At 31.3% G+C, this 144,179-nt stretch overlaps 14 protein-coding genes across 26 annotated transcripts; 6 read left to right on the forward strand and 8 right to left on the reverse strand.

Moving 5' to 3' along the window:
- Window positions 1-14,964: 14,964 nt before the first annotated feature.
- Window positions 14,965-17,765, reverse strand: LOC114176902 (flavin-containing monooxygenase FMO GS-OX-like 8). The gene is made up of 7 exons (XM_028062097.2): window positions 17,127-17,765; window positions 16,963-17,033; window positions 16,688-16,846; window positions 16,517-16,599; window positions 15,629-15,764; window positions 15,367-15,540; window positions 14,965-15,281 (listed from the first exon to the last, which is right to left on the reverse strand). The coding sequence occupies exons 1-7, from the start codon at window positions 17,680-17,682 to the stop codon at window positions 15,090-15,092; spliced, it is 1,371 nt and encodes a 456-aa protein (XP_027917898.2). The 5' UTR covers window positions 17,683-17,765; the 3' UTR covers window positions 14,965-15,089.
- A 6,532-nt stretch (window positions 17,766-24,297) lies between these two features.
- LOC114177143 (uncharacterized) lies at window positions 24,298-27,048 on the forward strand. The gene is made up of 2 exons (XM_028062397.2): window positions 24,298-24,483; window positions 25,033-27,048. Exon 2 carries the CDS (start codon window positions 25,071-25,073, stop codon window positions 26,745-26,747), a length of 1,677 nt encoding a protein of 558 aa, XP_027918198.1. The 5' UTR covers window positions 24,298-24,483; window positions 25,033-25,070; the 3' UTR covers window positions 26,748-27,048.
- Window positions 27,049-27,330: 282 nt separating this feature from the next.
- LOC114177008 (uncharacterized) lies at window positions 27,331-29,269 on the reverse strand. The gene is made up of 5 exons (XM_028062224.2): window positions 28,776-29,269; window positions 28,311-28,585; window positions 28,022-28,232; window positions 27,814-27,880; window positions 27,331-27,728 (listed from the first exon to the last, which is right to left on the reverse strand). The coding sequence occupies exons 1-5, from the start codon at window positions 28,799-28,801 to the stop codon at window positions 27,552-27,554; spliced, it is 756 nt and encodes a 251-aa protein (XP_027918025.2). The 5' UTR covers window positions 28,802-29,269; the 3' UTR covers window positions 27,331-27,551.
- A 126-nt stretch (window positions 29,270-29,395) lies between these two features.
- On the reverse strand, window positions 29,396-38,001 carry LOC114177006 (uncharacterized). Of its 2 annotated transcripts, XM_028062222.2 has the most exons (8): window positions 37,509-37,998; window positions 35,855-37,150; window positions 33,135-34,928; window positions 31,519-32,616; window positions 30,929-31,033; window positions 30,692-30,781; window positions 30,376-30,486; window positions 29,396-30,292 (listed from the first exon to the last, which is right to left on the reverse strand). In XM_028062222.2, exons 1-8 carry the CDS (start codon window positions 37,563-37,565, stop codon window positions 29,762-29,764), a joined length of 5,082 nt encoding a protein of 1,693 aa, XP_027918023.2. In that variant the 5' UTR covers window positions 37,566-37,998; the 3' UTR covers window positions 29,396-29,761. The 2 variants fall into 2 exon arrangements, 1 of the variants encoding a protein (XP_027918023.2); XR_003603092.2 differs by lacking the exon at window positions 29,396-30,292 and having other exon boundaries at window positions 30,370-30,486; window positions 30,929-31,002; window positions 37,509-38,001.
- A 7,115-nt stretch (window positions 38,002-45,116) lies between these two features.
- On the forward strand, window positions 45,117-49,163 carry LOC114176086 (heparanase-like protein 1). Of its 3 annotated transcripts, XM_028060999.2 has the most exons (11): window positions 45,117-45,353; window positions 45,447-45,481; window positions 46,143-46,384; window positions 46,514-46,550; window positions 46,705-46,888; window positions 47,042-47,190; window positions 47,268-47,501; window positions 47,673-47,862; window positions 47,978-48,103; window positions 48,213-48,315; window positions 48,451-49,163. In XM_028060999.2, the coding sequence occupies exons 3-11, from the start codon at window positions 46,175-46,177 to the stop codon at window positions 48,859-48,861; spliced, it is 1,644 nt and encodes a 547-aa protein (XP_027916800.1). In that variant the 5' UTR covers window positions 45,117-45,353; window positions 45,447-45,481; window positions 46,143-46,174; the 3' UTR covers window positions 48,862-49,163. The 3 variants fall into 3 exon arrangements, with proteins under 3 accessions (XP_027916800.1, XP_027916799.1, XP_027916801.1); XM_028060998.2 differs by having other exon boundaries at window positions 45,118-45,481; XM_028061000.2 differs by lacking the exons at window positions 45,117-45,353; window positions 45,447-45,481 and adding an exon at window positions 45,482-45,762.
- A 603-nt stretch (window positions 49,164-49,766) lies between these two features.
- LOC114175656 (SNAP25 homologous protein SNAP33-like) lies at window positions 49,767-52,460 on the reverse strand. Of its 2 annotated transcripts, none has more exons than XM_028060430.2 (6): window positions 52,268-52,460; window positions 51,171-51,742; window positions 50,958-51,051; window positions 50,617-50,747; window positions 50,201-50,298; window positions 49,767-50,061 (listed from the first exon to the last, which is right to left on the reverse strand). In XM_028060430.2, exons 2-6 carry the CDS (start codon window positions 51,648-51,650, stop codon window positions 49,962-49,964), a joined length of 903 nt encoding a protein of 300 aa, XP_027916231.1. In that variant the 5' UTR covers window positions 51,651-51,742; window positions 52,268-52,460; the 3' UTR covers window positions 49,767-49,961. The 2 variants fall into 2 exon arrangements, with proteins under 2 accessions (XP_027916231.1, XP_027916230.1); XM_028060429.2 differs by having other exon boundaries at window positions 52,205-52,454.
- Window positions 52,461-67,745: 15,285 nt separating this feature from the next.
- Window positions 67,746-71,737, forward strand: LOC114176263 (Low temperature viability protein). 2 transcript variants are annotated; one of them, XM_028061244.2, is made up of 5 exons: window positions 67,747-68,306; window positions 68,956-69,396; window positions 69,611-70,228; window positions 70,344-70,471; window positions 71,341-71,737. In XM_028061244.2, the coding sequence occupies exons 1-5, from the start codon at window positions 67,935-67,937 to the stop codon at window positions 71,342-71,344; spliced, it is 1,563 nt and encodes a 520-aa protein (XP_027917045.1). In that variant the 5' UTR covers window positions 67,747-67,934; the 3' UTR covers window positions 71,345-71,737. The 2 variants fall into 2 exon arrangements, with proteins under 2 accessions (XP_085527772.1, XP_027917045.1); XM_085671646.1 differs by lacking the exon at window positions 71,341-71,737 and having other exon boundaries at window positions 67,746-68,306; window positions 70,344-70,475.
- Window positions 71,738-72,668: 931 nt separating this feature from the next.
- PSAF (photosystem I subunit F) lies at window positions 72,669-73,648 on the forward strand. 2 transcript variants are annotated; one of them, XM_028061245.2, is made up of 2 exons: window positions 72,669-73,449; window positions 73,545-73,648. In XM_028061245.2, exon 1 carries the CDS (start codon window positions 72,766-72,768, stop codon window positions 73,426-73,428), a length of 663 nt encoding a protein of 220 aa, XP_027917046.1. In that variant the 5' UTR covers window positions 72,669-72,765; the 3' UTR covers window positions 73,429-73,449; window positions 73,545-73,648. The 2 variants fall into 2 exon arrangements, with proteins under 2 accessions (XP_027917046.1, XP_027917047.1); XM_028061246.2 differs by having other exon boundaries at window positions 73,550-73,648.
- Window positions 73,649-74,558: 910 nt separating this feature from the next.
- Window positions 74,559-80,074, reverse strand: LOC114175003 (myosin heavy chain-like protein). Of its 3 annotated transcripts, none has more exons than XM_028059755.2 (9): window positions 79,802-80,073; window positions 79,551-79,656; window positions 79,288-79,347; window positions 78,697-78,799; window positions 77,848-78,445; window positions 77,018-77,147; window positions 76,717-76,884; window positions 76,482-76,598; window positions 74,559-74,964 (listed from the first exon to the last, which is right to left on the reverse strand). In XM_028059755.2, exons 2-8 carry the CDS (start codon window positions 79,611-79,613, stop codon window positions 76,575-76,577), a joined length of 1,146 nt encoding a protein of 381 aa, XP_027915556.1. In that variant the 5' UTR covers window positions 79,614-79,656; window positions 79,802-80,073; the 3' UTR covers window positions 74,559-74,964; window positions 76,482-76,574. The 3 variants fall into 3 exon arrangements, with proteins under 3 accessions (XP_027915556.1, XP_027915555.1, XP_027915558.1); XM_028059754.2 differs by having other exon boundaries at window positions 78,697-78,805; XM_028059757.2 differs by lacking the exons at window positions 74,559-74,964; window positions 76,482-76,598 and having other exon boundaries at window positions 76,717-76,880; window positions 78,697-78,805; window positions 79,802-80,074.
- Window positions 80,075-91,800: 11,726 nt separating this feature from the next.
- Window positions 91,801-94,490, reverse strand: LOC114176104 (uncharacterized). Its single transcript, XM_028061036.2, has 2 exons — window positions 94,106-94,490; window positions 91,801-93,967 (listed from the first exon to the last, which is right to left on the reverse strand). The coding sequence occupies exon 2, from the start codon at window positions 93,756-93,758 to the stop codon at window positions 92,064-92,066; it is 1,695 nt and encodes a 564-aa protein (XP_027916837.2). The 5' UTR covers window positions 93,759-93,967; window positions 94,106-94,490; the 3' UTR covers window positions 91,801-92,063.
- A 19,176-nt stretch (window positions 94,491-113,666) lies between these two features.
- LOC114176894 (UDP-glucose 6-dehydrogenase 5-like) lies at window positions 113,667-116,066 on the reverse strand. Of its 3 annotated transcripts, none has more exons than XM_028062084.2 (2): window positions 115,930-116,066; window positions 113,667-115,229 (listed from the first exon to the last, which is right to left on the reverse strand). In XM_028062084.2, the coding sequence occupies exon 2, from the start codon at window positions 115,192-115,194 to the stop codon at window positions 113,809-113,811; it is 1,386 nt and encodes a 461-aa protein (XP_027917885.2). In that variant the 5' UTR covers window positions 115,195-115,229; window positions 115,930-116,066; the 3' UTR covers window positions 113,667-113,808. The 3 variants fall into 3 exon arrangements, with proteins under 3 accessions (XP_027917885.2, XP_027917886.2, XP_027917884.2); XM_028062085.2 differs by having other exon boundaries at window positions 113,667-115,221; window positions 115,930-116,056; XM_028062083.2 differs by having other exon boundaries at window positions 113,667-115,278; window positions 115,930-116,056.
- Window positions 116,067-120,439: 4,373 nt separating this feature from the next.
- Window positions 120,440-131,108, reverse strand: DGK1 (diacylglycerol kinase1). 3 transcript variants are annotated; one of them, XR_014993807.1, is made up of 8 exons: window positions 130,841-131,108; window positions 128,994-130,523; window positions 128,327-128,696; window positions 127,596-127,672; window positions 126,105-126,224; window positions 121,820-121,984; window positions 121,098-121,401; window positions 120,440-120,880 (listed from the first exon to the last, which is right to left on the reverse strand). XR_014993807.1 is itself a non-coding variant. In XM_028062871.2 (8 exons), exons 2-8 carry the CDS (start codon window positions 130,155-130,157, stop codon window positions 120,731-120,733), a joined length of 2,184 nt encoding a protein of 727 aa, XP_027918672.1. In that variant the 5' UTR covers window positions 130,158-130,523; window positions 130,841-131,107; the 3' UTR covers window positions 120,440-120,730. The 3 variants fall into 3 exon arrangements, 2 of the variants coding, with proteins under 2 accessions (XP_027918672.1, XP_027918674.1); XM_028062871.2 differs by having other exon boundaries at window positions 121,264-121,401; window positions 130,841-131,107; XM_028062873.2 differs by lacking the exon at window positions 121,820-121,984 and having other exon boundaries at window positions 121,264-121,401.
- An 8,065-nt stretch (window positions 131,109-139,173) lies between these two features.
- On the forward strand, window positions 139,174-139,986 carry LOC146887977 (uncharacterized). The gene has a single exon (XM_085670481.1). The coding sequence runs from the start codon at window positions 139,174-139,176 to the stop codon at window positions 139,984-139,986; it is 813 nt and encodes a 270-aa protein (XP_085526607.1).
- Window positions 139,987-142,882: 2,896 nt separating this feature from the next.
- Window positions 142,883-143,551, forward strand: LOC146887978 (uncharacterized). Its single transcript, XM_085670676.1, has one exon. The coding sequence runs from the start codon at window positions 142,883-142,885 to the stop codon at window positions 143,528-143,530; it is 648 nt and encodes a 215-aa protein (XP_085526802.1). The 3' UTR covers window positions 143,531-143,551.
- Window positions 143,552-144,179: the final 628 nt, after the last annotated feature.

Consider the following 144,179-nt stretch of genomic DNA (forward strand, 5'->3'; position numbering starts at 1 on the left):
AACAAAATTTTTCAAAATACTAAGTAAGATAAAAAAGTATTATTTTTATTTTATTACTTCCTTTTAATTAAAAAATAAAATCTGCTTTAATCATTATTATATAAATTTTGCCAAGTTTGTAAAAAAATATTTTGTCAAAAACTCATTTTCCATTCTATAAAGCTGAAATCATAAGAATCTCTAAAAAGAGAGAGGTATATACATACATACAATAAGAACCTTATGTATATGGGAGGTGGAATATTGAAGCTTGTTGGTTCTTTGTATGGAAGATTTGGTTCTTTGTACGGAATGTTCACCAAAAAGATACAATATCAAACTTAAGTTCAACTATATAAGGAATTGATAACACTCTCAATTAAAATTTTAAGACAATAAATTTGTAAGTTTTTATTTTTTTTATGTTTAACTTTCTCATATTTTATTTGATGTGATATTTAGATTCATACTTCAAATTAAGCCGATCAAATTAAGCCGATGATAATTGAACACATGAAAAGAGACCATTGTTAATACAAGAAAGGAATCTTTAACTTCTGTTTTAGGCTGTGAATGTTTGATTCACTCTTTAAGGTTAACCTAAAATTAAGTTATAAATTAATTAATTTATACACGAATTAATTCCTCTTTTTTTTCTTTTCCAGAGATCTTTATAAAGAAATTTGTTCAAAATAGACACAGTCGCATGTAAAGTTCCAAATGATATTGGGTATGTTGCTAGCAACTATTTTAAACCAGTTGCGTTGCAGTAGCTTCTGCAACTGAAATGATGTTGTTGCATGCGTGGTTGGAATCAATCAGATACTTCCTGCACATGATCGTTCTTCTTATTTTTCTATGTAAAAAGTGCAAGTTATTTCACATCACTTAAGAATTATTTCACTAGTTTATAAATTTGTCCTCATCTTATTTAGTTTATAACATTTTTTATACATAATTTCAACTAACTTTCAAGATTATAATTTATTATTTTTATTTTGCAAAAATAAAAAATTGTTTAAATTTTCTTAATTAATGCATAGTCTATGATTTCTCAAATTAGATTGTTTATAAGAGTTTCTACTCATTGCGAGTTTCTTTCGGATTTTTCAACAATGACGTCTTTTATATTTTTGTAATTTTTTTTATCTTTTTCGTATTTATTTTTAAGTTACATTTAGAACCATTTTAGAAATTACTACTATTTAAAAATGTTATATTTTCTCAAGCAATTAAAATAACTATATATTTTATAGTTATCATAGTAAAATATCTATTAGTTTTATTAATAATTAATTTTCCATAAATTAATCCCTTACAATAAAATAAATTCTCTAATCACACTTTTTTATTCAAAGAATTCAAATTTGAGATTTACTCAAAAGATCTTAGTCTAGTTTCACTGAAGAGTGTGTTATGTAAAGGTTGAGCTAATTGTTAATTTTAACTGAAAAATATATTTTAAAGTAGTTTACTTTAAGAACTTCAAATTCATAAATGACTTTAACTAGAATATAGTTTATTTGATTATTTTTCATTATTATCTATTATTCTTTTTTATTATTATTTTTAATGTATTTTAATATATTGTTGGATATTTATTATATTATTTTGAATATTTTTGTGTTACTTTCTAATTTTTGTATGTAAATTAAATTTAAAAAGAATTTTTTTTTGAAAATAAGTAAAAATAAAAAATAATTAATATTGATTAAATCAATCAGTTTAAATATAAAATAACTTATCAAAAATATAAAAAAAATGCAATTTAAAAAAAAACGAATAGAATTTTTTTATTAAAATGTAATTACTTTAAGAAATCTGAAACTATAATTATATAACAATATACTTTTTCTAGAACACAATTCTACTTATTGAGTGAATCTTATGTAATTCTACTTTTTTATGTCATTTTATATTAAATAACTAATTTATAATTAATTTTGTTAAATTGTAAATATGTCTCGGTGTCTTAAGAATATTTATTAAAATAATTAATAAACATTGAATTTATAATTAAATATAACATTAAATAAATTTTAACTTTAATAATTATTAATGTAATTTTATTTATTTAGAAGATAAAAATGTTACTTTATTAATTAATAGCCACTTTATTAATTAAAAGCTAACTTATCTACTAGTTAAAAATATTGGATAAATGATATATTGTTAAAGCCTTTTAATTTCATCACACTACCAGAAAAATAGAGTAAATGAAGAATTGTCAGATTTTGTTCAGGTGATTTTTACTTTAAATTATCTACTTCTTCTGAACCCAAAGTTAAAGCACAAGTCTTTTCACTCAAAAGGGCTTGAATACAAGTCTTTTTTTTTTTTCAGATAATTCGATAAAACATTTTTTTTTCTTCTAAGATTTTAAAACCTATTAAATATAACTAAAAGAGGTAAACAGTAAAAAATAAGTATAATGAAAACATATTTTATTATATGCAAAAATATACTAAAAACCAGTATAACTGCATGTTAAACAAATAACAGTAAAAAGTTACAAACTTTGTTCAGTAGTTTTTATGAAGTGTGTTTAAACTATTATTTTTATAATATACACGTGATTTGTAAGTAAAAAGTATTCAATCATGAAAGATTCTTCCCACAAAAATATACATCATTATCGATAATTGATGAGTGTGAAGATGAGGTTACTGTTTACTAAAATTTGATGAGTAAATTGACCAAAACAAAGTACTACTTTGTTGATGAGTTTGAGATGCCCCATCCATCCCTTTCTACCTTTAAAGCAGATCTCACATTTTTGGCTATTAATTGGGCAAATGCTAAATTGGGGCACTTCTGAACTGCATTTGCTTCCTTCCAAAAGATAAATCATTGTAATTTAGACTTCAAAACTTCCTAAGTATTATTTCCAATACCTCATCAATGACCATTTAACGTCAATTAATATCAAATTTAATTTAAAAAATACATTTTGTAAGATGAAATTTCTATCTATTTATAATTTAATATTATTTTTAGTTGATGTGAAGTTTTATAACATACATCTTTCACATTAAGGAATAGTGTGGGTTTAAATATATTTGGATGCTCAGATAATCGTTCAACAATAAGTAAAATAATAAACAAACAAACAACTAGTTTCATTAAAATATATTCTGACCAAAGTATTATGTTGAAAAGTGAATTTTAAATCTAATTTAATATTATAAAGTAAAGTTTATAGTGACTTTATATAGGATAATTAATTAACAATCTTAGTTTCTTAATCATTTTCTTAGTAATTATAATTAAGATTATAACTCATTAATAACATCAGTCATTATGATTAACTAAGTAAAGATGTATTTCAAAATATGTTAACATAACTCATAAGTGCTCCAAAATAGGAACTAAAAACTTAATACAATCTTTCAAAAAGTTAACGCATTCTCTAATTCATTCTTATACTATTTCTTCAGTGAATAACTCCACCTCCATTACTAGTATCCTCGTGATCTTCTAAAATCGGCTCCCGTATATACATAGTATATGATCATCGCAAGAATAAGAGAAACAAAAGATACAAAAGACAATGATGAGCTAAATATCAAAAAAATAATAATATATGATGTCCGTTAACTAAAGTCCAAACATAAAACTACATAAATTTCTAGATTCTAGACTCTAGATATAGATAATTGTACAAAATTTTAAATGTACAGAAAATAAATTTTTTCAGAATTAAAATTTGTAATTTTGTATAAAATTTATTTCTATCATTGTTTTTAACATATAGCACAATACAATAATAATTATAATTTGTAACAGGCAAATAAAATCATTTGGCAATATATAAACCAAATCTAGTATAAACAAAACATCACAATCCAGTGGCAACGCTACAGACAAAACATCTTTTTTTTAGAGTTTTTTCATCCCTTCATATTTTTCTCATTCCTATCTTACACATTTACACACACATACAACATTTTAATTAGCAACTCAAAATGCCACATTCTTCGTTATGACATCAAATTTAAGTATCTCATCCCTATTCTTACCCGCACAAAGAAGTAATACTTCAGTTATGTTTCCAAACAACTCATCAATCCATAATTTCACATAATCAAAAGTCTCAATCAACTTTACATCTCAAACTCATACCTTTTAGAATAATTTTTTATTTTTCTAATACTAAGGTAAGCATGCAACTATAGACCCCTATATTTAAATTCAACATTATGACTTTAAAATTTGAAAGAAATATAGCTCTCCTTATCTTATAGAATACACTTTCTCACTTTATCACTTTATCATTGTTCTTCCCCTACATGGCTCTACCATTTAAGATTGCTATATCTACACAACAAAAAACTTGATCAATAATCAAGGCACTGTTTTAGAATCAAAATGAGATGCAGTTTCACTTAGAAAACAGAGAAATTACATGAGAACTGCGTGTATACAAAACATATTGGTTCTACAAAGAAACTTTAACTTACCTTAATATCTTAAGATGAAATCGAATTATAGGGGAGAACCCTTCGGTCTAACTTGTTCTATGACATCCAATCTTCAAGAACAAGGAAGAAATTCAAATTTTTTAGGAAGAATGAAGAAGGATCGAAGAATCTAATTTATGGGAATTGAAATTGGAAGGATTTTCATAAACTGTTTATGAAATAACCTTGTCTACTCAACCTCATGGATTTGTGCTTCAAGTTTCCTTATAAAGAAGGTTTCCTCTTGAGGCTCAGCTTCATTTGTTGTGCTCAGCCAAAAGTCAAAATATGTTGTCCTGTCTTTTCTACTTCCATGGTTCAACTCCAGTACTATGGCTCAACTGCATACTTGATATTTTCTTTTATATTCACTGCAAACAACAAAATATCATTATAATTCATAAAACTTCAATTCTAAATACCTCATTTTGTATCTTAAGCTCAACGGGTTTGTTTTATGCATAAACATAACCATTTGATACATGATAAATGTCAATTTTAGATGAAAATTTTACTTATTCTTGAAACTTATCAATGATCCCTTAAAAGGGAACTTATTCAAAGCTAAGTTAGGATTGACCCATAGACCATGGGTCAAATTCGCCGCAGCTCTATTTATCAGAAGTGTTATAACGATCCTCACACTAACAAATTGTTCTCAAAAGTATAAATTTTGTAATAAAATTATAGGGAAAAAAATGTACATATATGATATAAAATAATTTGACCGGGTATCAAATGACAATCAGATATATATTAATTATGTTAATTTTTCTAATAACTACGTGAAAAGCCATGTTTTTGTTTCAATTAAGTTTCGATATTTGAAAAATTAACTCAATTAGATATTTTTCTCAACAAAAAAAAAATAACAATGTTAATAACATGTTTTCTATTAGATCTTGTGATGTGACATGTGTTAATGTCAATGTCACATGTCAATATTAGTTTCATTGTTTTGTACTCAATTTAATTTTTATATATGTCTCTTTGATTCAATTCAGTCTCATTTTTTTTCTCCAAAGTGAAACAATATTGTCCCTCTTCAAATTTAGACCAAATTAATTATTTGTATAGATGTTATAATAATATTTTTATTAATATTGACTTTTTAGCATATTACATTATTGTATAATTTTATTTTTATTTTTGTAATTATATAATAAAAATAGATTTTTTAAATTATTTTCATTTTAAATTTTAAGATATTTATTCGAACAAATATTTATTTTATATTTTATTTTATTTTAAATCTGAGATTACTTTGTTATTTATTGTATAAATATTATTATATTTATTAAATAAATTCAAGTTTCATTTGAAAAAAAAAGAGTAATATTTTAAACTAATATATTATTAATCCATGTTTTTTTAAAGATTAAAACTAATTAACTTAAATGGAACATGACAACATAATTAGAGTTGGTGTAAAAATAATTCAAGAAATATTTAATAAAAAAGTAAATTTTGATATAAATATCAATATAATATTTATACAAATAATAAATTTGATTGAATTAAAAGAGAGACAACATTGTTCCATTCTAAAAAAAATTGAGACTGAATTTAATCAGACATACATATTTGAACTAAATTAAGTACAAGACAATTAGGTTTGACACTGACACTAATATTGTTATCTTATGTCACACCATGGGATCTAACACTGAACAACCCAAAAATTTGTAAAAAAATAATAATAATAATAATTAAAAAATTAAAATATAAAAAAAAATTATGAATTAACACATTTCATGTTGTCATCTTTTTTAAATATTATTTTTTAGAAAAGAACTTAATTGAATTAATTTTTAAAATTTTGAGACTTAATTGAAATAAAAATAAAAAATTAATTAAAACAAAAAATTAAGTGGGACAAACTTAAAACTTCTCGACTAAACTTAAGACTAATCGACCTATCAAGCCTAAAATTATTTAACGTTATTAATATATAATTATATCTATAAATTTGAAAGACTGAAAATACAATTAATTCTATTTAGTATGTAAATAGGCATTTGGTTTTAATATAGTTAAATATCACTAAAAAATTGCTTATGGTTAATTTACATTGAATTCTGTTATCATAGATACACTGGTGTAATTAATAGAAATAAAGTTATGCATAAATAGTCCTTATTAAAAACCAAAGATTTGTACTACTACTACTTCAAAGGGGTGAAAACGCAGTACGAAAAGAAAAGAAAAAAATCGAAAAGTGAACCTTACTAAAAAAGTCAACGCACACCTATTTTATTTTGAAAATGCATAATTTAAAATATGAAATTCCAGAGTATTATTTAACGCAGGAAACAGAGGCCAGCATGACGTGAAATGGGCCAAGCCCATCTGGATCTCGAAATAGTAAAGAAACAACTATTTCAAGAGAATGAAGGATGAAAAAGAAATCAAAATCTGTTTTAAAATTATCTTTCTTTCGATGTACTCAGACGAAAAATCTTGTGTTTTTTATTTGAATGGTTTTAACTAGACTTTAGACTCCATCTCAATAGAAAAGCAACCATGGACTTTATCATCTTTGAGGTTTTTGTTGTATAAATTCTTTTCTGGAAATTTGGTTTTGGCAATAATTGATGTGAAATTGGATGGTCCGAAAATTAATAAATGAAATATAAGAGAGAGAAAAATAAATTCTGATATTGTGTACACGGATAACCATTTTATAATGTTTAAATTTCTTTCTTTATTTTCAATTTAGGCTGATTCAGCTGGTCATTAAAGTTTTTGAGCCCAAACGAATTTTTTCTTGGGTTGACCCGACCCTTTCAATTTAGTCCATTGAAACCAATTGGTATGACTGTCCCATTAGTTTATGTAATAAAAGGCTGATATATATTTATTTTATCAGTTATATTATGTATTTTAATACAAATATGTTTTTCTCTTTTCTTTATATTTTAGGTTAATTGATTTCTTGTATAAAATATTTTTTTTTCTAAGCATTCAACCATGAATATTAAGAATGTTAGAATTGAATGTTTACCATTAAGTTAAAAATTATAATCATTAATCATGCTACAATTTTCTCTTATTTAAGAGTGTAAATGTACCAGTCCAGTGCCACAATTTAATTGTGACCCAACTCCATTAATTAGAATAATACTCTCCATTGTCCTCTATCACAGAATAATTAATGTCATATGTAATAAAGAAAAACTTCTTGAACCTAATTGTAAAAACTTTGAAACAAATAATTATAAGATTTTTCAAGAAAGTTTAACTGAGACAATTAAATATGTATAAAATAATTTTAAATTTACTCACATGTATTCCATTTATATTTATGCCGATTGAAAATTATATTTATAAAAAATGGAAGATTTTTACAGCAATTTGTAGGGCTATAGCATAACAAAGTCCTTTGAAAAGGAGGTTGTACATTAGACAAGTTATTTTTCCCGTTGCACTCATAATGTTGACTTTTATCTCTTGAGATAACCAATGCGTAAAATGCAAGCATTTAAAATCACAAAAACAATAGAATAAAAAGTGCAAAAGTGAATGTTTAAAGCAAGAGAATGCACATTCTAATTATGCATATTTTTTCTTTATTTTATTTAATGGAAATTTCTTCAAGCTTCTTTTTTCATGCCTTGATCGAATTTCTATGGTACTATTGATGACTATTCAAGTCTAATTAAGATAAAAAAAAAAAAAAAGAAGAAGCACATTTATACTTCTACAAAATACAAATAAGAAAATATACTTGTTCAAATAGTACGTAATTAAGAAGAAAGAAGACAATTTCATTATTCTACTACAAAATACAATGTTCAAATAATAAACAATTAAAAAGAAAATTTCAGTATTTTACTCTTAAAATTAATGGAATCTTGTCACTAACACTTCATCTTATTTTATCCTCTTAATCATGATTTTGTGACTAGATGATTTTCATCTTTCTAGTACTAGACAAATTGCAATGTTGGATTATATGGACCATTATTAACATGTCTTCTCTCTTTTCATAACAATAATTTTCTTAAAGTTTTACGATGTTTTCTATCTCAAACATGATATTTTTCTTGTTTCAAATATATTTAGCATTTTCACAAAGACATATCACTTTACATATAATTTTATATTATTGGGTTAAATATTTTTTGATCCCTCAAGTTTTAGTGAAATTTGAAATTAGTCTCTCTTCAAATTTTTTGACCAATTTAGTCCTTCATCTTTACAAATGCATAAATTTAGTCTTTTAACCAAATTTTGTTAAGTTTATCTAACGTGTTTCAAACGTATTTCATGATAGTTTTTGAATTGTTTATATCATTTGACACATTTTAGCTTCAATGTTAACTCAAATATTATCATAAAATGTGTTTAAAATGTCAAATAAACTTAACAAAATTTGGTAAGAATGACTAAGTCCACACATTTTTAAAGATGAATGACTAAATTGGTATAAAGTTTCGAAGAGTGACTAATTCCAAAATTTACTAAAACTTGAGGGACAAAAACATATTTAACTCTGTATTATTTATGTATTTTATTCAGCCAATAATATTTTCACAATGGCTCGATAATTGAAGTGAAAAAAAAATAATCACAGTATTGATGATAATTACAGTAATGATGATAGTCAAGCTCTACCTCTTCATAAATCGATATAATATGAGACCTACAAACAAAACAAAGTAAAAACCTAATTGTGACAGAAATTCTCATCAATAACTTTTTTAACATTATGCTATTGTTCAAAGTTTATGTTAATCTCTATTTTAGTACTTAATCTTACACTTTTATTTCCTTACTTTACTCCAATTTTCTATACAACAAAAATTATAAATTATAATTTTTTTCTTTTTTAACACTCCTAAAAAATAATAAAATATAAATATATAAAATATTAAAACAAATTCAATTTTTAAATAACATTAAATATTTTCATCCCCTTAAGACCATAAAAATTTAATATACAAAATGAAAACAAAAATAATTTCTACACTTTGATTACATATTTATCATTTATAATCAAAACACAAGAAATAATTTTAAAAAATCGTACATAATATGCACCACTTTTATTTAAAAAATAATAATAGAAAAGTCGTGCCACCAATGTTACTTTAGCATAACTTAGCATAAGTCGTCCTTTTACTTCCCACAATTCAATTCAAGAGACTCATTATTCATATGTATAACTTCAATGGTTTTACAATTAAATTTGACTAAAAAAATACTAAACAAAAATTGTGTTTTACTAACTACGACTGTACAATTTCAAAATTTCAAGTTGAAGTCTCATTTATAAAATCCTAAAAGGGTTAAATATGTTTTTGGTTTCTCAAGTTTTAATGAAATTTGGAATTAGTCCCTCTTCAAAAATTTTGACCAATGTAATCCTTTATCTTTAAAAATACATGAATTTAGTCCATTTAACAAAATTTTATTAAGTTTATATGATATTTCAAGCGCATTTCATGATAGTATTTGAATTTTTTATACTGTTTGACATATATTCGCTTCAATGTTAACTCAAATATTATAATAAAATGCATTTAAAATGTCAAATAAACTTAACAAAATTTGGTAAGAAAGACTAAATCTACGCATCTCTAAAGATGAATTACTAAATTGATATAAAGTTTCAAAAATAAATTAATTCCAAAATTTACTAAAATTTGAGGAACAAAAACATATTTAACCCTTTTAAAAAAAATACTTATTCGTAAGAAATCTACTTGTGACTCGTTAATGTAAAATGTTTAAAACTGTTTGTTCAAATATTTTTTAAAAAGTTGCACAACATTGTTAAATTTTTCCACAATCATGTCTCAACAATTCAAATTAACGAAATAAAAAAAAAAAAAACTACCTAGAACTTCATACCACCAATAATTTGTTTCGTGCTATTTTTTAGCTAAATTATTCTCATGATTCTTTCCTTTCGTTTGTACAATTTACTTTTTCAAAATGGCAATCACCACTTTTGCAAAAAAATTTAAAAAGATGTTTCTTATTTTAATTTTTAAGTGAATCAGAGTCTAAATATCAATCCCTTTTTGAATAAGATCATATCTATGAGTTTGTTTTATTCAATAAAATTTAACATTTCTTTATGATTAATGCAAACACCAACATCGCATGGGTTATTTGTTTATATATCCACTTGCTAGAGCCTTGTCAAATATAACTATTAATGCTTAAAAGTTTATAAACAAAACAAGGTTAGTGTATTTTAAGATTACTTTTACCCCTTAAATTTAAGTTTGTTTATGATTTTTTTTTAATGATAGTTGAGAGAGTCAAACTTCTTGAAATGACATATATCTAATTCATTTTAACAAAATTAATTTATAATGTAAAGTTTTATTGATATATTATAAAATAGCCAAAATCTGTATATGAATAACACAATATAACAAATTGATTAGAAAAAAGTGACAATTTTTAATATTTTAAAAGAAATAATACAGATAGCACGTGCCAATAAACACACGCCCTTCATCTATGGATATCACCAAGAGCACTAAAAATGCATGCAAATTCAGACCCACCACCAAAAGGTAAAAAGAAAAAAAAAAACACAAAAAACAAAAGTTCACACTTTAAGCATTTTTGTTAGCAAAAACTGTCAAAATATCAAAATATTATGTATTTGCTACCTTAGGACAATTGACTGTAATTTGTAACCACCAACACAATATTCGTACAGAAAATTATTTATTCACGATCAACTTCCATTTAATATTGAATATTATATTTAAAGCTTGATAACTTTTTTAAATATAAAATATTATATATAAATGATAATAGAGACATTTAATATAAAATAATATTAATAATACATTTAGTTATATAAAATATAAGAATGTGAAAATATCATTATTCATATAAAAAATAATACTTTGACACAAAATTTTAGATTACAACTAAATTATAACAATATAATATACAAAAATGTATTGATATTTTGACATTTTTTATCTATTTTATATATCTATTTAGCAATAAAATATATTATTATTTTATTCTAAAATTTTATTTAATTTTTTATTATCAAAAAGAGGTCTTAAGTAACTTTTTGAAAAAACTAATAACTTTTGAAAAAAAAAAACTTTTTTAATATAAATTCATGATTAAGTCTACAGGAAAATGTCACATTAACAACTAACATAAGTGACTAAAATTTGTTAATCACTATAGTGATCCATTTAAATACCAATTTAAAATAAAAAAGTATTAGTTATTGAAATAATAACTATTATGAATAAAAAGTTATAATTGGTTGTTAAATTTGTTACTCATCAATTAGCAACTAATTAAGAAACAAATTCTTTTGGTAGCTAATATTTAGTGATCAATTTCCTTTGATAGCCAAATTTTACAACCCAATTTAGAGATAAATTATAATTTTTTATTCATAATAGTGACTAGTAACTAATAATTTTTTATTTTGTAAATTGGTATCTAAATTGATCATGACTAACAACTTTTTTATCATTAAAATTTATTATTAAAGAGAAATTTTATTGTAGTGTAATAAATTAAATGAAATTATCATATAACTAATTGTATATTTTAAATGAGATTATTTTTGTAATTATATTATAGTCCACAAAGTTTTCATATTGAGAAAACATAAATTTGTTTTTTTATGTTATAGATCAAATTTAAAGATTATGGTTATTGTTAGGATTGAATGCTTGAGTAGATAAAAATAATATGTTTTGAAAAGTTTTACATTGTCTAGGATAACGTGACTATACGATGGGTTATAAGTCCATGATGTTTCTTGTCCTAAGTCAAAGACACTTTGAGTTAGTGTTTGACTTTTTCTTATTCTTTTGAATTAGAGTGTTTTCTGTGTTCTACAAATTTGCACATATTAATTATTCTATGCAGTTGTGATTTTTCTTCGTATATGGACTTCCATGTTATATTATTGTGGCTTATTTATTTGTTAATAGGACAATTTTTTAGGGTAAAAATAATAATGTTTTTAATTAATTATGCATTTTTTTTCCAACCATTATCATGGGATTAGAAAATCAGTTTTTTTATAATGGTATGACCAGATACAATTTAGTTTTATTTTTTTATATTAGAGATTTCAAATATCTATATTTAGAATTGTTAATTTTTTTATTATGAGTTTGGTTTGTCCCTTATATTTTTTGTATGTTTTTTATTATTAATAAATATTTGTATATGATTATTGTGCTTTAAGAAAGTAATAATAACCTGAATCTATAAAAGAAAAAAAAAAAACAATTTTGTTTTCCTATTATATGAATGTTATGCCAAGGAGACCAATATAAACCTTAGGGGTAGCAATTAGGGTCTGACCTGTCGGACCGGTCCACAGGCCCCGCAGAAAAAACGCAGAGCAGGCTAGGATAGTGAGCCTGCAGGCCCGCATAAAATTAAAAAAAAAAACTTGCACTTGTGTATATTAATTACTTCTTTTATAGACTCTTGCATTAACGTTTCAAACATTGAAAATTTTATCATCAAAATTTAAAAAATTTAAAAAAAGCAGGTCAATCCACGGATCAAGTGGTATGCGGGACCGGCCAATGTTTTCGACCCGCATAAAGTATGCGGGACAGGTTGGGGCGGGCCGCATTGCCACCCCTACTAAAGCCATAGCAACCTCAAAAAATACCTTCGATAAAAATGGGTGCACGTGCATTTATTTTCTTCGAGAGAAATGATACTTTGACAATTTTTTTCTATAAACTTTGACAAATTGATAAAAAAAAGTCTAAAATTTTATTATTTTACTTTTGTAACTTCTATAAAAAATAAAAAAATAATTTATTTAATAACTTTGTCAATTTTTTTAACAAAATATTTGTAAAAAAGAAAATTCTCAAATGATATTTTCTTTTCTTCAAACGTGGATTCCACTTTTTCGAACCACCAATTATTGAAATACATGAAAGATTGACCACGGATTGTGTTTGGGAAACGTTGGGGATTAATATTGTTTTTCCCAACACTTCACCTTTATTAGAAAGTGTGAACTTTCGGTTTCTTATCTTGCAAACAAAAAGCCAAACATATGTAAGTTCACATTGTCCTTCAAGAACCTGAACTAGTTAAACATCTTTCTTTGTCTCTTAACAGTTATATATGATCAAAATTGATAAGAAAAAAGTAGAGTACATCTAATGCTTCACAAAAAAAAATATATATATATATATATATATATATATATATATATATATATATATTTTCATGTGCTTTTCATACAAATTAATATGATCTTTACAAAATAATCTTTAACTTTTTTTGTAAATTAGTAGCTAAAGTTTATATAACTTAAACAAATTAACACTATGGAATAAGTTCTGCCTCATAAGCATGGTTATGCTTTTTGGCGTAAAATAATTTCTTGTGTACAACTAGACGTACCTTGTCTATTTACCGAGGATAATCGTAGGCCAGGGTACTAGGCTAAATTATTGAAAGCTTTTAAAAGATTGTGTTAGATTTCTCAACTATTACTTAATAGTATAAGTACTATTACATAGAGTAAAGATTATCATAGATTGAACCTCATGCACGACCTTGGCATAAAAAAATAGTATGAAAAATTTATTCGAAAAACTTTCACTCATGTTGACGTAAAAGAAGAGAATAATTAAAGTAAAAGCTTGGAAATGTTAGGTTTGTGTTTAACAACTTATTTTATCTTATTTAATAATTCAAATTATTGAATAATAATTCTGAATCACTACACATTCAACCAATGTCTGATGACATTTATTTAATTTTTTAAATTTAAGATAAAATAAATAACGATACATAATCACATGTTACATAACAGTTGATAGAGACTGGAGAAAGGTGATGGTGTAAAATCACTAAATAATTTATTATAATGGGATCAATTTAAATTTCGCTATTTTATATGAAATGATGAAACGATGAAACTAACCTATTCATTTTAAATAATTAAAATAATTATTTTTTAAAATTAAGACATCAAGGTAAAACTTAAAAGTTTTGGTGAAAAATCAAAAATAGATTATGGTCTTTAAAAAACTATTAATTCTTAATTGTTTGGTTAAAGAGGACGCGTATGGATAGTGCAACTTTTGCATACTCATTTTGTTTGCTTCTTAACAAAATGCCTTTTTTGAATTTTGATTAGTACAAGATGTGTCCCAAATCATAAACTATACTGAATATGAATCAAATTGAATCTGAAGTTGAAAAACTTGACTACTTTTAAAAATGCACCAAATTAACAAATAAAAAATTTACAAGTTAACCCAATTGGACTTACATTCATTTCATATATGGTATACAAGTAATAATAGTTCCTAACAAACACTTTTGTCCATAATAAGATCAGAAACAAAGTTTCATTTAACATACATTCTGTATTTTAAGTTTACTTAAATTTACTTAAACATAAAAACATTTAGTACGCTTTGCCATATAAGTCCCACTGAAGATTGATCGAATAATTTGAATTCTAAAAGTAGATTAAATTTGTTTATTTACTTAAGATTAAATTTATATATTTGAACTTAGCATGAAGCGCTTTATATTAACTAAAACTACTAAAGATTTTATTTTTGTATTCAAATCTCACATTGGACAAATCAAGATTAAGAAAGTTTAGAACTTAGAAATAGAAATACACGAACTTAGTAAGTAAATTAGGTTTTAGAAAGAAGGATGTTGAAGTTGAGTGAAGTATGGAGTTTGAAGAGCTTCTTGAAGCTTCTCATCATCATACCATGAATCACGACAAGTCTCCAAGTTGACAAAGTAGTTCACTATGGAAGATACGGTCAACTCTTTTCTCCACTCTTCCAACTTTGGAAATCCAACATTTTCTCCATATTTGTCACAATACTGCAAAAACAAGTTTATCTGTTATATGTATGTCACTAACATTTGCATGCTGTAGCAGATACCAAAACCAAAATGAAACTTTAACCTCAAAGTCTTCAATTTCATGGGTGTGGCGTTTAGGAATACCAGCAGTCTCTTTTGAATGATAAAATTCTTCGATTGATTTCATCATTTCCTGATATGATGGCAAAACCTTTTTCCCAGAAAGTAGTTGAGCTATCCATTTTCCTTGAGACTCAAAGAAAGGAAGCCCTAGGATCTGCACCACTTATATATCAACCATATTACTAAAAAATATGAGCTTTATCTATTCATATTAGAGATATAATTGAAGGTAATTTAATTACCCTTCTGGGGATGCCTACGAGAGAAAGCGAAGGAGCAAGTGATGGAGGGAAAGTGTGTTCATACAAAGGACCCACTCTGTTATCATCCACAACAACCATTCCCTTTGTGTCCAGAAAAGGGAAGGAATACTCGTACCTATCCACAATCCATTCAAATTTTATGATTATTAAGTGATTATTTATCAAAGTTTAAGTAACGTGAAAAAGAAGAAAAAAGAAGTAGAAAACTATTATATAAATAAAGAGTTAATTTGAGGGAATCGTCATTAGTTCAATAAATATATGGAGAAACTTGAATAATTGTGTCATGAGATGATTTCTAATTTTGTTGAAAAGAATTGTATAAAAATATTGCAAGTTCTTTAAATAAATTGTGTGAGAAAATTTGTAATTTTTATTACTTTTTAATAAAAAAATTACATGTTAAATAATAATATTATATTAGATGTAATATTTGAAGTATCAAATTAGTTAAATTTCTTATGTGCTTTTTTTATGGGTTGAAGAAATTATTTTTTAATTCACCATTTTCAACAAAAATCTGTGGATTATCAGATTTATAAAAGGAAAAATAATTTGTGACATCAAAAAGGTGTATCAATACTTATATAATTTAAAGAGATAATAAAAATGTTAGATTTATAGGTGATAAAAAAATAAAAAGAAAAATAAAAATATAATAGATATAGACAAAAGATGAATCATTTATCCTAAGGAGAATAATATCCTAAGTGATTTTTCATTTTTCCTTATCTTAATAAACTAACTTTCAAATGACCAAATTGTTTTTAAGTTGACCTTTTGAATTTTCTTACTTTATGAATGAGAGACATTAAGAGTAAATGTGAGATCTTGTAAGCTTAATTTTAGGATGATATGAGATGTTACCCGGTGCAGTACAAAATAGTGTCTGCGATAATGCAGGAACCGTCGGTGAAAGTGACACTCCCATCCTCTCGAAGGTTGTCGATCTACACAATGTACCACGTTTATCATGATGACAAAAATAGCAGTGGATCTATTTCATGGGACAAGAACTTCAAGATCAGGAAGTGATACCTGTGGACGAAGGTGAAAGTTCTCGTATTTGGATATAACTTTGGATAAACCCTCATAAATGTCAAGTGATTTCGAACTCAGGTGCAGTTCCTTCACTACTTTCACAAGTTCCAGTGATATTTCTTGTCCACTAAAAGAATTTCCAACCACCACCACTATCTATATAAAAAAGAAAAAATCAGTTAATTATTTATTTAATGTAAAAAGAAGCATAATCTAAAGTATTTCCCACGAAGAAAATATAAGTTTAATGGTGATGGTATCTGTTCATGTACCTCCCCACGGAAGGGCTCTGGGGACCTGTAAATGTGACTGTGCATTTGTTTTCTTCTCCATTTCTCCATTCCTGAGTATCAACAACAGGAATTTCATTTGCATGAAATATATATATGGATTTGAATGAGACGCAAATTAATAAAGATTGGATCCACGTACGTACCTTGAATGCAGGGCAATCTAGGCTTAGAGTAATGGCCAGTGGCCACAACCACAGCGTCAAAAACCTGTTCAACTTCCTCGTTACTCTTCTTCTCTTTGCTTCTAACAACCCATTTCAAATCCTCACAAGAGACACCATAGTTTAAGGGTCCCACATAAAGTACCTTTGTGTTGAACTTGATAATCTCTGTCACCTTAAACCATTCACAGAAGTCCTTGAGGTAGAGAAGGTACTCTCTATGGCTGGGAAACCTCCTAGGGTCTCTACCTTTCTTCACTGAGAAAGGGAAATCAGTGAAGCCCATGACCTCTCTGGGGGACATGAGCCTTAAAGATTGGTAGATGCTGCTATGCACCTTCAGCCAAGGGTTTCTTCCCAAAGGGTCATCCTCTTGTTCTACATTTGGGTCATATAGCCATTGCCCTCCAATGTCATGGTTCTGCTCCAACACCACCACCTCGTGACCTTCCCTTCTCAGCTCCCTCGCCACCACTATCCCCGACGGTCCTGCTCCAATCACGCACACATTCTTGCATTCCTTTCTTTCCGAAACCATGGTCTCAATGTGTGAGTCACTGTGTCAATATGGAAACATGTGATGAGGGATTTATAATGCAATTTTCTCACCAAGGAGAATAATCACGTGTGACATATGGGGAAACTTTTAGATCTAGTTTATTGGAAAAAGAGAAACAAACTTTTGTTTCTGGGTTATTCAATTTCTCCTTTTTTATTTTTTTCCCTCCTCTCTTCCACTTTTTCAGATTCTTGATATTTAAAAGGAAAATAATTTTTTAATAATTAAATTTTGATAATTTTTTTTATAAAGATAACATTTTCTAAGAAATTTTCTATTTTTTTATTTTTTTATATTTTAAAATCATTTAAAAATCTTATGTTATAAGAAAAAATTGTTAAAGTATTTAAATATCAATGTGCTATTTAAAATCATTCAGCTTAATGTTGCAGTGTTGTCGTGTTGGAATGGCGCTTTTAAGATAAATATCTCAATAATTGAGGATCTACTCTATTATTGGTAATTTTTAAATGTTGCTAGTGCAATACACTTTTTGAATATAACAGATACGATCATCTTTCTTTCTTGGGTTTTCTCAAAATGTGGCTAAATTTTATAAAAACTTTAGCAAAATAAATTATATTTTAAAAGATGACTTCTAATAGTTATAAAAGTTATGTTTCTAAAACAAGGATTTTTTTTTTTCTACTTTGTAAACTAAAAAATAGTGTATTTTTTGTTTTTATTTAAATGAAATCGACTGTTGAAATCACCATTTCTTTTCAAGAAGAATGAAGTTGTGTCTTGAAACATAACCTTGCTATTATTTAAAAATAAATAAAAGTTCTTAATCGTACCCATGATCTTCTGAAAATCTAAACATGTTTATATTGTATTTAAAATGAGTCCAGATTGCCTCTTTCTTGTGAACGTGTTCCATATCTGTATATATAAAAAGTTGAGTGAGTGAACTTTTTGCGTGATGGTTACAAAAATTACTATAAAAAGTATTAAACAAATAAATGGAGAGGAGAACGCCGCGGAATAGGATTAGTGAATTTTATTATTAGAACCAATAATGAAAGTAGCTACTTTAACATTAGGATTTTATATTTTGATATTTCCTATACATATCAATGACCTTTTTTTTAACAATTATATCAATCATCTTTTGTTGTATATAAGGAGGTTTAGTTAATTTTGTTATCTTTACCTTTGGAAAGAATATAACAAATTTGAATAGCTCTTAATCTAAATTGTTTTTTTTTTTAATATTATCAATGTATTGAATTTGTTTATTTTGATACATCATTAATTATTATTCAACATAAAACTTACTTTAATATTAAAATTAGAATCCCTATTATTTATTGTTCTTCTTCTTTCTCCCACCGCATAAACCATTTTGCAAGATGTTAATGAACAATCACAAAATGAGGACTAAAACCAAAATGATATTCAAGAGGGTGATCGATACTCTTTTCCTTATTATGCAGATTATTAGATAGTTTTTTAACTACATGACTTAACCTAGGACTAAAATTAGCTGCTTTTTAGTTGCAGTATTTGAAAACATTATGAATTTCATTTTATATGACATCTTTATTTTATATTTGTAGCTTAATGTGTACTTGATGTGATGATATGAATGTTTATGAACCTTTGTAAAATTGTGTTCCTATATTTGAAGGCGCAATTAAGTTATTATTTGAGTGATTACTATAAATATTATTGTTTGTTATGTAATATGATTGTCATCGATCAATGTTTGGAAAAATATAACAAATTGACTAGACTTGTTAAAATGGATCAAAACTTGTGGGCTAACCCGGCCCACCACGGGTTTGGATCGAGTTGGGTTGAAATTTTTTCACAAATTTTAGTACGGGTTCATTTTTAACCCGACTTATCAAGAATCCGACTCACTCAGGTTGAATCTGTGGCGAGCCGGGTTGGCTCACCAACCCACCCATAGATAAAAGGTTACACATTTTTTTTGTATTTGAGTTGGGTTAGGCTGTTTTTTATAGCCAACATATTGGGTTGACAAATGCAAACATAATATTTGTGTGATTTTTATTTACATTTGAGATTGAACATTATTTTGGATTGTATTTTGATTGTGTTGAATTTTATTTAGATTTTAATCATAATTAAAATTTAGTTTTTTTGGGACTAAAGAAAAAAAATTGTATATTTTTTTAATTAAGTGAGTCAGTGACCCAACCTGTTTAACCCACCAACCTGTGGTGGACTAGGTCAGGTTCAAATTTTTATGGGTCGCTAACAATAGAGTCAGGTTGGGTTGCTTCACTAAGTGGCTAATCCATGGTGGGTTGGACTGGGTCGAGCCAGGTGGACCGTTTTGACAAATCTAAAACTAACTATAGATATTTACAAGTAATTATTATTTTGTGATGATGAGATAAAAAATGGTGATTTTTTAAAATATTTAATAATGTTCCAAAGATTCGGGTAACATGTATGGACTTTTAAAATTTTTTGTTTTTTTTTATATTTATTGTTATCTACGAAAATTTGTGTATGTTAATTACCTACGAACTATTTTGTAGATAAGTTACCTACACAAGTTTTCATAGATAACTTGCCTACGAAATATTTTGTAAATAATTTACCTACAAAATTTTTCATAGGTAATTTATCTACAAAATATTTCGTAGGTAACTCGAATATTGAATGATAAACTTTTTGACGAAGTAGATATTATGGTCGTTCCAATTTCGTAAATAATAGTAGTAGGTAAGTTATCTATGAAACACATTTTTGTAGATAAAGTTACATACCGGTGTATTGCGTACGAAATTCACTTTATATGTAATTCGTAGATAAATTCAAATTACCTACGAAAAATGTTTATTACCGATAAAATATTGGCGTAGATAATAATCATATTTCTTATAGTAAAATTGTTTATCGACATCATAAAATAGTGACACACAAAACACGAGCTATAAATAAAAAACATCAGCATAACATTGTAAATATGAAAAGCTTTTTAACAACAATTGTTTACATAATCGAGTAGAAAATGTACGCATACGATAATGGTTCTCCTATAAATAGTCATTAAAAATTAACAAGTTACACTTTTGACGACGATTCTAAACTAAACGATCATCACACAGTACATTTTTTTTTTTGTTGATTTTTAACAACATTTTATAAAACATCCGTCAGCATTATTTATGTTATGAAAAAAAATTGTTGATTTTTAACAACAGTTCTGGACCAAACTGTTATGGTTTTACACTTTTAACAACGATTTTAATCATCATTGTTTTGTTAAATTCTTAATAACGTTAGATCTATTATAGTTCGAAAATTATCGTCGGAGGTATTTTATCCGTCAATTTTTTTTTTATTGACATTAATTTTTTAAAAAGTTTGTCAATTGACAATAAAGATTTTATCAATCTTGATTTTTCTTTTTTTATTGACATAAATGAATATAAGTTGGTAGAGTTATTTTTCTTTTTGTTACTTTCAATAGAAGTTAGCTAAAAATACTCTTAACTGACATTGAAAAAAATACTAATAATATCCAAAAGCTTTTCTCTACTCAAAGTTAGACATTATAAACAATTTTGGTAAAAAAAATAGCATTGATGACGTGAATTGAATAATAATATTTAGAAAACATTAATTTCAGAAGAATCCAATGAACATCAAGTGAAAAAAACATCTTATTTACATCGATGAAGAATCTTTATAAAAATTTGGCAATAATTAATTTTAGCTTTATTTATTATTTATAACTTATATGTTAATAATTTTATAAACGAATAGAAAGACTTATAGACCAAAAATTATTCGTATTGGTTAGTAGAAGAGAGTTGTGGACAAGAATGAGGCTCATAAAAACAAACACATATGATGTTATATAGTTTTTTTCTTCCTTCTATAACATATATTTAGGTCTAGAATTTAGAATAATGTTTTAAATTACATAATTTAAATATATTTTAAATGTATTATAATAAGAACACGTCTATCATTTTGCATATTAATTATGTTAGGTGATGAAGGAAAATATGGAGGTGAGGTAGAAAAAACCCTATAATCATATCACAAACCTAAAAGCAAATCGTGGACTAATTAGTCTCAAAGAAGATGGAACGGAAGGTCATTTCTTTCTGAACCTCATGCTTTTCACGTGCACCCCCATTGGAATAGTTGTTCAAATTTTAAAAACTGTATTTTGAGAAATTACTCCGCTGCATTAGATTAACTTATATGTATTTAACAAAAAATTAGTAAAAACACGTGTATTAACTTCCTTTTTTTATGATAGCAAAAAAATAATAAAATTATAACTTTAAAAATAAACATAAATGATTTTTACAATTTTATTTTAGATAATTGTTATTATTTTATAGGTAGTTCTTTTTTTTGTTATAGATAATTATTAGTTTTAAAAAAAGATTAAGTTTAAAAGAAAAGTCAAATAAAAATTAAAATTGATGATATAAATATTTTAATTTAAAAATAATTATTTATAGGTTAAAATAGTTTTTTGGTCCCAATTTTCGTCAATTTTTTTCAAATAAGTCCTAATTTTGGTTTTGTGTTCAAATAGGTCCCAATTTTCGTCAATTTTATTCAATTGGGTCCTTTTTTGCTAACACCACTTCGTGATTTTTTTTTATTTTTTTAATTTTTTTTTTAATTTTTTCAAAAAAATTTTAAATTTGTTTTTAAATGTACACGTGTCAACCTAGGAGTGTGCCACGTGTCACTTCGTTGTTTTTTTGATTTTTTTTGAATTTTTTAATTTTTTTTTAAATGTCCACATTGCAACCCAGTAGCGTGCCACATGTCAAAATCAATATTCTAAATTTAATTTGGTCCCTATATTTGTTATTTTTGTTCAATTAGGTCCCAATTTTTGTTAACATTAACCAATTCGGTACCTCTCCAAATTAAAACCAAATTTAATTTTTATATTAAAATTCAAATTTTTTATTAAATATTTTTATATAATATATTAAAATTCACATCATTATAACTTTGATATAAAAATTAAATTTGGTCACATCTTACCAAATTGGTTAATGTTAACAAAAATTAGGACCTAATTGAACAAAAATAACAAATATAGGGACCAAATTGAATATAGAATATTGACTTTGACACGTGAACATTTAAAAAAATTCAAAAAAATTCAAAAAAAAAATTCAAAAAAAATTCAAAAAAACCACGAAGTGACATGTGACACACTCCTGGGTTGACACGTGTACATTTTAAAAAAATAAAAAAAAATAAAAAAAATAAAAAAAAAATAAAAAAACCACGAAGTGACACGTGACAGTCACTGTTCATGGCCGTTAATGATTTAAACGGTGTTAGCAAAAAAGGACCTAATTGAACAAAATTGACGAAAATTAGGACCTATTTGAACATAAAACCAAAATTATGACTTATACAACTTACGAAAATTGGGACCAAAAATGTATTTTAACCTTATTTATAAAAGGGTAAAATTAAAAAAAGACTGTCTAGGTCTAAAAGATAAATCCTCTTCGTATAATTATAATAATATAGATAATGATATAGATTATGATCTAATTACAAAATCGCTTTTCTAGATAATGATATAGATTATTTATTTGGTAAACAGGTTTGAGAGTTAAATTTTAAATAATAAATAAAAAAAAGTATAATTACTAATTTAGTCTCCTAATTTTTTGGTTTGGTTCAATTTAGTTTTTTTATTATCGGTTGGTTTAATCTAGTCTCCCAATTATTTAAAAGGGTTCCAATCTGAGACCAAATTAGTAAATAAATTTAATTACAACTTATATATACATGTTGCAATAAGTTTTTTTAATATACACATCAAATCACTATACCAAAATATTCAAATTATTCTATTTTTTACCATGGTAACCTAACCGGTGACAGTTTATAAATTTTTAAGAAGAGTCTTATATTTAACTATTTTTTTTTTAATTTAGTACTCCTATTTTTTAAAACGAATCTAATTTTGTCCTCCCCAATTTGAGACCAAATTAATAAATAAGCTTAATTACAACTTATATATACATATTACAATAATTTTTTGAATATATACGATCACTCTACCTAAATATTTAAATTATTTTATTTTTTATAAAGATAATTTGACACAGTTTATAAACTTTTAGAAAAAAAATTAAAAAACTAAAAAAATAATATAAATTTCATGGCTTAACACGTGTTTTGTGTAGAGACAGTGTTAACTCTAACCTAACGGAGAATACCAAATTGAACCTTTTAAATAATTTGAGGACTAAATTGAACCAACCAATAATAAAGGAATCAAATAGAATCAAATAAAAAAATTATGGGACTAAATAACTATACCTACCAAAAAACTATTAATATTGAATAACTTAGTATATACTCGGTGTGCATGAGTGGTGCTTACTAAAAAAAAATAAAGAAAATATTATATATATGACAGTTTGTAATGTCTTGTTTATGATTCATAACATTTGACAGAACTTATGGACATGAAACAATTATTAAAAAATGAATTAAAGTTATTGATTTACATAGATGGAGTAATATATATGTATATATAGTTGGAGGCGTATGATATATATAGATAATGTTCGGAATATTTAGATATAAAATGGTGAATGGTGATGGATGTTGACGTAGGTTCTTCCATTGATGGTCCCGTATGGCCATGCAATGATATTGCATGGTTAGGGTGGTTTGATTGGCAGAGTATTGTTCCTCATGCTGGGACTCTCTCTTTTGGTTAAGGTTACTTTCTCTCAACAACGCTTTCTTTTGGTTCCAATTACAACCACTTGCAAACAATCACACACCAAGGTATGCCACCACTTGTTTTCTCATCACAAACAATTTTCCTATGCTCGTCTTTCTCTGTCTATTTTGTTTATTCTCTTTTTACTTTCCACGTTAAACGAAGGCCATGATGATCAATCACAAGGGCAATCCCATTCAGGATGCGTGGTCTGATGATGATCTTGATTTTCTTGAATGTGTCAAAGGATCCAACGTTTCAAGGGATTATTATATTCTCTCCTTTTATCAGATCATAAATCATGATGCTTAAGAGATAATCTTGTTCAGTTTATAATTTAATTCTGTTTTCCTTCTGTTATGCTGTTTCGCTTTTGGTCGGAAAATCTAAATCAGTTTGTGATGTATTGTCGTGCTTTTGTAGAACACCTAGATTTTTCTTCCTTTCAAAACCAAATTTTTAATCTGTTCCCTGGTTTTGGACTTTCCTTCAAACTATCTTTAGCCTAACGTAATTGGTTGTGTATCAAAAGTGAAAATCATTTGAAACTTTTATGGAACTGAAAGATGGATATTATATTGTCTGCGGTCTAAATGGATTGTTGTTTATTGCAGGGGTCTCTGAAAGTGTTGGTCCATTCTGAATCAAAGTGATGGCAGAGGAAAGTAGTCTTAACCAGTTAGAGTCTGAGAAAATTGAGCCAGAAGATGTTGAAGAGAAAGCAAATCTTGATGAGATTTTAACCGTCAAAAAAGTTCCACCGAAGATTGTTTCGCGTTATCTTGGTGGTACAAAAAGTTCCTGCCATGATGTTTGCAAATATGGCATCCCACAGGTCGTTGAAGCCAAACCATGGATACTAACACTGAGAAGGGTTACCACAAAGGAATGGAAACCCAAAGTTTCAGAAGAGAATGTGAATACTTTGGCATGGAGAAAAAAATCAAGGCCTTCTCAAACACCAAAAATTGAGAGAACCAATAGTGCAGTTGACATCAAGGAAGTAGTAACCTATGAAGAAACAGTTACATCAGAGAAAAACTCACCACCTTTTGAAGAAACAGATGTTCCCTCGGAGCATAACAACATAAAGCAAGAACAGGAATGTTCCAAAAGTGAAACGAAAGGGGAAGTGGTAAAAAACAAAAGTCCTGGTTCAAACAGCAGAAGCAAACAGACCAGGAAACCTTCAACTGGAGGCAAGAAAAGATCAACAACCTCAACAAGTCTTGCATTGTCTTCAAAACGCAGTGGGAAGAAACCTCGAAGCATAAGTTCCAATGGACCCAAGAACATGACAAGAGAGTCTTCTATGAAACTTCCTGAGAATGTTGAAGCCAAACCTGAACTAGCCAGCGATGACAACGTACCAGAAAAGATCCTTCATGTCGCTGAACCTGTCTCTGCAAATTCATCTGAGGACCCTACCGTGGCTTGTGATGATGAAACTAAGTTATCTGAACCTTCACTTTCATCACCAGGGGACAGAACCTTGAATCACACCAATAAGAAAAATTGCAAGTCTCCTGCGTCGTCTGTATCTTCACGGAAGGGCCTTAGATCTGTGGCCGGGAACAAAGGGAAGGTAATTACGCAGCTCAAAAGGCGCAGTCTTCCACTATCACCATCACCACCTTCTTCGTCATCATCATCTATTTTCACTTCCAAATCTTTCCCTGTGAAACAAAATAATGCTGTATCAAGGTTCAACAAAAGACGATATGATCATCATCAAGGTGAAGATGTGAAGATGGGTTACAGAATCAGGCCAAAAATGAGCACAAAAGTTGGGTTCGCCAATAAAAATGGCGTTGCATCCCGGAAATTGAATTTTAGGAGAGGTAGAGTGATTGAACTTCAGCCTCAGATGAACAACGTTCCAAGGAGACTCAAATTCAGGCCAGCACGCATTCTTGATGATGACATGCGAAGAGATATAAATGGTGCAAGAAAAAGTATGATTGAGGATAATAAAGTAGGTGGTGGTGAGGTAAATGCTGCAAATACAAAAGCAGAGAAACTTAGGGGAAAACTCAGAAACGTGGAAGGAAGCAAAAGGAGAATTATTGTTGGGAGGAAGGTTGGTGGGGATAAGAGCAAGATAGGGGGGTCAAAATCAGGATCTGATGAGAACGTGGTTTTGAAGCATCAAGATGTGGAAGGGAAGAAACAAAATCCACGTTTGTATAATAATGTGATTGAAGAGACCGCAAGTATTCTTACTGAGCAGAGGAAGAGCAAAGTTAAGGCTCTAGTTGGTGCATTTGAAACCGTGATATCTCTTGATTCTCATAAAGATGCCACTGCAGCGGAAGTAAGCACAAGTTGAGTTACCTAAGGATTCTTGTGTATTCAACTTCAACATACATATAACTGTTTATTTGGTGCTTGGGTTTATTTGGCTAATGATGTTAATGGTGTTTTAATGTTTCCTTTGGTGTTGCTGATAAAAAAAAAAACTGTTTCCTTTGGTCTCATTAAGATTTGAGGAATAACACTATTTCTCTGGAGTGTGTTGAGTGGGATGTTGTTCCTTAATGATATAGCATTTCTGCTCTGAATTGTCAGGATATGTGATAACTCTTATGCTAATTCCATTATGTTTGTGTTGAGTGGCACAACTTTCCACCTTCATGGCCAAATTATGTATGATTTTTCCTTGTACCTGATTCTAGGACCTTTTTTTTTTCTCTCGCTTGGATAACGATTCTGTGAAAATTTTCTGCTGAAGTTGAAGAGAAGATGAGAGATATGGAAAGGAGGATATTGCACGTTATCTTTTAATCCGTGACTTATTACACTTCCAATATCTAAAGACGCAAAGAAAAAGAGATTTACGGTTAAGGATTTTATGTAAAACTCGTGTTTTTTTAAAAATAATTTTCAAATGCAACGTAAAAGGAATCCAAATATAAGAAGAAAGAAACTTAAGATTCGATTATATGATTGGAAGGTTGTAATACAATGGAGTGGTGGAAAAATAAATAAAAAAGCACACCAACATCTAATTGATGAGTTAGTGCACGTTCGTTTATTTTGCAAGCATTTTTATTGATCAATAAAAATAGTTTAAGCACGAATTACATTTAGTCACTGATAGCTGCTTTTGTTTCCATGCCAGACAACAATGTCTCTAAGAATTGAAGCACAAACATTTCATGGGGACCTTGCTTGTTTTTCGATTTTTGATTGAGTTCTTTCTCGCCTCGAACTGTTCTCTTCTTCTGCGTTCTAACCCTGCTCTAGCTCCTTGCGCTATCATATCTTCCCTTTTTACCTTACTGTGGTAATTTTGCATTTTCCTTGCTCCCTGTTGTTCCAACACCAATGAGATTATTAAATTAACATTTAAAATACATCTCCAAGAAGTGAGGAAAACCTTCTTCACTTCCCACCTGAACTCTGGCCTGAATTGTTTTCACAAACTCCCAGGAAAGAATTTTGGACTTCATTACCTCATACCTGAAAAGTTACGCCTAAAATATAAGAGGAAACTAAATCCAGATTCCTATTTGACAACCATTTTGCATCATAGGCAACAGTTTTTCAGAAAAGGAAAATATATATATATATTGAATGAGCAGCTCAAGAAATTAGCATTACTGCTTTTGAATAATTTTTTTCAGAGCCCTTTCACATGTTTCTGGTCTGGTTTTGGTATTTTTGTGTGGTAACGGAACCCCTTGCTTCCTCTGATACCCTACTGCAGGAGATACAGGTCTTGGAGATGATGTACTATTTGAACGTCTAACAGGAAAAGCTGTTTGTTTGGTCCGAGGGTCTTGTCCAAGTGACCTTTTCATGGAAGTTTCCCCTGGTACACAAAATATAGCAATTCTTCATAGCAGCTAGTAGTGAAACTTTACAATGTTAGGTATAATGTTATAATTACCATTACTTAGCCGCTTTGATATGCCATCCTCTTCTCTTCTCATCGTTTGAGGCCTTGAAGATTTGGGGTGCTCTCTCATTTTTTGCGAGTCACGTAACTCTGCTTCTTCTAGAGAATGAATCGCAAATGCCGTAGCTGCAACTGAAGTTACGTACTCGTCGTCTCTTATATGGTCATCATGAGAAGTTATCCTTGGGAGCCAGTTCCAAGTCTTGTCACTTTTACTGTCACTTGACCCATGGTGCTTTGGAGAATGGGGATCAGAAAATGACACTCTAAAATAGAGACCAGAAATTTTTGGTTCCTATTCAGTGATATAATTGGCAGGAAACCAAAATGATGTTTTTGTATGTGAAACATAAACAGCTCACAACCAAGGAAATTAAGAAACAATTTAGAACGAAATTCAGAGCAAGATAAACAACAAATGGCATCATCACAACTTGCACTTACGAAACCAAGTACCTTCTTTGGTGGAGTCTATTTTCCATTCCTTGGTGGAGTCTATTTTCAGTATTGAACTTCTAATTTCCAACCTGCTTGATTGTATAAAGATGAACTGAGAGGAGGACTTATACGTAAGGCAGCCTCCAGCCATAGACCAGAGCTGCACGCAGACAAGTAAAGCAAAAATAAGCTTTACAAGCAGCCTCTAGATGATGCAAAGTATCGTCTCTTTCTCTTTTCCGTTTCCTTGAATTACACCCACATGCACATAAACCTTTACCATCAACTTGTTAATAGTTTTAGTATTTCTAGCTAAAAAGACGTACTTGTCACAAAATCAACTTTTGGTACATTGAAGATTATCAGATATCAGAACAGAAACTTCGCCCCTAAACTGAAGCTATTCCTTTTTTTCCTTGTAGTGGAAGGGTATAATGGCACGTTTACGGGCAGACACAGACGTGCATTATCTTGTAAATAAATAGAGTTGCATAAATACAAAAAGCCTAGCTCGCAAGCACATCTTTTCTTTACTCTTTATTTTTCGTCTGTGCCATCAAATTGGTAAAACTATCGAATGTATTTTTCATAATTGCATACAAAATCCGTAACTCAGAAGGTAGGTTTGAACTTTGAAGTAAACAAGACAAATAGATCGCCGAGGTTGTTACCCCCGAACCATATCAGCTATAAATGATTAATTACAGCAGTGGTAATTAGCGGTGGCTGTTATCAACCGCCACTTTTCTATAGTTTATATATTACAAAAATGCTCATCAACTCATAATACAAAATATATTACTTCTCAGAAAGTACAATATTTTTGGCATTGACTAAGAAACGACCTTTGGTTATAACTCGGACAGGTTAATCTTCAGAGACGTCAGCTTTTTGAATGTTGGTGTGGCTGTATTAGCAGTGTGAAACATGTATAAAGGACCATATTCAGTTAACGCGTGAAGATCCGTGCATTACCAACAAAAATGGGTTCACGATGTTTAACCTCAGAGTTCATCAAGCCCGTTAGCAATTTCAGCTGAAAAGAACTGCTCTACTTTATCGATGAAACTGGGAGGAAATCTACAGTGCAGCATTAAATACGAAGGCTCGCCGTGCCTAGGAGCCAGTTCTTCAGAATGCTTAGTTGTTTTGGCGTCCCGTTGGCTTCTTATTCTGCCATTTTTTAAGTTATTTCCCGAAGCACCACCACTCTTTCCAAAGGAAGCCCGAGGGCCTTTGCCATTGGAACGGACACATTTTACAGGAATTTCCACGTGCGGCTTTTTAATTTCGGTACCTAATGGATTGTATTCACTAGATTCATCTGTTGTGGAATTGTCTAAGGCAGAATTAAGCTGAGTTGCAGATGCAGCATTCCTACAAGACCTTAGCAAGGAAAGTAGCATGTCAACACTCAGTTCTTGCTGAACTACAAACTTGTTCTGCTCACACCCGTAGCAAGCAGCAACTAGTGTGCCAGCCAAGATCGGCATCAACTCTGGGTCACTGAAGAAAACGAATGGCAGATCGCAAACCTGACCTCTTATGGGTGAACGTTAGATTAACTCGATAAATAGAACAAGTAAACCAAAATTAAATAATATTTAGAGTTTCAGACCTTGTGGAGGATGGTGGGACTCTTTCCCCATCGAAGGACGGCCTGATTTCCCGGATGAAACAAGGCAAAGTGACCAAGGAGAGATAGAGATTCAAGCACAAGAGAACCAACCTGAAAAAAAAAAGCAAATTGTGTCATTTTAGTAACTCTGGCATTCTAGCAAAGGTACATCCGAATAACAACAATGCATGAAGACTTGAGGCAAGGGGTTCTTTCCTATTATGAATACTAGTTAGGAAAACTAGGTTTAGCAAGGTCAACATAAGTATTGTATCACTTAAGATTATGAAAGAATTTCCAGTTATTGGTGATTCACCTGATCAGTGGGAGATTTCCACTTGATGGCAGAATGAGAAAGAAGGAAGCTCATCAAATGGAAAATTTCCATTTTCAAATCAGGCCTAGCCTGGAAGTATAACAGCATAAGGAAAATAGGAATACATAAGCAAGAATCAGTACCAGGAAAAAGAGAAAATCAATCATATTAGCGATCTTAATTTAACATGCAGCTGCTTTAATAGATCATTATAACAAGGAAAATCAGCAAACTTACCAGCATTCGCTGCAAAAATACAAGATCCAAAAGAGCCACGTTGTTCAGCACCTTCAGTACTCCAGCTGCCACCTCTTCAAAATTAGATGGAAGGATATATGAGGCCTAGAAGAAAATGAAGTTATTCAACTTAGACATAGCACAACAAAAATAACAATAGCTACTTATTTACTTATTACAAGGACAGACGAGCAATTGAAGGTGTTAAACATATGATTTAATTACATTAAATAGGAAAATATATTATGATATGACTACGTCAAATAAGGAAATATTTTAAGAAATATCTCATAATTTTAATTATTGATTTTTTTTTCCTTTATTACTGTAAATCCTTTTCATTATAAATAACAATACTTGTATATACAAAACAGACAATTACAAGCAATCCTTTCAATAGAAGGAAATAATTGGGCATGTGACAAATAGCTAACGGCAAAATTCTTCATAAAAACAAAGAAAACATTTGTTTACTGATAGGGAAGTTTAACATGCCAATATCAGAAATCTACTGATTTTTCATACTAAAGATTTTCAAAATAAATCAATATAACTTCTGTGAACGAACTTGCAGGTTGTAGAAAACCTACCTGTTCTGAGGATGATCTATTGTTTGCCTGCAGAAGAACAGCAGTCAAAAGAGAAGGGAGACTGACAAGTCCTGTTTCAGAAATAGCTGAAAGAAGAAATACTACTGGCTGACCCAAATTTGATACTTTTTCGTTTTTCTGTACTGTAGCATTTACCCCTGTATGTTTCTCGTCCTTTGGGGGAATAGACAAATTAGTCAAATCCACACTCTGATTTTTCTTGGATTCATCTAGATCTATCTTTTCTATAACATCATTTTTCAATTTAACAGAACTATCATGCTCCAATTCAGAATCCTTCCCAATAGAAATAGATTCATTATTTTTGTTCACCTTAATCATTTCATCTAATGGTCTGTCCTCAGGGACGTCAGGTAAATGCACAACTGAGCTGCCATTGATCATTGATAAGGGAGTGTAATCTCCCCAGGAATTATTCACGACAAAATGTGCAGAATCAGTAAGCTTAGCCCCTTCACTACCAATTTCCTGCTCCATTGTCAAAGGGCAAGATTCCCAGTCAATATAACTCAATCTTCCAGATCTGGAGGTCAAAACTACCAAAAGTTGTATGCTTAAGAGAATAGGGCCAGGAAACGCTGACCCTTCCGTCTGTGGCCTATCATGAAGTGCAAAAAGATCTCTTAACCTGTGAATAACTTGGTAAGAGATCAGTAACTCCAATAAGCCATCCCGCATCTGAAGCTGTCTCTCTTCTGAGCTTATATGACCAAAAATAGCAGTAACAGTCCACAAAAAGTTATTTAATATTTCAGAAATTGATTCAAAGTTTTCAACTGATGCTTTACTTGATGGCAAACTGAAGTTACCAGGAACACCTAAAGATGCTGCAATCTTTATATAATTTTCAAGAGCTGCAGAAAGCATTGGGATAATTGGAGGCAGAAGATTCTGTGCAAGGAAATAACTTCTATTTGCAGGTGTAGACAGCACAACTCTCAGAAGTTTTAACAAGTGCAACATAACCTGGCATGCTTCAGGTTTTGAAGTGTGAGATGCAGGCAAGGCAGAAGCAATAAAATCAAGTAGTCCAGCTTGACGAGATGCTTGTAACTCGGGATCCTTTCCTTCCATATACTATAAAATAATAATCAATAGATAAATTAACATAAATGAAAAAATAGCAATTCAAAAAAATTACTAACCAAAAATTCCACAGTATAAAAGGAGAAATGCACTCGTTTAAACTGTAAATATTCCCGAGGGAAAGAAACTTGGTTCAACATTTAGTCAGGAACAAGGATTAGTTGGACAATTATCCATGCAAATTAAGTGATCTATGATTTCTGATTCAACAGTAAGAAGATTATATGCAAGCACCAACCAGATAAGACAAACTAAAAGCTAAGCAATAATTAAAACAAATACAGCATCAAGAATCACTAGTTTTTCCAGATTAATATTTATTCATTGACTAAACAAGAGCTCTCCAAAAAGTGCTATTTTAATTAGCACAGGATTCAGAAAACAGAACTGCAAATACAGAACATCTATCTATACAACCGACAGAAACATTCTTAACTTTGAACAAGTTAAAAAACATACATCCGTTCATAAGGAGAGATATATAATTACCAGTGAACAAAAACCAATACCTTGATCATTTCAGAAATTATTAAACCTATACTTGCGGCACCTTCTTTTCTTGCTTGCCTAAGTCTTTGAAGTTCTTGAAGCCACCGGCCAACTTTTGCTCTAGCAGCACCAACTGCTACTCTATATCCCAGGCTAGCACTTTCACCACCAACAGGGGGTTCAAGGAAGTCGTACTTTAAAGCCATAAGCCTTTGTCGAATTCTCTTAATTCTTCTCTTTATTGAGTGCTGCAATGTGATATTGCCAATTCCAAGACTAGTAGAACCAACGCCAGAAACAACATTTGTGTGAGAATCATCGATGCTGTTTGTAGGGGTAGACCTACCTTGCCCTTCCTTATTTAATGATCTCCGCAGCAAAGGGGATGATTGATCCCTCAAATTTGCCCTCTCCCGAATTTGCTCCAGGTAAATCTTACGACGTTGTTCACTCTCATTAAGCCTCTCAGCCAATTTCTGGGCCAGAAGTTCAGCTTCCTCTTGTTGGGCTTTGGCTCTTTCTTCCTTTCTCCTAAGTTGTTCAATTGCCCTTGCTTCTCGAGCTGCACTTGATGCTTTTCTTTCCTCTTCCCGTCTTACTTGAGCCTCCTCCTTTCTCCGCTGAATCTCAGCAAGGCGCTGTAACTTCTCAGCTTCAATGAGTTTTCGACGCTCTATAACAGCTTCTTCTCTTGCCAAATCCTCCTTTTGCTTAGATTTTAGCACTTGAAGCTTTTCAGCTCTCCTCAACTCTGATTCATGAAGTTTCTGACGCAGAATTAATTTTTTATTCTCTTCATTTAAGGAAGTAATAAACCGAACCTCATTAACCTTGCTACTTTCATCACCAGCTCTCTTCACCACTTGAGCTAAGAAAGCTTCATGACGAGATTCACTGCGCTGATGGCGGGCATACATTCCCTCTCGTAACTTCATATGACGAACAGCATGCCATTCTGTGACACGATTTAATTTTTGTGATGTTCGTTGAAGCTTTTGGACTCTTTCATTCTCTAACTCACTTCTGATTCTCATAGCACGGGCATGTTTTTCTTCTGCTTCCCTTTTTAAGTCTGAAGTTGTTTTCTTCTTTTTGTCAGGAGACATTAGTTTATCATGCAGAGTGCGTACTCGCTCAGCACTTTTCCGGCCCAGGCTTGGTGAATATGGCATGCGGGAAGAGACACGAAATGGAGATGAAAGTATGTCCTCCCAGTTCCTCTTTTCCTTCCAAGCATTCAAAGACTTTCCCGGGGCAATACTCCTTTTCTCCTTATCTTTTTCTGGCAGTGGCATTTGCCTCCTAATGTTATCCATGGATCTGGGGGGTTTCTCATTAACACCTTCTGTTAGAGCTTTATCTTTCTTATAAAGCGTCTTGTCCGGTCCAAAACCAAGGTGATCTCTTTTACCCTTGGTGGTGGCAGAAGCAGAAGAATTTTCCAAGGGAGGTAATTTAGATAACTTAACTTCTGAAGTTAATATGTTTTCTGGAGGGTTACATCCATTTAGCATTGTGTTTGAGTCACAGGATTTTTCCCCTACAATAATATGCTTTTTTTCATTCAGGCTACCTTGTCTGTCATCTGAAGATCCAACATGCTTTCTTGACTTCGTCACCAAATATTTGGCAGCATCTGTCCCATTATTGACCCTGGACTTGTTTGTATTGCCAATAGATTCAGAAGTCAAAGACATGGAACTTTCTGTGGTACCTGATTGCAAGATAGCCCGCTCTTGTTGAATCTTTCTAAAAGCCTCAAGAGATGAAGATAGTATATCTGCCCTATGTGGTGAAGTTGTCATTCTTCGGACCTAGAATCCATAGAGCATCTAAACATCATGAACATAAGAAAGCCAGATTGCACAGATTTCTAACAGATAAACTCATATTGTGGACCAGCATCTTCAGAAACCAGAAATCAAACAAGTAAACAGGTATAGACCATAAGTGATTTCATGCTTAAATAAAACAGAAAAATGTCATGCTTCATTTATATTTTTTTCTTAGTCCAAGACAAATAAACCAATAACTGTTGGTCTAAACTACAATAATGCTCAACACAAAATGTTAAGTGAATCCAGTTGGGATGACTTGAATTTCATCATGCAAAAGTTATAAAAGTACGATAAACAAATAATATCCAATGGTGGGGTTAGATCTTGTGACAGTGTTAGATGAGTAAGTTCATGCTTAGTTCATTTGATCCTAACATCTCTATCATACCCATCAGACAAAGTAGAAACTTCAGATAAACGTACAATCATCAAAATAGATGCATATTTATGCAGGAGTTACAGATACATATCAAGACTTCTAATTTCATTATGCCCTCATCACAATTGATAAAAGAAAAATAAGAGGAAATGAAAAGGGATGGTGTATATATAATGTCAGTAGCGAATAATTATTCCGCACTCTGCATAAATGCACATAATTACACTCACTTTGTCCCACGCAGTCAATGATAACAAGTGTAAGTATCTTTAGTATGCATCCATTCTAAGAATTGAAAACCCTACCATGTTATCATATGCATTTGCTTAAGACGGGGCAAAATATAGACATTATTCAAAAAAAAAATCATTATTAGTGAATAAAATTTATTTTCTTTGACAGAGGATCCATGGTTGTCATGCAAAACATATAAAATTTATGATTTATTATCTTGGAACCACAAAATATGAACTTAACCAAGGATGGGAGCAGATAAATAGCAACAATATGTGAACGCACATACCTCCCATGAGAGAGCATGTGGCCTGCGGTGATCACTCTTCAAAATGACAGGGACGCCATCCATTATTTGGGAAGATTTTTTAACCATTTCAAATTCCTCTACTCTAGTGATTAGCTCTCTAAAATCAGATGCAGACTCCTCAAGAACAAGAATTGCCTCTTTCATCTGCTCCAAATCACATTCTAGTTCACAAAGAAGATAAAGTTCATCCACAGACCTATTAAGATTCTCAAACAGAAAGCACCAAAGCCTCTGCCTAAACCTTTCTTTGCTTTCATTGGAATCACCTTCTTCAAGAGAACCCATATTTTGAGAAGTTGAAACAACATTTTCCACATTACCATCCAGTGAAACCCTAACCGCTTCAGTAGAAACCACAGAATCATTGACAATTTCAGGCACTTGTGACTCAGTACCGTGGGCAATAACTGCTTCACTTAAACTGCCATTTTGTTCTGGCACTTCAGAAATTTTTTTATCACTTACCAAATTGATAGAAGAGGCATGTGCATGATTTGTGACCTCGGCAGCATCTTCGGTGGACAGACTGTCATTATTTATGGCACCATCGGTTGTTGTTTTATTCGCTTCATCATTGTTCTCATCATCTGGACCAATCCTTTCCTCAACCATTTGTTGATTGTTAAAATGTTCCAAAGATACATTCTTAACATCTTTACCATTCTCCCCAAGTATTTCATCTTCATGTCTCATCAAAGGGATCTGATCAGAAGCAGACTCTCCATTGATAGCATTCACCATTAAGTCTTTTGCTTGAGCATGATATGAATCACAAGGTTCAGGAATATTCTCATTCTTTCTACAGCTAAGCAAATTATCATCTCCAATACTACCGAACTTGATCCCAACCCCAATCAAGTTTTCATGGGGCAGTGCCAAGCCCCCCTCCTCTATATCACCCCATCTTATTTTCTGGGCTAAGTCAGGCTTGTCGGTTTGCTGTAATTTCCGAACTTCTTCATGTTTACCTTGAGAATCCACAGTAATTAATGCAGTTGAGTTCTGACTTTCTGAATTATGTTTAACTACGCCTGTATTAAAACAGTTTGCGCTCTCTTTTTCATTTGATTCAGCAAGAGAACTCGAAACACTCCCAGAGGCAGGGTTCTGTGAAAAAATTCCCCCTGACCTTGAAAGATTATTTTTCTGCTGGCTACGTGAATTGTCATCGGTTTTAGTAATGCAATGCTGAGTGTGCAGAGAGTTAGAGGCATTCTTTCCCGAAAATCCTCCCACCCAACTTTGCAAAGAGAATTTCGAAGTATTTCTGTGCTTCTGGATAAGAAAGAAATGACAAAATTAGAACATGTAAGTAACACTTGTACAACAAGCTACGCAGAAAAGGAAGAAAATAATCTTCCGTGCGAGGTTCAGATATAACCAAAGGAGATGAATGATGATATTCAAGAATTAGCACAATCAAACTGAAAAATAAGATTAAAGGTTACAGCAAATATATGAATACTAAATGACTGATCCATCCACTGTGAATGCATTAATTAGTAAATAACTATACACTAGGTCTACAGATTTCCTTATTGTGTCTTCAATTTGATCTCTCATCAAGTACAAATCAAAATGTCATAGTAAATTACATCTCAAACGAGTTAAAATATTTGAAAAAAAAAAAAACCTTTTTAACTTGGAACCACCCTGAGTTCTGATCATCAACGACTTCATTATCCTCCATCACGAAACGACCAATGCAATTAAGTGATTACGTGAAAGAAGTTAACAACATTTCACAGAAACTCCCATAGGGATGATGAAACAAGACACTGTCGAAATCGAGAATCATTGAAGCACGGAGGGGAGAATGTCGATTGAGAAGGAATTTCAAAGCTAAACTGAAATACTGTATCAAAAAAGAGTGCGAGTAAAGCAATTGCTCTTGAAAATTAGAGTGGAAAAGAAAACAGAGAGAAGAATCGGAAGGGTAACGTGGAAGAAGGGGATTGTGCAGTTGTGGTTAGGGTTTTGAGGAAAATTTGGAAAAGGAATGAACAGAGAGTGTTGAAAAGGAGGGAATGAGGTTTATAGGTGGGTTGAGAAACAGCATGCATTGCAGACACCACACAAGCATTCCGTTCTCTCTTTCCCTTTCTTTATTTTCTCTTGTTGGTCGGGTCGGTGCAGTACAGATACTTTACCATAAAACAGATTTCTTTTTTTTTTTTCTGTTCTATTAACTATTTTAAAGAATCTCTTCAAAACATAAAACAACAAATTATGATTAAACTAATCAATGTGAGAAGCTTTTTATCATAAAAAAAAAATTAAAGGATTACCTAATAAAACATTAAATAAGCTATTTTAGGATTGAATTTGATATGTCTGGTTTTTTTTTTTTTCTTAGAGTACATACTTCATAATTGATAAAGACTAGTTATTATATTTTTCAATTAAAAAAATTATGAATAAATGAGGATTAAAAATCCAGATTAAAATAGCATTGGATTTTTCCATCCTACTATTAACCCTAATTCATTGTCGTTTCCCTTATTTTTGTTCATGCATTTTCAGAGAATAGAAAAAAAAAGTTATATTTGATTATTGCGTTAGGTTGCTTAGATGAATTTGCACAAAAATGAAAGAATAGAAAGTTCTCATATCAAGTCTTATTTTTTTCATATATGAGATCTGAGAATACTACTTTGAATTATTTGTTTTTGCTTAAAATGTTTTGTGCAATTTAAACACTTATACATGTAGTCATTCATGACTTGCTTTTCATATTTTCTAGTTTGAGATTCAAATTTTCATTGTTGTGATCGTTAAAGAATAAAAAGAACTAAAAACATCTCAATTCATTGTTGAAGTCTGAGACATCAAAAATCAACTATAAATCTAGTTGTAATTGTTGACTTTCGTGAAGCCTCTTAGATATTTCTTAAAATCAATACCATTTTCAATTTGTGAGGTAAGGTTCATGACATGTAATGAGATCATTGTTACAATGTGATTGGTGTTTTTTGTTTTAGGTATAAGAAGAATATGTCATTAATCTACTATATTTACCAACGTGTTTACATTTTGTATGGGAATAAAAAGTAATAAAACTATTATTATTGTTGTGGTTACTGTTATAATCATAAAATTAAAATAATTTTTTGTAACTTTGTAATTAGGTTTTATTTGTTTTGTAATAAATGGCTAAGTTTAAAAAATTAGTCAAATTGAAAAAAATGTTAAATGTAAAGAAACGATCAGTTAAAAAGTAAAATTGATAAAATAATTATTTTAATTTTGAAAAATATATTTATTTAAAGGATAAATTAAAAAAATGGACACACAAATGGAGAATCTCCTTTAAATATACAATATTATATTACTCTTTTTTTTTTATGTTTAATCTTTATGTTTGTCAATTGTCGTGACATGATGAACTATAAATTAGTTGAAGTTGTAAAAGGTTGAAAAATCTTTATAAGTTATTGATCTATGATAAGACAATCAATAAATCATTTATTTGGAAGAGAGTATTGATCATTTTTAGATCTTTGAACTTAATGTGAATTTATTTTATTGGAATAGGAAATTGTAATTCAATAGGATATATCTATAGTGTTGGAGTCTAACTTTTCGTGTAAGGATCGATAACAATGAAGAAAATAAAAATATTTATTCATGAGTTTAATGAAATAAGAGACTGATGTGGTAAAATCTACTCTCAACATATACAAATCATATATTTGTATTTCACTAACTTTCTCATTTCAAAAATACCAAAAATATTGCAGCATTTAATTTTAACTTCTATTTTAAGTTTTTGTTATTTAATCTCACTTCACCTTTTATTGTTTATTGTAGACCTAATAGTAATAAAGTTAATATAATTCTTAGTATTAAACCAAGTCTTTGTGGGTTCAAACTCTTACTTTTAAAACTACACAACAATATTGTGCTTGCCATAAAGTCAACAACTATAAAAAACAAATAAACTAAAAGGATATGATAACAAATCGAATGTGGTATAATTATCAAGATAAGTAATTCTGGGCTTTGTATGTGAACTTTAAATTTTTTGTAACATAATGGATTTTTATGTATTTTCCACCTAAATGTCATATTATTATTGTATGATACCTCATACTTCCAAAGCTTTAACTTGGATATATAATTTTTCAAATTTAGGCTCTTCTCCAATTTTATATGATTTTTAAAAGTGGTTCCAAATTTATTGAAAATTTGTAAACTAAGCCTATGAATTTGACATTTCTTATTAGGTTGTTTTTTATAATTGAGCTTATAGGCTTGACTAGAGCTCGAATTACACCCAATTGAGCTTTAGATTTCAGACCTTATATAAGGTCTTTGTGTTAAAACATATGTTTTGTACAATATTTAAAAATTATACATTGCAATAGAGGATCATCTATGTATCTAATATTTCATGAGGATATTAATATAAGTTACCATGACTCATTATAAAAAAGATCTCCCACAAAAAAGCTCAAACAAATCTTATTAAGCAGGTTCTTCTTATACTCATTTAGTAGATACATACAAAAGAAAAATACAAAAATGGGAATTTTTGTAAGTCTTAAATATCAATCTTAGTAAACATACGATTCACACAATGGGGTCTTAAGATTTGACCTACAACCATAAGACTCAATATCATTTGATCAGACATATAAATCCATATTCAATTTCTAATGATACACTATGAACATTAAAAAGTTATTTTGGGAAGTAATTATGTAGTTGGGTATTTTTCATTGAAAGCATTGGTACAATCATAATAATAATTATTTTTTTCTCGTGAATAACAGTCATTTATTGACCTAGGAAAGACATGTACACTCATTATCTAACCTTAGCGATGTTGTATCGGATAGTCTTAAGTTTGGCATCTGAATATACTAATCCAAGATGTTATTTTAAATTATTCAAATGTTCACATGCTTGATAATTACTTCCTTAAACCTTCTAATGATCATTTTTTTCATCTTGCAGTGTCTACACTGTAACTTTCCAAATATATACTTTTTTGTTGGTTTGATCTCAACTCATTGCAACCAAACATAAGACTCATTCTCAATTGACATACTCTAAACATTTTTCAGGATGACAATAATATGATGTCTATCAAAATGTATTTTTTGTTGTCTAATAATCTATACATCATCCAATTCAAAAAGATAAAAATAAATATAGAGGAATAGAGTATGTAGGAACTTTCTTTAATTCAAATTCATTGGATAAAAAAAAATCTTTTTTTGCTTTATTTTATTGTTTTATATATATTTATTTGAATTATAAAATAATAGTGTTTAAAATAATACAAAATAGCATAACAACCAAAACCTTAACTTTAAATAATAAACTAGATATGAATCGGCATGTGATAAATAATAATAATAACAAATATGTAAATTGATACAAAGAAAAAAATTCATACATAATTAAAAATAAATTAATTAACATACTCATAATTTTAATAAAAAAGACTAATCTATAATAGTAATAAATTAAATAATATAATTAAATAAATAAACATGACAGATAACTAAACTGAGATAAATATTAAATAGAAATAGTTTAACTTCACTCCTCCTCTTACCCTGTAAATAAGTTTAGATGATTAAAATTTGTAGACAACCTTCCTCGAAATTATCTTTCTCTTCTCCCTCTCCTTCATGTTCCATTTCTCTATTCCTACTATCTTACCTTTCATTCATTGTTTCACATTTTCTCTTTCACTCAATCTATTTGTAGGTTTTTTTTTAAGTCATGATTGCATGAATGTAATTATCTTATCTTCTTTTTTTTCTCTCTTTCCTTTTTTTCTTTTTGTCTCTTAGAAGGTTACTAAAATAATAAATTTTTAATATATATATATATATATATATATATATTAATTAACCCTTTGTTTGTTTCTTTTGTTATTATTTTCATTTTACTTCACCATACTATTTTTGAAACTAACTTGATTTTTTTTAATGTAGAGACTTTATGTAAATAAAATAGGAAACATTTTTAATATAATATGATTTTTTATTTTTTAAATAAGTATGAAATAAATTATATAATCATTTAAAAGTAGGGATATACATTCTTCATTTTAAGTTTTTTCTTCTCATCTTTAATTTCTAATTTCAAATTTTGTGGTTGTGATATCAAATTAATTTTCTGAAATTAAAATTTATAGGAATCAATTGAACATTCAATTGATAATTGAATTTAATAATATTAAGATTTGACTTAATAACCGATTTAGTACGTGTTTGGATTTAAGATGAAGAAGTTAAGATGGATTGAATTTAACTTAGTTCTGTTGAATTATCATTCAATGAAAAAGCAACTATGAGATTGCTTTGAGTGCAACGAGTATTTTGGATCTTTTAGCATTGATCGAAATACACAACAAATTTAGCAAACACGTGGGTTTAACTTTCAAAATTATTTAACTCAAACGTTAAAACACGTACACCCCTAATCTTTCTAATTTTTCCATTTGATATCTTTTTTATTGTTTTGTTCAATTTTTATTTTATTTTTTCAGTTGCTAGATCTTTAATTTAATTTATACAAAAACAATACTAAACATTAAATATAATCAATATAGTTGTTGTATTTTATATTTACAAAATTTGAGAACCTTACTATCTTACCAAATTAAAATCTTGTAATTTCTAAAACTTTATAATCAAGATATAATATTATTATCATGATTAGACCATAAATATTAGTTTAAGTATAGAGGAGAAATAATTACATTTATTTATATTCATATTCTAATTTCTCAGAATAACAATTCTGCATAATTGATATAAAAAGACATTTCATATTTTTAAAAATAAAACAAAATATTTAAATTAATTACTCACATATTGTTATGCAGCATTTGAAAAAAAAAAACAAAAATATGTGAGTGTTCCTCTTCTGTAGTATTAACTTTGGAATATCCTAACTTTTATATGATTGTAAAAGAATATTAGATAACCATATTACAAATATACCTATTATGACTAGCAAAAAAAAAAACATCCTATGTTATTACTACTTTAACTTCTCGTCGCTCATTTATTTTATTTTATTTACCTTTCATTTATATTAGAGTTCTGAAATTTCAAAATTATTTTCTTCTAATTGCTTTCATTTCATGATATTTAGATTTTAATTTTAATTTTCGTTCATTTACTTTTCAAATAATTTTAAAGATTCCCATCATTTACTTTCATCTGTATACAACTGTGTAAACTTTTTATGCAATTTACCGTTCTTCGACTTGATTTTTAGTTTTCTTGTTAAATTTCCTTAAATTTACATATGCTATTTGGAGTTATTGTTTTTCAAATTAAGTCATTTTAATTCATCTTTATCATTTGTGTACAATTACAATAAACATAAAATAATTTAATTAGACTAATATAATGAAATTGTGATAATCGTGAATATAAGTTTTAATCTTTACAATAAAGACGGAAATTGATTACCTTTATTAAATCTGAAAAATTTAAAGAAAAATTATTATTTACATTGAAATTTGTAGAATTTGCAGCCCTAAATAAAAATAACCTACAATTATATTTGTTTTTAGTTATAAGGTATTTTATTTATATATTTTCACGAAGATACATACATAGAAAAACATTAATATTTGATTGCAAAGTTATATATATTTATGTTTTATATTAGATATATTTACCTAGTTAGAGTTAATAGTGTAAAATTAACTGTATCGTCTTTTCACTAAACTATTTAAAAGAAAATAAATTACTGAGTAAAATAAAAGAAAGTTATGATAATGACCAATTCATTGAAATTTTCAGAGATTTAAACATTTTATTCACATTGATGCAGACGAACGATAACGTCCACCATAAAAGAAAGAGACGTTGGGCTTAAAATGGCCACACCGAACTTTTGTCTTAGATTAATGTGCACCTATTTAACATAAACTACAATAAAGATTAGTTTATGTTTTATTAATTAACACATTATTACATTTGTTAGGTTATATTAACTAATATTGAGTTATACTTGTCCAAAACACTAGTAGCTTCATTTTTTGTGTATAGATAATTAGTATATTTAATAAAAAAGTGTATGCAATATTACATATACTTTTTATTTTTTAAGTACATTATGATTAGTTAATAAATAAATAATTTTTTTAAAGAGAACTTGTTTCATATAAGTTAATATGTGAAAAAAAAAATGAAAGTATGTATGAAAATTGGAGAGTATAACATACTTAAATATGAATACATAGAGGTAGCATTCGTGTATTTAAAGTTGTAAACAAAATTGAACAAAACAAATTGTTTTTTGTTTTGTTCCATTTCAGTCAACTCTAATATTTTAGTAAGATTGAAATTTATAATATGCATAAAATATAAATATAAAGTAAAACGTGTTTGTATATTATTTTAATTAGTTTATCAAATGTTATCAAAAGCTATACTTATTTGAGATCATTGTTAAGAAAATAATCGCAAATTGTTAAAATAAATAAATGAAAAAAATAGATTATTTTTTAAAAAAATAAACTGAAACAGCAAGGACTAAGACACCGTGATTAGCGATTTCAATTATAATATTACAGTCAAAGTTTTTTGTGCAATTTTAATTTCGACAAATAGTTGACCTAAACCTCAAATGTACAATTTTTTTTTTTAAAGTGTGAGACACACATATTCTTCTGTCTCACGAACCTACAACCGTAAGATAGCCACATATTTGTTGGAAAAAGCTCAACCAAAATATAGATTCAATTTCCATTTGCGTTTACTTCTAAATAAGTAAAAACCAACGGGCAATTTCAGGATATTGAAACCAACTCCAAAAATCAAAACAATCATTATATTTAAAAAAAAAAAGTGCTTTGAAGTTTAAAACCATTTTTTTCTATAGAGAAAAGAATTAAATTTATTTAAAAAAAACATCATTGAAATGATCAAAAGGGGCATAATTGTTTTAAAATAATAATAATAAAAAAAAAAGTCTCCCCTTAAGATGGTACATTGATTTGGTGGAAGAAGGTATAGCTTCTCCACTAGGCAAGAGAAGACAGAGACGACTTGCAATATGAGCAAATTGCAAATTTTGTATTCCATTCTGGTTTTATCAGAAACACAATTGTTACTTTTTTTTCCTAGTCCAACTAAGCAAGAGGGAAAGAATTGACCCTTGCTTTGCTTGCACCCGTTATCTGAGTTAGTTTCTTTTCCTAAAACGATGCATACCTTCAACCAATCTACCACAAAGACACCTAAGTTTGGAGGCAACAATGACCTCATGAGAAAACCACTTCAGCTAAAAAATAATATTAATGTAGCATAGCAGCAGTGCATGTGAGTTGTGCCACGACCCTTCTCAGACAGGCCTCTTCTATCCAACCAACTAACTACTACCAATCTAACATTACATCACGACAATCTTGTCCTTCATCATGGCTGCTTCCTTTTCTTAAACCTTTCCTTATTCCTCTGGGGCAGTACGAGGCAAGGAAAGTGCTCCTTCTTTGGCAGTTACGTGAGACATCATTGTTATTAGTGTTGTTCTTGTTCTTGTTGTTTTTACACCTCTTGCCTTACACTCGAGCCTCACTTTCGTTTTAAAGGTTGTGCTGGATCAAAAAGTCAATACAAGGTTCAGGTTGGTGTTGTGTTTATGTTTTTTTTATAGTTTTTCACTGTTTCTCTATCTGGGTGTTCTTCAAGTTTGATTCTTTTCTTCTGGGTTCGTCCTGTCTTGTGGGAATACCAGTTTTCCTTGCTGGTTATGGTGTGGTGTTGTATTTTGATCCATAGGCTAATGCTTCCGAGTTCTGAGATCTGTCATTGTGATTAACGATTTCCTTGTTGTAAAAATAGGGATATTGAATAGAATATGTATATATAAAGAGCTCGTTGTGATTGGCGTTCATTCAACGTCAGGTACCTTGTTTAAAATATTGGTAATGGAGAAATAGTCAAAGCAAATGATTTATTGGTTCTTGACTAGAATTTGAATTCGACAGTAAAAAAAATCGTTCTTCTTGTATGCATTTGTTTGTTTATTGTTGTTGTCTTAAGTTTTTAACCACGGGCTAATCATTAAAAGATTATATAGAAACAGCTATTAGATAAAGAAAATGTCAATTATGCAGCTTCAAAGGATTTGTCTCTAAATTATAGTGTTTGATTTGTTTTTTCGTTTACTGCTTATATAGTTATAATTATAAAAAAAAAATGTTTTTTTTAACCTTCACAAAATCATGAAATGGGAAAAACCAAATAGAAACTAACTTTTTTTCTTTTTCCTTTTTTAACTGCAGTTAATTTGGATTCTGTGGTAATTGATCTACTAATGGGAATCCACCTGGTCTTGTTTCTCTTTCTGGCTTCTCTGCGACTGGCTTTATCTCAAGATGTTGAACATGGTTTGATTCTAGTAGAAGGAACTCAAGCAATTGCTGAGACTGATGATAACTTCATCTGTGCAACTATTGATTGGTGGCCTCATGACAAGTGTGATTACAACAATTGCCCCTGGGGTAATTCATCTGCTGCAAATTTGGTGAGTATTTTGGACTTATGTGTATACAACATGGCTTATGTATTCTTCCTATTTCATATCATTCATTTAGAAGTCTACAAAGCTTTGCAGAAGTTTTAGTCATTGGTCAATGTGGATTGGTTTTTTCAGGACTTGTCTCATCCTTTCCTCGTGAAGGCAATCCAAGGTATTTTATATTGTAGAAAATTAGTCACTGTGATGAATTTCTACTGTTCTTTTCTGTGCCTTCCTGATGCTGAATATACTTTTATTGCCGGTAACATGTTTGGAATATTTACTTCAAGTGTGATATCATTCTTTCCATAATGGTTGCTTGATAGCTCTCAAGCCTTTGAGGATAAGAGTTGGAGGTTCTTTGCAAGATCAGTTGCTGTATGAGGTAGGAAGTTTGAAGTCCCCTTGTCATCCATTTCAAAAGATGAAAGGTGGATTGTTTGGATTTTCAAGGGGGTGTTTGCAAATGAAAAGATGGGATGAGCTGAATCATTTTTTCAATAACACAGGGTGAGAATTTAGCATTCAGAGATCCTTGTTTTATTCACCATCTCCCTCCCCTTTTCCTTCCTGCTAAGGAAAAAACGTTGTAGGGTTCCACAACTTAAGTAAAGCACTAACAAGTGTTTTTGGTGTAACATAACTTGAGTTTGACATTTGCAGGGCCATGGTGACATTTGGTTTGAATGCACTCCAGGGGAGGCACCCGAGTGGCCATAGTGTTTGGCGAGGAGACTGGGACTCTTCCAATGCTTATGATTTAATCAATTACACTGTTTCAAAAGGGTACAAGATTGATTCATGGGAATTTGGTAGGACATAAGACAAAGGTATTTGTTATGTTCAATTTTTGCTTCACTGGAACTGATTCTTGTCTGTGCTGTCATAGGTAACGAGTTGAGTGGGAAGGGCATTGCAGCAAGTGTGAGTGCTGTGCAGTACGGGAAAGACTTGATAAAGCTTAAAGAAGTTTTGAACTCATTATACAATAACTCCGATCTCAAACCTTTGCTTGTAGCACCTGGAGGGTTCTATTATAAGGACTGGTATGATAAGCTTCTTCAGGTTACAGGTCCAGGCATAGTCAATGCGCTCACTCATCACGTCTATAATTTGGGTCCAGGTTTGCTTCTCAGTTACCTTACTATTTCTACTATACTCATCCTTAGAGAATATTTTAAATTCTAACATAACTAGATGATGGATGTGAAAGAAAACAGTTATACGGAAAGTGTTTTAGTCTAATCCTTTCTGGTTAGTGTGTTAAGTAAATTTCTCTTTTTTTTTTTTTCAGGTAGTGATGAGCATCTTGACAGGAAGATTCTAGATCCCGAACACTTGAGCAAGGTGGAAGCAATTTTTAGAAGTCTTTCAGAAACCATTCAAAAATATGGCCATTGGTCTTCTGCATGGGTAGGAGAAGCTGGTGGGGCATTCAACAGTGGTGGTCGTCAAATTTCTAACACATTTGTAGATAGCTTTTGGTAATCTTGGTTCTTTCTTGCATAATTTTCTGTTCCTCTTTAATTATAGTATTTTGTTTTACAAAAAACATCATTAAAATTAATCAAGAAGTTCTAAGATTTAGGTAACTTACAGGTACTTAGATCAACTTGGAATGGCATCCAGATACAACACTAAGGTTTACTGCAGACAAACTTTAATTGGAGGAAACTATGGTCTTCTCGATACCACTACTTTCGTTCCTAATCCTGACTACTACAGGTAATTGTAAAGTAAAAACTGTGAATGAAGAGATTGAGGAGTTATAATAATGTAAAACATAGTGTTTTACATATCTAATCTATGTATGTGGTGATGATGTTTTGAGCAGTGCACTTTTGTGGCATCAGCTAATGGGGAAGACTGTTCTTGCAGCCAGTAGTGATGTTTTTTCACCATCTTTACGCACTTATGCACATTGTTCAAAAGGCAGAGTAAGTGTCCTATCATCTTATACAAGCATAAATTGGTTCTTCTATATCAGATCTTAGGTTACCATACCAACTTCTAAAATTGTTTTAACTGCACGATAAACATTCCTATAATTTTGTTTTAACTTGGTTATACAGGATGGTATAACATTACTGCTGATCAATTTAAGCAACGAGACTCGTTTCACGCTGATGGTTCGTGACCGTGTGCCTGTGAGTAGTGGAGGGCATGAAAATGCTACAAAGATCCATGTAGAAAATTCATTCTTAAGTCATCTGAAGAGGGCATTTTCTTGGATTGGAAGAAAAGGATCAGATGTGACATTCAGGGAGGAGTACCACTTAAATGCAAAAGATAATTACCTTAGAAGCCAAACCATGTTGCTGAATGGTGTTCCCCTAGAGTTCACAAATGATGGAGAAATTCCGACATTGGATCCACTACTCATCAGTGTGCACTCTCCTATACACTTAGCTCCTTTATCCATTGCATTTGTTGTATTCCCCTACTTTGATGCTCCAGCTTGTGCTGCCCAAACAAAACTCTAACCCAAACCCTCCTTAAATGAATCTTGTAGACTAGGAATTATTAGGACTAGAGAATGTGAGTTGTCATTATAATTGTATTTAATAGGCTATATATACTTGTGTCAAAGTTGTAATCACCTTTACAATAATTTAATATTTAATATGAACCACACTTGATTCGAGTTATTTAAAATTTATCTCTAGTCCATGAAAAAGTTCAACCACTTATTTTTGTTAGATAAAATTTATATTAGAGGGAAACTCTATTGTAAAAATGTTATGACTTTATTAAGTGGTTGACTGAGTTTGTTTGTTTTTTTTTATTGAGCACATCTTTTGCTTAATTATGTTGGTTATCAATAAAATTATCTTGTTTAAATAAGAAAGTTTGAGGTGTTGGTCTTTTACAAATTCTGTTGATAAAATGAGCAATGATATTGCAGCTAAATTTTATCTAATTTTTTTTAACACTTTTTAATCATTAATAAAAGCAATATACTTCTTATTGACTGAAGTTTATGCAATTACTGAAATTATAAGTTTGACATAAATAGAGTGAATTTTGGCTTAATTAATATCAACTACTGAAATTACAAGTTTGACATTAATAGAGTGAATTTTGGCTTAATTAATATCAAGTACTGATATTATAAGTTTAACATAAATAGAGTGAAGTTTGGCTTAATTAATATATCAACTATGTGATTATAGTTTTACACAATTCAACTGCCAAAAAGAGTTGATAATAGTTCACTTCTAGTTAATTTAAATGGATTACTTGTTTGGAAACAGAAAAACCATTCGAACCAAGTTTAAGGCACTGAAATAGTTTTTATTTTTATCCAACAGTAAATTTGTGCGAGGTCAATTCTACTAAATTTGTCGATAGAGAGGACTTTAGGGGATCCACCCATAAAAAAGCAGGGTGAGAAATGAACAAATTGAATGTAGTATTGCAAAAAGAATAGTTAAATCTGTTGCAAATTGAATACAATGCAACACAGATGTAAACTAATGAAAAGATTGTTTTATTATTTATAACAAGTGATGGATCCAAAGAAAAAACAATGATGAGAGAAGGTAGGGCAGGTAATAAAATTTAGCAAGAGTGGAAATCATTCTTATTTTCCGAGTAAGCGACGGCCACGTTGATTAGCACCTTTCATTCGGAAATTCAACTCATCCACATCATCGTACAGATGATTCAATGCTTTGTTATGCCTGCAAGTGCAACGGCATTCATGAAAATGTTAGTTAAAAACTACAACCTTGTTTTACAAGTATATGAAAATCTAGTGTTCATGAATCACTCGAGAAGCAATGGTTATGAATGCGATACAAGACAATGTGATTCACTAACCTCTCAATCTCGGATCCCATGTCAACAGCCATGCCTTTAAGCTCTCCCAGCAGATCACTTAAATCTGATAGTGCATCATCTTGCTTATTCTTTTCAATCTGTTTCAGGACATTTTATTTAGTACCTCACAATTCAATATTAAAAATAAACATAATGTGTCCAACAGTGACCACAGTCTAATGTTTGTGGCAGAATGATGAAGATAAAGTTAAGAAAATTGGTAACGATTGTAAATGAAACTGGCTTGTTGTAAAAACTTGTGATCTGGTCATGAGCTGAAACTATTGTAACTAATCATCAAAACTACTTCACTACATCAAAATCAGATACAATAGAAAATAACCGGTACCATAACAGTACCTAACACATAAAACTTTACACAACAATTTAATCTTCAACCACTAGTTGATACAAACCTCAACTTTTTCAAGTGCATTGGTTGGTTCTTGAGGTGGGGTCCGCAGCTTGGACTGCCCTTTGGGGGCAGATGTCAGTCCTAACTTCTCTCTCTGCTCCAGATGATTGCCCTTGCTCCGTACTGGGTCATCTGCAGATCATAAACCACATTATGTCAATGATACAACAATAATAATAACAACAACAAAGGCTTGTTCCGTTACATGGATCACACACGCCATTTGATTTGATTAAAAAACCAAAAGGTTTCAGAGATGCCAATTATCTTGAGATTATGTCTATGATACAACCTAAAAAAATTGAAAATGCAAAAAGCAAACTATGCAGAGAAGACATTAACCTCCAACAATAACTGGGCCTGTTATTGCTCGTGTCTTCTTTGGTTTCCAAGTTTTGGAGAAGAGTCCACCAAGGCTTCCCAAGAGCTTTTCCCCCTGGAAGCAGAATTAGTCAAAATTTAGTCAGATTTAGAGCAGAATACTATTTGAATTCAAAAAGGGTTTCATAACATCACAATATTTTCAGCAAGGTAAAACAGCAAGAAGATTGATACCCGACTTAAATCGTGGTCAATGTCAGCAGCAACATGGTGACTCCTGGTAATTTGCTCACCCTGTTGATGAAGGGTGACTAGTGTCTTGGTGGCATCCTCTCTTATATTCTCTGCAATCTTCAAACAATTGTTGACTGAATTTGTGGTCTCTTCAGCCTTGTAAACAGCATAACTCTCCAGTTCTTGAACCGATTGATTCTCTAATCCTCCTGAATCACGAAAATCATTCTTGTACCTGTTCCGGTTGGCCGATTGAAGGGCATACGATGTCAATGATGATTTCTTAGTGGCATCAACGTCATCATTAAAGGGGTTGGTGTTAACTTCCAGCGTAACAAGTGCGCGATCCGAAGATGTCTTTCTTGAGGAACTATACTTTTTGGTATTCTTTTCCTCATCATCAGAATCAAATGGATTAGTCCAAGATTCAAGAGAACTAGGTTTAGCATCCTTCAAATGAGATTTCTTTGCACCGGACATTATCTCTCTTCTTGCAAAATTGATTCAGAGACAGATTAAGAAGTAAATTTCTCAAAATCCGGTTGGACCTAAAAAGATAAGCTAATTTTTCCCTGCAAAGACAAGCGAGTGCTATTCAATCACTGTATGTGTTCCACAACAAGCAAAAGAAACCCAAATATCAAATTCTTAAATCACTTATCACAAAAGCACTAATTTTGTCAAGAAAACCTTATTCATAACTTGACTAAAACTACAGGTTAACAAAAGAGCCAAAAAATCGGACCAAAGCGATTAAGTGTAAAGCAACATACTAAAAAACGGAATCAACAACCCCTAACAATGACAGGGAAAGGGATTTAAAGAATAAAAAAAGTACACAAATTCCCAACAGAAGATGAAATAGCATTTTCTTTTTCAGAAGCCTGTGTAAAAAGATCAAGAAACACGAGATTTCCGAGAATAGAGCAAGACACAAGAAAGCAAAAAACAGAAGACCCAGATGGATTAAGAGGCTTCTCCAAGCAACAGAATCATAAAAATAAAAACTAGTACAAGAGAAAGCAAGATGGTACCAGAGAGAGGAAAAGGAATGTTCAGAAAGACTCGTAAAGAAGCACGGATTTTGAGAGGTCTACCTAAACAACGGAGTAAGAAGAAGGGTTTCGATAAGAAGTTGGTAAAGCCAAAATCGCGTCAAGAAAAATGTCAGAATTGGAGGGTGGAAACTGCAAAGAAATCGCAGTGCGCAAGGCAAAATCGAGAGTGAAAGTTTTCTCTTGGGGGTTTGGTGATGCGCTCTTGCACTGTTCTTTCGTTTATTTAATTAAAATATTATTATTTATTTGTTAGTTTATGTTTATTCGAGGCGTCGTTTGAATTGAGACGTTGAATGGATCAAGTGGGGACCTTTTGAGATGTGCTATTCCAAACAGGAAAAAAAAAATTGAAAAGGACTTTTTCAAACTTTTTCAAACGCGAAAATTAAAGTTTTTTTTTTTTTGGGGGGTTTTAGGGTACCAATTATTCCAATGAAAGGGAAAGGAAGAGGATTCTACCTTCATTTGTGAAGGAAGGGAGGGATACTAGAAGAAGAATATTTGGATTCTCACTTACACTTATGAATATTTTTACAAAACTAGAAAACTATTCCTTTATATTGAATAATACCAAACACATTATTAAGAGATAATAACTTTGTTAGTGTTTTAGAATATTTACTGTACTAGAAAAATATTTACGTATATATAATTATAATATAATATTAAAAATTAATGATAAATAAATATTTAAAATATGGAAATATTTTTATTTTTACTGATAATTTAAATTGTAATATAATTTTTGGTAGAGTTAAGTATATTTTTAATCCTTGAATTTTCATCAAAATTGAAATTTGTCTATTTCTGAAACTTCAATAAATATTAGAAATAAATAAATATTTTTACATTTTGATCTCTAAATTTTAAAAATAAAAAATATAATCATTTTAATCCAATTATATTATTTTTTTTTTATGTGTTTCATGTTAATATTAGAGTTATTTACAACTTTTGGCAAATTTCTCGTTAAATATATGTTAAAAAATAAGTTTGACACGTAAAAAAAAAATAACGTAATTGAATTAAGAGGACTATATTTATTCATTTTTAAAAGAATCAAAATATATCAAAGTTTTGTACAGAAACAAATTTTAATTTTGAATCAAAATTCAAGGACTAAAAAAATACTTAATTTTTTTAATTAAAATATGTAGGTGATTAAAAATTTAAAAGATAAATACAAAATGCATTTTTAGTTTGAGATAATTGTGTGGAACCTTTTTCATTAGTTACCTAGTTCCGTGCCAAATGCAATTCTGAAAAATAGGAATTAAAATTACTTCATAATTGTTTGCAAAAGATATCTTTATAATTATAAGTTATGATAAGATAAAAAGAAAATATCTACTCACATAGTTTAATAAGAGGGGGTATAAGTACCCTAATGTCCAATTCATATGTATTTACTGGGTATAAAATAATTAAATTAAAATATCTTTTTTCATTTCTATTGATCGAAAAAATTTGATTTTACAATAATTACTTTGTACATTATTGGGTCTTCGGCTTCCATGAATTTAAATCTTAGATAATGTTGCAGAAAGTTGGTCTGTTTATTATATTTATGATGCTTTTTTTTCCTAATTGGGGTGCATTATTAGGGTTTTCTTATTTCCCTTTTTTTACTGAAGAAGTAATAAATTCTGGCCGGCCATTGACCTAGTATTGTGTTGGGTCAGTCCAAGCAAGTGGCACCCCAAAGATGTCACTAAAACTCATCAACTGTTATTTATTATAATTAAATGAAACAAGGATTGTAACTATATCATCCTCCTATAATTTATAAGTTTTAATTTTCATTTTTTATTAGGTTTTTTTAATTTTCAATTCTTATAAATAAATTTGAGTATTTTCTATTTGTATTTCTATTAAAAAAATTTAATTTATTAGGTATTTTAATTTTTTATATTTGTTAATTCAATTTGTGTTGTTTAATTCTTTTATTAACTTAATGACGTAATTGGTTAATTGCAAGTGAGTACATGAAAGTTAGAAAATATCTTTATCCATTATATTTTCAACTAAAACAATAAAAATTACTTTGCAATATAATTTTATTAAAAACTTATTTTCATATTTGTTAAACAATAGGTAATAGGTAAGATGAGTGGACAAAATAATAGTTTAAAAAAAGCTGAATGATAAAAATTCAGTTAAAAGATTAAATACTTAATAAATAAAAAATTAATTAATTATATATATATATATAAGTAAATTATATCCTTAAAAACATAATGACATTGTTTTATGTAGTCTCCTTAAATTTTATATTTCATGAGTTTATATACTTAATTACTCGATTAATATAATTTGAAATTATTATCTATTTTATTTTATACTAAATGGAATGTTTTAAAATTATATCGTAATAAAGATTAGTGTATTCAGTGAAGATTCTTTTAATGTATGTTATTATTCGTTTATATTATTATACTTGCTATTAGGGTTTATGTTGGATTAGTTTGTAACAGAAAATATTCGTCAACGAAACCAATACGAGTTTTAGATTTATTCAGGAGCGATCCTTGCATTATTATTATGGACTGTATTCAAGATTAAAAATGTGACAGTACAGTCTTTTGATTTAAATACTGTATTAATTAAATATAACACAAATTTTATTAAGTTTTATATATATATATATATATATATATATATATATATATATATATATATTTAAATGGATCACCTCTCACATCATTAATTATTTTAAGGAAGAATATTATTATATAAAAATCAAAAATCAAGGTTGTGTTCTTTTTCATAGATTGATTTGAAGAAGATGGAAATAGTGGAAGAGAGTGAAAGGATTATAGGGTAAAATTTGTGTTGTTTATTCTAAAAGATTTAGAAGTGATTTTAGAATGAATTAGAAAATAAAGTTTATAACTCAATTGATTGATGTGACATATTAAAAAAAACTTGTAATAAATATAAAAGTTAGATTATCAAAATGTTTTTGATGTTAAAAGTAATATAAAATGATATATAAATAATTTAGAATTATTTTTATAAATTTTATTAAATGATTGAAATTATAAAAATAATCAATAATACAATATATTTGGTATGAAAATAAATTTAACATTACATATTGATGTAAAAAATGATTTATTTACATAGATATCTTTTTTAATTACAACAAGGATAATTTAGTAATTTTATTCTTACATCATCCTATAATCTAAATCTGTATAGCAGGATAGTATTCATAGGAATCCTATTAATCCTCTCTCATCATCCCCATCAATCACCCTAAAAGGAAGACATAAAATACCTCTTATTCCTCTCTTCCCAATCCTTTTGCACAATAAATATTTTAAAAATATTTAAATTTTTTTCTTTTTCACACCAAATAGTTTGGATTATTTTCTTATGAATTTTCTAATAAAAATAATATAAATCTTACTTACACATCATACTTACGACTTTGTTATGTATCTTCTTGAAATTCTTCATTATCGAAAGAAAAACATAATAACCAAGTATGTACTCATTCACATTGAAACCAATAATCAATGGGAAAATTATCATGGATGAAGTTGGTAAAATTCACAAGTTCTACTTTTACATCAAAGTTTTCTCTGAAGTGTCACTGTGAAAAAAAGACAAACAAAGTTAGATAATTGTAACAAAAATAATCGAAGTTATGGTACATCTAAAAGTATACTTTGACAATGTTATCAAATAAATATATATAAAAAAACCCTTAGATTGATATGTGATTCTCACGATGATGACAACATAAAAAATAGGAAGAAAACATGGATACTTATAAGGAAGAAGAGATAGATAATGGGGTAAGGTGATGGATTAAAATGGTGATAGTAAGGAGTGTGGAATGTCAGCATAAACGCAGAATATGATCCTAATATTGATTCTAATAATCAATCATAAACTCAAACAATATCTCATACCCATAATGATAATCATGTTGTAAATAGTAAACGGAAGCGTACCTGAATTGGCCATAACGATAATATTATAGCACTCCTATATGAGCAGTGATCCTCCTGTAGAGCACCTTGATTTCCTTTTGGTTTTCTCTCTTGATGGGGATAGGGAGAAAGGAACAGGAAAAGTACGTTATGACTTTCTGTGTGCTCTCAGAAGGGGACCACGACCATTTATAATCTGAATTACTTAAGTTTTAGTATTTCTAATTTGGCCCCTCATCAAATTAAAAATTACTAATTGGTCTCTACACAATATTTATTTTCATGACATATGCCTTTAGCCAAATCTTTAATTTAGTCAGATCACTTTATTATTTAACTTTATAAATAATAACCCTAACACATTTAATTATGTGTCATATATATGCATGACCCAAAATTACTAACATGGAATCAATAATGTGCTCGTTATTTCAGGTAAGGATCCATATTTGAGTATTTTGAAATTCTCTTCATGAAATCCGTTCGTATACCTAATCACCTGCATGTCTCTTTCGTCGACATTTTATCTCCACTTCAACAATAATGTCATGCTTTTTGTGCGCATGTCAAATATTTATATAAACAATGAGCAGTTATCAAAGACAAAAACAATCATGTCAATGACAATTTTGTTTTAATGTGACATTATGATAAACGAAAACTCACATAATAAATTTTGCTTAAGTATCTGCCTAGAACCCCAACTATATATGCTATGTCTGGACGCGTACATACTTGGGCATACATTAAACTCCCTACAGCTGACACATAAGGAATCTTCTGCATTTCCTCAATTTCCAAAATTCCCTTTGGGCACTGATTGAGACTGAATTTGTCTCCCTTATCAACTGGAGTATCCCCGGATTTACATTCATGCATGCTAAACCTTTTAAGAACTTTATCGATATAGCTCCTTTGTGATAATCCTAGAATACCCCGAGATCGATCTCGATGTATCTGAATTCCTAATACAAAGGAGGCGTCACCAAGATCTTTCATTTCAAAATTCTTTGACAGAAATTTCTTAGTTTCGAGCAATATGCCTATATCATTAGTGGCAAGCAGAATGTCATCAACATACAAGATCAGGAAAATAAATTTGCTCCCCTTAAACTTGTGATACACACAGTCATCAACAAGATTCATCTCGAAGCCAAATGAGAGAATTACTTGATGAAATTTATGGTACAATTGACGGGATGCTTGTTTTAGTCCATAAATGGATTTAGTCAATTTGCAAACCATATTCTTTGGGTCTCCCGACACAAAATTTTCTGGTTGCACCATATAGATCGTCTCGTCAATGTCACCATTGAGAAACGCCATTTTGACATCCATTTGATGAAGCTCCAAATCATAATGCGCAACAAGAGTCATAATTGTCCTAAAAGAGTCTTTTGATGAAACTGGAGAAAAAGTCTCTTTAAAGTCAATCCCTTCTTTTTGAGTAAATCTCTTAGCTACAAGACGAGCCTTATACCTCTCCACATTACCGTTAGAATCACGTTTGGTCTTAAATAACCATTTACAACCAATGGGTTTCACACCTTCTGGTAATAGGACAAGTTCCCAAACCTTATTGTCTTGCATGGATTTATACTCTTCCCCCATTGCTTCAATCCATTTTTTTGAATTAGGATCCTGTATGGCTTGACGGACGGTGATTGGATCATCTTCCATCACACCATTGTTAGGATCTTCATTTTCTTGGAGAAATACAACATAATCATCTGAAATGGCACTTCTCCTTTCTCTCATGAATCTCTGCAACGTTGATGGCTCATGAAGCATAGGTTGTTGAGGATCTTGAGTTTATTCTTCACGAACAACCAAATCATCTTGAGTATGGGGTTCATCAGCAATGTTTTGTGGAGGTTCCGAACTTACTTCATCAAAAGTAATTGTTTGAATCTATTCTGGAATTATTACCGATTCTTCCTCCAAAACAAATTTCCTAATCTGATTCTTCCCCCCAAACTCAATATCCTCAAAGAATGTATCAGTCCTTGTCTCAAAAATTGTCTTTAATATGGGATCATAAAATTTATATCCCCTGGATCTCTCAGAATAACCAATAAAGTAACTACTTACTGTTCGGGAGTCCAATTTCTTTTCATTTGGCTTATAAGGCCTTGCCTCAGCTGGACAACCCCACACATGGAAATGCTTTAGACTAGGCTTTCGCCCAATCCAAAGCTTATAAGGTGTTTTAGTAGCTGCTTTAGTTGGTACTCTGGTCAGAATATAAGCTGTCGTCTTTAGTGCCTCTCCCCATAGTGACTTTGGTAAGGTGGAATGACAAATCATACTCCTTACCATATCCTAAAGAGTTCGGTTTCGTCTCTCAGCTACACCATTCATACTGGGTGATCCCAGCTTATATTCTAAAGTAACTACTTACTGTTCGGGAGTCCAATTTTTTTTCATTTGGCTTATAAGGCCTTGTCTCAGCTGGACAACCCCACACATGGAAATGCTTTAGACTAGGCTTTCGCCCAATCCAAAGCTCATAAGGTGTTTTAGTAGCTGCTTTAGTTGGTACTCTGGTCAGAATATAAGCTGTCGTCTTTAGTGCCTCTCCCCATAGTGACTTTGGTAAGGTGGAATGACAAATCATACTCCTTACCATATCCTAAAGAGTTCGGTTTCGTCTCTCAGCTACACCATTCATACTGGGTGATCCCGACATGGTGTATTGTGGGACAATTCCACACTCCTCTAGGTACCTGGCAAAAGGTCCTGGACGCTGTTCACCTGATCGATCATATCTGCCATAGTACTCACCACCACGGTCAGATCTAACAGACTTAATTCTTTTGTTAAGTTGATTTTCAACTCCAGCTTTAAAAGATTTGAACACATCCAAAGACTGTGACTTTTCATGAATAAGAAATAAGTATGCATATCTTGAGTAATTGTCTATGAATGATATAAAGTATTGTTGATCATTCCAAGAAAGTGTAGGAAATGGCCCACAAATATCCGTATGAATCAACTCTAAGACGTCTGAAGCTCTATATGCACCTAATCTCTTCGCTTTGGTCTGTTTGCCCTTAATGCATTCAACACAAACATCAAAGTTTGTGAAGTCAATGGACTCTAAGATTCCATTTGACACAAGTCATTCAACTCTATTTTTAGAGATGTGGCCTAAGCGTTTGTGTCATAATGCTCCTGATTGAGTATTGTCAATTTTACGTTTAGTACCATGAGATTCTGTATTGAGGGTTTCATTATAGGTGGTCACAATATCAAGCAAATATAGATTATCATAAGCCAAAAGTGAACCAGTTCCAACAATATTTGAATTAAAAGACAAACTAAATTCATTGTTTCCAAATGAACAAGAATAACCGAATTTGTCCAAATAAGAAACTGAAATTAAGTTCCGTCTAAATGACGGCACAACAAAAGTGTCTTTCAAATCCAAATAAAAACCAGTACATAATAATAATCTAAAATGCCCAATAGCCTCCACCTCCACCGATTTGCCATCTCCAACATATATCCATCTTTCAGAATCAGTCGGCTTCCGGTAGTTCAGGCAACCCTTCATAGAAACACGGATGTTAGTAGTTGCACCTGAGTCTAACCACCAAGTGTTACTAGGTACTAACGCTAAATTGACCTCAGAACAGACCAAAGTAAGAAACATACCTTTCTTTTCACGCCAAGCATGATATTTGTCACATTTCTTTTTTTATGTGTCCAGTCTTATTGTAAAAGAAACATTTATTTTCCTGAGACTGTTTCTTTTGTTCTGAACCCTTAGCAGCTTCCTTCTTGGGATCCTCCGATCTCTTTCTTTTGCCCTTAGTCTTTGAGGTGCTTGCAAAAATGAGCACTTTCTGTCTTGTCTTGCTTTTGTCTTTCCTCTTCTTGCACACAATATGAAATGAGCTCATTAAGAGACCATTTATCCTTTTGACAGTTATAAGATACTTTAAACTGATTAAACTGTGCAGGAAGAGAAATCAACACCAAATGAATGAGTAAGTCTTTTGAGATTTCAAGCTTTAGTGCCTTGAGTTTGAAGACAATATTAGGCATGCTCATAATATATTCCCTGATATTTCTTTTGCCTTGATATTTCATGGAGATCAAGTTCTGAAGAAGAGTACTTGCCTCCGCCTTATCGCTTTTTGCAAAGCGCTTCTCAATTTCAGCAAGGAATTCTTTGGCAGTAGTAACGTCTTCAGAAATAGTGCCCTTAAACACCTATGGGATGCCGCGCCTAATGATCATTATGCTCATGCGGTTTGAGCGATCCCACTTCTCATGATCCCTCCTCTCTTCAAGAGTACTCTCCACCGTAGGAGTAGGGGGTTCCTCAGTCCTTAACGCAAGATCCAGATCCATGCAGCCAAGAATAATTTCAATATTCTCCTTCCAGTCCTTAAAATTTGTTCCATTGAGGATCAGAACATAATTCACATTGGCAGATACAGAAGCAACTGAAGCTATATATATAAAACTAGAGGAATAACTTATTATGCTCACATAATAAAATAAATCATTATAAAAATATTCAAATAATGGTTTAACCCATCCCAAAACACCCAATGCACCATTAATATTAACTGGACAGTAATATTAACTGCTAGAGGTATCTGGTTGTAATGATCAAACATTGATAATAAAGCACGTCCAACAACAAACTAATCTTTGGATTAATTTATCATCGACAAAGTAAATCCTTATAATTATCACATGTTTATCATCACATGTGTGTATGCAATTCGGCCAAATATTAATCTTCCTTTGGGCCGATTAATACCCGCATGAACGTACATAAACACCAATATTTAACATTTTTCATGAACTATCTACTCAAGAAGGTCACTTTGGTGACTTCTTGATTCAATTAATTCATTTAAAATATTAAACAAAACCAAAATTTGATAATATATTTATTCCAAAACCAAATATATTTATTTTATATATTAAACAACCAAAAAAAATATATAAAATAAATAAAATTATTTATATTCTAAAATATAAATCCTTATGTTCAAATGTCTTGAACCCAAAATTCAAAATTAATTAATTAAAATAAATTTACTTCAATTAGGGTTTTAAGAAATCCTAGGATTTTCAATTTGGGGTTTTTCTCCCAAAAACAAAATTGGGATTAAGCGTGTTTCAGAATTAGGGATTTAGGGTTCTGAATAGAAATTAATTAAATTAACCAAAGACAAACATGAATCAAGTATGAGTGACTCTGAAACCACATGTCAGCATAAACGCAGAATATGATCCTAATATATTGTAATAATCAATCATAAACTCATAAACAATATCTCATAGCCATATTGATAATCATGTTGTAAATAGTAAACGGAAGCGTACCTGAATTGGCTATAAGGATAATATTAGAGCACTCCTATATGAGCAGTGATCTTCCTCCTGTAGAGCACCTTGATTTCCCTTTGATTTTCTCTCTTGATGGGGATAAGAAGAAAGGAACAGGAAAAGTACGTTATGACTCTCTGTGCGCTCTCAGAAGGGGACCACGACCATTTATAATCTGAATTACTTAAGTTTTAGTAAGTTTTAGTATTTATAATTTGGCCCCTCATCAAATTAAAAATTATTAACTGGTCTCTACACAATATTTATTTTCATGACATATGTCTTTAGCCAAATATTTAATTTAGTCAGATCACTTTATTATTTAACTTTATAAATAATAACCCTAACACATTTAGTTATGTGTCATATATATGCATGACCCAAAATTACTAACATAGAATCAATAATGTGCTCGTTATATCGGGTAAGGATCCATATTTGAGTATTTTGAAATTCTCTTCATGAAACCCGTTCGTATACCTAATCACCTGCATGTCTCTTTCGTCGACATTTTATCTCCAATTCAACAATAATGTCATGCTTTTTGTGCGCATGTCAAATATTTATATAAACAATGAGCAATTATCAAAGACAAAAACAATCATGTCAATGACAATTTTGTTTTAATATGACATTATGATAAACGAAAACTCACATAATAAATTATTATATTGTTAATTTCTTATGTGTGTCCACTTGCATCATTATTTTTGAAATCTTTGTGAAATTATTTCGAAACTGTCAAGATAGCCTCTCTTGACAAACACAACATCATAGTATTTTTGTTTTCTTCTTTATTAAGTATTTGATTATTTAAACGAGTTCAATTTAAATCTATGTATATAATTTGTTATTCATCATTGTTGTTTATTTTATTTCATTATAAGAAAAAATGTCATTAACGATAGAGAAGATGATCATAAATCATGATAATTGTTGAAGGAAGAAATTGACATATGGAAACCATTGCTAATGTGGTGTTAAAATAATTTATAGGTAGTTAATTCATAGATAAATAAATATCTCTGTGAGTAAATTGTTTACAGTACATAAGTTTGTCAATTCACGTACACATTCGTTTAAGTAATTTAGACACACAAAAAATCTTAATAACTCATTTACATAATAATCCATTGATAAATAACATAAAAATAAACTTTTGAATAAGTCATTATTAGAAAACTATGTCAACAATTTTGGAAATCATCTAAAAAATCATATAATTGAATAGCAATGTGCAACATATAGTTATGTATAATATATATATATATATATATATATATATATATATATATATATATATATATATTACGTAAATTACTATATTAAATATGAATTAAATTGAACTCAATTAACCTATCTTAAGCATTCAAACAACACCTTAAAGAAATAAAAAATATTAAATGTTAAAAAAAAATCATAGTAAGATAAATAAGAAATGAAAACTGATCTAATAATCTTTAACCCAATATTATAATAATATAATAATTGAATAATTTAGAGTTTTGAAATATTTATCAGGAAAGTCACTTGCATTATTTTAAATAATATGAAAATAAGGTAAGATTTAGATGAAAAAAGGAAGTAAATATTTTTATCCAATAATATAATAATTGAATAATTTAGAGTTTTTAAATATTTATCTGGAAAGTCACTTGCATAATTTTAAATAATATGAAAATAAGGTAAGATTTTAGATGAAAGAAGGAAGCAAATTTTTTTACACGTGAGACATGAGAAGTTATAAAAATATTACATTGAGAGTTAATCATACATCATTTGTATATTCTTAAAATTGACTATATCACAAAATATATTAGTGGTGAAAAAACTTTCAATTTAATTAACTTGACAATAAAAGACAATCCATTAAAATAAAAAATCGTAATTACAAACTATGTTAAAATTTGAGTTATAGTTTTTTTTTTTTTTATATCAAGGTCATAGTCAAACAATCATTAAAGACTTAAATAAAGCAGTGTAGAAAATAATAATATCTTCAATATGTTGGAATTGTTTTATTAAGATAAATTAGGGGGAAATTGATCATGTATGAATTGCCTGCCTATATAAGAAGTTTGATACAAAACCTTAAAAATTTACATTTGTATATATTATTTTTCTTATAAATCACTTAATTTTTTACTTTTACTCGATGTAGATTTTATAGATTACCCTTAAATTTCTAAAACAATATGCAATTTATAATAATTCACAATAGGTATGATTTAAAATTCCATAGATTATACTTTAAATACACAACGAATAAGTGAGATTCAATTTAATGACAAAGATGAAAATATACTAGGATGAAAAAAATATAGATGATTTAAAAAATATATAATTACTCATATAGTACCCAGTTTGGGGCTAGTGTGTCAAATAGGTACCCAGTTTAAAAAAAATGTCAATTGCATCCCAACTTTTGAAAAAAGTACTTCAATCAGGTCCTTTTCAAACAGAATTGACTAACGCCGTTAGCCAATGTGCCACGTGTCAGTCTGTGATTTTTTTAATTTTTTTAATTTCTTTTTATTTTTTTAAAATGTTTTTGAAAAAAAATAAAAATGCCACGTGTCAACATGTCAAGTCCATGTGTGTGACATGTGGCATTGTCAGTGCACGTGGCATTGCAATGCCACGTGTCAGTATCATTATGAGATGTCATTGTTGATTTCAATTTAGTCCCCATATATGTTTTGTGTTTCAATTTAGTACCTACTTATATGTATCTGATTCAATTTTGACCTAATATTTTTTAATAATTAAAATTCATTTTTTATAAAATTAAAAGTAATTAATTATAAAAGTTTTACAAAAATGAAGTATTTGATATTTATATTAAAATTTAGTGCTAAAGTCATTTTTAATAAAAAAAATTAGTATAACATTCATACCAATAGAAATTTTGGTTTAAAATTAGTAAGAGACAATATTGTTCTATTTTGAAAAAAAAAAATTAACAAAACATGAGTACTTAATAAAAAAGTAATTAATAAAGTAATATGTTAAAAAGTCGTTTTTAATGAAAAAAATTAGTATAACATTTATACAAATAATAAATTTGGTCTGAAATTAAGAGGAAAAATATAAATATTAGTACTTAATTTTGTAAAAATATTTATACTTAATTATTTTTAATCTTATAAAAAATGGATTACAAAAATATTTTAATTTTTAAAAAAATTTGGGATAAAATTGAATCAGATTAACATACTTAGGTAATAAATTGAAAGACTTAATTCATATTTTGGTGGTCCTCTAATTAAGATGTATGGTTCATTTTGGTCCCTTAATTTTTGTGAGGTTCAATTTAGTCCTCCAGTTTTTTAAAACAATTTAATTTGGTCCCTTCCGTTATCTTTGGTTAAACGGCGTCAGAATAGTGCAGCTGTGTCACTTTGGAACAAAAACGTGGCAGGTTTTTTGATAGCTGGAGGGAGAATTGGTCAACCCTAATTTCACAATTCATCTTCTTTGTGCAGGAGTTCTTCAACATTTGGTGTACAATGTCGAGGGGACACTCTTCTTCTTCTTCTTAGTGTACTTCACGGATAATGCAAAATCCAAGCTCATCTAGTCATGGTGGTGGCTTTTCCTCTCACGGTGGTGGCTTTTCCTCTCACAATGGAGCACCATATTACAACTGTGGGCAGCAAACACTTCCTCTTCAAATCCACAGCCAAGACGACAATGAACACTTCACCTTCGAATCCTTCTTCTTCGTTTGGTTTTTCCGGGATTGATTATGCTTCTCCACCAAACCCCCCAATTTGATCTTCAATTCCCTATTTTCAAAGAACCCTAACCCTAATAGATTTACCCCTTTCAAAACAAAGTTAATTTTTTTAACTCAAGTCCACATCACCCAATCTCAATACACTGCCACCTAATGAATAGATGGCACACTATCACATTAAAACAATTTGTCGTTAATTTTTTTAACGATGTTAACGTCGAGGACTAAATTGAACCTCTTTCAAAAACTGAAGGACTAAATTGAACCTCAAAAAAATTAGAGGACCAAAATGAACCCCACATCATAATTAGAGGACCAAAAGATGAATTAAACCTAGATTGAAAAAAAAGACATATATGAGGACTAAATCGAGATCAACACAATGACATCTGACTGACAATGCCACGTGTCACACACAAGGACTTGACACGTGGCATTTTTTTTTCAAAAAAATTTTAAAAAAATTTAAAAAAAAAATTAAAAAAAATTAAAAAAATTTAAAAAAATCAAAAAGTCACAAACTGACACATGGCACGTTGACTAACGATGTTAGTCAACTCCGTTTAAAATTGACCTAATTGAAGCACTTTTTCAAAAGTTGGGATGCAATTGACACTATTTTTAAACCGGGTACCTATTTGACACACTAGCCCCAAAGTGAGTATTATACGAACAATATACCTTTTAAAAAAAAACAAGTGCATTGACAAATATAAAATGAGAGAAGTTTAATATAAAGAACGAGTTTAATTTAGACAAAAGAATTAATAGAGTTTTTATCTCTCACCATTTATACATGTTTCTTCATTTTCCTAAATATGCTTTAATTTAGTAACGATTAATAATTATTGAGAATAATAAATTAAGATATTATTGAATATTTTTTTTTACAAAAAGCAAATATCGTTAATCTAGAAAACAAAAATAGTTATAAAAAAATATGGTCAAATATGTTTTTGGTCCCTTAACTTTCCGTGAAAATTGAAATTAGTCTCTCTTCAAAGTTTTGTTCCTAATTAATCTCTAACTTTAAAACTGCATGAAATTAGTCATTTTAACCAAATTTGGTTAAGTTTATTTATTGGGTTAAATATGTTTTTGGTCCCTCAAGTTTCAGTGAATTTTGGAATTAGTCTCTCATCAAAATTTTATACCAATTTAGTCCTTCATCTTTTAAAATGCATGAATTTAGTCCTTTTAACCAAATTTTGTTAAGTTTATATGACGTTTCAAGCACATTTCATGATAGTATTTAAGTTAACATTGAAGCAATAATGTGTCAAACAATGTAAATAATTTAAATACTACCATGAAATGCGCTTGAAACCTCATATAAACTTAACAAAATTTGGTTAAAAGAACTAAATTCACGCATTTTGAAAGATGAAAGACTAAATTGGTCAAAAGTTTTGATGAAGGATTAATTCCAAATTTCGCTGAAACTTAAGGGACCAAAAACATATTTAACCCTTATTTATTTGACGTTTCAGATGTGTTTCATGATAGTTTATTGACTAACATTGAAACAATAGTATGTCATACGATGTAAACAACTCAAATGATATAGTGAGATGTGTTTAAAACGTTAAATAAATAAACTTAATAAAATTTAGTTGAAATGATTAAATCCATACGATTCTAAATTTTGGAAGTTAAATTGAATAAAATTTTAAAAATAAACTAATTTAAATTTTCACTAAGAGTAAGAGAAAAGTATATATTTAACCTTAAAAAAATAACGAATATGATGTAATAAACGTACACATAATCTAAAATGTATTTATTTGACATAGAATAATCAACGATCGAAATTTAATAGATTTGATTTGAATGAAATACTTAAATTATCCCTTTCCACTTAAATTTATGATTGAATTCGTTAAACCATTTTATTTGTTTAAAACTTTTTTATTTCCGAAGGTATTCTAACAAAAATAATATTTAAAAAAATCATGATTATATATAAATGAAAAGCAACATAACACATTTGACGAATAATTTTTAAATTTTATATAAATGTTCGTAATTTTCTCCACATGTATTTTAAAATCAATTATGTATGTATAAACTATTCTATGTTGAAAAGTAGATTAAAAAATATAAATAAAAATGAATGATTTGTTTATTATATTTTAATTTTTTAATAAAAAAGCTTTACTTTTTATATTTCGACAATTCGTTTTAAAAATTAAAGTTTTTATCGATAAATCATTTTAAATAAAGTAAGGAAAATGAATATCAAGTTATTAAAAAATAATAAAATAAACATTATTTAATAAAAATAAAAGGAAAATAAATATTTATACAACGTTAAAGAAAAATATTATTATCTTTATAAAAAATATAAAATAATTTTTTTTAAACTACGGAAATATTAATATTATTCCACTTTCTTGGAAGAGAAGAGGAGGTATTGTATTTTTTTTTAATTTTCACTTAGATCAAATAAAAACTAATGATTTGTTATTTTCTTATAAAAAAATCCCAAAGCTTAGGGTTTCCGTTCTTCTTCTGGTAGTACCCACCACTGTTCCAAATCGCAAATTTAACACCTAAAGCTTGAGAGCAGCACTTTTCGAAACACAACAAACACTGCCGCCCAACCGTTACCGAAACTCTGACGCACCTTGTAATTGTTACTGTCTTTCCTTTCGTCGAACACTTGGAAGGCAGAATGGGAGGGAGGAAGAAGAAGTTCATCGACAAGAAGAACTCTGCCACTTTCCAGCTCATCGCTCGCGACTCCTCCGACCCTTCTTTTTCCCAATCCGACCGCGTCTTTGTCCGCGTCGACAACAACCCCGTTTCCTTCCCCGACGCTGAAGACGCCGGCTTCGACGATGCTACCGATGACTACGACGACTACGACGGAGTTAACGGTGGCCCGTTGCCAGAGGACGTCAGGAAGGAGATTCTGGAGCTAGGGTTTCCGGATGATGGCTATAACTACTTGAGTCACTTGAGAGAAATCAAGAATACCGGCGCCGGTGCTGCTTTCTTTCACAACCCCAAGTTCAAGCTTCAGCACCTCCCTCGTGATATTAAGGTGCTCCCACCTTTCTCGTTTTTTTTATATCTGAAATTTGGTGACTCTTACACTGGTTTGTGTCTTTGATTTTCGTTCTCGGTTCATAGGATAGGTGCAAATAAGAAAGGAAGTGTTTGTTTTAGGGTGTGATTTTTGGCTCCAAGGAATATTATACCCAGTGATGTATTCCCGTAAACATGCTAGGTTTGAATATTTAATAATTTTAGAAAAAAAAGTTGAAAATTCGCAAATAAATTAATGGAAGAAAGATAACCTAGCAGGAACAGGCCCAGTTACATTCCTGTTTAACACGATACTCACCCTTTCTCATTATAGAAACGGTTCAAATTGTGAAGGTGTACTTCTTTGATAACAAATGTAGGACTATTTTTTCTCGTCTCCACATTCCCTGGAATAATCAAAGATGTCATCAAACGAACATTCCCACCCAAAGTTATAATTCTATTTGTAGTTGTGCGCATGAAGTTATGGATGCGTTTGGCATTTTGCAAACTCAAACGCGGCCTTAGTGATTTTTGTTTCGTTTACAATTTAAATTGAGGTCTATGATGTTAATATGAGTTTCAATTGAAGGGATGGATTACTAGGTTGTTTGTTGAAGTGGAAACTGATTGGTTGCGTTTTTCTTTTTTGCTGGTGAGTGTAGGCATATGATGCTTCGAAATTGCAAATTTCTGAGTCCCATGGAGAGCCCGAGGAGAATTCTTTGTACAGTGTTGCATCCAAGACTACCAGCGTAAGGGTGCAGAAGGCGGTTGATCCTGAAGTGGCTGCATTGCTTGATGACAGTGATGTGTCACGGTTGGGATCTGATATTGAGGATTTGGAAGAAGACTTTGTTGTTCAGGCAAATCTCCTAGAAGATGAAGATGAAGAAAAAAATCATATTTGTAATAAAACGAGTTTTTCTGAGGAATCTCTGGTAAATAGAAACCCAAACAGTGCACATGTACTGCAAGTCTCTACCCATTCCAGAGATACAGACGATTCTGGACCTTTTCATGGGGTAACAGATGGTGTACCAGGGGTGGACTGTGTTGGTGAGAAGCCAAGAGCTCGTCGTTTGCTGGATGAGCAATTTGATTTGGTGAGTTTTGCTATACATAACATTTTGTTCTGTGTGTCAATATTTCGGTTTGCCGTTGTTTTCCCTTTAGGAGTTATAGTATTTAATGAGGCATGTCGAGCCTCTCTGTTTCTGGTATCTGAGGTGCATTTACCAGATTTTGCCTTTGCTACAATTGCAAGTATTATGTCTTTTAACCTATGTTTCTCATTCTCTGTTTATTTCTGTCACATAGCTTGAACGTCAAGAATATGGAACTGATAATGATGAAGATGATGGTGATTACTATGAAAATTATCACGCCGATGAAGATGAGTCCCTTGCTTTGAAGCTCAAACACTCTCTTAAGAACCATGGGATGGATGATCTAGAACTTGATGATGACAAGTATAAGGTTCCTGCAGATTTATTGAAGAATAAAGAGGCCCCACATGAGGAACAAGACGATTCTGCTGCTGATGTGATCCGTCGTTGCAAGGAATATGCTGAGGGGTATGAAGTTGAAGATGAGAACAAGGATGTTGTACTTGTACAAGAAAGTAGTGATGAATCAGAAGTTTGGGATTGTGAGACTATTGTTTCAACGTACTCTAATTTAGATAATCACCCTGCAAAGATTGAAGCACCTGGAGTCTCTAGGAAAAAGAAATTGGCTCAAACTGTGTCTGCAGTCTTGGGTTCCTCTAATCAAATAATATCCCTTAGAGGAAAAGAGAAACTTCCTGTAGACTTCCTTCCTGGCGGTAGGAAAGATTCCACTGAAAAGTCTAAAGGCCAGAGCATTCCAAAAACTGAACAGAACAAGAGAAAACAACATGGCCTTGAGACAAAGGAGGAGAAGAAAGAACGGAAGGTATCTATATTGCCAACTTGATTCTATGGTACCTATGTTTATGTTTTCCTTTTATACACTATTGTTGTTATTGCCATTTACATTGACAGGAATGGTTGGTTGTGTTGTTTTGTAGGCTGCTGTGAAGGAGGAACGTCGCGAGGCACGTCGCACTAAAAAAGAAACAAAGGAGCTTTATAGATTTGAAGCACATCGGGCACAGAGGGCTGCTGCTGTGTCTGGTCCTTCTTCCATTCATCTTCTGTAAGTCTTCAAATTTTCAATTGGCTTATGACTTTATACAAAAATGGAATGCATTGGTTCCTACATGTATGTTTACATTATATGAAACCTTCAGTTAAAAGGTGAAAGTAGATCAATATCATCAGATGAGGCCACAGGTACTGTGATGATATGCCCCAATACCGTAGAAGCAGATATCACAGTACAGGGATATGACAGATAGAGTTACAGAAAAAAGACATTATGGTAGTACAGTGGGATTTATTAAATGTTGTATTTATTAAATATACACAATTATTGTGTATATATTAATATTCAAAGCTATCAAACTCCAACAAATTTGACTTTTATGGAGGGATTGGCTTTTTAGTAAGTTTAGACATTTCTCGGTGGCTTGAATTGTTTCAACTTGTGTCAAGTTCCTTCACTTTATTTTGAAATGTGTTTCAGGGGTATCGAATTATCAATCATGATTTAAATTGATAATTTCGATTGCATTAGCCTGAATCCTATGTTTATGATGGTTTCACATGTTTTGTTTTAGATGTATTATTGTTTGAGTGTTGTATCTTTCCTGGAAAGAAAAATAGTTTTCTATCTGATAAATAAAACTTATTTTTTTTATATGCTGGTCTTGGCTCGCAGACCTCGTTAACATGTATTGGTTCAGTAAAAATATATTCGAATCTTGTAATTGACTTGTAGTGTGCCCAGTGCTCACGTTATATGGTTGACTAGGATAGGGATGATTACAAACTTTGAATTTCAAAAAATGCGATGAAATGAAGGCATAATTTGTGTTTATTCTCACTTTAAATGCGTGTGTCCAGATGCTGTGGCTTATGTGTTTTTGTAAGTGTTGACTTTGTTTTCCTATGTATCTCTTGTAGGTAAGTTAACAGTTAGAAGTACTGGCTTGTCACTCGTGCGTGTGTCTGCTGTTCGTCCTTTTTAAAGCTTTTGAGGTTCTATGAGGATGCTGTCGCACATGGCTGTTGAATCTTTTTACACAAGCAAGAATGTGCTCAGGAAGTTTATTTGCTATTTTTATTCATAAGGTTTACCAATAATCATTATTTTGTTATTGGTGAAAAAGTTTTGTGGCTTTTTGTTTTTAAAATCAAAAGTACGGCAACCATATGTACGATTTTTGTTTTGGCCTTAATTATACAGGAGGATACGCAAATAGTTCTGATTATTTTTCTGAGTTGAGTTAAGAAAAATATGTTATGCCTTTGGTGCAATATACTATGATATATGTAAAAGCCTACATTATGACTTAGAAAATTTGGAACTTTGGAGTTCTGTTCCAAATTTTGAATTTCAGGTTCCATTATGTGATAAACAGGTTTGGTGGAGTTTAGAATCGATACAATTGTACTTGGCCGAATCCCGTAGTTATTGCACAGAATTCGGACAATGAACAATTGAGTCTATTGCTGTAATGCTGGATAGACACCCCAAAATTCCGCTTAATATGAAGAAGCTTTTCCTTCAGCAAGTGAGCCAAGGTATAACTAGCAAAACTTAACATGTTATTTGATGACTAAAAGTAATACTGAACATAAACACGAATGATCACATTTTCAATGTACATGTTCCTTAATATATTAAACCACACATTTATGAGGTATAACGAGCTCTATGGGGCGTTTGTGCAAGTATCGGATGCTTGGAAGTCTGCAATAATAAATGCCAATTATTTAGTTTTGAACTAATTTTAACTCTAAGCTGTCAGAAGTCAATATTAGCATTTCTGCATGTAATCTCACTTCGTTCATGCAGTAGAGTAACATTCTAAACTAGTACTCCTACAAATTTTAGGAAGGAAAGTTCTATATGAACACCATTAAATTTTTATCCCTATCTAATATCTAATAAAAATTAATACTTTTACACTTTTATTTAATTCTTCTTAAACTATATTATATTTAAAAAAAAAATTATTGATGTTGTGTAGGTATAAAGTAGAAATGGAAGTATCCACTGTGAATTAAAGATGAAACTTGACGTGGAAAATATGAATAGGAATGCTAAGATGTAAGAAAGGGAGGTGCGTGTTAATTAAAGTATTATGAGGCATGAGGCGGGCACATGACGTTCGCTTATCCCACCCAAAGTAGATAACAGATGAGAGAGTGGCACAACCAATAAAGAGAATCCAAGTCAGCTTCTTCACTCTCCTCACCTTATCCACAATCCACAACTATCTCCTTAGTTAACAACCACCAATCTGCCTCTATCAGAATCTAAAAACCTTCCCTTCTTACTTCTCTTACAACCCTTCACTCCATTCTCTTCTCACACAACCAACCATGTCGCTCACAATTCCCACCAATCTATCCAAGCCCGCCGCCCTCCGCCCCAAACTAGGCGCCAAACTGCGTCCCACCATTGTCTGCAGTGCCACTCCCAACAACTCCGACAACAACATATCCTCCGATCTGAAGGCCTTCTCCGCCGCCCTCGCCCTCTCCTCCATCCTGCTCTCGGCGCCGCTCCCCGCCGTCGCGGACATCTCCGGTCTGACCCCGTGCAAGGAGTCGAAGCAGTTCGCGAAGCGCGAGAAGCAGTCGATAAAGAAGCTGGAGTCGTCGCTGAAGCTGTACGAGCCGGACAGCGCTCCCGCCCTGGCGATAAAGGCGTCGGTGGAGAAGACGAAGCGGCGGTTCGACAACTACGCGAAGCAGGGGCTTCTGTGCGGTGCCGACGGGCTTCCGCACCTGATCGTTAGCGGTGATCAGAGGCACTGGGGCGAGTTCATCACTCCTGGGTTCCTCTTCCTGTACATCGCCGGGTGGATCGGGTGGGTGGGTCGGAGCTACCTTATTGCCATCAGGGATGAGAAAAAACCCACCATGAAAGAGATCATCATTGACGTTCCTCTCGCCTCTCGCTTGCTCTTCCGGGGCTTCAGCTGGCCCGTTGCTGCCTACAGAGAGCTCATCAACGGTGACCTCATTGCCAAGGATGTTTAGCCCAATTCATTCCTTCCCAAGGTCCCTTCTTCACTCTCTCTCTCACTTTCTATTTCTGTGTTTTTTTTTTTCATCCCTCATTATTATTCACTTTGCCTTTTTTCTTCTCTTCTCAGATCAGATAGAGGAAGCCAGGGTGGGATGTTTATGCGCTCACTTTGTATCATTTTTTAATCCATGTAATGTAATGTAATCTAATGCATCTCAACCTTTTCGCTTCTTTTCTCTTCTCATTCTCTTCCATTATATAACACTTCACTATCTGTATGCTCAATTTCTTCACTATTACTCAATCACTCAATGCCTATACTCACCTTCTATCTCACCACAAAATTATTCATTCTTAAATTTAAATACAACACCTTTTTCTATACAACTTTTGCTACATCTCTAGGATTTACTATTGCTGGGAAGATTCATTTTACAGAAATAATTGCATTTTCTTCTTAAATAGTTAATAAAACTAAATCGATCATACACCAGAGTCAGGATTGTAGCAAAAAACTATAAACTATACCAAGGTATTAAAGTAAAGCAAACGTCCGTGTTTCGTAGATGGAGGCTGGTTTTTGATTTATAAAAATATATTATTGTATTGATTATGACCATTACAGTCTGTACATATTATAATTAAAATCAAGGTAATAAAATTATTTTAAATTAAATTAAATTATTTCAAAATTTATAATTAATCATCAATAATTGTTATAAATATTTAAACTACATAATTAAAGCAATTAAAGTAATTATCACGTTAAGAAACATAAGATTGTATTTTCGGAATTCAAGGAAAGACATGCAATTTGAGATCAAAATTTGGTAGTTGGTGTACTACTATCTTGAAAATTTAATATATTTAGGCACTGTCCGAACTTTCAGATGTCATAATTCTATATATAAGTACGGTGTCCCGTCTGTTTTAGATTTATATTCCAAAGCTAAGAATATCAATCCGAGATTATTTTATAACTTTTGGTGAAACGTTTACTCGTGGAGGGACCAATTTTTCTATCTTTAACTTCCTCTTCTGGAGATGTGCATATTTTGGAAGGAGAAAATATTCCTCATTGATAAAACTCCGTTGACATTTGTGAGAGAAAGTAAAATTACGGAAAGAGGTTGGCAGAACATGCTGAAAGTCATCTTATTTTTAACGTGCATTTGCTATTTAAAAACATAATCGTTTATTTTTATCAATTTGAAATGAATTATGCCAAGATAAAAAAATTGTATGCCAACTAAATTCATACGTTGATCACGCACAATTCCTACAATCCTATCTTCTCCCCTCCCTGCCCCCCTAAACAACGCAAAAAGGAAAAAAAAAAAAAAAGTAAAAATCTCCGGGCATCCTTAGTCACTTCTGCCAGGTCGTTCCCTGTTCTTCTATGCTATCTACTTTGGTTCTTTCAGATTCAATAGAAACCATAAGAAGACGTCTTAAAGAAATCTTACTTCACAAGAAGGTAGAGGGACTGTGCTGCTGTCCAGAATAAAGCAATTTTCTGGCCAGGACGCTCTCCTTAACCATAAGCCCTGAGAAACAATGGAAAATCAAATTAGTGGACTTGATTTTGTAAGACGCTGAAGTAAGACACTGAAAAGAGTCAGAAATGGAAGAGGAAAATTGACACTACATGAATGTTGTAGAAACTGCCAAGAAGCAAACTTCAATACTTCATGATTCAGAAATGAAGTAAACTTCAATTTTTAAAGATTCAAACAAAGGGGAGGGAGAATCACTACATTTTCATTCTATTCTGTTCTTCCACAATTAAAATTTTCTATTATTTCATTTCCTCCGTAAATTAGATATAAAATTATTCCTCAATTGATTTCTGGCCACAGTATGTGAACTATGCGGCTATAATGCCTGAAAACTACCAAATTGTCTTCAGGACGTACACAAGTCAGTTTGGTCAAAGGTTATACAGATGCAAGATACAATGATTATGGGCTGGACTTTCCATCCAACCAGCATTTTGAATTCGATACTTGTAATGACAAAAGTATTTAGTAAACTACTTTTATGTTCAAATAGCGGTTGAAATAAAATTAGTAAAAATCAAGATTTAAACGTCGTATAGTAACATAGTATTATTGTTATACAAAATCGTAAAATTATATAAATTTACATTTTCTTTAAAGTTTTTGTTGCAATGCCTCTTCACCTTCTTCATACACAAATGAATTTAGTTTAAAGCAAATCTAAACAACTAAAAGTTAAAAGAAATTATTTTCAAGTGTGTAGTCATCGCATTTCATCAAATTATACATTAATATAATTGTTGTTAAAATTCATTTCCAGTTAAAAATTAATATAAAATTGCAACATTACACCACCACCCCAAACTAAAAATTAATATAATTTTTTTTCACCACTAATTTTGGATGCACATGAACATTTATTTTTCCTCTATGATTTATTTCAATTATCTTGGTACTTGCATTCACAAAGTAAAAAAACTTTACGATAGTTCCTTATCCTTCCTTACAAGAACATTCACCCACGTACTAAATGTCCTAATAACACAATAACACCATGACACAATTTTTTTTTTCTGCCTCCATTATTTTATCTCTTTGTTTTCATATTTATCCCTATGTTTATACATTTAATATTCATATTATTTACAAAACATTTATATATTCATAATATTTATAAAACAAAATGATGCAAAGCATTATTAATAATAAATTGAAAAAACATCATTAATATTGTAATGGTTTGAGTGCTTCTAACTCTCCGACTGATAGTGTTTTTAGTAGTGTAATGAATATTATAATGACTTAATATTGTAATGGCTGAGTGCTTCTAATATTTGAAGGGTATATTTCCTATCATAAGTGTGTGTAAAAATGGTAGATTTTGATTATAAGTCAAAGTCAATCTAGTTTTAAAGGGAAGAATGAACTTAGTTAGGTCAAACCTAAGGGGATGGGGAGGAAGACTATGTTCTTGATATCCCACCAGTAATATATAATTTATTTCTATAAAAGTATCTACGATTCCATAATTTATGATTATATGATTGGGATACATTGATACAAACCTTTGAGGTCATTCTCAACTGCTGAATCTGGACGAATTAGAACAGTCTCAGCCTACATTTGAGGAAGGAGACAGGCAACACACATATGGGGTTTTAATTTTTATGCTTTCTCTGAAGCTGAAATAAAAACAAAATACGAAAACGTAAGCAAGTTACACTTTCAATGAACTCTAATGAATTAGCAAGAGAAAGAAAAATATATATAAAATATAGATTTCAACGTGTAAATTCATACCTGAGCCTCTAACTCGGAAATTCTTTGCAAGGATGCATGTTCAATGCAAGCACGACGCTTACATTCTTCCTCCAGCAAACTAGTCATTTGGTATCTTAGTTCTGCCATTTCCTGAACTAAGTCCTCTGCTTCTTCTTTAGCCCTCGACTTTTCCTCTCTTAATTCTTCCTAGCAGAGGAGTTCAAAATACCATATAAATCTCATAGCTAAATAAATCATTTGCGTGGAGTTATGAAACTTAGTGTCATTAACAAATTCACATAGACCACTTCAATGATTAGGTTTGGATGGATGAACATACCTTAAGCCTCTTGATAACACATTCATATTCTTGGATCTGTTGTGAACTCTCCATCTCCCATTTTGAATCTGCAGCTGGATCTAAGAAGATTACAGATCTTCTAACATGCGGACCATGTACTTCAGAAGTGCTGAGGAAATATTAAGAAAAACATTGCATGAAAATTTAGTGGAAACGTATGAATCATTTTTAAAAATCCAATCCAAATTGATACGAACTTGGGTATGTTAAGATTTCGAAGAAAGAACTAAGAGAATAACAATATGGATGGGATAATTTCAGTATTATTACTCAAAAAGTATCAGAAATTCAATAGGGTTAATGATCCTACTGACACAGAGCAAGCTCCTTTAAGGAATACAGCATTCATCCCTCTTAACAGATTTTTCTTCCTCCCCCCACTGTCTCTTATTTACTCCCTTATATTCTCCTTATCCCTTTCTCTCTCACTCCTTAGTTGATTCTGTTACATCTTTTGCCACCTCAACACACTACTCTTGACACCTTTTTTTTTTTCTCCTCTAATACACCCTCCAAACCTTGGGCCCACATTCCTTGTCCTATCAGGTTATGTGTAATACCTAAGTTCCACATTGAATAGTGAAATACTTAAGTGGCTTGGTTCTCCCTCTTCAGATCCTAAATCTTAAACACTAAAACGTTAACTGATAAGTCCCCAGTATGAAACTATCAATTGAAGGTCAAGCCCGAAAGATAACAGCAGATCCCAATGAAAACATCTTCATCCTCCTTCCAAAACTATATGCAACTAACATAACACACTTAAGGTCCCATCTTGAAAATAATTATTCAAACATCTAAATATGTACCTTGTGTCCTTCGCTATGGTAGAGTTGTTGCCTTGTTCACTCAAGGAAGATTGAGTCTTGAGTAGTGGTCTGTCCTTATTTTCGAGCCAGTATTCATCCTTTTGAGAAGAAATTTTAGAGGTTTTGTTGGCAGTATCAAGCTTCTCTTTAAGTTCTCTATTCTCTTCATTTAAAGAGATAATTATTTTTTGGGCATCCTGCAATGCAACCTGGAGCTCCTCAATTGATTTACTCAATTTATTATTTTCATCCAGAGTTTCTTCCTGGATTTTCTTGGCCTCAAAAAGACTCTGTTCCAAGGCCATCATGTCAAGCTTCATGCTCTCTACTTCAAATTGAGACTCTAACGCTATGGATGAAATCGAGTCCTCTAGTTTCTCCATGGACAAAGTGGACTTCTCTAATTCTATTTCTTTATAACCTAGTTCCTGGATCAAGGAAAATTGCTTTGAACTGAATCGTTTCAGCTCTTCCCTCAAGCTGAAAACCTCCTCTTGTAAGACTTCCATCCCCTCTAATTTCAATTCAAGGCTGTGAGCACGCTCTCCCAGATAGTTCACCTCTGCATTCCTAGCACTGAGTTGATCCTGAAGATAATCTGTATAAAGTGCAGACAGATTAGGCCGGTGAAAGAGTGCTAAAAACCTCAAAAATTTTAAGCAGCATTTCATAAATGCATTCCATATAAACAACTATTACAAAGTAATTTTGAGGTAAAAGAGACATGTAAGAAGGGGGTAAAGAAGGACTACTCTTTCAATGACAACGATCTCTGTCACCAAATTTGTTTACCCATGGAAGTTAAAATGTATGTCACAAAAATAAAAATAAGTGAAAAAAACAAACTACCTATTTCTTGAGAACAGTTCAGCAGCTCTTTTTCCAACCTCTGAATGTGTTTCTTATCTCCTGCCCGAGCTTCTGCTAATGACTTCTCACATTGTTCTAGTATCTGCATCTACATCATAAATCAAAACTGAGTTTGTTAATTTTAGTGATAAACTAGTAGATGCATTTACTAAATCATTACAGGGACTTAGAATTGATTATATTTGTAACAATCTTGATACGCACTATTTGTATGCACCAACTTGAGGGGAGTATTAGATGTAATGGATTTAGGCCCTTCTCTCTGTATTTTCCAATTTATAACTCTATGTGCTCTGTACACATTAGGAATTCAGCCTATGTATCTCTCTTTTATTTCAACATATACCACTACAGCAAGATTTACCGAACTAAGTTCAAACGGATCTATGCAAGGGTCGACTTCATTCTGTATTGTTCCTTTACCAAGTGTTTTCTCTCCCTCTTTAACTAATGTCTACTTGAGTGATGTTAACATTTAAGCATGCTTTATTTTGACTTTGAAGTTCAGCAAGAAGAGTGTGCAGTAAAATTTGACACTGGCCTCAACAACCTACCAACCACGTAACATACCTGGACTGCTTGAATGCTTAGGGACTGAGAACTTTGTAAAACGCGCTTCTCTTTTCCGTGCTGCAAATCATAGACCAAACATATAGTGGTTAAAGAAAACGAGATGGTGCATAACTTCACTCGCAAACTGCGTGGAAAAGCCAATCAATATTTGAAAATTACAACATTGAAATACAAAAAATACTCCATTCTATTCAGACCTCGTAATATAAAATTAGGAATTCAACAAGAAGTAGATAGGTTTAAAAGGAAGGGATCACTACCTGGTTTCTAAGTTCCTCCACGTTTAAGGGAAAACGATTATCACTTCTGAAACTATTTGACATTTATGTAAAGAAATTCGACACAAACACATAGGAAGAACAGTACCTGTTTAAAGTTCATTACAGATAAAACATGTCAAAATTCCATGACAATAGAGAAACCCTAACAATTTCGCTAAAAGCATGTCAAAATTTCCTAAACACTGAATAAGAAAAACTATAATAAAATAAGCAAAACTGAGAAGGCTTACACTTTTTCAACGAACATTAGATTTTAGAGGAATTAGTGGGAAGAGTGAAGAAAGTAATTCAAATGGAAATTCGAAATTGAAGACGGTAATTGAAATGGAATTTCGAAATTGGAGTGAAACAAAAAGATCGTAGAAGTGATCGGAACAGCAACGGAGGTGGTGGAAGAGACTAGAGGCCCACAGCCGCGCCGCCGAATAGCATTCCCGTGTTTTCGTTCTCCTCCTTTTAAACGCACTGTTTGCCACACCCTTGATCGATTGATTATAAATAAACAAGTACTTTTAATATGTATCCAGGAGCGGAACTATTAACTCTTACATGTTATATTCTCTACATAATACGGCATAGAATAAATGTTTATAATAGTCAGATATAAAATTGAGAACAATTAAAAAAAAAATATGAATAACATCACGTCTATGATAAATTATGTATTAATTATTTCATTTTTTTATGGATATAGTTATGTCATACTTGTCCTTCTAATGTTATGTTATTAGTATATTCAAATCATCACAAAAAAAAAAACAGTAAACTATTGCCATGTAATTGTTCATGTGAAAAAGTTACTCAAAAACATAATCAAAATTGTTGTAATCAGATAAAAATTCTCTATTTTAATTATTGTCTTGTTTCAAATAATTAAATTCAAAAATTTGTGAAATAAGTCATTGTAACATCAGATAATGAAAAAAGGCTAATTTTATAAAAGAATTATAAGATTTTATAAGAATAAGACAAATATTAAATGTTACATATTAAATTTGTATATTCATGTACAAATATTATAATATCTAAAATAAAAGTTAGGAAGGAAAATCATTTATTTGAAAATGTAATAAATAAATTGCAATCTTTCTTTTTATTTTTCTTGATCTATTTCAAATTTTAAAAAATACTTAAAATAAGATTAACACATAAACAAGTCATTTAAAAAAAATAGAAAAATGTAAAACAAAGTATAAGAAAAAAAATAATTTCAACGTATGATTTTCAAATTTCACTTGTTTTCTTACTTTATTATCAAATATTAAACAAAATATAACGAATTATTTTTTATTTTCTATTTTATTAAACGTCAATTTACAATTATAATATTCATAAAAAATATAAAAATTTAAACTTTTGTCCAGACATGTAAATTTTCTAAATTCACAACTCCAATTAAATTAACTTGGGTTTTTTAATAAACTAGATTTTTAAAAAAATAAAATAAAATTAAAATAAATACTTATGGTATATATATATATATATATATATATATTGTAAATAATCAGTTCAGTACAATATATACTATCATAATTTATTTTTAGAACAATAAAAAAATACAATTTTAAAACAAATACTTTAATTTCATATATTTTTGTTTGAAATCGGTTGATGATTGAAGTAATTGAAGACATGTTTGGGAATCTTTAGTAATTGTTACATGTTTTTGTTAAGAGAGAATGAATTAATGTTAGTACAGAGAGAGTTTTTTACACTTTATTTCTTTTTTCTTTTTTATAAATTTAAAATTCGTAGTGATTTCTTTTAAGATTAAAAATAACATATTAATCTTAAATTTTTCTTTAATAAACATATATGACAATTATTGAAGAGCAAACACATTTTTAATCATATTAACCATTAACGAAGTTGAAATAAAATTAACCGAATAAAATTTATCATTCAAAGGTGCAATTGTTTTTTTTTACTCAAAACAGAATATATAAATACTTATATATTGAATCCACAATTTGTCTTACTTTTAATTAAATAAACTTAGTATTGCTCATAATGGTATAACCAGGATAAATCATTTGTATTTTATTTTCTCCAAAACTTGTTACAATAAAGGGATTGATTCAATGTCATTAATAACATCATGTGCAATTTAAACCCAAAAAAAAAAAAAAAAACTAAACTCAAGATTGGGTAGGCAGATACGCACCAAAAATTAATATTTGTCTAACTTTTGTTAAGGAAGTAGATAATACAATTGGTTTCTCCTTCTCCACAATGAATATACTTTATTGTTTTGTAAAATATTGTGAGTTTGAGTATATAAAATACAATTTTTAATACATGTGTTTTTTTTTTTTTCTTTCTAAGATTAAAACATTTTACACTATTTTAGCACAATTTTATTATTAGTCCATAAACATTGAAGTGCAATGTTTAATGATCATTTATAAATAATAAAACACAATATTCAATGTTTGTTCGTGCACAATAAATCATAATATTTAGTGTTGAGTGTTTTTATAAATATCGAAACCTAATGCTTAATATTTGCTTAATTCAAAAGCTATAAAACTATTTATTTAGTGTTTTTAGATAGATTAATGCTCATTGTATAGGTTGGTGCATACAGATTATTGTTTAACCAAAATAGGTCAATGTAAACATTTTATTGTCTAACTAGTTAGGTAATATTTCTAGTCAGGTAATGCAAATTTCCAGTGTTGATAAGAGAAAAAATTATTGCAAATTTTTGTAGATTATATAGGCTTTTTTATCTTAATATTATGTTATTTTTTCAATTTTTTTTCACTATTTTAAATGTTCTTAATTTGGTCTTTTGTTTTAATATAACTCAATATAATCATCTTCATCAAATTCACATCGGTGATGTTAGTGCAATGTCATGTGATATTTGTTTTTTATGTTACGTGTTATTTTTGTCAACAAATCAACTTTGACTCATGAGATAATTTATTGTTCATACCATATGTTATTGTTCCAGTAGTATTGTTTAACCAAATTTGTATTATACTACTAATTATACAGTTGTCATTGTTTAGTATTAAATTAAGAAGAGATTTATACAAATTGCCGATTGAAATTCAATTAGATTGTATACTTTGTTTAGTGTTATAACACAAAAAATCAATGCATTGTATTAAAGATTATACTGTAATGATGTGATTGGATCCACATGAGTTTAAAAGAAGCACATATGTAAAACGTTACAAGAGTATGAGAGATAATTTTGTATAAAAAATTGTACTAAAGGTTTAAAAACACGATTGTGTCTACAACCATATATAAAAGATGCATTAATAAAAAAAAAATTGTTATAGAGGTTTTACAACAATGTTACAACTACATTACATAAGTGTAGTAGACATACTCATTTATAAAATTAGATAGATGTTTGATCATAGTATTGTGGTTGCCTTCACATGGATATGAGAAACATATCCATATAGAAAATTGCATTAGAGGTTAGATAATTATATTGCGAGTACATTTATATGTATGACAAATATACTCATATAAATTACACTAGAGGTTCATCGCTTGATTACAATTACAAACATACAATATACTCACATGGATGTAAGAGACACACTCATATGGAAATTTGAGCAAAAGGTTCAACCATAAAGTGTACATCTAGTGTGAAAAACAAGTCAGTATAGAAAAGTTGCACTGAAGATTGATCAAATAGTTATAATGCATCTATAAGGATATGATTGTTCTAAGAGGAGTGTGGGAGATGCACTGTGACAAAAAATTACAACATAGGTGCAACCACATGGATATCAAAATAAAATTCTTGAACAATTTGTTAAAAAAGTGAGACACTTATTGTTCAAATGTTTGGAAAATGAAATCTTTACATAAATACGTAGACTACGAAAAATTAAATCTTAAATAAAATCGTCTAAGTAAAAAGAAATACTTATAAAACATTTAATGACACTTAAATCTTAAAAAAATATATTATATGAATAATATTATATTTGATAAAAATAATAATACAAACTTTAATTATTAATATGTTAAAATATATTTTTTAGAATTTATTATTATTTATATTATATTATTAATATAGTAGATATAAAAAATAATATTTTATAATTTATTATGATTTATATTATATTAAAATTTAAAAGAGAAAAAAAAGATTGAGTTATTATTGTCTGTTCTCTTGAGTGAATATCACTGTTAAACCAAATTTGGGAGCGTAGATTCATTTTTAAAACATGTTCCATTGCACTGATTAGAAGGGATAAGCGAGCGCCGATTTGAGGGATTCAATAATTTTTTCATCCACGATAGATGTAGAAGATTAGCGAGTATTACTGAACACTTTACTATATTGCCCTCATTTCTTTGTTCCCACGCAGCACTTCGTCTGCCAATATTCTTCCTCTGCCAACCTGAAAGATTCTTGAGCAGATTCTTCTCCACAGCTCATTTTAAAATGCTGCAAGCACCAGTGTTTCTTTGGTTGTTTGGTTTTGTGAAGCAGAAGGTCATCCGTGAGAGGTGAGTTATGGTGTGTCATTGTTGAACGCAGAGGGGAAAGAAGATGAGTTTGTTTGGGGTGTGATGGTGGTCGTGAGAGGTGTTGCGGTGGTGTCGTGAGTGGTGTGCGGTGGTGCCGTGTTGGAGGTGTTGCAGGGTTGTGATAAGGACTGGGATGGCATCGGTGTACATGGTTGGCACCGGTGCTGTGATTTTGAGAGAGAGGTATGACATCAATTACGTAACCGGTGCCTTGTTTTTAAAGTAGCGACACCGGTTACGACACCGGTGTCATGATTATATATATATATATATATATATATATATATATATATATATATATATATATTCATGCATATACTGAGTTTGGAGGTGCGGTTCCTCAAAGACCTGCTGAGGACTTGGCATTTTCAATTGCGAGGTTTATACAGAAAGGGGGATCATATGTCAACTATTATATGGTAAATTGAACCTTTATTGATTTCATTGTTTGAATTTAATTCACCCTTGAATAGTTAATTAATCCCTTTTGTTTTGTTCATTCCAGTATAACAGGGGAACAAATTTTGGTCAAACTGCTGGTGGTCCCTTTATTGCTACGAGCTATGATTATGATGCACCTCTTGATGAATATGATGTGCATGAAGAGGAAAAGAGAGTTGTCATATATATATATATATATATATATATATATATATATATATATATATATTTCACGAATGGTTTTTTAGTTATTTATTATGTTCTATGTAGGATTGGCCATACAGCCAAAGTGAGGTCATCTGAAAGATTTACATTGAGCAATAAAACTTACATTTTCTTCTACTATATCTTTTCTGACATTAATCTAAATTCAATTTTTTTTTAAGTTTTCAAAAAAATTATTTTAGTTTTTAAGACTAAAAATTACTAATTTATAAATTATTTTAATAACATCAATTAAAAAATTCATCTCTTTTTACACAAGGATATTATATAGTAACTTCATAAATATATCTATTTTAACAATTAATTTTATTTATCACATCAATCAAATCTTTTATTAAAATTATTTCTCCAAATCCATTCACTTTACTCTCTAAATCCTCTCAAAAAAACACAAATATTCATCTGCATAAATCTATACAAATCTATCTCCACACTCTCTTTCATATCCATCGATACAAATAAACACGCCGTAAAGGTCTACCATATCGTAAACGATGTGACATGAGTGAGAACTAACCGATATTCTACACATCTAAAACGATAACAAATGTTCTTGTTGCTCTTTTCCTCCCGCGTTTCTTCTGCGCTACAATTTTGTCGTGAAGGAGTAGGATAAAATGTTACTGTCATCAACATGTTTCAATGCTCAAATATTGGTCTTCGATTAATCCCTGCCGTCCATTTTACGTCTAAGCTTTATCAGGTAGCATTGTTTAACCTTTCTTTCGAAAATAACATGGGAAAAGATACATAAGTAAGAACGTTAGAATTTATAAATTATACTTCCAAAGACAGAAAAATATTACAAAGTATTTAATTGAAATAATATAATATAGAAATATATTGTATAAAAACCAGTTTTTATTTTTGCCTTTTTCTGTTAACGCTTTGTTCAGTTTTTATTTTTTAGACTGATTTAACAGTTTGGATTTTGTTTTTAAAAAGTGTCCATAGTTGTTGCATCCAATTCTGTCACTTCATTATGCTATCTGACGTATGCTACTAGGGTTACCTAGATTCTTTCATCTCTGCTTCCTTCTTTGTTTCTTCCTACTAATAAAAAAATGTTCTTAAATTAGTTTAAATAACAATGTTTACAATAACATTTAACTTACGCGCTCTTAAATTAACAATTTAACACATTGTATATTGATGTTTGAATTTCAGTATATTCATAATTTAATGAAACTTCACACACACACACCCGTTTTTATATTATTTTTAAATCAGTAATCTATTTTAATGTAAAAAAATGATGGTACATAAACAAGGATCTAAACCTTACTTTATTAAAGTATAAAAATCCGAAATGGTTGAATCTGATCGTAATTAGTGATTCATCTTTTGAATTAGCGTGTGATAGAAGTCACCCCTATAATAATATTTTAGGTAGTTTTGTGTTGGATAGTAAGGTTTATTCAAAGTTTAAAACATCTTAACATAAAAACTGCATCTCTTTAATTTTTTTTATAGAAAGTCAATTTCAATAAAATCCAATTTATTCAATTTTATGATACATTTTCATAAATATTTTTGATAATTTACTAAAGTATTTCTTGAAAAAAATAGTTTGATATAATTTAAAATATTAAACTCATTTTTATTTGAGTAAAATCAATAGAAAGAAAATGTAAACACATAAATTAATAAACATTTAATGGAAGTAAAAATTACTATGTTTAATAAAAAATATATTTATTTAATTCATTGATTCTTAATGCATACAGAACTAATAATGACTATTAAATAAAACATATTCGAGAAAGAAATATTAATTAGATTTTTAAACTTTTAAAACACAAATTATTAAAAAAAGGGTTAAATATGTGTTTGGTCCCTTAACTTCCAGGGAATTTTGAAATTAGTCCATTTCGAAGTTTTGAACCAATTTAGTCCTTCAACTTTCGAAATACGTGAATTTAGTCATTGTAATCAAATTTTGTTAAGTTTATTTGACATTTCAAGCGCGTTTCAAAACAATATTTGACTTGACATTAAAGCAAAAATGTGTCAAACAGTATCAACAAATTAAATACAATCCTGAAATGCATACAAAACATCAAATAAACCTAATAAAATTTGATTAAAAGAACTAATTCCACGTATTTTGAAAGATGAAAGACTAAATTGGTTCAAAATTTTGAAATGGATTAACTCTAAAATTTACTGAAAGTTAAGGCACAAAAATATATTTAACCCTTAAAAAAAGGTTAAAATGACTAAAGAGGCATGAAGGGAAATATGACAAACGATTTTTTTTTTTTTAATTATACCTTTCCTTACATCGAAGGAATGTTCAGGAATAATTTTTTACCCCTACTTTCCATGTTCAACCACCCAATTAATACACACCCCGGTTCCAATTTCTTAACCCACCCCAACCTAAATAGACCCTAAAGCATTGGGCTTAAATTACAAAAATCCAGAGAAAGTGGTCCATAATTAAATGTTGTTTAAGCTAAGCTAAGCATGGTGTAGGTCTAAGTTGGTTTCATGCACCTTTTAGCATTTTGCTTTTCTTTTTAGCTGAAAGTTTTCCCCACTTGGACAATAGAATTAAATTAAAGAGGGAAAAGATAATAAATTCTTGAAAATGGAAGCCACATGATAATAAAGATAGTTGCTTAAAAATTTAGTAAATTTTATTCATTGATTGCTTTGAATTTTAATGGATAATTAATCATGTATCTCCCAACCATTTTATTAGGCATAATAGCCTACTGTCACACTACTTTGAATCTCAGAAAATAGATATTGATATATATAAGTTGGAAGTGGAACACAAGAAATTAGTTTATGCATGAGCAAATTCCTCATAGCTAAATAATGAAGATGGAGGAAATAATGTTGTTTCCAACATCAAGAACTGAAAAGTGAGTCCACTAATAAGGCAAGAATAGCTCAAATAGAAGGACTTTTGTGCATGCTTTCAGTTACCATGTCCATGGATTTAATTAGACATAATAAATCATACTTTATAAGTACTTCATCAGAGTGGGGAATCACGGCGTAGTTGTGTTGTTGTCCCTGTTAGGTGTAGGTACGATGTCATGGAAACTAACATTGACCAGAACTTAGCCGTGACATTCATCACCTACATTTTCAATAACCCAGTTTTGTTTTTGTCAAACATGAGTTGGGAATGGCATTGCAAATTTACAATATCCAACTACATAAACTGCTTTAATGATTTAACAATTCTTCTACATAAAAAATCCTTGAGAGAAGAAGTGTACTTTAAATTTCGTTCAACTTTACAATATTGAATTAGAAGGTGATGTTTGTATTCACTTATATTTTAAATTGATCACATCTTTTAATCGACGTGAGATTTTCAACACACCCTCACATCGAGATATGTATATCTCGAGCGTGAATGTAATAATATACCCAACAAACATTAGGATAGTTATAATCAATAACTCTAATACCATGTTAAGAAGTGAAATTTTATGTCTAGCTCAACCTTACCAAACTGACTTATAAGATGAATTTTGCACTTACTTATATATATTTTAAATTGATCTTATCTTTAATCAATGTAAGACTTTCAAAAATAGGTACCATACAAGAATACCGATTTTTAGTTATACAAATCTTTTTTGTGGATGAATTTTCTGTGCTTCATTGGTACATATAATAATTTAGAATTAAGTTACTTTAAATTTCATATTGTATAAATAAAAAAGTTGACTAATTTATAAAAAGAAAAATTTAGAAACTCGTTATTTTAAGATTTTTGAATTAAAAATAATGTCATGTTAAACTTACAATAACGTTGTGATATCTTTATAATAAATCTTCCAATAATATTAGAGTCAATAATTCTTCATATCAGTAAAAAGTGTTTGTCACATAAAATAGAATTCAACGACAAATTTAAGTAAGGACAATAATATTTTAATCCACTTCTTTGATTCACTTTTAACCCACCACTTCAATCACCATTAGATCATTACATCACATCACTAAAAAAAATCAAAAAAAGATGATCTAATGGTAATTAAAATAATAGGTTAAAAGTGGGTAAAAAAAAATATGTTAAAATATTATTTTCCTAGGTAAAACCAACGTAGAAAAAAAATATTAACAACACAACTATCATTATTTTTAACCCGAAATATAGAGAGACTCGTTTAAATTTCCAACTATAATAAACTACTAAGGATACAGAATAATTTCATTGGGCAATGATGACATTGTTTTAAGATAATAAAACAACATTGTTGAGACACAAATACAATCCGAAGCAAGGCGAAGAAAGTATTTTTAATGATGAACAGCGCATATTCTAGAGTTTTAGCTCAGACTTTTCTCTCTCAGTTTTTTGTGACCCTTAATAAAGTAATAGAAATTGAAAACTCAAGATCCAATAAAAGCTGAACTAATCATTTGTTGTTTATTTTCACGACACCTACCACAGTGTGATCAAGAGTGCATCTGATCTTAACCTTCATTTTGATTATTTGTTAAACCTTAATGATATTATTAAATAATACCACTAATGATGTTCTCAGGAATCAAACTATTCCAAACCAATCCCATTGACTCTATAAATAAACTAAGTTGACGAGGTGGCAACTATTTTAGCCCTTCTCGATCCAAAACTGACTTTTATCTTCTTTATTTTCAAATCACTTTTATGTTTTCCCTTAAGCCAGTTTGGGTGATGTAAGGCTCTGCTACGTGGATACAACAATTTAATAATGTAACACTATTAAGTTTCTTCTCAAACTTTCTTTCAGACATGCTTTTTCTTAATTTCAACTTTAATCGTAGCTATGACAATTGCACATTCAAAAACTGAACTACCAGTATGTACTTTCTTCATATATATTATTCACTCCTTTTCAAAATAATTCACTTTAAAATGTTTTTATTTTTCACTAATTAATGATTATTTTGAAACCAAAAAATATTAGTTAAATGTTGTTCAATTTATCTTGTGAATAGTACTTTTTTTTAAAGTTAAACCAGTTTTAAGGAGAACAAAATAAGTAGTTGTTGACAGATTAAATTATTTATTTTATTTTTACTCATTTCATAGAAGTCAAATCCAAACAAGAGCAAGGCAAATGACTTCTTAAAGACTTTGATTTAAAAAATAAACAACAACTGTCATTACCAAATTTTATTTAGTAAATGTCATACTGACTTTTTTATTTTACTACTAGGCTAATACCACCTAATCAACATTTGAATGAACAGATAAAAAGATAAATATGTAAGCCCTTAATCTTATATAAGTAAAATTATATAAAGCTTTTGATGTCAGAGTGCATTTCTTTTCAGGATCCTAGTATTCTAACACCCAATCAACTTTTACACATATTTTATATTTACTATTTTACCATTCAATTTATTTTTTTATACATAAAAAAAATATTTTTTAATAACTATATTATCTTTGACAATGAGTCGTGAAAATAGTATTTTTAGTGTTCCAAAATATATTTTTTCTTGTATTTGTACATTAAGATTAAATATATTTGTGATCTTTTACCTCTTAGTGAAAATTGATATTAGTTTCTCTTTGAAATTTTGGACTAATTTAATTTTTGATATTTAGAAATGTTTAGATTTAATCTTTTTAACTAAAGTTTGTTAGGGTTATTTGTCGTTTTCAAAGACGTTTCTCAATTAATATTGAAGCAAAAATATGTCAAACAGTTAAGTAATTCAAATGTTAGTGTAAAACACGTTTAAAATGTCAAATAAACTTTACAAAATTTGGTTAAAAATGACTAAATTCATACGTTTTTAAAGTTAAATGACTAAATTTAGTCAAAGTTTGGAAGAGACTAATTCCAATTTTCACTAAAAATTAAGGGACAAAAGAATATTTAACCCTATAAAATAATCAATATTACCTTGTCAAAAAAATTTTATACCCACTTTAGATTTATTACTTTATCTTTCAATTTTTTTTAAAAAACGTAAAAGTTTTTTAATAACTATTTTAACCTTCGTTTATAAGAGTACCTATGCCACAGATTGAAGTAGTCAAGAGACATTTTACTGCAATAATATAATCCTTAAACGGTCTTTGTTTATATATATAAACGTAATTAATTTTGTTTAATCATTAAAATATAAACTTTTTATTGATAAGCAATCTTTCCTTGTTTGAAGAAATGTGCTTGCAATGCTTTTTTAAGTTCAAAACAAAACCAACTCCATTAGAGTTGCTGTACCTAAGAACCAAATTTGCACTGTTCAGATTGCATAGCTTTCCTTTCGGTCTATTAGCCATAGTTGACAAAACAGTAAACAGAATCATGTGGCAGATACTGAAACCGAGTAAACACAAGATTTCCGCCATACAGTGCAAGTGACCAAACGCTATGTTCTTGCCAACAAAGACCGTTTACATAATAAAATCAATAATCAAATCAATTAAAAATAAAATAAATTTCAAATAGACTAAAAATGAAATAAATTTAGATTATACAAACCATATTAATCGTTGCTAGCATCGGATCTAAAATTGATTATGTTTAAATGGCCATTATATTAACACATTCCATGACCAAAATACAAGAAATTTGAGCTGATTCTACAAGAAAAGAGTGTTTGGTTGAATTTTTTAGTAAGCTAGGTAGAGAGAGCTGCACTTTGCGTCAAGTTTGTGGCGTTGTAATTTGAGTTTGTTGCACAGTAGTGGTCCAGCTTGATGAATTATTATGATTTTTGCTACTGAGTGTACATAGTGATTAGTGAGAAGGATTTATTAGCACACACCACTTGTGTGCCAAGAAAGAGAAGGAAACAACAGATAGATGGGTGGTCAGGTTTTATGGTAGGTGACTAAACAACCACCTTGTGCTCACATGCCTTCTTTATGTGTATTATAAAATCTACCTTTCTATCTCTTCATGTGTAATGCCTTCGGCTACCTATCCCAATTTTTCAACACCTCATTCATTTCTCTTTGATGCCAAGATAAATAATTACCCCACAAACATCTCACCTTCCCAGTTTATCATTATATAATTAACTCTCTCAAATGCATCAGTTAGAATTCTTGAACTTTCAAAAACAACCAAAACAGTGAGCTTGAACTTTTCTGAACTGAAAATTGTTCTACCGATAACATATGGCACCAGGAAAATAAAATTAAGAGAACAGTGTGTTATGAGCTACTTGAAAAATCTGAACAAAAACAGAATACCCTGAAGAAGAATAAGAAGAAGAAGAAGAAGAAGACACATATCCTGTAAAGAATTAATGAAATGAATGCAGAAACATCTCTATACAGTTTGAATCTTCACTCTGAAGTAGCAGCACCGATAGAATACACTATGTCACCTTTGGCTATAAGATCAGGCCTACCAGTGCCTCCTGCTTGTGGTTGTGGTTGTGGTTGTCTTGTACTACCCACCAGGGTCTGTTAGAGTCAGCATGACTATTGCTTTCTTCCTCAGTAGCAGCAGGGAGATTAAGATCAAGGAAGTCCCTGATTTCTGCCACTGGTTCCTGAACTACAACTGTTTGAAAGTTTCTACTCTCAGACCCACCAGTCATATGAGATCTCTTATGCCCACCCAAGGCTTGGCCTGATGGAAAAACTTTGAGGCAAATTGGGCACTCATGCCCCTTGCTCTTCTTGGACTCAGTAACTCTTTCCACCTCATCATGAAAACCAGCACCCTGTTGGTGTTCCCCCAGATACTCACGGTCAGTGTTGTTCATGAGCTTGCGTTCGGTTGTTATTGGATCAGGAGAGAGATCAGTTTCAATGCTGTTTTCGCTGCTCTCATTTCTCGAAGCAAAGCAGCCCTTGATCTTCTTGTGGCTAGCTCTGTGGCCTCCGAGAGCTTGGTATGAGTGGAAGGTTTTATTGCAAGTGGTACACTCAAACTTGCCTCTCTTGTGAGAGTTCTTGCTTGATTCAGGTTCTGAAGCCTTGTCGACACAGTTCTTATTTGACTTCAATTCAGAACCGAGAAACTTTGTCTTGATCGAATTGTACTTGTTACCGGTAGTAGCGGACTTTGATAAAATTGATTCTGGTTCATTGACTCTGCTCCTCCCATGTTCCCCTTCTGAATCCTCCAATGCAGACACATACTGAAGCTCAGAGTTGTTGACCTTTTCATATCCTTTACTGGAAACTACGCTTTTGTTCGCTCCAAATCCATTTTCAGTAGTCTCCACAGTAGTAGTCAAACGCTGTGAACTCTTTCCTCTGATTGAGTTGGGATTTTCCGAATTGCCAACCTCCCACTTATCATGACTTTGCTTGATCATTGTTGCTGTGTTAGGCGTGAAGTTAGTGGTGCCATCAAATTTGGCAACCAGATTAGTTCGAGCTGAAGATCGAGCTTCGAAATAAGCAGAGTTGTTGTCAGAGGATTCGGCAACAGAATGAGGACCACTCCAAGGACTCACGTCCCTACTGAGCATCATCAAGCTCATAGCAACCTCTTCTTGCTCCTGCTCAACCTCAGAGAGAGAAGAGGAAGGATTGGCGAAAGACACAACCGAAGAAGTTGCTGCAGCAGAAGCAACGGTGTACCTTGTTCTTCTCTTGGACCTTCTTCTCTTATTCGGAGCAGTTGCTTCGTTATCAGACTGACTATCCATGACCACCTTAGCATTAGTCCACGAATCTTGATCTTCCAAGCTGTTAGAAACTCTCTCTTTCTCGGAGTGGCATTTCATGTGGCCAAACAAGGCCTTCCAAGAGTGGAAGGCTTTGCCACACTCTTTGCAGAACTTGTCAAACACCAAAGCGTCTTCGCTCGAATGATCCGAGATTCTCCAAGTCTTCTTGGGGTTCTCTCGGAGGCCATAGCCAGCGTTGGTTGCAGCAGCTTCGGAATCTTTGTCTCCATCATTGTTGAGAGACGACGAAAAAAGCTTCCTCGCCGGCAGCTTTTCTTTTTCCTCCGACGACAAGTTGGTGATATGAGACCTCATGTGACCCCCCAAGGATCTGCCACAAGGGAAGCACTTGCCGCAGAACTTGCACGCGTGTTTGAATTCTTGAATTTGATCTGCTTCCATTGAATTCGGTGACGGATCAGTGAAGCAAAAGGGTTGGTTGGGTGTTGATTGGAGGCGGAATCAGAGAGTGTCCAGGAATGCTGAATTCATCGATCTCGTGACGCCAATCAGAGAAGAAGAAAAGTACAAGTAACGAGACCCAGATCAGATTATTGATGTGAAAGTGCGAAAAGCTGCATCTTGTTGGAGTTCCCACAAAATTTGCAAATCTAAGGCAGAAAAAGAGGAGAAGTGAAGCAAAGGAAAGCAAAGTAGTAGAAGAAGAAGAAGCAGGGTTTTGTTTTGGTCAGTTGAATTTGAAAGAAAAAAATGAAAAGTTGAAGAGGTGTGGTGGTATGTTGTGTTACCTTTGTTGGCAATGATGATGGCGAAGAAGAAGGGAAGAGAGGAGAAAAACAGGGAGAGAGATGATTTCTCTCTCTTCTCTCCACTTGACTATATTTGGAGGAGAAATCCATGCATGGAAGCAAAGATAAAAAAGAGGATAGCAGCACGTGTACTCAACTCATGATACTACTCCACTCCTAATCCAACGGCGGAGCATGTGTCCACGTCAGCATCCAACAGCTGAGGAACCTACGAAAACTAACTCCAACCCCAACTATTCCTTCCTTTGTCTTGCTATTAAGGAAATGAAATGGTTGCTGTTACTGTTATTGTTATTGCTATTGCTATTGCTATTTCCACCACTCACTTTCTCACACTCTTCAAGTGAAAGGTTCCACCCTCCGGCCGTTATTCTTTGGACTTTCCATTAGTGAATGGTTTTTATTTGAAGGATTAGAAAAAGATTTAGAAGTGGGGCCCAGTCTTACCCTCTATGCTATCCAAAGCCTGCTCCTATGCCCACTGTTTCCTGATTCTCTCTTTGGCTGATTGAGGAGGCACGTTTTGAGGGCACTTTCGTAAACCAAAACTATTTTTCAACTTCTTATTCCCCTTAGTCGCTTCGCATGCACCTTCTCTTAAATATTCAATTTTTATCACCAATGTTTGTTAATTATTAGTATTTTTGTAAATGTCATTTTTTTTTTTAGGGTAACAAAGATACAGCTAAATTCTCTTGGCATGACAGGAATTGTTTAAATTGGTTAGGTGGACTCTGAAATTGCATTTCAGAGTAAGAAGTTGGATAAAAATTGTAAGCCATTTAATTGTTTGGAGTATGTATTAGTAAAGAATGCTAATTCAGCCTTGTAATTAAGTTGAAGGCAAACATGTTGGGTCTGGGTGTTTCCTGTTTTTGAATTTTCTTTCATATCACACGTACAAACTCTTAAATAAAAGTATGAGAAAAATGATAATTTGGTGAAGGATCGATTTCCAATATTGACGTTACACATAAATGATTAAAATCATATAATTTTGGGTCGTTGTCATTTCGAGTATTTTCAATGGATAAAATTTTTGGTGTGTCCCCACCCACACCCCCTGAAAACCAGTGATGCGTTTTTTCTATTATGTGGAGAGTAATAAATTGCTAATTGCTGTTAGCATTGAAATTTACAAAATGTAATATGAGATTCTTTACTTCAGTTGTGATGTTTTTTTTCATTAGAAATTACAAATATATATCTGTCTAACTCACGTAAATTATTGAGATTTTTTTTTAAATTAAAATTTTAAAATACTAAAGTTATGAATTTTTTTAATTATATATATATATATATATATATATATATATGGATGTCAAAAAAATTCGTATTTGCAAGTATCTACGGATAAAACTTGCAACGAGTATGAAATGAACATTGTGAATGAATACTCGTGGGTACGGGTATTTTTAATACCCGCGTATTAACAAGATGAGTATGAGTATCATAGTATTCGTATCCGTGGATACCCGTATCCACTATACTCTACTTTAAATTAAAAAAAATGATTAAAATATTAAGATATTGATTTTGAATGAGTTATTTTTTTATCAATTAGTTTTAAAAAAAATTATTTCTTTGTACTTTCATTCAACACTATTTAAATGAATTATTTGGACATTATTTAAAATTTATGAATGTTTTGTATTGTATTTTATTTGAATTTACGATTAAAATATGTTGTTAAATATTTATTTTTATTTTTATGTACATACCTACAAGTACTCGTGAATATCCATGGATATTAAAAAATTAGGTGGGTACCCAGATAACGGAAAACTGACAAATATCGATACAAATACGGGGTAGATATTTATCTAACAAATAGTAGGAATGACAATTCGGGACGGGTCAGGCGGGCTGACCCGCACAAAAAAACGCGGGGTGGGTTAGGATGTTGAACCCGCTGGCCCGTAATGACCCACTCTGCATAGACCCGCAGCCCGCGCATGCTAAAGGTGGGACGGGGCGGACTGGCCCGCTAGCCCGCTTACAAAATTATATATTCTATTTTTTTAGTTCTCACATCATTCATCATATTATTTCTTTAAGTTCCTTTTATTATTATTATTATTATTATTATTATTATTATTATTATGTTTATGTTTATGTATAATCATTGTATATAAGATAATGATTTTAGTTTTTTAATATGAAATATCTTTTTATGCATTTTTAAGTAGATGTTTTGTAAGGTGACATGTTACTATTGTATTTTAGCTATAATCTTCGTTGTTATTTTTATTGTCTTTGATTCTATAAACTAATTGGAATTATTTCGATAGAAAATGAATATCAATTATTATTAAAAAAAAAAAGTATTTTGCTCAACACAAAAAAAAAATTCACTCATCACAAATGCGGGACAGAAAAATAAACCCGAAAGTAAATTGTGGGACGGTCCAACCTAACCCGCACTTTACGAATGAAAACAGGCCGGACTGACCTTCTTTGTCATCCCTAACAGATAGGGTATGGTAGAGCTAATATCCATACCCTATCTGTATGTTGACATTCATATATATATATATATATATATATATATATATATATATATATATATATATATATATATATATATATATATATATATATATATATATATATATAATTTAACTTTGACTTATATAAATTAATTATTATTATAGTTGTGATGGTGTTGTATTTTGTTGTTGTTATCAGTTGGGGTGGCATAAGTTGAAGGGTTTCAGAGACGTTTTTAAAATAAATTTAAGAATGAGATATTTTTATTTATTTTTAAATTATTTTTTTTATAATGTATAATTTTGTTTAAAATTCAGTTTTTATGTTTCTTTTTGAAAAATTATTTATAATTAATTTAATTGAATATTTTTTTAATAGATAATAAAGTTGATATTTTATTTTTTTAAAATATTTTTTATTTCCAATAAATTTTAATTATTTTTAATTTTGATTTTTTTTGTATTGAAGTAATCAATATAATTAATATAATTATTAACGTAATTCTATAAATTATATATGTATTTAGAAAAAAAATATTTTCTTTGTACTATTAAAAATGATTTAAAACAATAAAATTTAATTCTAATTATCAAGAAAATGAGAAAATGGACACGAATTTTTACATCCAAATTCTTTTCTTTTTAATAGATGCTTAAATTGAATTTCTAACTTTTAACTTTATCAACCTGCATATTTTGTTTTGAAATTATTCATTGATAAAACATTAAAAAAAACCTTATTCTGATATAAATATATTATAATTAATTTAATAAAAATATATAATTAAACTGATCTTAGTTACAACGTCTAAACGGTTAGCATGACGAATAATCGACTCTAATAAGATTAATAACTTTTTTTCAGATAAAAATTACTAGAAAAAAATTATATATATAAATATCACATAAGTCCAATCCAGAGATCGAATTACTTCTAACCTAAAACTTCAAAGCATTTGAATGTATAGATTTTTTTTTTTTTTATATTCATACGTGTCATATGCATAGTACAACAGAGAATCCATAATGCAGGTGAAAACGATGAAAGCCAGGTCAGATACATTTACTGTCATTAAAACATCGCATAAAATTATATGTTATATACGCTGAGACTTTTGAAATTAAAGAGTTAATCTAAAAGAATAGTGTGTATAAACAGTTCTGAATTCTTTAATGAATTTTTTTATGTTCGATTCTTATAAATTTAAAATAACAAAAAGTTAAGAATGAAGTTCTCAGTACAGGTGAAGAATAAGCATTTTCATAATGCTTTCTACAGACATTTCCAATAAAAAAAAGTATAAAATCAACAAATTTATCATATATAATAATCGTTGGAAATAAAATCATAGTTACACGTATAAGAGGAAATAAAATCTTAGACCATGTTGGTCTAACTTCATTTTCTCACTTAAAAGGTACTTTTATAAGTTAAAGTGAAAATAAAGTTTTAAAAACGAAGTTTTTATGATTTGATAATTTGTATTTAATTTAATTTTAAAATTCCTTTTAAGTTAAAATTTGTTTGGAAAAAAAGAAAAAAAAATTCGTTAGTCATGTCAATATATATTTATCTTAGAGATAAAAAAACATAAAAACATTAATTTATGCATTTAAAATTTCAAGTTTTTAATATAAAAGTATTTTCATTTTAAAATATTAATTTTAAGAAAAATATGTTTATTAAAAGAAAAATATATAAATTAAATATAAGGACAATATTTTAAATTTCAAAATATACATTTATATTTAACTGTACTATTTATTCATTTAAATAATATGATTTTATTTTAAGTGATGAGCGTTTACAAATAAAACATATGATATTTAGATTTTCTATGTCAAACTAAGACTTCACAATAAATAAAATCAATTTAAAAATAAAATAAATATGTAAGAATTAAATATAAGGAAAATATTTTAAATTTCAAAATATACATTTATATTTAACTGTACTATTTATTCATTTTAATAATTTGCTTTTATTTTAAGTGATGAACGCTTACAAATAAGACATATGATATTTAAATTTTCTATGTCAAACTAAGACTTCACGATAAATAAAATCATTTTAAAAATAAAATAAAAATGTAAGAATTATTTAAATAAAATACGTTGAAGTATTCAAATTGAGAAAATATAAAAAATTTAAGAAACCAAAGAAAAATTAAAAAATTTGGTATTTTTTGTCGTGTGGATTCAAACAGGACTGTTCTGTATAACAATAAAAAAAAAAAATTTTTTTGCTAGCTTTATTAAAAGTAACTTATTTTTAAATTTTGTATCCTACATATATCACATTAAAGTTTAAATATTCTCAATTTTTAAAAGGAAGTCATTTAGGATATATGCTTTTTTATAGCTTATACAAAATTTCATTACTATTGGTAAGTTAATAAGAATGATTTTACTGTTTAAGAGTGTAGTACATTTTTACACATAATCCTTGAATTCTATATTTTAAGCACTTTCATGACAGGAAAAATGCATAACTTTTAAAAAATTGTCTCATAACTAACACAAATGAATGTAATCCAATGCTTTTTTTTTTACCGAAAGGATATGGTGTTAGATTTCAGAGTAACAAAGAAGAATATCTTATTGTTAAAAAATCTTGATACCATACTTCCTTTTAGATAAAAATAGACATCCATAGAAACTCAACCTCCATTCTAGAAGTGTGTGAGGGAGAATATTTGCTTAATATTTGTTTTATTTAAATTAATTTGTAAGAATATTTCAATTTTTTAAAATATGTTTTCACATACAAAATATTTTAAATATTTTATATTCTCACATATTATTCTATTGAAAAAATATATAAATAAAATAAAAAACAACATATCTTATATATTTTTAAAGGATGTTAATATTTTGACACTATTCTTTTTTTACTACCATTTGACATTATCCTTCATAATTATTTACTTTCTCCTTTTTTTTAAAATATAAAAATTAATTTTTGTTAAAATTATTTTATCTTTATATAAATTATCAAATGGTCGTCACACTCACACGGTGTCAAACAAATTTTTTTATTTTCAAAACCCAAAATTACAAACATGTCTACTAAATTTCATGCGCACCGTATCTGACCTAACCTAATCATTCCAACAGAGAGAAGGGAGATAAAATATTTTCCATTAAAATATTATATATGAAAAGTAGATGTAGATGTGATTAGCAAGAGTTGAATTATAATTAGAAAAGGGTATCTGAATAAGATTAGGCATGGTTAATTCATTGAGAGATTCTGAATAAAGAAGTAGTACAAGCTGTCTAGCATCGTGACTTGTGAGTGCCTTCTTATTTTAAGACAAAGGGTGCATTGGATCTTAGTTCCTCTTCATTTTCTCACTATTATATGCTCACACATTACCTTTAAAAGGGTCAAGACCCAAGTAAGTGCCGGCATTTTTTCATTCTTCAAGCCGGCCACCTTCATTAACATACTCAAACAACTTCACTGTAATTGCTTCATTTTGTGCCTCCTTTTGCCGGCAACTTAGTATTCTCGTTCGCTGTTTTTGTCCATACTTTTGTTGTTCTAATGGATGATCCACACACACACAAGCAGAAGAAGAAGAAGAAGAAGCTTCATATGCAAAAGGGTAGCATTAGAATATGATGCTTCAAATAATAAATATACTATACATGATTGGACTTTCTATCCCTCCCTGTTAATTTTCTATTTAGGTAACATGTGCATGCACATAATGCATGGCACCAGCTACCACACCTTAACTTCGATGTACACTCCCCACATTTTTTAGCCTCTTATCAAATATGCTATATATTTATGTGTATGCCCTTTTTTGTATATACAAATCTGGAAGAAGAAATTGTGTGCAGACTTCTGAGAAAACGGAGCAATTTGATGAGAAAAGGCCAACAGATAGGAACTTCCATTGTCATGTCATCACTTTTTTTCTTTAAAAAAATGGAAGTAGATGGATGATGGATTCACATCATGATGGTGGCGCACGTGGAAACTTAAATTTGGAGAGCACGAGTCGTTAAAAGTAACGCTGCATTGAACGGTACTAAATACTGAGGTACATGAGCTGGTGTACTAGATGAAATTTGAAGCATAAAAATCTAACAAACACAGAGGCAGATGCAAAACTTTTGGGTCCACAGAAGAAAAATAGATGGACCAAAATAAATATTTAACGAGAATACAGCTGAGCATATAGTTTGCTTCGAAGTGGTTGAACTTCTCTGTACTAAGTGGTATATATATATATAATAGAGTACAACGCAGGGAATTCACAGAGCAGACTTGTCTCTTTTGGCCCGCATTAAAGCATCTGGGATCTGTCAATCTCTCTTTGCTCCCCCAAACAAGCTTCACTTCTGGGGGAAGATTTTTGGCTATGCAAAAGTCATAACAGAATTAACAAATATAACCACCAAACATGTGGACACTAGACATGTTCAGCTTTTAACAACTGCTACTTCCACGCATACTTTATCTTACAATCCGATTTTGTTAGGTTTATTATGTTTACAGAGAGAATTTCACTAAAGGGATACAACACTAATGAGATCTGAGTTCATCCATTGACATCACTCTCAACCTAAAAGTTTAAAGTAATGAATATTTATCTTTATATAATACTCTACTTTTTTATTTCTAGACAAAATAGGACTTAAACTCACACTTGAATTTCTAACAAGATTAAGTTAAATTTAAAAATCTACCTTTTATCTTAATATCAGACTTACAATTTATTTTAATGAAATTTATTGTTTGATAGATTTATTTTTCTATTCACTATCGTTAATGTTTAGTCTTATCAAATAGAGGAAATGTCTTGAAAGAGTGTTTCATCGGACTTGTGTTAGTCTTGTCTTACTCGGACACAATTGTTTCTGATAAAGGAGGATACTTATGGTCTTGAAACTAAGAGAACTAGCAGAAACAGAATTGGAAAAAAGATTGAAGACTCACTGGTTAGTGACTAGTAGTCACACTACTTGTGTTCCACTCTAGAGAATATAGCATATGAGGTGTGAGATGCTTTTCTTAAGGGTTGTGCTAGATTGACCATTCAAAAGGGTAGCTATATCCGTGATCAAGTTCTGGAAACAGTGTCGGTGGCAGTTGATTGAGGAGAGGCATACACGTGCTTTAGTGTTTAGTTTTGCTTAGCTCTTCCACAAGCTCTACCTTTTTTCTTTTTAATTGTAGATCTAGTTGTTGTTAGTCTTAATTCCTAACCACCCTAAAGTTGCTTTTGGAGAAATTACCTTCATTCATGTCGCATACTGCTCTTGATGAAGTTTGATAATGTACAAAATGAAAGCTCAAATGATTCTGAATGGCCTACATATGTAGGTGAATTCAATGCACATAATTGCTAACAAGCACTTGATTTCAAAGCTTTCTTTGCCATTAATTTTTTTTTTTTTTTTTTGTTTCCATTATTAAGATCTAGTAGGGGTTTGAAGCTGCTTTTTGCAGACACCCTCTTCGTGTAATTATCAGAAGGGGAAGTGTAAAAAAAAAAATAGACAGAGGTTAGTTGAAGATGTAATAGATGTCTTAGCCACTTTGTTAAGGTTTCAATTTTTTATTGGTCCGTTTAGATGCGGCTGAAACATTAGTGATTGATGTTACAAAAATGATCACAAAGTAGAACTTTCTTTTCCTTTGGTGGGTGATTAGATAGTAGCAGATACTGATTTGCTGTAAGCAGGGTAGGCTTTGTATTTTCTTTTCAGAAAAGTTCAGTTAAATAAAATCGATAATGGCTGATGAATAGACTTATAAGAGCCTTGAATTTTCTACATTTTTTGTTTTGCACCCTTTTCCTAAATAGAAGGTGTAGCTAAAAGGTGCATGTGTTGCTTCATTCAAGCAATAATGGTGCATGTGTTATAGAGAGGAAGTCATCACCAGAAATGCTTTGGGGATACTCAAAAAGAATTATTAAATTTACATGTAAGAAAAGGGAGTTTTGTCTGAGTAATAAAATAAGTTTTGTGATAATGTGGGACCACCATACCTGTGCTTTATATGAAAAAAAGTGAGGTTTGGTGTAGAAAACCACCATGATCACGTTTCTACCTTTGTATTTTGGTGCAATTGGTTTAACTACTAAGTTCAAAGTGCAAACAAACCAAAAATGTCCTGCGCCAGGTTAACTAGAACTAGACAACATACGAAAATATTAACCTATTAAGGGAAAACTGTTCCACTAGGAATTCTTACCTTAAAAAAAATGTTGAAATTTAAAATTCTACACGAGGAAGATGAATCGCACTCTGACTTTGTTACACACACTCTGTAACAGATTGAAATTTGCATGTGAAATATAAGAATTTGGTGATGGGTTTTTGTTGTGCTGTTTTTGTATTATGTTTCCGTAATATTTTGATTATTATTAATTTTAACATTTTAAAATATATTAAAAAATATTAACACAATATATATTTAATGTTAAGGAGAGAACAGCATTACAAAAATCGATAAAAAATCTAGATTCGAAATATAATAGCTATATGTTAATTATTTAATGACTAAACTCATTTCCTCCTCCTCGTCAACTTATCGTAAGTATCAAATTTTAATTAAATCCTTCACTTCTTTTCTTAACTCATCCTTTTCCCTTTTTTTTTCTCTTGTATCTTCATTATGTGGCTATACTCCATTTAATTATTGATTTAACTTTCCCTTTTAATCTTCCTTCTTTCATCAGTTTACTTTCCCAGAAGCCTTAACGTCTTTTCTAATTAACGTTTTCTTTATTCAATTTATGAGAAAATATGTTTAAATCAAAAAAATTTAAAAGAAATAAAATGTTAGAAATTTAGGAAACTAATTTTATTAGTATAAGAGAATTTCAAGGTTCAGTTAAAAAAAATTGAAAATTTGTAAGCCATTTTATCTCTTATTCATCTCTTACTTTTCGTATTTTTTCTCTATCATTGGATCAACTTCATTCAAAACCTTATTAGTTTCCTTAAGCTGTTTTCTTTTAAATAGATTGATTTGAGGAGATGGAGAGGGAGGAGAAGAGATGAAGTTGATGTTGTTTTTTTCTAAATGATTTATAAGTGATTTTAGAATGGATTAGGAATTAAAGGTTGTAAAATTTTGTGATTGAGTTGACTAACATATAGAAAAAGTTTTAATAGATAAAAAAGTTAGATTATTAAATTGTCTCTGATGATAAAAATAATATAAAATGATATATAAATGATTTATAATTATTTTTATAGATTTTAATTAATGATTGAAATTATAGAAAAATTTATTTATAAAAAAAATTAATAATACAATATATTTTTTATGAAAATAAATTTAACATTTACATATTGAATATTTGTGTGAAATATAATTTATTCACATTGAGATTTTTTTTAATATAAACTTTAGAAGTAATAAATTTTTATCATAACCATAATAATAAAGATTGTTAATCATTATTTGTGTTATTAATTTTCTTTAGAGTTGTCAAAACGGGTAATCTGGTCCGACCCGGCTCGACTCACCACAGGTTGATGATTTAGTGAGCTAACCCAATCCAGCTATTTTTTAGCAAACCAAAAAAATTCGAACCCGGCTCGACCCAACACGGGTTGGCGGGTTAAACGGGTTGGCTCACAAGTTTACTTAATTAAAAAAAAATACATTTTTTTTATTTTTTTCACTCAAAACTAAATTGTAATTCTAATTAAAATCTAAATAAACTTTAATACATTCCAAATACAAACCAAAATAATAAAAAAATATAAATTATTTATGTGTTGGATAAAAAAACAACCTAACATGACCTAAATGCAAAGCTCAACTTAATAAAAAAATAAAAAATACTCGTGTGACCCTTTTATCTGCAGGTTGGTGAGCTAATCCGGCTCACCACGGGTTGAATCCGGGTGAGCCAGGTTCTAGATGAGCCGGGTCAAAAATCAACCCGTATTAAAATTTGTAAAAAAATTTTAACCCAACCCGAAATTGTGGTGAGCCAGATTGGCTCGCAGGTTCCAACCCATTTTGACAGCTCTAATTTTCTTTTCATAATAAGCATAAATGAATATGAGTGAAGTCATTACAAAAGCATTTTAATCATTTAGTGTGTTAATACATGAAAAAAAAAAATCTGAGAAGGATAATTTAGTGAAAATATAAATATGACGAAATCCTGACATATATGAAGGGATGATATAGAGAAGAAATCATGTTAATCATCTCTTGTTATCCCTCCTTCACTTCTAAAAAAACATGAAATTACCTCCTATTTCTCGATTTCTAATCTTGTGAATAATGAATGTGTAAAAAAAAGAAAATAAAAATATAGTGTTAAAGTTAATATTTTGTTATTATTTGTCAATATTATTTCTTAATAAACTTAGTGTTACTTTCTTTTTTTTATTAACGTAGATTATAGTTCAGAATCATTTCTCCATTAATATTAATTAGGATATCAACCAAAGTTTTTATATTAATGTCAATTAAACTATTTTTCAATTAATCTAAATTATGGCTTTTAATTAATATTTATATAATTTTTTTTATTAATGATGTTGGGTTATTTATATGTTTATGTCGGTCGCAACTATTTTTCGGTTGATTAATGTTAGTGAAATTATGTTTTATTTGGAAAACTGTAATATTTTTGTTGATATGTGTAATATTTTTTTTTTATTAATAGCAATAATGGTATTTAATGATAAATTTTTATATGAGTCTCACTTGAAATAAAAATCAATAAAATAAACAATATAAAAAAAAACATCAAACCAAGTTTTTTAACTTAAATATATTGTTTTAATCATAACTAATTGGTATTATATTTGTTTAACATTTTTTTTTCTGTACCTTTTCCCTATCTTAATAACAACTTAATTAGCATATTATTTCCTTGTAACTAAAATGTCGTCTTTCTAATTTTAACATTCAATTCATTCGTCATACTTTAGGGGTTTAGTACAATTTACCTTAAACTTTCACTCTAACTTTAATTTTATGTTAATAATGTCTATTTAATTACTTATTGACCATTTACCATTTACCTTATTGATATTCTTTAGTGGAGAGAAATTTTATTTCATTGAAAGTTTTATTTTATTGTTTTGTCACGTCTCCATATAAAAAAAAAAACTCGGAAATTGGGAGAATTAGTGAATATATCACATTTATTTGAAAACATCACCATGTTTTTTAATTGTTATATACATTACTGCTGTGGAACATGTTCAACATAAATTTTAAACATTTTACAAATAAATGAGCAGTAGTGAAAATTAACAATTGGGATATTTCATAGACCGCAAAACACGTTACATCACATGCATTCTTCTTCTCCAGAAAAAGTTGTCATCAACTTACTGCGTTTTAAAGCATGTTTTCTGTTTATCTCTGCGCTCGAAGAGTGTGAAGGCAAAGTTTGAGTTTTTGGTATCCAACAGTTCCACCATTTTTAATCTTAATCATGTAATAATCCAACAATTTTAATTACTTAAACAAAATACAAAATATTCCGTGTTTATTAAAAATATTATTTAATTAAAATCATGGTTAAATAATTTGAGTTTGTTATCCAATTGTTGCACCATTTTTAATCTTAATAATGTAATAATCAAACAATTTTAATTACTTAAACAAAGTACAAAAGTTTGATATATTCTATATTTATTAGGAACATTATTTATAGAATTGTCAATGGATTAGAATCTGCGAGTCAACTTGGCTCATCATGGGTTCTGTTTAAATTTTTGTACAAATTTTAATATGGTTGATTTTTGACCCGGCTCAACTAGAACCCGTGGTGAGCCGGATTGACTTATCAACCCGCAAATAAAAGTATCACACAAGTATTTTTTTTTACTGAGTTAGACTTTGCATTTGGATCATGTTAGGGTTTTTTTTAGCCTACACATAGATAATTTGTATTTTTGTGATTTTTGTTTGTATTTGGATTTTATTAAAGTTTATTTTTAGTTAGAATTATAATTTAATTTTGACTGAAAAAAATTGTATTTCTTTTAATTAAGTGAACATGTGAGTCAACCCGTTTAATCCACCAACCCGTGGTGCGATCGGGTCAGATTCAAATTTTTTTGACTCGCTAATAAGTGAATCGGATTGACTTGGCTCACTAAGTGATCAACCCATGACGGATCGAGTCGGATCGGATCAAATTACCCGTTTTGACAACTCTAATTATCTAATTAAAATTATAATTAAATATATTTATACTTTTTAGACATTACTTGAAATTGGAATTCGTCATTCTTTTAAACTTTAATATTATTAAAAGAATTATATTTATTTATTTTTAAAATATTAAATCAAATTGTTTTACAATTTGAAATAAAAATAAAATTTAATTTCGTGAGAAAATATAGAACTAAAAATATATTTAACTCTTAAAATTAAAATTATATTTTATACTAATATATAATTAATTTTTTATTAAACATAAATTTAATAACTTTGATAGAATATATATTACATGTAAATTTTGTGCAAATCCTTGGCCAAAGCAAAAGAAACAAAGAAACATACCAGCAGAATGCATTGAACGTAAGACAAAAATGAAGATAAGGAAATACAAGTACTCAATAGCCTTGTTTCCACAAAAATAGCGAGACAAAACAAATGAACTTAACCCGTAATTAAAGAGAAAAAAAACGGTGAAAATAGAGGGTCCAAGTTAAGAAATCCAAATAAGAGTCTTGAAACTCTTTTCGATAATGAAAAAGGACAATGATACTTTAACCCATTTTTTTTGACCCACTTTTAACCCACCACTTCAATCACCATTAGATCATACATCACATCATTAAAAAGAATAAAAAAAGATGATCTAATGGTGATTAAAGCAATGGGTTAAAAGTGGGTCAAAAAAAATGAGTTAAAATATCATTTTCCAATAAAAAAATAGGTATGTAACATCATGTGACTTTAAAGTTTCGAAGACTCATGTTAAAATAAGCAAAATAAATAACATATAAGAAAAAATTATAAATTTATTTTTTAATATTTTAAATTGAATTTTATCTTTTAATTTTTTACATGAACTTGTTTATAATTCATTAGTACTTAGTGTAACTCATGAAAAATGTAATTTTATGTTTTGGTTTTAAAAGAGAAAACGATGAAAAGATATACAATTCTTGAAAGCCATGTTATTCTGCAATCATAACACTTAAAACATGACAAAAAAAAATCCAATAAAAGTGATGACAACTTATGTTTCTATTTTCGCACTTCTAAACAGTAGGGATGATTTAGATATCAATAAAAACATTAAATTTTAATAATTTAAAATATTCAAAGTGTATAATAAATATTCTCATAGTGAAATGTGTGATTTTTTTTATTCTAAAGTCCACTATAATGATGCAAATTTTTGTGGTTTATCTGATGAGATAACCCATTGATAAGAGAATTGATTTTAGGCTTAAGGATTATCATAAAAGTTATTTTTAAAAATTTAAGTGTGAGTCTAAGTCTTATATTAAGTTGAGAATCATATAAGGATGATGATTTATAAGTTTATTACAACTTCAAATTTTTTGATTAAGAGTGATGTCAATCCTTTTATGTATAGGTTTTATTGGTGATTCTTTTTTGAAAGAGCCAACAATTATAACTACTCCAAAATATTTTACTTTTCCTCATTTTTTTTTTGAAACAAAATATTTTTCCTATCTGAACTCAATTAAAGTAACTTTAACCGAATTCAAAACTAAAGTATTTTCAATTTGAACACACTCAAGACATTATTGGCTTGAATCCGGTTAAGACATCAACTAAGTTGAGATCAAGATGTTGGCTTCACATTATTTTTTTTATTAATTATGAAGTTTATTTCTAATTAAAATTATTTGTGATTATTTTTTGTTATCACTAAAGTTCTTTATATATATATATATATATATATATATATATATATATATATATATATATATATAAAGTAATGTTATTTCTCAACAAACATTAATTGGAATTTTTTTTTATTATCAAAAATGTTTTTCGGCTCATATCAAACACAACTTTTTTAGTTAACATTAGTAAAATAATCTTTTGACCGATACTGACTATGATTTTCTATCGAGACCAATAAAATCATTTTTAGTTGATTTAAGTAAAAATATTTTAGTTGACATTATTATATATGCTTTTTTTTCTGTAATTATTTTAGTTAGTATTTATCAAGATGTTTTTAGTCAATGTCAATTAAAGTGTTCTCCATCAAAAACATTTGAAAATTTTAAATGAAATGATATTATAAGTGGTTCATCTCATGGAAGGAGTAAACTACAAGGGAATCAAGATTATGGTACATGACTTCGATTTTTTTATAAATATATCGACGAAAGGGGGAAAGTATAAATATGTGTTTTTAAATGTATGAGTTTTCTATTTACGTTTGTCCTATCTATGATAAAAATAAAATTAAAAAAATAAAGTTTGGTATAATTACTGATTTGTTACTCAACTTTTTCGTTAAGTTCAATTTGGTACCCAAACTTTTGATTTGTTCAATTTAGTACCCAATTTTCTAAAGAGATTCAATTTGGTCCTCTTCGGAATTAACACCCTGTCCGTACAGGACACGTCGGACACGTGTCAAGCCATGAAATTTTATTTTTTTTTTAATAAAAATTAATTTTTTTAAAAAAAATATTTTTTTTTTCAAAAACATTTATTTTTTTTCAAAAAATTTAAAAACTGCCACGTGTCAGTTTATCATCGTGCCACGTTGCAGTTTACAATCATGACACGTGGCAGTGGTAATAGTTGTTTTCAATATAGTACTTCAACTTAAATTTTTGGTTCAATTTAGTACCCAATTTTTTAAAATGATCCTATTTCGTCCTCTCCAATTTAAGACCAAATTAGTAAATAAGCTTAATTACAACCTATATATACATGTTATAATAATTTTTTCTAATATATACATCAAATCATTTCACCTAAATACTTAAATTATTTTATTTTTTACATTTTAACCTTTGTAATTTTTTGAACATGGAATTTTTTACACATGAAATTTTTTACACTTGTAAAAAATAAAATAATTTGAATCTTTAGGTGTAGTGATTTGATGTATAAATTCAAAACAATTATTTTAACATGTATATATAAGTTATAATTAAACTTAGTTACTAATTTGATCTCAAATTAGAAAGGACGAAATTGAATCATGTTAAAAAATTGGGGTACTAAATTGAACCAAAAATTTAAATTTGGAGTACTAAACATGTGGCAGTTTTAAATTTTTTTGAAAAAAATTATTTTTTTTAAAAAAAATATTTTTTTAAAAAAAATTTAAAAAAAAAATCAAAATTTCATGGCTTGACACGTGTCTTGTACACGGTGTTAACTCCAATTTAACGGATAGGACCAGATTGAATATCTATAGAAAATTTAGGTACTAAATTGAACAAACTAAAAGTTTGGGTACCAAATTAAACTTAAAAAAAAAAAATAGGGTATCAAAGTAATTATACCATATTACTCAATTAATATCTTCGGTTTTTACCTATACTTTATAGTAGATTTTTCTATTAGTTAATGTTATCTCCAAACCATTTAAACCGGAAGCGTCTCTAACTTATTAGTGAAAATAAAAAGAATTCCCAAATCTGTTACCTTTTATTAAAGTTTATTTTGGATTTTCAAATACATTTAAATTTATAAAATATTGTAAAATTTTGAAGGCAGATTATCCGGGGAGTGCAAAAAGAAAGTTGAGCTAAAAAGTGGAATCGGTTACTGAGTTGAGAAGCATAGTCTCTGATTTTCAAACGACAATCCATTCTTAACTTTTGTTTTGTTGGGTTCCTTTTGGGGGCTTGTGTTCACACATGACGTTATAGGTATATATGCCTAGCAGAGTAGCATGGTGAGGAAAATCAGATTCTGCGCAGGAAAAAAAGTGATTATTGGATCCCACTTGTCTTGCTTCTTCTGCACCATAATTACCCCTCCAAACAATAACCTTGCCTCACACTTCAAGCATCACAGTAATTATTTAGCAGTATCAATGCTCCAAAACAACCACTAAGATTGTTCAAAACCACTTAAAGATGTAGAAGAAATTAAAGAGTGTTGAAAATAATCTAAGAGGGTGGGAGTCGAAAGTTTCATGACAGATAAAATAGACAAAGTTAAACATTATATAAGAATAAATATTCAGAGTACCATTATTTTAAAATTTTAGATTAGAAGTTAAGTCAAATACCTTATATGTATTTGTTGGAGATGTCTTTTGTTTTTTTCTTTTCTTTGATTTTTTGTTGTTGTTCAATATAAGATATAGTACTCATTTTAACTTTCAAGTTAGTAGGTAATATGAGATAATAGATGTAAGTTAGTAGGTAATATGAGATAATAGATGTATGTGTTATCAAATATGAAACTAACTCACACATTTTATCTTTATTTTAAGAATGTATAATATATTAATATTACATTAAATTTTATATTGTAATGCTAGATTAATAGCATTATTATAACCTTATTTATATGCCGGCCGTGATGATGCTGATTAATTAATATGACATGATTTATGCTGGTGCAACATGAACTCCGCTATATATTGTACAAGTACAAAGAAAGATGCATGAACTCATATTCTAAACTACTTTCAAAGTAAAACTCTTATTACTCAAAAGAATTCAATGTTTTAATGAATAAAAATTTGGAAAACAATGAAAGATTAGTTACTTAAATAAATGTTACTGGTAAAACCGCATTTTAAAATAAATTGATGGTTATTTTAAAAATGACTTGAAAAATAGAAAAAAATAATAACCCTTAAAAAGTAATCATGACTAAACTTGATTGAAATAGCTATGGTAGACATAAGGGAAAAAACTAATTTTATCACTATTAATTTATAAATTTGGCAAACTATGGTCAAAAAATATTTTAATTAATGTCAATAAAAAAATATTACCAACTAATATATTTTTTTAATAATTAAATATTGCTTACTATAAAGTAAATTTTCATGTGCCAGTAATTAGAAGGATATATTTAAATAAGAAAATTAAAGTTATAAAATTGTAACTGTCTTATCTTAAGAAAAAGAATTTGAATTGAAAATAATTCAAATGTAATGCTTTTTAATTTATTTGAAATCATGAAATGCTTGTTATATGAGTTTTGAACATACAAATATATTTATCATTTAATTAAAAAGTTGATTGATTAGACTTAATTTTTACTTATTTCTTTTTTCATTAGTGCGATCTAATTAAGAAGAAATAAGAAACAATTTCTGAAAGAAATAATGGTACACAAGAACAATAACCATAAAAAGACTCAAATAATGAAAAGGAGAGCAGGTCTTACATCATGGAAGTAAACTTTTTAAGATTATTAACGGTCTCAATACAACTATTATAAAATTATTAAATTTAGTTTGTAATTCAGTGACCATGTGAGTGTATTTACAAACTGTTATTCTTATAAAAAAAATATAAACATTCAATCTCGTTGAAACATAATAAAGATATAGTTTTTTTTTTCCTATTTCGATAAATAAATACTTTTTCGTTTTGATATAATACTTTTGTGTGTGCTTGTGTCCTTCTTTTTAGGAACGACAATATGGGTCGGTCCGGTCCGTTTAGGTCTGGTCCGCATAAGGCCCGTATATCGTGGGTTGACCCATCTTGTCCCGTCTTGTCCCGTCCAATTTATGCGGGTTGTAATCACTGGCTCGTCCCGTCTCGTACTTGATCCGCGGGTCTGCAGGCTGGCTCGCTTTTTAATTTTTATTTTAATTTTTTTAATTTTTTTAATTTTTTTAATTTTTATGATAAAATTTTCAATGTTTAAAAATTGGGAAGCTTTAAGAAATTCACAAAATTAAGTAAAAACTTTGGGGAGTTGGATGATAAATTGATAATTCAACATTTTCATCATATTCATATTCATACTATGACATACATAATGTATTGTTTAAATTTTAGCACATTAAAAAAATACATATTACTTGTCTTTTTCAATTATACACAAGTGCAAGATTTTTTTTATGCGGGCTTGCAGGCTGGGCCGCACAGGCTGCAGGCTTATGTGGGCCGGGCCACTGCGAGCCTTCGGACTCACTACCTTGGCCCGCCCCGCGGACTAATCTGACGGGCCAGACCTTAATTGTCACCCTACTTCTTATAAAACTAATCGTTAAAACACAATAAAATGCCATAGGAGAGTAGAACTAAAAAAATTACATTTAATACCAAAAACAAAATCTAAAAATTAAGTACAGACAAAAAGTAAAATAATAATAACAATACAATGTTATATTAAATCACTAATACGTCAAACAAGGAAGACTTACTATTTACGGAATGATTGTGAAGATATTTTTCTTATTTAGGAACATCAACAAAATTCATAAATTTATGAGGACTAAAAATTTATTTAAATCTAGTTTAATGGACAGATATTATAATTTATAAAAGTAAACTTTTTAACATTGTTAATCGGTATTAGTATAATTATTATAAAATAAAAAAGTTAGTTCATAATTTAATGGTAGTGTTAGTGTATTTGTATATTATAATTCTTAGAAGTATAAACATTCAATCCGGTTAAAAGATAATAAAATTATTGTTTAAATAAATCTTATATTTCAATAAACAAATATTTTCATTTTGGCCCAAAAGTGTGTGTATTTGTCTTTATTTTTTTCCATTATCTAATTCATTCACCTTGTTTTAATTATGAGATGGATGAAAAAGACACTTCGTAGATGGAGGAAGAAAAAATTTGGAGGAAGGAGAAAAAATAAATTGGGAATGAAAAAAGAACAAACTGTTCTTCACTTCTCTCACGATTTTCACTCCTTTCTCTTTGCTCCTCATCCACTTATATCACAAATCAACCTTCTTTACTCTCTCACATTCAAGCATCGAACGTAGGATTGTGCAAAAATAATTAAAAATTAAAATAACACTACAACCTTAGGTAGGTAGTGAGAGAAGTTATTAAAAGAACGTTAATATATCATTTTTCCTTTCCATAGTTAATCAAATAGCGACAAAAGTCCCTTCAGGTTCTTAGTTAAGTGTCAACAATATTCTGCAACAGTGGAGAAGACACATTTCATATCTTAAATATAAGGAAAAAATAAAGAAGCATGAAATCATATGAAATATAGCTAGTAGTGAAATGAGACAAAAGACAATATTGTCTTGCTCAATTCATGATCTTCATGTTCATCAGCCACATTGGTCTAAAGGCTTCCCAATTGAGTAAACAATGAATCCAATTTTCCTTAACTTGTCAACATCCAACATGTTTCTACCATCAAACACGAATGCTGGTTTAACCATGTTCTCGTACACTCTTTCATAGTCAATTGTCTTGAACTCATCCCACTCTGTAAGAATGCATACTCCATGAGCATCTCTAATTGCCTCATAAGCATCTCCAACAACATTAACATGTTTCACACCACTGCAACTAATTGACAAGTCCTTTTCAATCTGATTCTGAGTAACGCGTGGATCATAGATGCTCAAGCAAGCATCATCTCCCAAAAGGCCTTTGCAAACATCAATAGCAGGAGTTTTCCTTGTGTCACTGGTGTCCTTCTTGAAGGCAAATCCCAGAATTGCAATCTTCTTACCAGAAACCGTGTTGAACATTGAGGTCACAACCCTGTGCACAAACCTACTCTTCTGGTACTCATTCACCTTGATCACTTCTCTCCAATAATTTGCCACTTCAGTGAGGCCATTGCTCTCACATATGTACACCAAGTTGAGTATGTCCTTTTGAAAGCAAGAACCACCAAAACCAACACTGGCATTGAGGAACTTTGGCCCAATTTTGGTGTTTTTGCTGAGAGCAAGAGAAACTTGTGAGACTTCAGCCCCAGTGGCTTCACATAAAGCAGACATTGCATTGATAGATGAAATCCTTTGAGCCAAAAAGGCATTATCAGCTAACTTGGAGAGTTCTGCTGACCACAAATTGGTTGTTATGATTCTGTCTTGAGGCACCCAATGAGTGTATATGGCCTTCAACTTTTGGATTGCATCTAAACCTTGAGGGTCTTGGTTCCCTCCAATGAGAACCCGGTCGGGGTTTAGAAGGTCCTGAATAGCTGTTCCCTCAGAGAGAAACTCAGGATTTGACAGAATTTGGTAGTTGATGCCCTTGGTTTTAGTGTTGTGAGTTAGAATTTTCCCAATTGCCTCAGCTGTTCTGACTGGGACAGTGGATTTCTCAATAACAATCTTATCAGAGTTGGAAACATGAGCAATCATCCTAGCTGCACTTTCCCAATAGGTTAAGTCTGCAGCCTTACCAGCTCCAAGTCCTTTGACTTTTGTGGGAGTGTTCACTGAAACAAAGATTATGTCTGCCTCATGAACGTGCTTTTCCACATCGGTGCTGAAGAGGAGGTTCTTTCCTCTACACTGATTCACCACTTCTTCAAGGCCAGGCTCATAAATTGGGAGTTTGTTGCTATTCCAAGCTGATATGCGAGACTCGGAGATGTCAACCACAGCCACTTCAATTGAGGGACATTTCAGAGCAATCACAGCCATTGTAGGACCCCCCACGTACCCAGCTCCAATGCCACATATCTTCACCATTTTCTTTGCTTACTTACAGATTACAACCTATGAACCTATGTGTCAGAACAAAATTTTGCATGCATATTACCACAATAGATCACCCTGTAAGTGGAAAAGGTTCAAGTAATTGAGCAACAAAATGCATATTTCATTGTTGTTATATCATCGAAAAAGAAAAACAACAAAGAAATTGAACAAGATCAGTCCCTGAGTATAGTGAGCAAGTCTCATTATTGTTGTGCTCACAAATAAGAAATTTGGAACACACCTGTTAGAAGTGAGTTTTATTCTTAACTCAATCCCATAAAACTAGACTTTGTAAGGTGAAGTTTACACTCCACTATTATATATTATGAATTGACCTTATTTTTAGTCAATGTAGGACTTCCAACACAACCCCTCACGTCGAGGTATATACATCTCGTTCGTGGGACTAAAAATAAATGGGTGGTTCGTTAGCGACCCGATATCGGATAGAACAGAATGTCCAAAAAAACTCGTTAGGATACACTCTAATCTGACTCTAATATCATGTTAGAAATGAGTTTTATACCTAATTCAACCTCACAAAACCGACTTGTAAGGTGAGATTTGCACCCCACTTCTAACATTTCAGATTATAAATGGGATGGGAAATATCAAATATCCTTTAGTTTTGGCATACATAAGCAAACTCAGTCAAAAATATGTTATCGATGAGCAGAATAAAAAAGTAACGAGAGTTGAAACTTTGAAATTAAAAAATCGAAGTACCTTGTATTATTTGCAAATATCTTTGTGTTCAAAGTTTAAACTTCACAGCAAAGGAATCATACGAGAGAAGAGTGTTTGTGTATAGATGATAAGATAAAGTTTATAAGATGGGAGTATTGTTAGAAGAGAATGCAATTTGGTAAAGCATGACTATAGGGTCTTTAAATAGTTGTATTTAATAACTTATTTTTAGAAAGATGATGAAACTTGACTTACGTTTCAACTTTTGCTTTTGAATCTATTTATCTGCCTCTAAAAAATTATTTGAAAATTGACATGCAAATTAGATACAATGCTAATTATTATTATTTTTTAAAAACCTTCGTCCTTTAAATTACATTAAAAAATTATTATTTTTAACTATTGATCAACTGAATGTTAAATTTTATTTGAGATATACAACACTAATGAGACCTAAGTCCAATCACATAAGGTATTGACATTATTCTCGGCCCAAAACCTTAAGGTTATATGTTTATAAGTCTTTTTTATATAATGTTCTAATTTTTCATTTTTAACCAATGTGAGACTTAAACTCATCTTTCCTCCGTTTTATATCGGTTATATTCACAAATTCATCAAACAAATTTATTAGTACTATCTTTCCCAAAAGTTAAAAACAATTTATGTGAAAAATGAAATTAGTGTTGTGGAGAAAACAAGAGATCAAAACCAAATTGGCTTATTCATGCTATTTTCCAACCATGTCAAGATCCCATAATTGATGGCCAAATGCCAAATTCCTGGGTCTCAGAATAACACATGTCATACCATTTAAAGTGTTTAACTCTGTTATATTACCTGTTCTAACAATATATTTCATTATATAATAAGAAGTTTATAAAAGATAAATTGAGACAGAATGAAAAGTCTATGACATATCAATAAGACAGCACGTAAATAAATATAAAGCCAAATTTTTATAAAAATGGACCATTTTAACCACATAAAATATGTTTAACAAAAAATAATTAAAATAACTGTTAGTTAAATATATTTGTAGTAGTTAGAATTGCAAGACTATATGATAGCACAGTCAAGAGAGCAAAGAAAGAATATAACAGTTTTTAAAAAAGAAATATGTTCTATGTATAGAATGATTAATAGAATTGATCGATGATTTAAACAACCACTTAATAATAAATTAATTATACCACAAGTTTGTAGATGTAGTATCTGAGAGAATTTAACCTAAAAATAGATGATTTTCTTTTTTATTTTAAAATTTATCTGGATATTTTGAAAAACATTATTATTTAATTCTTGGTATTTGATAATATGACATGAAACTTTGTATACGAATATGTACTTAAAATGTTTTTTAATGAGCACAGGAAAAAAAAAATTAATGACGATATTGTATATAGTTATAAAATCAAATTTTTAAATATATATATATATATATATATATATATATATATATATATATATATATATATATATATATATATATATATATATATATATTCTATCAACCTGATCGATCCATTTTGGACTGAAATTAACGGCACCATCCAAACTTTACTATTAAATTAACAATGATTTTGTCTTATTCGTGTTAAGTTCACTTATATTATCATGTAATGAGTGGTATGTGGTCCAATAATAAAAAATAGAAAAATCATTGAAAACTTGAACAAAAATTAATAATAATAAAGTGAAATTAATAATAATAAAGTGAAATGATTGTAACATGAAATTAACAAATATATAAGAATTTAGAGAGACATAAAAATAGATTAATAAATAAAACACAAAAAGCTTGGTATTTCTATAAAAAGATAAAAATATTTAAATCTGAAAAAGATGAATATGGTGTACACATTAAATTACTCATTTAATGATTTTAATTATTTATTTTTATTAGAAATATAATAGAAGAGATAATACATATTTCAAATTTTAATCTTGAAATAAACTAAAAAAATTTATAATTTCAATTAATCAAATTATTTTCATAAATTTTTATAAATATCTATTAAAACACAACTTTGTTACAAAATATTTTAAAATTATTAGAAAATGGATTTTGAAATTCTTATCCACATACTGTGTTAACCAATATCTATTTAAAATGTTTAATAAACACTAATATATGTTTGTTTTCTTAAATTCTACAAAATATTTTATAAAATGAAAAAAAAATATTAATTATTTTTCAAAATATTAAGAAATAAAATCTCTTAAATAAATTTACATTAAGATGTAATTTTAAATTTAATTTAATTTTATATAACAACCGCGAAAATTGTCTTTATATATATATATATATATATATATATATATATATATATATATATATATATATATGTGTGTGTGTGTGTGTGTGTGTTCTAAAATGTTTGTTCTGAAAATTTTATTCTAGAAAACATTTTCCAAAATATATTTCATAGTTCCGAAAAACTGATATCAGAAATTCTGCTCCAGAAATTTTAGTTCAAAATTTTTTCAGAGAGTAAAATGGTTATTTTGAAAACTAGGGTTCGTAAAGAAATTATAGGATCCAAGAAGTAAAAATCCTCACAAATTAGAGCTTAAGACCGGTTAAATAATAAGCATTTGAGTAATTTTTTTAAGACTGTCCAAAGTGTGTGTTTAATTATGCGTCAAATTAATGTAAAATTAATTAAAATTGATTTTCTAATACAGAATTGATAATCATTTGGTTTTTAAAATTAATTAAAAAATAAAAAATTCACGTTGAACCACAAACAATTAATTCTTGTTTGTTTTGTTTGTTTTGGAGAATCGACTCCGACGACTCCGACGCTGAATTAAACGCACCCTAATTCTTATATTCGTTAATCTTTAAGACAGTACTTAATACTCTTACTCCTTTTCTCTCAACAGTACTACAGTCCACTAATGAACAATCACAAATGTAGCAGTTATTTCTTTATTTTCTTTATTCCTTTATAGTAGTTATTTCATTTCACAAGAAAACGATACAGATGGATAAAGTTACACGTAGCTAGATCGTGTTTTTTTCTCATTTTGATTTTTTTACTCCCTACGTCCAAGTCTTCTTTGGCAATCACAGTATAAAATCCGCTCCTAGCCCAGAATATGTCGACCTAATAAGTTGACGTATACCTGGCCCATACCTATTCGACCAAGACCACATCATGTCAACTATCTATGAGTCACAATAATCTACAAGTTAAGCCGACAGATCCACAATTAAATATTAATCGGTAATTAAATCACGTGACCCAGGTCTATCCAGGTAAGATCCACGAACAATAGTATAAATAACATATTTTACATTTATCAATTACCGTATTTATTGTTTGTTAACATACTAAGTATTAGAGTATCTTTTGTAATCATAATTTCTAACTCATTTGAAGAGAACGAGTATTCTTAAAAAGGACGAGTATCCTGAATTTAAAAGCTTGGAGTATTTCGAGTGCTTTTGGAGTATTTACAGGATATACATTCAGTTCTGTAAGAATAATTTTCTGTTGTTTTTTCTTTCAAAACAAGAGCCATTAGCTCAGTCGAATGTGCTGAATTTCTCTCAAGAATATACGTGCCTCACTGAGATGTGGAGAGCCATGTTCATGTCACCTGCGAAAAATGCTTGAAACGTCTCCGAGCTTTCAAACTGTTGTCAGTGTTACATTGGTGAAGTCACTGAACTTTCATAAACCTAGTTGCTTCCAAATAAATCAAGGGCATGATAAAAACGTAGAAAGCAATGCTATCACCTTGATAGTAACGTATTTTGAGTACGTTACTTTCAAGGCAAGGCAACTAACTTCCACTTTCTTCAACAGTTAACTTCCACGAGTTTTTTAATGAAAGAATACAGTGAAAAAATGAAGTGCAGTTAGGTGTGAAGATTTTGGTTGAGGTAGGTGCCATAGTAAATTTACTTAAGCCATTGTTCTCTCCTTTTGCATGGAAAATTTAGAGAAAGAGGAAGCAGTGACTACTCCTACAAGGAGACTCAACATCGAGTACAATGGCAGTGACCTATACGACTCGTTTGAGTTCAAACAGATGACTTTGCAACTCAACAACGCCATTCAAACCTCAAAAGCATCTTCACCAACATACCAAGAGATGGCACACAAACTCAACAAGGTCATTCAGGGCTCTAACGCCTCATCTCCATCATACGTCTTCCACATAAATTCCCCCTTTTATCGACGTCACCTGAAGCGTATCTACAAACAAAACATAAAAACACCAAAAAGAATTTCCAGTCCAAAAGTACCAGACAAGCGAGCATGCACACGAAGAACAAGAGAAAAAGGTTTCGTTACACGTCTGTGGTTGAAAGTTAAAGGTCTACTCGGAAAGAAGGACGAAAGTGACGAGGGGATATACCGACCCTCAAAAGCATTTTGACAAGAGCCTCTCGCTTTGGTTATGCAAAGGTAACACTAGCAACTCAGTTGAGCGAAGTTTTTTACTTACGGTCTGATAAACAATTAAAATAAGGTGCTCGTGCTTAAAATATTCTTCTGAGTCGCAACCATTTACTATATTCTGGAGTGAAATCTAAGACAACATCCTCTAACAATGTATGTAATAGATAAAATAGTGAACATACATAGCACACGTAAGTTTCTTGCTGTATGGGGGCATGGTAATTGGTTTACATATAACTGTGTAGCTGATTCCATTCTTTCCATCGTGTAAAGATTCATAATACACAAGCCTGCTTCAGAAGTAGCAGGAAGTTTAGACAAAAGATTCAGAAAGGAGTAGTAGTAATACACATGGTGAGTAAAATATATTTCAAAAGAAATACAAAAATCTCTAATCATTTTCACAGGGTGGCGAGATATTTTTAGGACAGCCTCAGCGCCATTTCATGAAGAAGAGCTCTCTTTTGTGAAGCATTAATTACATTGTGTGTTTCAGCATTCTCAAGTACTTCAGCAATTATTGCAGATGCAGGGCCAAGAGGCTCCTCAGCCACCCTCTTCAACATGAAAGCCTGAACAACCACAATAAAGGAGAATAAGCCAACAGATGTTGACGCATGTCATAGGTGGAACAGTCATAAATCAATAATATAAAAGGATAAAAAGATCAGAAACTTCTACTTTAAATGAGACAAAAATATATGTTGTCGTATTATTTTTTCGTAGCAGTATCGATCGTTTAGGATATAGAGAATTTGTTAATTTCAGTGATATTGGTAGTTTTCTCACCATAAATTATTAAAACCGGGTAAGCAGATTATTGCCAGTTCGTACAGGTTTGCAAAACATGCTGAAATTCAGTTATTATACAAACAGTACAAGGATACCAAGCTGCACTTCAAGAAAGAGTTGATGCTGCCTGTTATGTACAGCGCAGCAGTTCTAGAATGATAACCTGGCCATGATGGCTTATGGCAATTGTGCAGGGTTGCTGAAACCAAGGTTCTCCATCAATTTGAACAGGAAACATGGCAAACAATTGTATCTTAATTGACTGTCCTTGTGCAAGTCTTCGAGCTCGAGAAAGCCCTACCTGTTTTGACAAAGTCATTGTCAGGAATTTGAGCTTTCATGATTTCATAGGTCAAATAACTCCCTAGAGTTTAGACAAATAAATCATGTCTTAATCCAGCGGTTCAAATGAATTATCAAAGAGAGCTAAAATGATACTGAAATAAAGCAAAGGTAACATCCACACACTTAATACAAATGAGATGCAGTTCCACCTCCACACAAACCATGATTTAAAACAACAAAAGAAAGAAAGCACTTTCATGCTTTAGTTATTCTATTAGTTCCGTTTGTGTTTTTTATTTAAACCCAGAAGAAGAAAAAAGAGTCACCGGCATATTCTTTAAACTAAAGTCAAATCTCAAGTAGTAGATCCTTTAGCTAGTATCGTGTACATACTAGTCATGTATCACTAGTATGGAATCCAGAATGCATTTTACCTGAAGTTTTCCCAGGTGCCATGTTCCCGATATGCTTACAACTTCAAGTACCTTATCATGCATAGATTGTTGATCAAAATTATCATAATTGTCGTCCTCATTTTGCCACAAATCTACACCTCCCATGTAACTCCCAATATTTGCAACAAGCACGCCTTCTGCATCCTGAACCAATTGAAAACCAATATTTTTATAATTCAGCAAAGGGGCCATGCTCTTATTTTCGGGGGGCTAGATTGATGTGTAAAAGAAACTAAAAAGGGAAGTTCTAGAGTATAAAAAATTGAATAAATTACTTTGACCTCTTGTCCCAAACGTAAACCCCCATGCCCACAACAGAAAAAATATTATTACCGACCCTATTTTAACTGATTTACACCAATTAAAAAAGGTACCTCCGACCCTATTTTAACTGATTTACACCAATTAAAAAGGTAGTCGATTTAGTTACTAGACATGTGAAAATTGATGCATGTTTTCTTTCAATTTTCTTAACGCAGAAACTTCTACTAATTTTCCTATACATGTTATTTGTCTTGTTTTACAAGAAAAACCATTAATCAAGTTTTGCACCCATTTCTTATGCAACTCGGCTGAAACATATACATTATTTATGGGTATGTTTGAATGCTAGGTTAATCTAGTTTGAATCTACCTTTCTTGTTTTGAGTCTGCCATTTTTCTTTAGTTCTCTTGTTAAAGAGCTTGGACAATCTTGTGTAGGAATAGAGTAATCATTCTCTCATCTTTAGAGAAGTTGCTTCCATGACAAGGTTCTTTTGAAAGCTTTCCGAAGTCTGTTTTTATTGAAACTTATTTGGAACTTAAAACCATTAGATCCAAGTGTAGTCAATTCTTACATTGAAAATTTAATTTAAGTTTGAGTTAAGTGTAGATTTAAATTTTCAGTACTGATCAAAAGGAATTAAAGTGTGTGGTAAAAAAACAAAATCTGAAGAAAAAGAAAGTAAAAATAGAGTGGTTTAATGTTTGGGAAACAAAAGTTCCAAAGATCCCTTACCCATAAAATCTTCGACAAAAATCCCTGTTGAAATTATTGGACTTCACCGAATTGGATCATTACAAAATTTGAAATGTCTTTAGATAACTAATTTTTTTGGAGCAGTCTTAGCCCGTTTTCTTTGGTAATTCTAATTGTTTAGGATACCCTTTGAGTTTATTTATTTTCTTTTCTTCCCTGTGTTAGTTTGACAATACCTTAATTTGGTTTAACCTTTTTCTTCTTTTTAGCATATTTAGTTTGTCTTTAAAACTCCATTAAGTTTGGTCTTCAAAGTTGTCATCTTTTTAAAAATTTCATAAATGTTGCATTGATTTGCTTCTCTTTCATTTGAATATGTGCTTTCTTGATTTGATATAAGAAAAAAGCTTATCAAATTCTTTTACCTTTTTGGTGAAAAAGAGTGATCCTAACCATTACACAAAATTATAATGAAAACCTAAACGTTTGAGTTTTAAAAACTAAGAGGAGTCATCAAGATTTTACTCCAACCCCAAACATAATTTTAGTTTTCTTTGTTTTGTAGCAATGTCTTTAAAGAGATCTCCTCCTCCTCTTCAACCAAGAGAGACCAACTTGATAATTCAAATGAATGGCATGCAACAAGAAATGGAAAGATACAAGATAAATCAAGAATTGCGAGATAGGAATGAAATAAAAGAAAGAGAAAGAGAGATTCTAAGAGAGAAAGAGATTTAAAGAAAAAAGAAAGAAAGAATACAAAGAGAAGCAAGAAGAGAAAGAATATAAAGAGAAGAAAGAAGGGAGAGAAAAACGAGAATTTCAAAAACTCCTCCCTTCTACCATAGTCAAAGAGAATTTGAAGATTGTGAAGAAAGAGAACCCCAAAGAACAAGAGTAAAAGGTGGAAGAAACTTGCAAGAAAAAAAAATTCCCTAAACATAATGTAAAAACCTCATTCACGGAGAAAGTGAATAAGTGTTGCAAGTGCAAAAAAAGTTAACTTTAATTGCATTAATTACCTAATTGAATAGTGTTCCAACTGACAGAACATAACATGGTGAATTTTAATTGCATTAAGTTTTAATTAGGTTTAGATTTTATTTAAACTTAATCCATTCACCCAAAAAGGTGAACTTGTGGTGCAAACAGACAACTTAGAACATATGGCAATCCATACAATGTTACAATTTGTTTGACGATTCTAATGATTTTAGTCACCCATGCTAGCGAATTTATTATATCACGATCATGTGTAGGATATGAATTGAAAATACTATACAAAATTGTATGATCTTACAATTTTATGAGTTAAATCTCGATTTTAACCACAATAAGAGTTGTATATTGAGTGAGATAGAAAAGTGGAGTCTTTTATATGTATCATCTTAGTGAGTTGAACATGGTCAAGATCACCACCACAAAGCTTGGAAGTTTTTTTTACCAAATTCTAAGTGATGTAGCTAAGGAAAATATATTATAGATATTCACATGGTTTGCCCTAAAAACATGCTTAAGAGAAAGGTTTGTACCATACTACTAAAAAAAGGAATTTATACTTCATCTTCAAAGGTTAAGGTACTAGGGTGGAAGAATACTACAAGGAAATGGAAGTGTTACTCTTAGTGTGAGATGGAAGAAGGCATGAAGTCTACCATGGCAAGGTTCCTAAACAACTTGAATTGTGACATACAAGACATACTAGGACTTCAAGAACATAGAACCTTGAAGGAACTTGTACATCAAGCTACCAAAGTAGATCAACAACTCAAGAAGTTCCGACAAGAAACAAAGTTTCAACCACACTCCATGGAAAGGTAAAGAAAGATCAAGAAATGAAGTATTTTCTTTCAAGGATCCAAGTATTCTTCCTTTTAAAAACATTCTCAAACACCTTCTAAACCATTAACGTTCACACACCACCATCATCTCTAAAGCCCAAGAAAAATAAAGTAGCATAAAATGTTTTAAATGCTACACTATAGCCTCATGATGTAATTAAGAAAAATGTTTCCAATGGAGTGAAAATCAAGATACTGCCTTTCAAAAATTAAAGGAATATTTCTTCACACCAATTCTTGCCCTTTCAACAGCTAAATCTTTTGAAATAAATTGTGATGCTTCGAGAGTGGGGATAAGGATAGTGTTACTTCAAGAGAGGCAGCTTATATCTCATTTAAAGGAAAAATTAAAGGCCACGTCAATTATTGACATATGACAATCTTCATAGTGATTCATTGAAATTGTAAATCCCTTAAACATTTGAAAGATCAAGACAAGCTTAACAAGAGACATGCCAAATAGGTAAAATTTATAGAAAAGTTCCCTTATGTGATTAAATACAAGCAAAAAAATAGGCTAATGTAGTAGCATATGCTTTATCAAGGATGTTGGAATAGTTATTAAGTCTACTTATGTTAGTCTAGTCACTAGGATTAAAGTAGGGAGTAGTGTGTTGGGTTATCTCTAATTATTGCTTCTAGTTTTGTAGCTAGCAGTCTAGGGTAGTCCCTTGACCTTCCATCTCCCTATTGTATCAACTCTTAATCAATATAAGTAGAAGAACATAAGAAGGGTCCTTCAAGCCCTCTAGAAATATATTTCTCTCTGTTTAATCTCAAGTTGGTATCAGAGCGGGATCGACCCGCTTCCCACTTTGGATTGTCTTGTCTTGTTCGCCAAACGTAGCCACTGCTGTCTGCATCTGTCCACCTCCGTTTGCAGCTGTCCACTGCCTTTTGAAACTTTCCAACATTGTCAACTACTATTCAAGTATCTTGAGAGGTTGATAATTTTAGTTTATGTTCTTATCTTGAAGAGCTTCTTCAAAGGGTGAATCAACAATGCACTTATCCTTTATGCATCGGTGACATGTTCTTTCATTCTTCTCCCCTTGTCCATTTGATTTTCATTATACACTTTTGTTCCTGTTTTGGTCCTTCGGAGAATTGTTAGATCCTTCGTGTCCTAAGGAGGACCTCATCACTTGCTCATTGAATTCTTTGAGTTATCAAATAGGTACCCAAATTTTTGTATTCGTTTGGTCCTTGATCATGTAAATTTTTTAATAGTGTTCTTAATATTTCTTTAACCACCACAAATTGTTATTTTGTGGCGATTTCAAGCGGCCAAAAAGTAATCCCAAGAACCTACTTCTTTAGTTTAGATAACTATTTAAAAATTTGCAAATATATCAAGGATGTACAGAATAATCAAACCAAAAAAGAAATATGTAGTCTAAGCAATTTAACCAGAAAGAGTGATATGATCCCAATAAAGTTTATTTATACCTAACAAACTCACCTCAGGGACCTCAATTTCAACTCCATCCACCTCAACACGAATCTGCCAAGGTAAATCCGCAAATGTCCTATCCATAATGCTTTTTGCACCCTCTCTTGCATATAGAACTTTATTCATAAACTGCACGTTAGAGTAATTTCAGCATTTAATCTAGAACTTCCATTGCATAAGATCAATGTAAGCATATTAAGATAACTGAAATAATGCAGTGCATAATACTAATATAAACTTCTACTATAAGGTTTCAAATGATAAAAGTCAACTGATTACTAGTTGACATAATTCTTCGTGAGAATAAAACAAACTTGAAACGAAAGGTCATTTCATCACATAGAAAGGGTGTCCCACAAATCAAAAACACTGATAATAATGAGAAGGATAACTATTATATCACTACTAAATATAATACATCTAAAAGGTAAAATTAATAATTCTGATTCTTCATTGATAATGATTTAGGAATACAATATATTTATAACAAACACGTACACTCAAACAAATTCTTAACAAGATCCACACCAAAACCTGCCTAAATGAGATATTATCTATATTTAACTATTATTATTAAAAGACAAATGAAAGGATACTAGTTCTCTATATTGGGTCTCAGAATAGTAGATAATTAATAACAAATACTACTTGACAGCTCGACAAAATGTCAATAGATTAAACCTAGCGTGGCATCTGGGTAAAGTTTGTAAGAGTTTCTCAATAGTGTAGAAGTGGCAAAACAGGCTAACTGACTTGATGCGAGTTGTGAACTATGAAGCACATGACCAAGGGCAGCTTTTAGGATTTTAGTGGGTTTTTTTCCAAAGCATGATTGGGCCATGATCGGATCAAGCTAAAAGAACCATGTTTAATTTTTGCTCAAAATTTAATGTCCAAGTCACAAAGAGATAAACAAGTGTCACATGCCATACTACCACAATAATTATGCTGACTTTTATCTCTACATTTTATCTTTTTAATAACTCATGTGTTTCAGTCCACTCTCTTTCTTCTCTATCTCCAAAATATATTTTAATAATATTTTTAAAAATTGTGAATAGTTTCAAAAAATAGATCACTATTTAAATTATTCATTATATATAAATAAATATTTTCATTATAAATTTCATTTATTACATAAAAATAAACATTTCATTATATGCAATGTATAAGCTAAAATATTAGTGGTAAATAATAACTAAGATAGTAATACTCAAAAACAATATCATCGATATATGCTTATTTTTCCATATTTAACAGCATATATATTTCTTAATACTTTCCCGCAGCAGCACAACAGAACAGAACTTCTCAATCCAAGCCAAAACTAATCTAATGTAACTAAACTCCAACTAACTGAAAGAAAGATATCTTATACGGAACAAGAAAAACAATAAGAATAACAATAACAATTTTATACCACACAACTACCCTTCTATTAATACACAACTAAAACTAGCCAATCAATTAAAATATCAGTTCCGATTAGAGACCAAATACCTGGTTATAAAACTTTTCTGGATTCTCTTCACGCAGATTATGAATGTCCAAAGCAACCTTTGCATCACAACCAATTCCTAAAACCAAATATTCGTTAGATTCAGAACTAGTCAAAATGATGGACAGAGATGTGCGTGCTTGGGAAAGCATACATTAACAAAAACAGTTCTCCTTATTTTCTCAAAAACTCTTGAGAAAATGCAGAACAAATAACGATTATTTTCCTAAAACAAGTTAATCCATACACATGCTATCATAGCTAGACAATTAGCAAAAGGTGTAATCTAACAAAATGCAAGTGGTATACAATTAATGTTAGAAAAAAGCAGACAAAGAATAGCAACTTATTATAATTCAAGTAAATCCATTAGCGAGGACAAATTTGCACCTGAATTGAATACCCAAATTCACATATGTTAAACCTCATTTCAAATACCCAACACAATGTGAGTAGAATCAAACTTGACGAACAAAATCAAGACAGTCAACCCATTGATTTGCTTCAAGCAGATTCAAAGTCAAACAAGAATACCAGATCATTAAATCAAACTCCAGAATCCTAATGACATTTTTCTCTACATCTATTAACCCACCCAACATCCAATCCCTACCATGAAGAAACTAGCTCTGCCTATCAAAGATTGACAAGCTGACTTTCCAGATGCTTTAAACTACAATCAACAAATTTTAATGTAATTAACAGTAACCATGAGAAATGTGAGTTCACATACCAAGATAATTGTTCATAAACTTTGTGGGTTGCAGCTGCTGCTTTCCTTGTGGATTACTAATTGTTACCTTCCACCTGTCAAGAACAGTAACAGCAGCATGTTCTATTTGATGCAAAAATGTACTAAGGCCCCCTTGCTTCTCCACTGGACCCATGCCACCTCCCCAGGACAAAACTCTAGCAAGATCATTTCCTGTACCAGCAGGAAGAATAGCAACTGGAGGAGGGGAAATAAAATTTTGCTTGTCTATCGCATTCAGAACCCAACCAACAGTACCATCTCCCCCACATACAAGAACTCTGAAGTGAGACACCTTTCTGAATAAATACAGTCCCATTTCTGGCCCCTGTGTTGAGCTCAATTCAAACACCTAATCAAAACAAACAAAGGCTTCGAAATCATGTTGTCAAAGAGTATATTTCCAACAAGAGAACTGTATTTGCAATTTCGGAGGCTTTCATGTACACCAATAGAAGAGTAATCTTGTAGTATTTTGTCATTTTTTATGAAGACATGAGTGTTTGATGAATAGTAGCAGCTTGGTTAACTCAGCTAGCCCAAAGCAAAAACACTTGAAAAAGGGTGCAAACAATGCAGGGAACATTTTGAACCAATGGTCTATACTCAAAGATAACCACATATTGTAAAAAGCAGCAGAGTAACAAACCTGAACAGGATTTAAAAGAATGTTCAGACGTGTCCTGAGTGAGTCTCCTCGTTGGGCACCACTCTTTTTGTTTATAAAAACTAACAATGGTCTTGCATCTGGAGGCAAATCAACCAAATCATATTTCTGCTTCACTCCTAACGTGTGGGATTCATCCCTCTGATTGATTGATGAACTGCGTCCAAGACTGGGTTTTCTATCCATCTTATTTTCTACTTCACTATCTTGATGTCGTACCTCCTTATTTGAGCTCCCTTTTTCATCCATTTCATGATGACCATTCTGTATTTGATGAGAATTACCTGTACTTTCTGTGGACATTTCACCAATGCTCTCAGTATTCCCTGATTCGACAGATTGCTCATTTTCATGCTTGTACTTTTTGCTCTGGTTCCGAATACTTGCCCGAACAGAAGATGCTATCTCATTTGCCCCATGAGTAATTGAGCTCAAAAATCCACCTGGCATGTTCCAGTTTAATTCCTTCACATACAGTGGTGATAGTATCAATCTTCTAAATTGGCCCAAATCACAAATATCACCCGTTTCATTAGACATTGTACTATGACAATCAACATGTACTAAACGTTGGCACCACAAGCACGACCATATAGGAGAACCACTGAGGAACGTCCCACCACATGGCTCTTCACAGTAACTACAGAGAGCAGTTTCGTCAGGTTGGTCAGCTACATCTGTCCAACGAACAGCCCATTGGTGTGTGACATGCTCATATCCAATCATTGAAACACACTTGCAGTCCTTGTGGGCACTAGAGGAACAGCTTAAATGAGCCACAGCACCACAAATACAGCAACGGTGGATGAAGCCTTCAGAAGCCACTATAGGCCCAAGTGTTTGAGAGGGTGACATGGACTTAAAACATACACAGCAGTTTAAATTCTTTGCACGAGACACGGATTCTAACTCCCATGCATGAGGGGCCACAGGAACTTTGTGCCTCGCCTTTGGGTTTTTTTTAGATCTAGCTATGGCTTTCATCCAACTTAGATTGATGTTTCTCCTCCATTGAAAGGCCGTGTAGGCTATGGTCAATATTCCAACAAGAGCAGCAACAAAACAAGATACAAAGAAAAGCCGATCAGTTGGATTCTTTGCATTCCAACTGTAAAAGAACAACTCAAAATCTCTATCATCATCCATTCCTAGACTATATAATTCTAAAAGATGCAACTGTATTAGTTTTATAATACTATAATTTGCTTGGTTGTGTGACAATCCAAGTTAACTACGACAAATTCCTAATTAAGATCATAAACCTCGGTGTGTCTAAACAACATACAGAAATCACACCACATAAGTCTCATTCTTCGAACAAAATTCATACATAGGAAATTCCACTCTGTATAATACATGAACACTCATCCTCCTTCTCTCAAGAAGCATATTAAACAAGATAGCGATTCTTCATCCCGATTTTTTCTCAAAAGCATCTTCTGCCAATCTCTGCTTGTTAACTCCAAACTTCCTAGCCCCAGTAAGGGTATGAACGACAAGCATACAGAATACCTACATCCAAAAAAATCAGGAAAATTAAAAAAAGGGGGAGAAAAACAATTTTCCAACATATTGTGGCAACTATGTGTTGTTCATCTTCATCATATATCATAACTATAATAAAATAAAATAAAATAAAGAAGTATATATCCATATGACATTTAAAACTAAAATGCTGCATTTCAAAAAACACAGTTTATAGAGCATCGAATGCGCGAGCCTCAATTCTCAGAAACCAAACAGACACGCGACTCATCCAATCAGCTATAGCATCAATTAAAAATTAAAAAAAAAAACGATAATTAACAATTGATCACAAAGTAGCTTACAGTTGCGGATGCGTCTGAGAAATCGAGGTGAACCTGATGGGTTGGATCAAACCCTAGTTGATTGAGGAAGAAAGTTATACTCGGAGATGAGGCGAGTGATTAAAAATGGAGAAAGATACAATCTATGCAAGCAAGTCCCAAACAGAACGTTCCTTTTTCTTAATAGGGAAGAAAAGAAAAAATTTATAGAAATGAAAAACTCAGAAAATTAAATCTGATTCTCTCTTTTGCTTTTGAGGCGCTTCATATAACTTATTAGAGTGAAATTATATTTTTTATAATTATTTTGTAACTTGTTTGTTTGGGGAAGATTCTGTGCTCTAATGTGACATGGAAGAATCTCCATAGGAATTGGATTCCTCCGTTCTGTTTTACTAAGCCACGTGTATTCCTCGACACTAGACAATTCTCTTTATCATACACTTCGACAGTCAGATTAAATTACTTGTGGTTTTATTCAAGTTTTTTATCATTTTTACTTAGTTTTCCAATTTTTTTAATTACGTTTTTAAAATTGTTTTTTAATTAATTTTTTCTCACTCACTGATTATTATAAAAGAAAAGGTAGCCACATGATTTAATTGGTCTCTTAAATCAATATTATCACGTTTGTAAATGTATGTTAAATGTTAAAAATATTATCTTATTTTCACTTCATGTTAGGATTCTCACTTCTTTAATGTTATATTCTTGCAGGTTTAATCTTAATAATTTAACCAGAATTTCGATTAGTATTTCTCCATTTACCTATTAAGAACATAGATATTTGTACTCAAACCCCTTCAGGCTTCATTTACAACAACTTTAGTTCAAATATATTTTTTCTTCGTTTGAAGTACAAGTTAAAACACTAGTATATCTATATCATTATTATATAAAAACCATATAAGATTATACATCTTTTATAAGATTTAATTATGCCTTTGGTCCTCATTTTGGAGTCAAAATCTCAAAATGATACCCAAATTTTTAAAAGTCTCAAAATGATTCCTTTTTTGTTGAAACGTCTCACGTTTGTCCTTCCCGTTAAGTCAAGGTTGACGTCGTCAGAGGGAGTGCCACGTGTCAGTTCCTCGATTTTTTGAATTTTTTGAATTTTTTTATTTATTTTTATTTATTTTTATTTTTTTTTGAATTTTTTTAAAAAAATAAAAAAATTGTCACGTGTCAAGCTGTCATCGTGCCACGTGGCAGTGACAGTGACACGTGGCAGTGACAGTGACACGTGTCAGTATTACGCCACGTGTCATTTTGTTAGTCTCAATTTGGTCCCTTTATTTTAATTTGTCTCAATTTAGTCCCAATTTTTGTAAAAATTAGCAATTTTGTCTCCCTTCAAATTGAAACAAAATTTAATTTTATATAAATGTTATACAAATATTTTTATTAAATTTGATATTTGTATTCAAATTGATATTTTTATTATATATTTTTAACATAGCTAAGTTTAGTTAAAATTATGTTTCACATTCAACTTTACTTAAAATTATTTTAAAATTTTAAATTTATATGTGTTTTATTGTAACATGAACTAGGTAATTTATGAATTTATTTTCTATTAACAACTTTTAAACCATTTTAAATAAAGTTCAATGTAAAATATTAATTAAATGAACTTAATTTGGTTAAAAATATTTACTTGAAATATCAATTTTGATGGAAATATTTGTGTACATTTATACAGAAATTAAATTTGATTTCAATTTGGAGAAGGACAAAATTGCTAATTTTTACAAAAATTGGGACTAAATTGAGACAAATTAAAATAAAGGGACCAAATTAAGACTAAGAAAATGACACGTGGCGTAATACTGACACGTGTCACTGTCACTGCCACGTGGCACGATGACAGCTTGACACGTGGCAATTTTTTAAATATTTTTAAAAAAATTCAAAAAAATTAATAAAAAAATTCAAAAAATCGAGGAAGGCACTCCCTCTAACGGCGTTAACGTTGACTTAACGGCAAGGACAAACGTGAGACGTTTCAACAAAAAAGGGGACTATTTTGAGACTTTTAAAAATTTGGGTACCATTTTGAGATTTTGACTCCAAAATGGGGACCAAAGGCATAATTAAACCCTTTTATAACTATTTGTTTGAGTGTTTTTTTTTTAATTAGAAAATGTTATTTTTAATAAATTTTAAAAATTTATTTACCAAAATATATATATATATATATATATATATATATCTAAAACCAATTGCATAATATATTTGTATTTATTTTAATTAGAAAATGTTAGCTTTTAACGAATTTTAAAAAAATTTGACAAAATTAGGAATGTCAACCGTACGGGTAGTAACTCTTCCGTAATCTACCTGATGGATAAATATTTGTCACGTATCTGTATTCATATCTGTACGGGTATTTGTTATGCAAGTACCTGCATATTTCTTTAATATCCATGAATATCCACGGGTACCCGCGTGTATTTACAAAAGAAAATTTTAAAATTTAATAACAAAATAATCATAAATTTAAATAAAAATACAATGCATAACCTTTATACATTTCAAACAAAATGAAAATAACTCATTTAAATAAGTTTGAATGACAGTTTACAAATAAATGAAAAATTTTTTAAAATCAATTGATAAAAAATAACTAATTCAAAATCAATGTATTAATATTTTAATGATTTATTTTAATTTAAATTAGAGTATAGCGGGTATGGGTAGCTACGGATACCGATATACTATCCTTACTCACCTCATTAACATACAAATATAAAAGATACTCGTACCCATTACCTACAAATATTTATTTCTTACTCGTTACGAGTTTTATCTGCAGATAACTATGGATACGAATTCTTTTATATCTCTGCCCAAAACTATATAACTATGAAAAGAAGATTCCACTAAAAAGCAACTACATAATCTCACGTTTGTTTAAAACTTTTCTTTTTCTTCTTCTTTAAATTGCACCGTTTATAACAGTTAATACTGTAAATTTTTTTTGTAATTTGTTTGGGTACACATTTTTATTACATAGTTACATTGTTATTGTGATGTTCGAAAAAATTACAAGTGTTTATACCGTATACTAATAATATTACGAAAATAAATAAAAAAATACGCATTTTTATAACTCGTTTTTATACAAATATTTTTTCGTAACTTTGATATAAATTTTTAGTAAATTTTTCATTTATAACAATTAGTAATGTGAAGTGTTTTTTTTTTATTTTTTCTTTGTATTTAGATATAAAAAACTATAAATAATTGTAACCTTGTAAAAATATTCATTATATATAGATAGATATACAGAAAGGAAAAGAGATTTTGAGATTTTGTTAGTAAAAAATAATTAAAGTTTTAAGAAAGGAATGAAAACATATGCCATGTTTGTTTGAGGGTCCATATACTTTTCATTGCAATAAAAGCAACAACTAACATAATTAATATATATATATATATATATATATATATATATATAGTTCTGAAATAATCGTTCTCTTGTCAATTGTTATTAACACACAACACTAACTTAAAATTAATAAGTTAGTAAATATATGTTCTTTATTAATGAATTAATATAAATTAAATTGTGGATGTGAGTGTCTCGTAATTAAGAGTAATTAAGACACCTTACCGTCGGCAATGTGATGTGATGGGTTGTTGTCATTCTGAAGATACTGAAGACGCGTGTTAAACACGTTGGCCAACTCTCCACTCCACACCTAGAAACCTATAGAATGTTCCTCATTTATTGTTGTTACACCGTCTCTCCTCACTTTAGAAAACAATATATACAAATTAAGGAAATAAATATTTTTAGTTAACGCCATATCTAACATCCCGTTTTCATAGTTTTTAAAATTATTAAACAAAACATTCAAATTTTAATGGTTCAGAAGCAGATGATAATATAGGCCAACATAATCTAATATAGTCATCCAAAATAAATGCATACACTGATCAACATGTACAGCCCACATCACTAGAGGTTACAAAACACCCTAAACATTTACTAGAGAAACAGGTGGCTATTACAGCTGAGGAACGTCTAGGAACTCACTCACCGTCGGTCCGGGAAAAGTGTGCCTTCACCTGCACTTTTATCTGCTCACGCCATTCAATAAGGACGATCATGGCAAAAGTAGAAAACACACAGAACACCATAAAACTAGAAGGGTAAGCTAACTTGAACAAGGAACAAATCATACAATTTATACTAAGACGGAAAAACAAACTTCCATTCCACAATCCACTAACTCATCCAATTATTTCTGACCATACACCACACGTCGTTCTAGACTCAATATCCGGATTATGTAAGTGGCATTGGAGCTCTTGGTGATCTGCACTTGAAGTGGCCCCTAAACTCTGCAGAGTCTTAGGCACAAGGGGTATTCACCCGACCACTCTCAAGGTAAATCCCATCACCTCTATGATGGATCGGAATCATAGACCAGGACCTCCTGCTACTTCCCCCGACGTAATCCATCACACTCTATTTGAGTCTTTAATGGTTACTGGAAGCGTCAGGATATCACCAATCCGAGTCCTCATGCCCTTACATTCACTAAACCACATACCTTAGGATTTCCCTTGAAATCCTAACTATAACGTACTCCATTCACATCACATTCACACCCAATGTCTGCATACAGTTTAACATGCATAAATATCTCATACAATTATCAATCCTCATCATCTTAAAGCAACCAATCAAGCATTAAGGAAACAAAACAGTGGGAAAAACCAGCCTTCTGCAGGGGATCTCGCTTAGGCTAGAGGGTCTCGCCTAAGCTAGAGAGGTTATCTCGCTTAGGCGGGCTACCCTCGCCTGGGCGAGAGCCCTTACAGTGGCAAAGAGAAGTTCTGGACGAATTCTCGCTCAGGCGAAGCTGGCTCGCCTAAGCGAGAGGTTGTCTCGCTCAGGCGACTCCAACTCGCCTAGGCGAGATTTCGTGCAGTGACAGGGGTGCTCTTCTGATATTCTCGCTCAGGCGAGAGCAACTCGCCTAAGCGAAACTATCAGGAAATCCTCCCTGTTCTTCACATGCAAACTCGCCCAAAGTTATTCCCCGCCCAGAACCACACACCAGCAACATCCAACACCATTTCAACGGACAATCATGTAATTAAAACGTTCTCAAACACAATCCACATCAAAATGAGCTAAAGAGTTAGCTTCCCTTACCTATTTGTCAAGAATTCACTTGGTGGAGTCAAGAAATTGGCAAGACAGCGGAGTTTTCAGTTTAACCTATGAGAATTCATCACCACAACAAGGAGAAGGAAGAATTACACGGTCAGATTCGAAATCCAGAGATTAACTAACGAATTCTAGCTGGAATTGGACTTAATTCTTGATAGGAGACCTACCTAGAAGACTAGAAGCTGAGGGAGGAAGCTGCTGAGGTTCCTGTTGGTTGGTTCTCCCAGAATCTGAGTGGGAAAAATGAAATGATGAGATGGCAGCACAGGGAGGGGGAGTGGAAGAGAGTTTGGAGTATCAGAGGAGAGTGGAAGGAATGAGGAAGAAGAGTGTGCTTCTGTTTTGGAAGAGGGCAAAAAGAGAGGTATTACATTCTCCCTAACAACAAAAATTTTCGACCCGAAAATTGAAACTTACCAGAAAACAAGTGTGGGTATGACTTTCTCACATCTTCTTCTAATTCCCAAGTGGAATCACCGGTCCTCTTGTCCCAGATGACTTGGACTAGTCTGATGGATTTCCCTTTGAGTTGCCTCATCTGAACATCTCCTAAACCCACGGGCTGAACCTCTACTGTGAGATCTCCCCTGATCTGCAGATCTTCCATCTCAAGTACATGGGAAGGGTCGGGAACATATTTCCTGAGCTGAGAAACATGGAACACTGGGTGGAGGTTGGCCAAGGGAGGAGGTAGGGCAATCTCATATGCCATTGGTCCAATTCTTCTCAGAATCTGGTATGGACCGACGAACCTAGGAGACAACTTCTTCTGACGGATGACTCTCCCCACGCCAGTAGTCGGGGTAATTCTCAAGAAAACATGGTCCCCTGGTTCAAACTCTAGAGGTCTTCTCCTCTGATCAGCATATGATTTCTGCCTGCTCTGGGATGCTTTCATTCTTTCTTGGATGAGCTTGACCTTCTCAGTAGTCTGCCTCAGAAGCTCTGGTCCCACCACCACTGATTTCCCATCCTGATACCAGCACAAAGGCGTCCTACATCTCCTGCCATAGAGGGCCTCATAAGGTGCCATGCCAATACTGGTGTGAAAACTGTTATTATATGTGAACTCTACCAAAGGTAGGACCTCATCCCACGTACCCAGATGGTCTAGCACGCACGTCCGTAAGAGATCCTCAAGAGATTGGATAGTTCTCTCGGACTGCCCATCAGTCTGAGGGTGATACGCAGAGCTCATAGCCAACCTGCTACCCATAGCACCTTGTAGCGTCTGCCAAAAGCGAGAGGTGAATCTTGGGTCTCTATCAGAGACTATACTCGATGGCACACCATGCAACCTCACGATTTCACTGATATACAACTGTGCTAGCTTCACCATAGACATCCTCAAATTCACTGCTAAGAAGTGAGCATTCTTGGTGAGACGGTCTACTATCACCCATATAGCATCGTGGTTCTTCACGGTTCGAGGCAAATGGGTGACAAAGTCCATAGCGACGCTATCCCATTTCCACTCGGGTATTTCGAGCTGCTTAAGCATTCCCCCCGGTCTCTGGTGTTCTATCTTAGCCTTCTGACAAGTTAAACATGACGATACATATCGAGCGACATCTTGTTTCATGCCCGACCACCAAAACGATTCTTTCAGATCGTGATACATTTTAGTCATGCCTGGGTGCATGCTAAAACGGCTCTTGTGCCCTTCCTCAAGAATCGTACCTTTCAACTCTAAATCTTCAGGTATGCAAACCCTGCCTCTGAATCTCAGTACCCCATCACTTCCCATCAGAAAATCCTTGGCCTTCTCAGTACCAAGTGATTTTATTGTCCTCTGTAACTTGGGGTCCGACGGTTGCTTCTGTAACATCCCTAAGGAATATTACTTAAAAAGAAATATTTAAAATAAAAATAATTGCATTAATTAATCGCCTCAATAAACATCCCAACGCGGGAAAATTCTTTTTCATTAAATTAGCGCGCCAAAAACTCATAATCAATTCATCTATCAGTAGACCGCCAGGCGATAGCCTTAGCGTGAGATGGTCTGCACTGAGCAGGCGCCTGGCGGCACGGTGTGCTCCGCCAGGCGGTGACGATAAAACAGTGGCGCTGGAGGGGTGCTGGCGCCTGGCGGCGGGTAGGTACCGCCAGGCGGTCTGGACCTGTATAGCCTAGCGGTGCTGGGTGTTGCGCCAGGCGATTGCGCTGCAGGTATGACTTGTGTGTGTTGCTTTTAATTGACAATGATGCTATACTTGGATCGGGAGATGCTGTGCCATGAGCGGGTAGGTTCATGGATGGTGTGACATGTGATGATATGAGCGGGGAGGTTCATATCGAGTTACTCTCACGTGGGGATACGAGCGGGGAGGTTCGTATGTTCCGTGCTCACGTTGAGAGATGCCACGTGCGGGGAGGTACGGGGGCTGGTGGATCACATGTGTTGGACTACGGGCGGGTAGGTCCGTAGAGCAGGACTACGAGCGGGGAGGTTCGTAGAGCAGGACTACGAGCGGGGAGGTTCGTAGAGGCAGGACCACGAGCGGGCAGGTTCGTGTGAGCATCAGATTCCCGAGTCCAAGGCTAACCAATTGTATGATTGAAGACTGTTAAGTCTTGGGGTTAGGGTCTTGGCCAAGATTCATAGATAATGATTAAGATGGGTGAATGAACTGTTTTGTATTATCTGTTTATTATTTTGTTTTTCTCAGCTCACCCTTTCTGTTTGTGTGTGGCGATGATCATGTAATTCGTTACACGGGAGCAGATGTTGATACAGGTGGTGCTGAGGAGACTCAGATGGCGGAGTGAGGGCTAGCATGGGCTTAGCTCTAGGGTTTTGATTCATTGTAATTATGTTTAAATGCAAATTTTGGAAACTTGTAATGAATTATGAATTGATTATGAGTTTTTGGCGCGCTAATTTAATGAAAAAGAATTTTCCCGCGTTGGGATGTTTATTGAGGCGATTAATTAATGCAATTATTTTTATTTTAAATATTTCTTTTTAAGTAATATTCCTTAGGGATGTTACATTTGGTATCAGAGCAAATGTTTTGATGCTTTTGGGGCAAATTGGGGAGTGAGCTTACGTTTGTTGTGTGAAATTGATTGATGTGTGTTAGTTGCTAGAATTAATGGAGCATGACTTAATCCTTAGCTGTTTGATTTTAACAGCTGAAATATGTGGCGTGCACAGGCAATGGCGAACAGAAGGCGTAGGAATACCGCTGGCGCTGATGAGATTGCTAATGCAATCCATAGGATGGTGGATGCGATGCAGCCTGTGGCAGCACCACCGCGAGCTATGATTCCACCTATCAGGCCGGTGACGATGGAAGACTTCATGCGTCACAAGCCGGCTAAATTCACTGGGAAAGCCACCCCAGATGAGGCGGATGCATGGCTCCGAGAGTGCGAGAAGATATTCAGGGTGATCGAGTGCTCGGAGGCCCAGAAACTTAACTTCGCCACCTTTCTGCTGGTGACCGAGGCTGAGTATTGGTGGATAGGTATGCAGCAGCAGATGATAAACCGCGCTGAAGAAGTGACTTGGACTAGCTTCAGGGCGAGGTTCTTGGAGAAGTATTTCCCGGATAGCGCTAAGCATGAGCGTGAGGCGGAGTTTCTCACCCTGCAGCAGGGGAACTTGTCCGTACAGGACTATGTGGAGAGGTTTGAGTACCTCTCAAGATTCTACTCCCAGACGGTGACGGAGGAGTGGCGCTGTAGAAAGTTTGAGGGCGGCCTCAAACATGAACTGAGGCGTTTCATCGTACCACTGAGGGTGCGAGAGTTCCCTATCTTGGTGGAGCAGGCCAAGAGTGTAGAGCAGCTGGAGAAAGGACCCAGTCAGGTGAACCGTACACAGAGGAGTGGTACTGAGGGCAGATTCCAGAAAAAGCCCTACAGTAGACCCACCGCGTCTTCATGGAAACCCAGATGCTATAACTGCGGGGGTGAACATCTGCGAGAAATTGTACTAGACCCGCCCGCAGCGGAGGCAGTGGCATGAGCACTCGTAAGTGCTATGCCTGTGATCAGCCAGGACACTTTGCTGATAGGTGTCCTAATAGGAAGACTGCACCAGCATCACGACCTCAGCCATCCTCTTCAGACAGGCCAAGGGCCGCAGGCCGGGTTTTTGCCATGACCAGCACAGAGGCCACCCGGTCAGGTAACCTGATTCTAGACCATTGCTTGCTTTTTGGTAACAGTGTGCTAGTGTTATTTGACTCAGGAGCTTCGCACTCCTTCATATTCCATGACTGTGTGAAGAGATTGGGGTTGTCCACTCGTGACCTCGGATGCGAGTTGATCGTCTCGACCCCCGCATCTGGACAGGTTTCAACAAACACAGCCTGTGTTGGATGCTTGATGGAAGTGGAGGGCAGACGCTTCAAGGTGAATCTAGTTTGTTTGCCCTTGGAGGGATTGGAGGTCATACTGGGAATGGACTGGCTGTCTATCAACCACGTGGTACTTGATTGTGGACGGCGCAGAATTGTGTTCCCAGAGACGGAGGGGATAGAGTTGGTGACATCTGGAGAAGCAGTGAAAGAGATGGAGAATGGGGCGACTTGCTTCGTGATAGTGGCCCAGGAGAAGAAGATGAGTACAGAAGAGCAGATCAGTAAAATACCGGTGGTGGATGAATATGCCGACGTATTTCCAGATGAGATACCCGAGTTACCACCCAGCCGGGATATAGATTTCTCAATTGATCTAATCCCTGGAGCGGGTCCAGTGTCGGCAGCGCCATACAGAATGGCACCAGCTGAATTAGCAGAGTTGAAGAGTCAGATAGAAGATCTGCTAGAGAAGAAATTCATCCGACCCAGCGCATCACCGTGGGGAGCCCCGGTGTTATTAGTGAAGAAGAAGGACGGAAGTTCTCGGCTGTGCGTCGATTATCGTCAGTTGAACAAGTTGACGATAAAGAACAAATACCCACTGCCTAGAATCGACGATTTGCTTGATCAGCTCAGAGGGGCAGGAGTATTCTCCAAGATTGACTTGAGGTCTGGCTATCATCAGATCTTAGTCAAGCCAGAAGATGTCCAGAAGACAGCATTTAGATCGAGATATGGACATTACGAGTATGTCGTGATGCCCTTTGGAGTGACGAACGCCCCAGCTGTCTTCATGGATTACATGAACCGTATCTTTAGACCGTATCTGGACAAATTCGTGGTGGTGTTTATAGATGACATACTCATCTACTCACGGACTAAAGAAGAACATGCTGATCATCTGAGAACTGTGCTGGAGGTATTGAGGGAGCATCAGCTGTACGGTAAATTGTCCAAGTGTGAATTTTGGTTGGACGAGGTGCAGTTTCTGGGGCACGTAATTTCTTCACGGGGTATATCAGTGGACCCGAGTAAGATTGAGACAGTGTTGAAGTGGGAGAGACCTCAAACTGTAACAGAAGTCAGAAGCTTCTTAGGATTGGCTGGGTATTACAGGAGGTTCGTGGAAGGGTTTTCCAAAATGGTGAGTCCATTAACTCAACTCACTAGGAAGGATCAACCCTTCTCGTGGACTGATAAATGTGACGAGTGCTTTGAAGAGATGAAAAGGAGGTTGACTACCGCTCCGATTCTGATTATTCCAGATACCAGCAAGATGTTTGAGGTATACTGCGACGCATCCTATCAGGGTCTAGGTTGTGTATTAATGCAAGAGAAGAGGCCGGTGGCTTATGCCTCTAGACAGTTGAAGGTGCACGAGAAAAACTACCCTACCCACGATCTAGAGTTGGCTGCTGTAGTGTTCGCTCTTAAGACGTGGAGGCACTATTTGTATGGTTCCCAATTTCAGGTATTCAGTGATCATAAAAGCCTGAAATATCTGTTCGATCAGAAGGAGCTCAATATGAGGCAGCGGCGCTGGATGGAATATCTCAAGGATTACGATTTCGAGTTGCTTTACCACCCTGGTAAAGCTAATGTGGTTGCGGATGCCTTGAGTCGGAAACGGATGCACATCTCAGCTATGATGGTGAAGGAGTTGGAGCTAATTGAGAAGCTCCGGGATATGAATCTGGGTATGCAGTTGAGTGAGGATTGCATCAAATGTGGAATGCTTACAGTGACGAGTGATGTACTGGGAGTTATCAGGGATCGACAGAAGAATGATGCTGAGTTACAGCAGTTCGTGAGTTGGATAGGGACTGAGAAGGGGAAAGACTACCGGATTGGGACAGATGGTATTCTGAGGTTTAGAGATCGAATCTGTGTGCCTGGAGACTGGAGGTTGAGGAAACAGATTTTAGAGGAGGGCCATAAAAGCCGTCTTAGCATACATCCAGGTATGACTAAGATGTATCACGACCTGAAACAGTCCTTCTGGTGGAACGGGATGAAGACCGACATTGCTGACTTCGTGGCATCATGTTTGGTATGTCAGAAGGCCAAGATTGAGCATCAGCGACCAGGGGGTACACTTGAGTCATTGGACATTCCTCAATGGAAATGGGATAGTTTGCCATGGACTTCGTCACTCACTTGCCGAAGTCTGTAAAGGGGCACGACTCAATCTGGGTAATAGTGGACAGACTGACAAAGTGTGCTCATTTCCTGGCTATTAACCAGAAGTGGTCAATGGACAGATTGGCGGAGTTGTATGTGAGAGAGGTGGTCAGATTGCATGGTGTGCCGGCCAGTATAGTGTCAGATAGAGACCCGAGATTTACATCTCGTTTCTGGCAGTCGTTGCAGGCAGCGTTGGGAACTCAGTTGAGGATGAGTTCTGCATATCATCCTCAAACTGATGGTCAGTCGGAGCGTACCATCCAGTCCTTGGAAGATCTATTGAGGGCTTGTGTATTGGACCACATGGGTAGTTGGAGTGAGATGCTTCCCTTAGTGGAGTTCACATACAATAACAGCTATCACACCAGCATTGGTATGGCTCCGTATGAGGCGTTGTATGGGCGACGGTGTAGGACGCCACTGTGTTGGAACCAGGATGGAGAATCAGTGGTGTTGGGTCCTGAGTTTTTACAGCAAACCTCTGAGAAGGTTAGGGCCATCCAGGAGAGAATGAGGGCTACACAGAGCAGACAAAAGTCCTATGCGGACAAGAGGAGACGACCTCTCGAGTTTGAGGCTGGAGATCATGTGTTCCTCAGGGTGACACCGACGGCTGGTATTGGGAGGGCCATCAAATCGAGGAAGTTAACACCGAGGTTTGTTGGGCCTTATCAGATTCTGAGGAGAATTGGGGCTGCAGCTTATGAGATAGCCCTACCACCACACCTGACGAATCTGCATAATGTGTTTCACGTTTCTCAGTTGAGGAAATATGTTGCAGATCCGTCACACATACTAGAGTCGGATGACATACAGATTCGGGAGGATTTGACGGTGAGCACTGGGCCAGTGCGAATTCTGGACTCACAGGTGAAACAGCTGCGGGGGAAGGAGATTAAGACTGTGAAAGTGCTGTGGGATGAGGCTACCCAGGAGATGACCTGGGAGATGGAGGATCGCATGAAGCAATCCTATCCGTACTTATTCCCTGGTAAGTCTTATTTTCGAGGACGAAAATCTTAAAAAGGGGGGTGTAATGTAAGATCCGGGAAAATTAAATAGTTATTTAATTTATTATTTAATTAGAACGGGTAGCGAGAACATTTAAAGCAATAAATGTGAGGAGCTATGACGTAGAAAAGTGCTAGCTCAAGTGGTTGAGAGCACTTTATTATGTGTGAGGACTTGGGTTCGAGTCCTATGTGTGCCACTTGAATGTTATTTAAATTATATGTTTTTGTGCGATTATATATTGAATTGTATAGATCATGTTAAACTCCTAAAATGGTAGAAATTATCATGAAATATGATTGGTTGAAGTGGTTATGCATTGGAATGGTGATTGAGGGGTTGTGGGTTCAATCCTTGCTAAGAACAAAACTAATTTTCTTTTTGGCAATTTTGGATTTGCATGGTATTGAAGGGACGTAGAAAAACCTAGCTGCAGATGAAGGCAGCCCAATGGGTAGGAAATCATTCCATAATAATTCATGAGTGGTCATTAGCTAGGACACTTAAAGCATTTTCGTTTTTAGCAATTAGCACCTTTAATTTGGGTAATAAGTGAGTGAGATAGTGAGAGCAAGGGTTAAAAGAGAGGGAAATAACACTTAGGGTTCGTGGTACATATAAGCAGAGGCCTTTCTGAGAATTTAGGCTGATACAGTAAGGA

The sequence above is a fragment of the Vigna unguiculata genome, chromosome 3 (assembly GCF_037176805.1).
Source record: "Vigna unguiculata cultivar grain cowpea cultivar isolate G323 ecotype 2 chromosome 3, ASM3717680v1, whole genome shotgun sequence".
NCBI classification, from domain to species: Eukaryota; Viridiplantae; Streptophyta; class Magnoliopsida; order Fabales; family Fabaceae; genus Vigna; species Vigna unguiculata.

Bases quoted from the DNA above. Each gene is read 5' to 3' on its own strand.
- LOC114176902 (XM_028062097.2), bottom strand. From the start codon at position 17,682: ATGGTTTCGGAAAGAAAGGAATGCAAGAATGTGTGCGTGATTGGAGCA. The intron at 17,034-17,126 runs GTACGTACGTGG...GTTGATACTCAG, and splicing joins TAGATTGCCCTGCATTCAAG to GAATGGAGAAATGGAGAAGA. The intron at 15,765-16,516 runs GTAACATCTCAT...GATTGTGGATAG, and splicing joins ACTATTTTGTACTGCACCGG to GTACGAGTATTCCTTCCCTT.
- LOC114177143 (XM_028062397.2), top strand. From the start codon at position 25,071: ATGGCAGAGGAAAGTAGTCTTAACCAGTTAGAGTCTGAGAAAATTGAG.
- LOC114177008 (XM_028062224.2), bottom strand. From the start codon at position 28,801: ATGGAAAATAGACTCCACCAAAGAAG. The intron at 28,586-28,775 runs GTACTTGGTTTC...TCTCTATTTTAG, and splicing joins AATAGACTCCACCAAAGAAG to AGTGTCATTTTCTGATCCCC. The intron at 28,233-28,310 runs GTAATTATAACA...TTTGTGTACCAG, and splicing joins ATCAAAGCGGCTAAGTAATG to GGGAAACTTCCATGAAAAGG.
- LOC114177006 (XM_028062222.2), bottom strand. From the start codon at position 37,565: ATGGAGGATAATGAAGTCGTTGATGATCAGAACTCAGGGTGGTTCCAA. The intron at 32,617-33,134 runs GTATTGGTTTTT...ATTATTTTATAG, and splicing joins TAATTTCTGAAATGATCAAG to TATATGGAAGGAAAGGATCC. The intron at 30,293-30,375 runs GTCTGAAACTCT...ATAAGAGGTCAG, and splicing joins GTCCCACCATCCTCCACAAG to GTTTGCGATCTGCCATTCGT.
- LOC114176086 (XM_028060999.2), top strand. From the start codon at position 46,175: ATGGGAATCCACCTGGTCTTGTTTCTCTTTCTGGCTTCTCTGCGACTG. The intron at 47,191-47,267 runs GTAGGACATAAG...GTGCTGTCATAG, and splicing joins GATTGATTCATGGGAATTTG to GTAACGAGTTGAGTGGGAAG. The intron at 48,316-48,450 runs GTAAGTGTCCTA...TTGGTTATACAG, and splicing joins CACATTGTTCAAAAGGCAGA to GATGGTATAACATTACTGCT.
- LOC114175656 (XM_028060430.2), bottom strand. From the start codon at position 51,650: ATGTCCGGTGCAAAGAAATCTCATTTGAAGGATGCTAAACCTAGTTCT. The intron at 50,299-50,616 runs GTTTGTATCAAC...GTCCTGAAACAG, and splicing joins ATGCACTTGAAAAAGTTGAG to ATTGAAAAGAATAAGCAAGA. The intron at 50,062-50,200 runs GTTAGTGAATCA...TTGCACTTGCAG, and splicing joins ATGGGATCCGAGATTGAGAG to GCATAACAAAGCATTGAATC.
- LOC114176263 (XM_085671646.1), top strand. From the start codon at position 67,935: ATGGGAGGGAGGAAGAAGAAGTTCATCGACAAGAAGAACTCTGCCACT. The intron at 68,307-68,955 runs GTGCTCCCACCT...TGGTGAGTGTAG, and splicing joins ACCTCCCTCGTGATATTAAG to GCATATGATGCTTCGAAATT. The intron at 70,229-70,343 runs GTATCTATATTG...GTTGTTTTGTAG, and splicing joins AGGAGAAGAAAGAACGGAAG to GCTGCTGTGAAGGAGGAACG.
- PSAF (XM_028061245.2), top strand. From the start codon at position 72,766: ATGTCGCTCACAATTCCCACCAATCTATCCAAGCCCGCCGCCCTCCGC.
- LOC114175003 (XM_028059754.2), bottom strand. From the start codon at position 79,613: ATGTCAAATAGTTTCAGAAGTGATAATCGTTTTCCCTTAAACGTGGAG. The intron at 78,806-79,287 runs GTATGTTACGTG...TTTATGATGTAG, and splicing joins TAAGCATTCAAGCAGTCCAG to ATGCAGATACTAGAACAATG. The intron at 78,446-78,696 runs GTAGTTTGTTTT...CACTTTATACAG, and splicing joins GAACTGTTCTCAAGAAATAG to ATTATCTTCAGGATCAACTC.
- LOC114176104 (XM_028061036.2), bottom strand. From the start codon at position 93,758: ATGGAAGCAGATCAAATTCAAGAATTCAAACACGCGTGCAAGTTCTGC.
- LOC114176894 (XM_028062084.2), bottom strand. From the start codon at position 115,194: ATGGTGAAGATATGTGGCATTGGAGCTGGGTACGTGGGGGGTCCTACA.
- DGK1 (XM_028062871.2), bottom strand. From the start codon at position 130,157: ATGGATGATGATAGAGATTTTGAGTTGTTCTTTTACAGTTGGAATGCA. The intron at 126,225-127,595 runs GTATTTGGTCTC...TCTAACGTGCAG, and splicing joins CAGAAAAGTTTTATAACCAG to TTTATGAATAAAGTTCTATA. The intron at 121,402-121,819 runs GTAAAATGCATT...TTGTCAAAACAG, and splicing joins GGCACCTGGGAAAACTTCAG to GTAGGGCTTTCTCGAGCTCG.
- LOC146887977 (XM_085670481.1), top strand. From the start codon at position 139,174: ATGGCGAACAGAAGGCGTAGGAATACCGCTGGCGCTGATGAGATTGCT.
- LOC146887978 (XM_085670676.1), top strand. From the start codon at position 142,883: ATGGCTCCGTATGAGGCGTTGTATGGGCGACGGTGTAGGACGCCACTG.